The 121,896-nt window shown below is 44.0% G+C and overlaps 2 protein-coding genes across 2 annotated transcripts; both read left to right on the top strand.

The window, feature by feature from the left end:
- Positions 1 to 6,599: 6,599 nt before the first annotated feature.
- On the top strand, positions 6,600 to 93,346 carry PSMD14 (proteasome 26S subunit, non-ATPase 14). The gene is made up of 11 exons (XM_040440455.1): positions 6,600 to 6,737; positions 21,150 to 21,201; positions 42,961 to 43,032; positions 47,574 to 47,693; positions 50,289 to 50,359; positions 52,793 to 52,943; positions 76,980 to 77,087; positions 82,411 to 82,485; positions 87,906 to 88,031; positions 91,609 to 91,671; positions 92,694 to 93,346. The coding sequence occupies exons 2-11, from the start codon at positions 21,154 to 21,156 to the stop codon at positions 92,790 to 92,792; spliced, it is 933 nt and encodes a 310-aa protein (XP_040296389.1). The 5' UTR covers positions 6,600 to 6,737; positions 21,150 to 21,153; the 3' UTR covers positions 92,793 to 93,346.
- Positions 93,347 to 108,862: 15,516 nt separating this feature from the next.
- On the top strand, positions 108,863 to 115,455 carry TBR1 (T-box brain transcription factor 1). Its single transcript, XM_040440454.1, has 6 exons — positions 108,863 to 109,554; positions 110,553 to 110,707; positions 110,939 to 111,060; positions 112,323 to 112,481; positions 113,071 to 113,132; positions 114,624 to 115,455. The coding sequence occupies exons 1-6, from the start codon at positions 108,863 to 108,865 to the stop codon at positions 115,453 to 115,455; spliced, it is 2,022 nt and encodes a 673-aa protein (XP_040296388.1).
- Positions 115,456 to 121,896: the final 6,441 nt, after the last annotated feature.

The following is a 121,896-nucleotide window of genomic DNA, read 5'->3' as shown; positions in this document are numbered from 1 at the left end:
GGATGGAGGGGTTAAAATTTTTTTATAAAAAATTAAACTCACCTCACCATAGTGATGGATCATGTGATGGACCATGTGATGAGCGCAGTGACGTCACCAAAGGTCCTTTTCTCCCAGGTCCTCAAAGAAGAAAAAAGAAGACAAGCCGGGCTGCGCGAACAAGTGGATAAGGTGAGTTTAATTTTTTATTATTTTTTTTTTAACCCCTCCATCCCTAATTTACTTAGCCTTCTGTATGAAGAATGCTATTATTTTCCCTTATAACCATGTTATAAGGGAAAATAATAAAGATCGAGTCCCAATCGTCACCTAGCAACCATGCATGAAAATCGCACCGCATCCGCACTTGCTTGCGGATGCTTGTGATTTTCACGCAGCCCCATTCACTTCTATGGGGCCTGCGTTGCGTGAAAAACGCACAATATAGAACATGCTGCGATTTTCATGCATCGCACACAAGTGATGCGTGAAAATCACCTCTCATGTGCACAGCCCCATAGAAGTGAATGGGTCCAGATTCAGTGCGGGTGCAATGCGTTCACCTCATGCATCTCACCCGCGTGGAATTCTCGCCCGTATGAAAGAGGCCCTACTGATATCTAAGCTTCTGCAAATCGCTGGTCTCCGATTACAGGTGAAAAACAGATTTATGAACGTAGCTTTGAATGTGAATAAAGAAGAAAATGCCACCTGTCTGGAAATCAGTAAAGCGAAAGTGTTTAAAAAGTTACAAAATATATTTTTAAAAAAAACGACAGAATAACGTCAAATACACAGATGGAATGAATTTTATTTCCGACATATACAATGGTGGGTTTTGTTTGGGTATTACTTCTTCTTCAGCGGACTATAAATGAGAGATAAACTGTGCTTATCAATAAAACCCCAAACTGACTGGTCTCCAACATGTTCTGAATATTATTGATGCAAATAAGTTGCACTAAGAAAAGAAATGGCAAAGAGACAGACAGACAGCTGCAAAACTGGAAAAGAAATGGACACATAGCATGAGGAATAGTCATCCTAACATAAGCAAACATAAACAGATGGGAGAAGAAATATAGCAGTGAGAAGGAGCCGCACTGAATTACCAGAGAACACATTACGTACTCACAGATACCGGCGACGAATCAACAGATTTTCTCTTAATATAGCCTACATTTAGTCTTTGACTCTACTGGAACATCAACATTTTATTAGCATTTTTATTCTACCCTCTGGATTTGTAATTATCGCCAGCATGAAAATCCTCTGGGTATTAAATATAAGGAGAGGTTTTAAATATGTAACATCCTTAGTTTCAGGAAAATATTTTTGCAATCTCTTAGGGTCTCCTTAAAAACTAATAAGCTGATCGCCCTGTCTGTTAGGGAGCCTGGCTGCATGTGTTCAATTCCACTGCTGCGCCAGGGACGTAACATGAAGCTCCTGGGCAATGCAAAATCTGTAACAGTAGGTTCATACGACTGCAGAGAAGTTCATTGGATCCAGCCTAGCTGGGCACTGCCGCTTACCGTCGGACCCCACTGACGCATGCAACGGTTTTTGTCCGGCTGAAGAATGGCACTTATGCCAGAAAGTGGACGGATCCCATTATAGTCAATGGGGTGCAGCGGTGAACGGCAGTATCCGGTTCGGCCGGATCCAGTAAACTCCAGCAGGCGGTTGCCTGCCACATACTTGCCATGTGTCATTTATAATATTGGTGCCCTGAGGCACCAAAGTGTGACTCTTACCTCTGCACCCCCATTTGCCGCACTTCTGGCATCACTATTGATCAGGAATGGTCATTTTGTTTTAATAAAAATGGTGATCTACAGTATTAGGCCTCATGCACACGACCGCAGTCCGCAAATTGTATATCCGTAAAATACGGATACCACCCGTGTGCATTCTGCGATTTGTGGAATGGAACGGGCAGCCCATAATAGAAATGCCTATTCTTGTCTGTTTTTTGCGAATATGCTCTATTTTTTTTTGCAGGGCCACGGAACAGAGAAACGGATGAGGACGGAGGAGTGCTTTCCGCATCTTTTGATGCCCTATTGAAGAGCATGGGTCCGCATCTGAGCTGCAAAAATACGTCTCGGATGCGGACCAAAAACAACAGTCGTGTGCATGAGGCCTAGACCCAAATCTCAGCTGCCATAGACTACCAGTCCGGTCACTGCCTACAGATAGGAGCATAGTGTCGGTACGTAAGACAGGACACTATCTGATCTGGAGGGGTGAATTAGTTTGCCCTGGTGCGTTAAATGGTTAGATTCATTACAGTGGCGTTTTTGTTTAAAAGAGTAAAAGCTCATTTCGACGAGTAGATAATCGCTACGATTCGAAAGCTAGAGATTTGCGGTGGAGGATAATTGTGTAATGTGAATGTATGTAGTGACTGAACGATTTTACTTAATGCTCGAGCAACGCTTGTGACATCGTTGATGCAAAGTAAATTATGGTTTGTTGTTAATAAATTGTGACAATGTAATCGTGCCTCGTGTGACCTTTCGCCGATAGGCATGATGACGAAACCTGTCTGAACACAGTCAAATATACGATTGAATATGAACGAATTTGTACACAATACTCCCTGCATGTCAATGCATTTCACTATAATTGGCGTTGGGTCGGAAGGTCACTCGTGTCGTCAATCGCCTGAACGATTATCTACTCGTCTAAATGAGCCATTAAAAAAAAATCCTACAAAAGGGCTAAATGTAACTGACTAAAAATATTTACTACTTACCATTTCCATACTGCTAGTGACAGGTCCCACAGACGGTCCTTTCAGTCACTGCCACATAATGGCGGAAGACCATTACGCAGTCCTGGTTTTACATGTCTGGAAACTACTAAATTTCTTCTGTGGGCATTTCCTGTATCTAGATTTAAAAAAAACAAAAAGCAGATACTTCCATCTGACGGTACACAGCAAGCCACGCTTTCCCAAGAATTCATGCACAAGGCCACGTTCATATTTCGGTCTGCAAAAAACAAATACGCAAAATAAAAAACTCCTATAAAAAAAAAAGGCTTTGTGCACCTTTCCTTAGAAGTCTACGTTGTGCTGTTTCTCCTGGATAGCCATGAATACACTGTCCATTGGGCATTACCATTTCACTTGTCAAAAGGGACAGGCCCCCAGCTGGTGACAACCAGATGACAATTTAGTAACTCATTTCTAGGAGCCATAAGAGAGAAACGGCACAAATACAACTGGCTGCAGAGCTTTGTAGTCGCATTTTCCGTGACTTCGCCTCTTCCTTCATTTTTCATCTAGCCTTCCCGATACAGGCGCTATTGGTTCTGGTAGCTTCAGTGCCCAATACCAATGAACTGTCGGGTAGGAGGTGGCGGACGTGACATTTAGTGACACTGAGCAGTAGGGGAGCCCCCATCTGATAATTCACTGCTGCTGAAAATAATGGCAATGATAACAAGTGAATGGGGAAAGGTAGAAGAAAAAATGTTTAAACAAAAAAAAGTGCTGGAGTCATGGAAGATGTGGCTGAAAAGGTTTGCAGCTAGCTGCAGTTCTATGACAAGTCTTAGGGCTCATGCATACGACCGTTCTTTTGTGGTCCGCAAAACACAGATACCGGACGATGAATGGGGCTGAGCTGCTCCTAGGCCATGTGAACGATGAATGTGACGTCACTGGCCTAGGAAAAGCAGGGAGAAGGCTGCAGCGGTCACAGGAGCGCTGCTGCCTTCTCAAACAGGTGATTGGCGGGGGTCCCTGGTGTCGGACCCCCACGAATCAGATACTGATAGCCGATCCTGAGGACAGGTCATCAGTATTAAAATCATGGAAAAACCCTTTAAGGGAAGTACAGTAATGCTTCCTCCTTCCCCTAGTAGTCAGAGCAGGGCCTCCTCACCTATCCACTTGTGGTCACATTCATGCTTCCCCTTCACTCAGTATTCACAGCAGTGCATCTACATCTCTCTATAGAGATACAGTAGGCCCCCTGTACTCACATGAGAGACATCTTTCCGCAGTAGTCACAATGGCCTCCACCCGGTGGTACTCCGGCTGAAACTCATGGGTACAATCTTTCTGGCAGTGGCTGAAATAAATGATTCATAGGAAAATGTTTGTATGAACACTAAACAAGGGATCTAATCATGTTGACTACAATGCTCCAAATCTTCAATTCAGTCTATGGGACAAATGAATGAGAAGACATGACTCATGGTGGTATCTGAGTCTATCCTCTTCTAACTTTACACAACAGAAGACTCCTTTTATTAAACAAAACCCTGGGTGTTACCCCCTACAACCTGGGGATACAAATGAACCAATAGGATTCTGCTACACAGATCTATATGTCTTCACAACATACCATTTGGACCTAGTTAAAGGGATTGTCCCACAAAAAATATTCTACAGTTTTCAAACCAGCACCTGGATCTGAATCCTTTTGTAATTGCATGTCATTAAAAATTTTGTATAGTTACTAAGTTATTCAATAAAATGTATCTGTGTAGCGCCACCTGCTGTTTGTTTTTTTCTTATTTCTTTGTCCGGCTCACTGCGATGGCCGCACATGCTCAGTTTCATGCTTCAACTGCCTCCTGAGCTGTGATAGGGAGAGCTGAGACACGCCTCCTGAGCTGTGATAGGGAGAGCTGAGACACGCCCTCTAAGCTGTAGCAGAAAAGACACTCCCCTTCAGCTATCAGCTTGATATAACTCTAGCAGAGCAATGAATGGGGAGATCTCTGGATCCATGTGAGGTACAGGGCTGGTTCTAGCTTTGTTAGAGAAAGATTGTCGTGTGCCATATGATGTCTGATTTTCAATTATTTTTACATTATTCATGGGATAACCCCCTTTAAGATAGCTTTTAGGTGGCATTAAATACATGACGTCCCCTCTGTAGCCACCTAGCTTTTATACCAAATATTTCAACCTATATACCGTATTTTTCGCCCCATAAGACGCACTCCCCCCCAAAAAAAGTCTCCCCCCCCCTGCGTCTGATGGGGCGAATGCTACCATTTTACATCGCAGACTGCGATGTATCAGCGGGGAGGGAGGAGGGGCTGTAGTCCGGGAACTTGCAGCGGGGCCCGGTGCAGTCCTTATACTCTTACATCGGGCCCCGCCGCTCACAACAGTATTTTTAAACCGTAATCCTTAACCTCTTAATAACTGGCAGCGTTACGTCACTCACTGACGTTGCACGCCTGCTCCTCCCACTTTATGAATGAAGCAGGCGGAGCAGGCGTGCAACGTCAGTGAGTGACATTACGCTGCCAGCCGCTCTGCCTGCTCCGGATGCTTGTTAGTAAGTGCTGATACAGGGGAGAGCGCAACTTTAGTTAAAGTTATTAAGAGGTTAAGGATTACGGTTTAGAAATACTGTTGTGAGCGACGGGGCACGGTGTATTGGGGGACAATGTTATGGGGGGAGAATCTGTGGATGACACATATATAGCAGTGTCATCCACAGATCCCCCCACATAACAGTGTCATCCACAGATCCCCCATAATAGTGTCATGCACAGACCACCATTAGTTCAAAACCCACCAAAAGCACACCTTTTGGTTAAAAATATTAGTTTTCCTATTTTCCTCCTCAAAAACTTAGGTGCTTTTATGGGCCGGTGCGTCTTATAGGGCGAAAAATACGTATATCCAAATTTTAATAATGTTTAAAGGGGTTGTCCAGGTTCAGAGCTGAACCCGGACATACCTCCATTTTCACCCCAGCAGCCCCCCTGACTTGAGCATTGGAGCTGTTCATGCTCCGATGTGCTCCCTTGCCCTGCGCTAGATTGCGCAGGGCAAAGGCTCTTTTGTTTACAAACACACACTGCTGGGCGGAAGCTTCCGCCCGGCAGTGTGTTCGGTGACATCACCAGCTGTGATGGGCGTGCTTTAGCGCTGCCCTAGCCGTTTTACTGGCTAGGGCAGTGCTAAAGCCCGCCCATCAGTGCCGGTGACATCATCGGGCTTACTGGCAGACCCATGGAGAGCCCGGTACGTCACTGGATCGTCAAAAAAATGCCTTTGCCCTGCGCGATTTAGCTCAGGGCAAAGGAGAGCATCGGAGCATGAACTGCTCCGATGCTCAAGTCAGGGGGGCTGCCTGGGTGAAAATGGAGTTATGTCCGGGTTCAGTTCTTAACCCGAACAACCCCTTTAATGATTCTTACTATATCAAATGTGGACTTTGACTGCTATTTACAGTACGCTGCCCTGTAGCTATTCTTGTTACAAGGGCACAGTTATGGTAGAACCATTGGGGCTGTCACTATAGCACAGCCACTCTCTTATAGTGGCAGTCTAAAAGGAGCATGTAAAAAATCTGCGGCACTGTGCTATCTCCAAGTTACTGAAATGCAGCTATTTTATTTCAGGTATTTGCAAACGTATACAGTAGTTACACAGCAACATATACACCACTAACGCGATAAGCAGTCACCATTTCCTTGTAGCTTCTGCTTGCCTTTTACTCAGTACATAAATACACAAAGGCGCACCAAACATGGCTCCTGTACTACAGACACAAGAAAGCAGCTTTCCCCCTAGCATTTGATAGCGTACTTACGTTGCTGTGTATCTAAATCTCCCCCTTGATTGGTTGCCTGCAAAAGACCGGACGTGACGTCCCTTACACCCGGAAGTGCTCTGGGTGCATTGCTTTGAATGAAATCCGGCTGATTCACTGCTGCTGCCGGAGTGAGAAAACGCTGAAAAGGCTTCGTTCTTCTACCGAAAAGTTTATAGACAGGTAAAGCGGCCGCTAGAAGCCATACTACCTCAGCATTTCAACCAGCCTCCTGTCACCGTGGGGCGTATGAGAGCGCGAGTTGTCACTAGGCCTCAGGTTCGCCCCGGGACTTTAGTTTGTTCACGCCGAATGCTGTGGTCGTTGTGCTGGACTGCTGCTGTATTGAGTTCTCCTATAGGTTCCGCTCACGTGTTTGATATTGGAAAGGGGCAGAGCCGAGGTGTAAGCGGGGTCGGTCGGGGAAATGCCGAGTCATGTGCGCCCAGTGTGCCCGGCTCCACACACTGACTGATCCCTTGCCCTTTCCGTTACTTCGTTTTTTCCATTCACTGACAGCTAGACGAGTTATTGAAAATGGCGAGGAATGAAAGCACAAAGTGAAACATTGCAAAAAAACAAGGGCAGAAGGGGAGTCGTTGCTAGTAGCAACCAGTCAAGGGGCTCCTGAAAGATGACAGCAGTGACCTGATTGGTTGCCGGGGGCAACTGCTTTTCTTTCTGCACTAATTAAGCAGCTTTCATTTAGATATTCAAAGGCGTTTATTACTGATGACCTGTCCCCAAGATAGGTAATTAGTATCTGATCAGTGGGGGTGGTCTGACTCCCGCCCCACGCCCACTCATCAGCTGTTTGACGAGACCATGAACAAGGCAGCCCTTTCCTAGGCCAGTGATGTCATGTTCATCGATCACATGACCTAGGTGCAGCTTAGGACCTGGGAAGGGATGAGCAAACTTCAGGTGATCTAAGAATCCTGTTCTAAATTCCACTATGGTCCATGGTAGCAGAATCCATAACAGAGTTCTTGGGTAACCCGAACCTTGTACGCCGAGCTTGAAAATACAAGTTCGTTCATCCCTAGACCGGGGCTGCAGTACCAAACACAACCTGTATACAGTAGGCGGTGCTGTGCTTGCTAAGCTGCCAGGAGGTGGCGGTTCTCGCTGGCGTGCCGCAGCCTCTTCAAACAGCTGATTGGCAGTGGGTGCTAGGCATTGGATCTCCAGAGGCATTCCGTCATAATAGAAGTTTATGGCCAGCATAACGGAAACCAGACGGATCTTCTATTGTGACGGAATGCCTCTCAAGACATTCCGTTAGTCACGGTAACGGATTCCATAACGCACTTCAGCATATACTAGTCATTTAATATAAAAAAAAAGTGGACAACTTCTCTAAAGGGATTGGCCCATCTCATGTCTGATAGGTGCAGGTCCCACCTATGGGACTCGCACCTATCTCTAGAACGGAACCCTCAAAGTGACGAAGAGCCGACTGCGGCACATTTCTATTGGAATATTGGAAAATAGCCAAGCAGCGCGCTCAGCTATTTTTGAAAGAGCCATAGAAATGAATTTAGGGCAGCTGTGCGTGCGCAGTCCACTCTCCTTCACTTTGCGGGCTCCGGTCTAGAGAGACATCAGACATTGGGGACATTTCCTGCTCCGTTACGACTTACTTTTAAGGGTTTCTGTTGGTTTTGACCCTGCAAAACTGCTGACAGCGCTAGGTAGGGGTGGTGGAAAGCAAGGTTATTTTGCCTGTATCAGAGCTTTTTATTAGTTGCATCACTGTGAATAGGATTATATTCTGCGAGGTAGTTGACGCTCAGATAAGTAGCTGTAAGGTGGTCCCTCAGGCTGATGTGCTGTCAGCATTGAGCTACTACTTGACTACCCACCCTCTTCTCTGAGTGATGTCTGTAGTGTCTCTAGGTATATAGATATATTGTGGAGTTTAAATCGTTAGAGGGATTTTCTGGGAGTACAATACTGATCACCCATCTGCAGGATAGGTCAACAATATGAGATTGTGGGGGTCAGACTCCCAGACCCCTGCTGATGAGCTGTTTGAAGAGGCTGCAGTGCTTCATTGACTTCTGCAGCTTCTTCAGAGCATACCAAGCACAGTGCTGTAAATTGTATAGAGCCTTGCTTTCATTTGAACTGGACTGAGCTGCACATACAGTGCCTTGAAAAGGTATTCATACCCCTTGAACTTTGCCACATTTTTTCATGTTACACCCACAGATTTAGGCCTCATGCACACGGCCGTTGTTTTGGTCCACATCCAAGCGGCGGCTCGGATGCGGACCCATTCACTTAAATGGGGCAGCAAAAGATGCGGACAGCACTCAGTGTGCTGTCCGCATCCGTTGCTCCGTTCCGTGGCCCGCTAAAAAAATATAACATGTTCTATTCTTGTCCGCGCTTTGCGGACAAGAATAGACATTTATATTAAAGGCGGTCCGTGCCGTTCTGCAAATTGCGGAACGCGAACGGACGCCATCCGTGTTTTTTCGGATCCGCGATTTGCAGAACGCAAAACACACCATGGTCGTGTGCATGAGGCCTTAAATGTATTTTATTGGGATGTTATGTGATAGACCAACACAAATTAGCAAGTACTGTATGTGTGAAGTGAAAGGAAAATGATACATGGTTTTCAAAAATTTTAATAAATAAAAATCTGGGAAGTGTGGTGTGCATTTGTATACAGCCCCCTGTACTCGGGTGCCCCTAAATAAAATCCAGTGTGACCAATTGCCTTCAGAAGTCACCTAAGTAGTAAGCAGTCCACCTGTGTGTATAACTACAGCTGTTCTGAAAAGGGTTCAGAGGTTTTCAGCATCATGAAAACAAAGGAACACACCAGACAGGTCAGGGATAAAGTTTTGGAGAAGTGTAAACAGGGTTAGGGCTCATGCACACAAACATATTTTCTTTCCGCTTCGGTTCTGTTTTTTTTTTTGTGGACCATATGCGGAACCATTCACTAAAACAGCGGAAGGTACTCCATGTGCATTCCGTTTCCGTTCCGCAAAAAAGTAGTGCATGTCCTATTGTTCGCAAATCACAGTCCGAGGCCCCATTGAAGTCAATGGGTCCGCAAAAAATACGGAACGCACACGGCACTCATCAGTATTTTGTGGATCCATACTGTAGAAATGCTATGCCCAACCCATATTGCTCATGTGTTTGGTGATTAATAAGTTACTGTTTCCGTTTCCGATCCGCAAAAAACGGGTCGCATACGGAAACCATACTGATATGTTTTGTGGAATAACGGAACGGAAGAGGACTTAAATTGGAGTAAAAAAAACCTCAGATACGGAACAACTAATCCGTGAAAAACGGAGCGCCAAACAACGGTCTTGTGCATGAGCCCTTAGGTTGTAAAAAGAAAATGTGTGTGCGGAGCACTGCAAATCTACCAAGACCCGGCCGTCCAGCTAAACTGACAGCCCAGACAAGGAGAGCACTGATTAGAGAAGCAGCCAAGAGGCCCATGGTCACTCTGGAGGAGCTGCAGAGATCCACAGCTCAGGTGGGAGAATCTGTCCACAGTAAAACTATTAGTCGTGTACTCCACAAATCTGACCTTTATGGAAGAGTGTCAAGATAAAAGCCATTTTTGATAGCAATCCATAAGAAGTCCAGTTTGCCACAAGCCAAGCGCTATGCGTGGCGGAAAACTAGCACGGCACAACATCCTCACCGTGAAAGATATTGGTGGCAGCTAGGGATCGACCGATTATCGGTTTGGCCGATACTATCGGCCGATATTGAGGATTTTGAACGTTATCGGTATCGGCATCTATTTTGCCGATATACCGATAACGTATGGGGAGCACAGAACGCGCTGCTCTCAGCGCTCTCTGTGTTCCCTCCGCAGCACAGGGGAGAAGGAAGCAGTGTCTCCCTCCCCCCTGTGCTGCCGCTGCCGCCAATGAGAGGAGAGAACGTAAGAAGAGGGGAGGGGCTGTGGCCAGCGCTTCACCAATGAAGATAAGTCTCTCAATCATTCATGTACAGGAGGCGGGAGCTGGCTGCAGAATCACATAGCCGGCTCCCGACCTCTATGAGCGGCAGCTGCGGTCCGCGGTAGTTAACTCCTCAGGTGCCGCGGATCGCAGCTGCCGCTCATAGAGGTCGGGAGCCGGCTATGTGATTCTGCAGCCAGCTCCCGCCTCCTGTACATGAATGATTGAGAGACTTATCTTCATTGGGGGCGCAGTGCGCCCCCAGCCCCCCAGTATTAATCATTGGTGGCGCAGTGCGCCCCCCCACCCCAATCCCAATAGTAAAAACATTGGTGGCGCAGTGCGCCCCCCCCCACCCAGTATTACTCATTGGTGGCAGTGGCCACAGGATCCCCTCTCCCCTGCTCCTCCGATCGGAGCCCCAGCAGTGTAAGTCTGGGGCTCCGATCGGTACCCATGGCAGCCAGGACGCTACTGAAGCCCTGGCTGCCATGTTCAAAGCACAGGGCAGCAGGGACAGTGTGAGCTCCTATTCACCCTGATAGAGATCTATCAGGGGGAATAGGACAAGGGTTCTAGTCCCTAAGGGGGCTAAAGGTTAGTAAAAAAAAAATTAAAAAAAACACAAAAATATTAAGTATAAATGAAAAAGATTTTAAAAAAATAAATACACATTAACAATAAACAAAAAAATACACATTAACAATAAACATTAATTTTCAGCAGATTTGTGTAGGAAATTTTTTTTTTTTCTCAAAAATGAAAATTCCCAGAATATCGGTATAAATTATCGGCTATCGGCCTGAAAGTTCACAAATTATCGGTATCGGCCCGAAAAAAATCAATATCGGTCGATCCCTAGTGGCAGCATCATGCTGTGGGGATGCTTTTCTTCAGCAGGGACAGGGAAGCTGGTCAGAGTTGATGGGAAGATGGATGGAGCTAAATACAGGGCAATCCTGAAGGAAAACTTGGTAGAGGCTGCAAAAGACTTGAGATTGGGGTGGAGGTTCACCGTCCAGCAGGACAACGACTCTAAACATCCAGCCAGAACTACAATGGAATGGTTTAGGTCAAACCGTATTCATGTGTTAGAATGGCCCAGTCAATGGCCTAAGTCCAGACCTAAATCCCATTGAGAATGTGGCAAGACTTGAAAATTGCTGCCCACAGACGCCCTCCATCCAATCTGACTGAGCGCGAGCTAGTATGCAAAGAAGAATGGGCAAAAATGTCAGCCTCTAGATGTGCAAAGCTGGTAGAGACAGACCCCAAAAGACTTGCAGCTGTAATTGCAGTGAAAGATGGTCCTACAAAGTATTGACTCAGAGTACAGGGGGCTGAATACAAACGCACGCCACACTTCCCAGATTTTTATTTATTAAAAATGTTGAAAACCATGTATCCTTTTCCTTTTACTTCACAGATACTTACTATTTTGTCTATTGCATAAAATCCCAATAAAATACATTTAAGCTTGTGGGTGTAAGGTGCAAAAATGTTGAAAAGTTGAAGGGGTATGAATACTTTCTATTCCATCCACCATGACGGCCACAAGTGAGAGATGACCCTTGACCTCTGTAGGGTCAGGAATATACAGAGAGAGTTAAAATTGCCCCCACCCCTCCTCACCCTCAGTGTTATCCCTGCCCTACGGGGTAAGCATACAGAGAGGCCTCCCTGTGCGGAGGTGATGATTCCTATGCTTTTTACCTTCATCATCCCCTGCTGCCTTCCCGCGGCAGGGGCTAAGGCTGGGCAGTGGGGGCAACATGGGCGCTCGCTCTGGCTCATGCTGGGGCCTGCGCTCCTTTCTATCGCGGTCCTCCTTCCACTTTGAGGTAGGAAGCAGACCGCTGATGTTGGATCCACGTGGGACACGCGTGCGTGCTGCGAAAGCCAGCGCTGCATTGATCTCCAGACTGACAGGCGGGGGACGCAGAACTACATCGCAACATGCCAGGCGCATCAAGGGGATGTTAGACGCCGGGAGGAATAAAAGTGGTACTCATGCGGCTCAGTGGCAGCAACTCCACCACTATGTCGGCGTCTGAGGCTTCAGCATCCCGTCAGGAGGGCTCTGATCCCTCTCTGGCTGCACCTTCAGTATGTGTTTTTTTTTTTTTCTTGTATGTTTAATGGGTTTTCCAACTTGTGATACTTGGTTGCTTTTCTCTGTTCCCTAAGGAGCAAAGGAAACAAAAGCTAAATCTAGATCTCTAAAGTGCGCTACTTGTTCCAAGAAGCTACCAGATAACTACAAAAAGAAGTTATGTAAAGTCTGTATATCTGACGTCTTAAAAGAAAAGCAACCATCTAGCTTTTCTGAAATGAGATCATTTATCCAAGAAATCAGATCTTCCATGGCCTCTCTGAGAGCCCCTAGCCCTCCTATCCCACCAAGTAAAAAACCTAGACTATCCGTTCAATCCACCTCGGAGCCAGAGGACATTGATGAGGATGCCTCCACCTCTAGACAGATTTTTAAGGAGGACCTTATTTCGGAAGGAGAGATCATGGAAGATAAGAAATATTTCTTCTCCTCAGATCAAATGGAAGAATTACTCAAAGCCATAAGATCTACCATGGGAGTTGAGGATATCCCTGAGCCACGTACAGTACAGGATGAGATGTTTGGGGGTTTACGTGCTAAAAAAAATCAAAAGTATTCCCCATTAATGAAAATATTAAGGATATGATCCTGGATGAATGGATCGAACCGGCAAAAAGGCTAGGTTTATCAATGGAATTTAGAAATAGGTTAAGGTTTTATCCAGCCGAATGTAAGATATTTGATGAAATCCCCAAAATCGACATTCAGGTGGCGAAAGTAGTCAAGAAGACGGCTTTACCATTTTAAAGATTCTTTGCAGTTAAGTGATCCGAAGGAACGCAAAGCAGACTGCTTTCTAAGGAAAGCTTTGGAAGCGGCGATGTTTGGCGTCAAGACTAATATTGCAGCCACATCTGTGGCCAGAACTATGTATTTCTGGTTATCAGAATTGGAGGAGCATCTAAAATATAAGACTCCCAGGGAAGATATTATAAACTCTCTATCCACTATAAAAATCTGCAACAGCCTTCCTGGCTGACGCATCGGCTGAGTCCGTACGTTTTTCCGCTAAGGATGTGCTGCCCGGACACGGAATTTTGGATGCGCACTTCCGGGTCTGCAAAAAAAATAGAACATGTCCTATTCTTGCCCGCAATTGCGGACAAGAACAGGCATATTCTATTAGTGCTGGCAATGTGCGGTCCGCAAAATGCGGAACGCACATTGCCGCTTTCCGTGTTTTGCGGCTCCGTGGATCCGCAAAGCTCGTTGCGGACGTGAGAATGGAGCCTTATCCAATGCTGCCAGAAGAGCCTTATGGATGAAAGCTTGGTCAGGGGACAAGGTCTCCAAGGCCAAGTTATGTTCAATCGCCTTTTCAGGTAAATTTGTATTTGGGCCAGTATTAGATAAAATACTGGAAAAAGCTGCTGACAAAAAGGGGTTTCAGGAGGAGATAGATACTAAAAAAAGACCCTTTCGACCGTTTTCTTCCCAGTCTAGACCCTATAGAGGGAAGGGTAAGACGGAGGTCGGTGGAGCTACAGTAAAGGAGGCAAAGGTAGGGAGTTTATCCTCAATCCCCAGAACAAACAAGGAAACAAACAATGATGCCAGAGTAGGAGAAAGGTTGAAGAATTTTCGAGAGCGATGGACTCTCGTCACGTCAAATCCCTGGGCCTTAAACATCTTAGCACAGGGTTACAAGAAATCATTTTCTTCAACCCCTCCAAAGAAATTCATGTTTACGACCCACAACAAGGATTTTCAGGACCAAATCAGATCAGGGGTCATAATAAGGGTACCATATCTGGAGGAAAGAAGGTTTGTACACAAACATAGAAGAGGATTCTTTACGGTAAGAGCAGTGAGACTATGGAACTCTCTGCCTGAGGAGGTGGTGATGGTGAGTACAATAAAGGAATTCAGGAGGGGCCTGGATGTATTTCTGGAGTGTAATAATATTACAGGCTATGGCTACTAGAGAGGGGTCGTTGATCCAGGGAGTTATTCTGATTGCCTGATTGGAGTCGGGAAGGAATTTTTTATTCCCCTAAAGTGGGGAAAATTGGCTTCTACCTCACAGGGTTTTTTTGCCTTCCTCTGGATCAACTTGCAGGATAGCAGGCCGAACTGGATGGACAAATGTATTTTTTTTCGGCCTTATGTACTATGTTACTATATGCCGAAGAAGGGCAGGGGTTTTGCTCAAGACTCTTCAAAAACCCGATGATTCTTACCGCACAATAATAAATCTAAAACCCTTAAACAAATTAAGCGTGTACAGGAGGTTCAAAATGGATTCAGTGGCCTCTACCATTCCGCTGATTCCAGAGGGCGCCTTTTTGGCGTCAATAGATTTAAAAGACGCCTACTCATATACCAATCCATCAGGCTTCTCAGAAGCACTTAAGGTTTGCGGTAAGGGATCCCAGAGGTTCCCTCCACCACCTTCAGTATCTGCCGCTTTTATTCGGCATATCATCAGCCCCAAGAACCTTCACCAAGTTGGTGGTGGAAATGGTGGCGTTTCTATGCAGAAAGGGAGCAAATATTGTCCCCTATTTAGACGACTTTCTAATAATTGAAAGCTCAAAAAAAGAGACCTTCAAGGTAATAAAGGATTTTATAGACACCCTCTCGGATCTGGGCTGGTTGATAAATTTAAATAAAAATCTACATTCACCCCATCCACAAGAATAAGATTTCTGGGCGTAGTGTTAGATTCTGTATCCCAGAGGACTTATCTACCCCATGACAAGATAAGATCCCTCAAACAGAAAATAACAAGGTTTCAGAACACTACCAGATGCTCCATTCGAAAGGCGATGAGTCTGCTAGGTATCCTAACCTCTTTCATAAATTCAGTCCAATGGAGTCAGGCCCACACCAGAACCATGCAATCGTGGATCTTCAAAAACTGGAACAGGAAACATTCGTCCCTGGACAGGATAAACCAACATTCCACCGGCAGTCAAACTAGACCTGGACTTGTGGGGAGAGGAAGAGAACCTTCTTCAGAGCACAGACTGCCTCAGGACCCCAGAGGGTTCAGATAATGACCGATGCCAGCGCTTCAGATTAGGGAGAAAAGGTTATAAGCTATTACTTCCAGGGAGACTGGTCAGTCATCATAAAAAAACTGATCTTCACATTACAGAGAACTGTATGCAGCCCTTACAAAAGCTCACTACCTATTAAAGAACAGACATCTGAAAGTCCTTTCGGACAATATCACATCAGGGCGGCACAAGATCCAATCCTTTTGGCAGAAGTAGCACGAAAAATATTCTTCGGCAGAAGGAAATGTTCTCTCCTTAATTTCGGTTCACCTGAAAGGGTCAGAAAATCTAGAAGCGGACTTCTTAAAGAGGACCTTTCACCTGGATATCCTTAATCTAATTATTATCCTACCTTTATAGTGCGGCGTCCACTGATGTCTTGGCACTTTTTTTTTTCTCTAAAGAAGCCCCCGTTCATCCGCTGTGGTCCCTGTATCTTTTGATACCTCATATGCTAAAGAGGCAACTCGGTTATACTAGGCGTGGACTTGTATTTCTCCTGGGCGCGGTTATCTTCTCCCTGGCTGCGAGCGCATCCAATCAGAGCGCCCCGCTCTTAGCCAGAGAGAAGGAGCTCAAGTTCTTGCGAGAATTGAAGCTCCTCCCACGAGGGAGAAGATAACCGCGCATAGGAGAAATACAAGTCCATGCCTAGTATAACAGAGTCGCCTCATTAGCATATGAGGCACCAAAAGATACGGGGACCACAGCGGACGAACGGGGGATTCTTTAGAGAGAAAAAAAGTGCCAAGACATCAGTGGGGGCCGCACTATAAGGTAGGATAATAATTAGATTATTGATATCCAGGTGAAAGGTTCTCTTTAAGTCTGCAAACTTTACATCCAGGAGAATGGACTCTAAATAAAAAAAAAATTCAGGAAATCCCATCCAGATGGGGACTGCCAGAGGTAGACCTGTTCGCCTCCAGAGAGAGTGCTCAGGTCCGTCAATTTTGTTCTCTAGACCCCAGAGACAGACCTTGGGCAGTAGACGCCCTGTCTATAAGATGGTTCTGGGACCTTGTTTTCGCATTTCCATCTTTTCCACTGATAACTCAAGTAACACAGAAGATCCAGCGGGAACCAACGACAGTAATTTTAATAGCTCCTTACTGGCTGAAAAGAAGATGGTTCTCGGCCCTGAAACAAATGGCATTGGAAGAACCATGGAAAATTCCCTTCCACGGGGAGATCCTCTCTCAGGGTCCAATAAAACATCCAAACCCACAGATCTACAATCTAGCTGGAATGGAAAACTGTAATTAGACTTACAGTAATTCAGTTTCCTTGAGTCCACCATGACGATATATATTCCTCCCCCCCCCCCAAAAAACAAACAAAACCTAACTATATAAATAATTAGTATGTAGATACGTTATACTGAATTCTTATATCTAGTTTGGTATGAACTAATACTGAAATGGGGACACCCATAGATTGCTCACCTACCTTGGTAATTTGCAAGAACACGGAGGGTGAGGAGGGGTGGGGGCAATTTAAACACTCTGTATATTCCTGCCCCTACAGAGGTCAAGGGTCATATCTCACTTGTGGCCGTCATGGTGGATTAAAGGAAACGGAATTACCGGTAAGTCTAATTACGTTTTTTCAAGACACTGCAGGCCATTTGACCAATAAACGAGATGTCACTGGCCTAGGAAGCGGCCGCAGCGCTCACTGGGCCCCCTTCAACCATCTGATTGGTGGGGATGCCAAAAGTTAGACACCCACCATTTTAATGAACTATTCTGAGGATAGCATGCAGGACAAAAGAAGTATGGGGGTTGAAGTTATTATTCCAATAACATGGAACACGTTTCAGGGATTAACCCTTTCTTCAGACAAAAATGGACATGAAGCAAAGGATAGGTTATCCGTATCATAAAAGTGGACTCCCTCTTTAATGAGCACAATTCTGGGGCCCACTCTTGTAGAACATTCAGCAAACGCCATCTTCTCTTTATATTTGCAGGCCACAATACCAAGTGGAGTATTGCTATTGCTGACAGCAGCATTTTATCCCTTGGATTGAATTAATTTTGTAGTATATTGATCTATTTTACTATTTTACTATTTTTATTTTATCATTCTAGCTATGTGTTGTGAAAATATTGCCTTCTATCTGTATTGTTCTTTATTAGAAGTAAAACATTTATGAAAGCGCCTCAAGTGCCTGCCTTGCTAGAATTAAAATTAAAAAAGGCATAAAATTAAAACTCCATGTGTCACTGAAAAAGATGCAAAATTATTAAAATAACCAAATGGTATAAAGGTATGGCTTTCAAAGCCACATGTACAAATTTTTTTTAAAAAAAAGATGAAAATATGTCTGCTTAGAAAGGGGATGTGAATGGCCAAGTCATTAAACAATTGAATGCTAATAGGTGGACAAAGATGTCGGACCTGGTGGTCCCTATGACTACCCAGTATTGTAATCGTATGATTGGGGGGCGGAGGTGACAGGCGGATGTCTAACCTGTTGGTCATAGCCAGTCTTAATAAATTCCCCTCAAATGCACTGATAACAAATATTTTAATAATCACTATATTTTAATTTGTGCCATTTTAAAAAGTAAATGTATGAACAAGCTGTGGCTCACCCTGTCAGACTCGCACAAGTTGTCTGTAGTGATGAAATATCTCATTTCTAATAATGAATGAAATTTAGCAGAGCGGCATCGTCCTCATCAATGCATCGTTGTGACATAAGAAAATGGGGGCTGAGGAGCTGGGAGTAGCTGTGTCTGTTGTCATTCTTCCCTTAATGTCAGACTGCACTTCGTTCTTCCAGTGTAGTGGTAGACATAGATGTTGGACGACTTCCATGCGAATAGTTATTTTTTTTTCCTTCAATTCAGGAGCATATGTGTTCTTCAAGGAGAAGCAGAATTACAAAACATGTCATTGTTCCTGTGGTTCTGTTTCAGGCTTTCACTTGTAATCTTGTATTTCTGCATAGATATAGAGAGTGTGTGTGTATATACCGTATATATTAGTACTTGCTATTATAATGGATTATAATGTATTTCTGTAATAAATTATGTATTTCTCTAAATGTTTCTCTAAAATTTGAGTTCTGCGAGTGCAAAAGAATCTTCAGAAACTTGTATGTAATTAGAGATCTTCTAAGCAGAAGTTAAAACCGTTCCTGTGTAGACCAGGACATGCTGCTGTATCTGAAGGAATGATTGCGTTCCTGATCATTTAGTCATATATATTACCGATGATTGCTCGATGTGCGAAAATTAATCTGTATACAATGTTAAAAAAATAAAAAAAAAACATTGTCGAGCTATACTTTAAAGGGGTTCTCCAACATGGGAAGGCATAGTCAGGGGACCAGGGATGGTGCCAAAGTAAAAAAATAAATAAAATTAGACTCGCCTGTCAGTAGCGGTCCAGCACCCATCTCCACCATGTCCAGGACCAGATTGTGGTTTGCTGTTTACATGAACATCACCTCTGCCGGCCAGTGAATGGCCTCAGCAGTGACCTGTGCAGAACCGCTATTGATTGGCCAGCAGTGGTGACAGGCATGTCACCCTTCTAGTCCAGTGAACTGGAAGTGGCCGAAATGGGAGATCCCTACTGGACACGGTGTACGCATGAAAGGTGAGTTTTTATATATATATATATATTTTTTAAACTTTGGCGCCATCTCCCACCCCTTGAACATGGGTTCCGGATCTCGGAGAGCTCCTTTAAAGCAGAGACTGCTCTGCTGTGAACTGGCATTGCATAGGTGAAGTGAAAAACACATCCTTGTTGGAAAAAAGCCAACAACCCTACCCATACTTATTAGCGCAGAATAACCTACTAATCAATGGTAGCCTAACAGTAGTTGTGTATCCCGGGGACCATTTCTGTCTTGGTGGCCTTGGTTCACCACCAGTGGTCAGTCAGATTGCTTGAGGAAGTTGCACAATATTTCATGTCACTTCACTATAACCCAGCGTACGGTACTTTCACACTAGCGTTCTATTCTTTTCCCATATTGAGTTCCGTCCTAGGGGCTCAAAACCAGGGAAAAAAATGCTTCCGTTTTATCCTAATGCATGGAAAGTATTCCGTTCAGTATGCATCAGGATGTCTTCAGTTCAGTCCCTTTACGGTATTTGGCCGGAGAAAATACTGCAGCATGCTGCAGTATTTTCTACGGCCAAAATTCCGGAACATTTGCCTGATTGCCGTATCCGACATTAATTTCAATTGAAATGCATTAACATACCAAGTGTTCCGAAAAACCGGATGCGGTTTCCCGGTGTGCGCAAGCGCAGACCTTTAAAAATGCGAGAAAAATAAATACCGGATACGTTTTTCCCGATGACACGTCTGCAAATGATATCCGTTTGCATACGGATTTCCGGATCCGTCAGGCAGTTCCGACGACGGAACTGCCTGCCAGATCCTTACAAAGCAAGTGTCATGTCATGCAACCCCATAGGACTTGCTTACAAGGCATTGCTCACCATAATGCAAACAGTTTGGCACTTGTGGAGTCACGGTTAGGTTTTGGGGATGATGGAGTCGGAGCAATTTGTGTACAAAAAACAAACAAACCGCAAAACCCTGCACAAGTGTGAATAGAGCCTAACCATGGGTGCATCTTCCATCAGCCCAGCCATATACACTAGATATCAGTCGGGTGGGTGAACACTTTCTCCCCATCCCCTCCATACACTTGCCTGCGCATCCATATGTGTCCAGGACGTGGCGAGAGGGTTAACCTGCTGTCCAGACACCTTTTATGGAGGCTTATCTCTCCAGGACGAAAGGATTGGACATATAGAAACCCAGCTGTCTGATCCTTTTCTTCCCTGCTAAGTTGGGAGACACCGATACATGTTAATGGTTGGCTGGTTCCACCAAAATCAGTCGCCCTTTATCTAATGTGTATGGCGGCTTTACATTGTCCGCTCACACAGCGCGTGCCGGTGGAATCGCTTCACATTCGCATGTAACGCAGTTTTAGAACATCCTCCTAAAAGTTTTAATCACCCAGAAAAGCAAATGAAGGACCTTTTTTTTTTTTTTCTTTTTAGCGCTTCGGAGCTCATTTTTCTCCTGCTAGCCTTCACGTGCAGTTTTGATGGAAAGTGACAAGCGTAACGTTAATTAGTGAAGGCTCTACTAATGAGAATGTTACTCTTAAATAAGATGGAAGCGCGTGGCTTGTTTCTTTCCGAACGACACACTTGGTGATCAGAACTAAGCCGTTCAGGCACTGCTTCTTCAAGAAGCTCGATCGGGAGAAAAATTACCTTTTCAGTTAAAATATTGCATCAAAAACAACTTTTTTTTTTTTTTTTTTTTCTTTCTGACTTATGGAAACTAAACCTAAAGCCGCAAACACTGTCTGTTAATTAGTGGAGGAGACAGCTTCTTGAATTAATATGTGGCGTTAATTAACAGGAAAGGCTGATGTTGTGCTGTAATTACCACCAATATTTTTGGCATACTGAGTGATTGAAGGTGGATGTAGTCTGACTGATAAGGTGCGCGCCATTTCATTTCTCTTATTTTTATTTTATAGGAATATGGATCGACTCCTAAGGCTCGGAGGAGGAATGCCTGGGCTGGGGCAGGTCAGTAGCTGTTACTACAAACCAGTCAACTACCTTTTTTAAATACCATCAACCCCTGGTTGGTGAATTACAGGACAGGAAGGCTTACTATAAGGCCGCATTCACACACGGCGTCTGGGCAGCTGCAGTATTCTTCAGAAAAGGCCACATGTCTGTTGGGTATTTTCACATGGACATCACAGAGAAAGCCCTGTAGATGCAGAATGTGTCTATGGGCCATTGCATTGGTTATGATGTACTATATGTGTAATAAAACTTTAGTACTAGTTTAAAAAAAAAACTGGTAAACAGACTGCAGATTTCCTTAAAAAAAAAAAAAAGACAAAATGATGCGGCATTCTGCACTATTTAGTCCAGTAAGGTGGCAGACCCCATGATGGTAACCTGAAAGACCCCGTTCTAGTCCGGCTCCGACATGTAGCAGATCCAATACTGCTGCTGTTTTCATTTTTCTGTTCCTATAATTGAAAAGAAAAAAAATGAAATAATGGCATGAAGAAACCAGAAATACAACAAGAAAAATACCAGAAACACAAACAATCATTAGATGTAGTATATAATGGCACAGACTGATAAAATGGGGCACACCCAGGGGGACAGTTACCAGTACTCCATAGACACGGCTGTAGGGCATGCTTTACTGTTTCTTAAATAAAAATGAAAAGATCCCCTAGATGGGGAAAATGTCAATGAAGTATGAAACCTATAGGGGGTCATTTACTATCAGATATATTGCAGAACACTGGCGTATATCTATCACAGATTGCAAATGATAAATGAGATGGTCCTGCCGACCTGTGCCCGTCCCCTTTTGAGACCTGGCGTTAACAGGGAAGGGTACGGCCTCGTCTTTTATCATTTTCTACACTTGATTTAGGTGTAGAAAATGGTCTAAATTTAAGCCAGCAAGGATGCGGTCTTACATTTAGACCGGCGGTGGATGCGCCGAAGTTATGTAGAGGCCGGCACCCTTTCATCACTTCGGGGGATTCACCTCCAGCGCATGGGGTTATTAAAACGCAGGTCTTAATAAATACCCCTCATAATATTTTAGCATTTATAAAAAGTTTATTTAAGGGGTTTTCTGGTACTTGGGTATAGATTGCCTGTCTTCAGGGATAAGTTCTCAATATCAGATCAGTGGGGTCTGACGCCCTTCACCCCCCACCATTCTGCTGTTTCAGTGCAGCGCCAGAAAACAATACAGTGGACAGAGCCGGAAGCAGAAGGTTCCATCCGCTATGTTGTGGCGATGCCCGGGAGCTAAGCTACAGTGTGCTGGCACTGGAGACAACACCATGGTAGAGCCCGCTGTCCAGTGTATAGTATCTAGTGTGGGCAACTGCCTGAAGTAGCTGATCAGTGGCGCTCCACCTCCGATCTGATATAGTCAGCAATATCTACTTCCCAGAAAACCATTTTAACTGCCACAGGAAATCCTGACCGGTTACAGCTATGTTTTTGTCCCCATGTACACGACCATATGTATTTCCCGAATCCGATCCGTTTTTTTTTTGTTTGTTTTTTTTGCAGATCGGATGCGGACCCGTTCATTTTAACAGGGCCACAAAAAATGTGGACAGCACACATGCAGTGTCAAAATCCGTATGTCCGTTCTGCGGCCCTGAAAAAAACATGGAACATGTCCTATCCTTGTCTGTTTCGCGGACAAGGATAGGACATTTGTACAGAAGGGGAAAAAAGAAAATGGTGGCATGCACACAGCTGGCATCCGAAGTTTGCGGACCACAGAACATACACTGTTGTGTGCCTGAGGCCTTATACTGAAACACAGTATAAGGCGTGGTGCCCGTTGCCGTATAGCAGACCGCATTTGCGGATCCGCAATACATGGGCGCCGTTCCGCACGGATGCGGACCCATTCACTTTAATGGGTCCTCAAATCCGGGGATACGAAACGGAGCCCTACGGAAGTACTACAGAGTGCTTACGTGGTGTGTCGTCCCGTACTTCCGTTCCGCAAAAAGGTATAACATGTCCTATCTTTTTGCGGAACCGCCGGAACGCGAACCCTTTAAAGTGAATGGGTCAGCGATCTTCTGCGGCTGCCCCACAGTCTGTGTTCGTGCATTGCAGCCTGCAATTTGTGGGCCGCAGTACAGCCACAGGGCGCACACGTTTCGTCTGCAGGAGGCCTAAGGCCTCATGCACATGGCCGTTGCTCGGTCCCCAATGCACGGGCAACATATGTGCGGCTGCCGCATCGGATCCAGACCCATTCATCTTGAATAAGTCTGTGATCCGTCCACACTGCCAAAAAATAGAACGAGTTGTACTTTTTTTTTGCAGTGCGGAAGCACGGAGAGAACTCCTACGGAAACACGCTGTAGTGCTCTGTGCCTCTATTCCACACAACATCTTCCTGATTGCGGACCCATTCAAGTGAATGGTTCGCATCCTTGATGCAGTGTGCACATGGCCAGGCCCTGTATATTGCGGACCCGTTGTTTGACGGCCACAATACAGGTATGGCCGTGTGCATGAGACCTAAATATGAGTTGCCAACGGGAAGAATAGTCATGGGGATTTTGCTCACCTGGCTCGGCTTCATTGATCAGCCTCTCCCTTCTTGTGTACGGGGAGAATCCTGTCAGTCAAGCGTTTGTGCTCATTGATAAGATGGACAGCCGTGCAGCAGACTCTGGTCCTAGCTCTGCCAGAGAAGAACCTAAACACAGCTAACACTGTAGACCAGGGATACCCAACCTACAGCCCTCCATCATCCCTGGACATCCTGCAGCTATAAGGGCACGTTGGGAGTTGTAGTTTTGCAACACTTGACGGCCGCATGTTGGGCCTCCCTGCTGTAGACCATAGGCTAGAGAACCTTCTGTATATCCCATAGGGTAGTAACTTAAAGTGTACCTAAACTTTCAAGTAAAAAAATTTTTTACTGTTAGAAATACCCTAAAATTTATTTTCATAATACTCATTTTGTATTCTATGCGGTGCAGTGAGCGCTGCTCTGAGGGAAGCACATCTGTCCTCAGACTACGCCGGTTATGCGGGGGCAGCATGAGGACAGGTCCACTCTCCTGCTTGCCAAAATGAAACAAAAGGCCCATTTGGTTGATAGAAACTATCCTAGAATACATGAAACTCATGCAGGAAATGTATCATCCGAGGCATTTTTTTTTTTTATGCCATTTTTTTTCTGATTCTCCAGTGAAAAACTTTTGCATAATAAATTTGGTGCATTATTATTATTATACACCACAGCAGGAGAAAATGCTTTCCAGAATAATTACATTAAAGGGGATATCCTCCTGATCCGCTGCATCTCCCTGTCATCTGGATGGAAACGGCAGCTCTAGCGGGTGACCACTGCCATCACCACAAGAGTAAGACGCTTCAGTGTGGTCACCAGCTCCCTGCTCTACCTGTTGCTAGGCAACTGCCGAGTCTATTTAGCCACCTGCCTAGCAAGACAATGAGGGGAAATAATTATTCCTGATTGTAATCAAGGGATTCAGTGGAATACTCTGCCTTTTATTGGAGTTTTCCTTTAGTTAAGTTTTTGGGTGCCCACTTTTGAGATAAGGGGTTAAAAAAAAAAAAGCAAGTCTTTTATTTTTTTTTATGCTTCGTCTGGCATGAAAAGATTGCTTTTAAGAACATCTGGTGGCACAGCCCGGGAGCTGGGCAGATGATGTGCCCGCCTGTGATATTTGTCTCCATTTTCCTCCGACCTTTTGTCTAAGGTCAAAAGGGGTTTCTCACCTTGTTTGTGCCATTGGGGTTCTCAATGCGCATTTTAATGATGTCATAATTAACTTCCTTAATTCCAGCTTCTGTCATCTGTCTTCTTGAAATGTGAGAAAATGTGTCTGAAAGGTCGACATATGGGCCTCATACAATTGATTCTGCCGAGAAACTAGCAAAATGTTAATTTATTGCTCCCTAAGAAGCATGTAGCGTCAATCGTATTCACAGCGCAAGAAATAACACTTTACCCTCGTCTGCAGTTGTCTTTACGTTGAAAAAGCACTTTTTAAATTTTTTTTTTTTTATATAAACTAGTCGCTGAATATTCTCGTACTTCACTGTCTGTAATGGTGGAAGAACAACCTGAGCAGATAGGAGCGCTGTGGAGTGATGGTCGGGGGCCGGAGAGGCAGGCGTGCCATTATAGAAAGCCATAGCAAACCTATTCCAGTTTGGTTACATCCTATTGTTCCTGGTCTGTGAATAGAATGGCAGAATTTCAGTGAACACTGACACAATAGCAGTGGATATAACCATGCAGATTTGGGCTACATGCACACGAACGTTGTTTGTTTCCGTTTCTGTTCCGTTTATTTTTTTTTTGCGGATAGGATGCGGACCCATTCATTTCAGTGGGTCCGCAAAAAAATGCGGACAGCACACTGCGTGCTGTTCGCATCCGTATGTCCGTTCCGTAGCCCCGCAAAAAAAATAAAAATAGAACATGTCCTATTCTTGTCCGTTTTAGGCATTGTTACAATGAACCTGCAAAAAAAAAAAAGCATACGGATGTCATCCGTTATTTAATTTTTTTGGGGGGGCGGATCCGCAATTTTTGAACCTCAAAACACATACGGTTGTGTGCATGTAGCGTTATATAGCATTTATTGTCTGAGGAAAAAATGGGGACATAGGTTTGAGTTGTGCATTTTTATTGGCCAAAATAAAAGCTTAAAAATTGTCCGTCTTGGTTGGGTGGGTAAAGTATGGAGAACATACATTGGTACAAAAAATGCCATTCAAAACTTTACAGAGCACATTCACCCTCAGGCAGGGAAAAAAAACAACTATAAGGCTCCTTTCACACGAGCGAGTTTTTCGCGCGGGTGCAATGCGTGACGTGAACGTATAGCACCCGCACTGAATCCTGGCCCATTCATTTCAATGGGTCTGTGTACACGAGCGGTGATTTTCACACATCTGTTCTGTGTTGCTTGAAAAACGCAGCATGTTCTATATTCTGCTTTTTCCACGCAGCCCTGGCCCCATAGAAGTGAATGGGACTTCAGTGAAAAACTCATTGCATTCGGAAGCAAGGGCGGATGCGATGCGTTTTTCACGGATGGTTGCTAGGAGATGTTGTAAGCAGTCAGTTTTTTATCTTGCGCGTGAAAAACGCATCAAAATGCATTACACCCGCGCGGAAAAAACTGAACGCAATCGCAGACAAAACTGACTGAACTTGCTTGCAAAATGGTGTGAGTTTCACTGAACGCACCCTGAGCGCATCCGGAGCCAATCCGTCACACTCGTGTAAAAGAGGCCTGAATGTCTATGGGACAAAAATGGCTGTATATGCTGCCTATAAAATAAAATTAAAAAAAAAGCCATTGACCCAAAAATTACAATCGCAAAAATACCAAATAAGCCCTGTGTGTAACACCAGCCTTATAGGTACTGTATTGTAATGGTTCCGAACGGTTGTCACAAAGCATCTGTAAAGATATGACCACGCTGTAAAACGCTCAGGTCTGAACCCAGCCTTACACCAAGTTCACTTGTTGTTTTTGGCATATGCTGAAAAGAAAGACCAAATCAAGCAGGTTGCAGGCTCACGTGTCGATGCTGTTAAAGAGGACCTCTAACCTCCTCTGACATGTCTGTTTTGGTAAGTGCTTCCATTTCCCTTTGTAATTACAATTCTGGAGCATCTCTGCTTATGACTGTTATGCCATTCCTGTATTATTCCTGCTAGAAGTTTACCAATTGCCCGCCGTCTGCAGTAAAGGTACTTCTGGGTGTTACCAGTAGAAGGTGTGTCTGACTGTCCAATCAGTGCTGCTGGTGACAGACTCTGCAGGGACACACCCCCAACTGGTAACACCCATCCGTACCCTGACTGCAAGCTGCTAGCAATTCATGTATAACTTCTAGTGGAAATACCGAAGGAATGGGACAACATAGAGCCATGAGAATAGATGCTCCAGAATTGTTATTACATGGGGAATGCAGGTAGTTACTAAAACGCACATGTCAGGAGAGGGGACAGGTCCTCTTTAAAGTAGCGGGTGACCTGTAACCAAAAATCATCTTGCCACTGTCGCAGTCATGTAAGGTCATGAGTAGGGCTGCAGTAATCGAGTATTCTATCGATTATTTTTACAATTAATCGAGTACTCTAAGAAAAACCTTCTTAAAATAACGTATTTCTTTATAAAAACAATATTTTTATTTCTTACAGTGGTATCGCACCTAATTGCACACACAAGGCTGCTTTCACAGCTGCAATATACATTCTGTCAGAAGAACAGCCAGAATGTACCGTGTCGGGTATAGCTGGATTATCTGCCGGCTGCTGCTGACTGTAATGGGGTCCAGCCCTGTTACAGCGTTTAAGCTGGGTTTTAGCCAGACAAAAAAAAAAAAAAAGAGAGAGCTTTGGATGATGCCCAGTATGTATGCCGATACATGGCCATAATAGTCATTGAGAGCATATAGCTGGTTGTATCCGGCTATACCCAATACGGTATACTCCTGCAGGCTGTTCTTCTGCCAGAATGTGTATCTAAGGTTATGTCGTGAACTCCAGCAGTTTGTTCCGGTGGAGGAATAGACTGCCAGCGTCCACTGGCTGCATCAGTCATAGCTGGATGCCCATTGACTGTAATGGGGATCCGGACAAAAAATGCTGCACAGTGACATAGCGTTTTGATGAGACCCCTCCCAAGTCAGTCAGCCTTGCCCTCAAATCAGTCCCCCCATGCCACAAGCCCGCAATCAGACCCCCATGCCACCATCAGACCCTCCCTTGCTGCAATCAGAGCCAGACCCCCATGCCATCCATTGCCATGTCCCCCACTCCCCCAGTGCCATCAGATCAGCCCCTCCATGCCATGTCCCCCACTGCCATCAGCCCCTACATGCCATCCAGATTGCCAAGATGTCCCCCTTCCCCAGTGCCTCCATGCCATCAGATCAGCCCCTCCATGCCGTGCCCCCACGGGACTCTCGCCTCTCCTGGCATGTCTCTTTTAGTAAATGATAGGAATCTACATGAATTGACATTTCTGGAGTATTTATCCTTATGACTTCTGTGTTGTGATGTTTCTCTATTATTGCTGCTACAAGGTTAGGAATAAAGGTACCACTGGGTGTTACCAGTTGGGGGTGCGTTCCGCCAGAGTCTGACCCTGTTTGACAAGAAGAATAGTAGGTTGGCACTTTATCTGTTAACTAATCTAGCAGGAATAATAGAGGGACAGCACACCGAGTTATAAGAAAAGATGCTGCAGAATTATTTTATGGGGAATGCAAGTAGTTACTAAAGCAGACATGCCAGGAGAGGGGAAGGGTCCTCTTTAAATTCGGTGCTGGACATACAGGTGCTAGGCTCATTACAACGCGCTGGATGTTGATCTCGGCGCAGCAGGGAGAGGAAGAGCTGGTCTGGGAGTGTTAGACACCGGCGGGGTCCAGGTAAGTACAATGTCCACCTCGGTTCGACCGCTCTGGGGGGTCTTTCTTACTCTTTGATAACCCCTTTAACCTGCACTTGCCATGAAACTGCAGCTGTTTGGCTGTCGGTCGCTGCCTGTACAGCCGTGCTCCCGTGTGTCCGTCACATGACCAAGGGCAAGGTTTTTACCCCTGGAAGTAACAATGAAGGTTCCTATCGAGTGACAGCAAACAGTGATCTTGAAAACCCTAAGGAAATGATACAGAAGAAATAAACGGAAAATTGTGTAAGGTCTCGGATTTCTTTGCTGAAAACCTCACCGCTGCTCGTCGCTGGTCGCACGGCTGCTGCTTTCTTTTTAAATCCGAGCCGAGCGCAGTAACGTTCAGTGTCATGCTCTTTGATTTGGCGAGGTAGGAGACTTGCATGGCAATAGCCACTAGATTTTCTGACGCGGTTGCCAATTATCTATCATGTTCTCCCATCTGTGAGTGTATTTTATCAGATGGGAGAGTTGGGATGCGTCCAGGGGAGGGCAACATGGATGGCGCTCAAACCGTAGCACTTGGGAAGTGAATTCTCAGGCACGGGGCTTGTCGTGAGATGGATGGAAAAGAGACAGCTTTCCACAGCTCTAGAGAGCAGTCATAATATATATGCCGACCTGTAAGACCTGCCAGTCGCACGGGACTAGGTTCTCATCCTCATGGGGGACGTTTTAAATATCTGCCTCCACAAAAAGACTTATGAAACGGCGGTCCACGTAGATTACAGCTATGGACGTGGCCCTGCTGACTGATGATGAGCTAATAAAAAGTCACACGTTTTAGCAAAGGGATAAGCCGCCTGCGAATTTCACAGGAGAGCATTCAGTGCGATAAAATCCGCTCCGTGTGTCGGGGGTATTTCCCGTCCTGAATGCTGCTCCTGTGACATCAGCTCGTGGCGTTCTTATTTATAATGCTGTGTGTTCCTGCCCGACCTCAACTGTACTGAATTGTGCTCACATAATGCCGACTGTACGAATCATTACCGATGAGGTCGATCAGGAACACACCGCTTTATAAATCATTATAATACCACGCGTCCGAGTCATAGGAGCAGCATTCAGGATAGTAAATACCTCTGACTAGGGATCGATCGATTATCGGTTTGGCCGATATTATCGGCCGATATTGAGGATTTTGAACGTTATCGGCATCTATTTTGCCGATATACCGATAACGTATGGGGAGCACAGAACGCGCTGCTCTCAGCGCGTTCTGTGTTCCCTCAGCAGCACAGGGGAGAAGGAAGCAGTGTCTCCTCCCCCTGTGCTGCTGCTGCCGCTGCCTCCAATGACAGGACGGAAGACAAGAGGAGGGGAGGGGCTGTGGCCGCTGCGCCACCAATGAAGATGAGTCTTTCATTAATTCAAATACAGGAGGCGGGAGCTGGCTGCAGAATCACATAGCCGGCTCCCAGCCTCTATGAACGGCAGCTGCGGTCCGCGGTAGTTAACCTCTTAGGTGCCGCGTATCGCAGCTACCGCTCATAGAGGTCGGGAGCCGGCTATGTGATTCTGCAGCCAGCTCCCGCCTCCTGTATGTGAAAGAGAGGTATCTTCATTGGTGGCGCAGTGCGCCCCCCCCCCCCCCCCCCTCAAGCCCCCTAGTATTAGTCATTGGTGGCGCAGTGCGCCCCCCACCCCCATCCCAATAGTAAAAACATTGGTGGCGCAGTGCGCCCCCCCCCCCCCCCCCAGTTCTAATCATTGGTGGCAGTGGCCACAGGATCCCCTCTCCCCTGCTCCTCCGATCGGAGCCCCAGCAGTGTAAGCCTGGGGCTCCGATCGGTTACCATGGCAGCCAGGACGCTATTGAAGCCCTGGCTGCCATAGTCAGCTCCATGCTGCTGTGTGCACAGAGCACAGGGCAGCAGGGAGAGTGCGAGATCCTATTCACTCTGATAGAGATCTATCAGGGTGAATAGGACAAGGGTTCTAGTCCCTAAGGGGGCTAAAAGTTAGTAAAAAAAAACCACAAAAATATTAAGTATAAATGAAAAAGATTTACAAAAAAAATAAAATAATAATACACGTTAACAATAAACATTAATTTTCAGCAGATTTGTGTAGGAAATTTTTTTTTTTTACTCAAAAATAAAAATACCCAGAATATCGGTATAAATTATCGGCTATCGGCCTGAAAGTTGACTCTTGTAGTCATAGATTTCAATTTCTAGAGCAAGGACAGCCCACGATTCATACACGGGTCCTCATCTGGTGCAACACCAGTCTTAAAGGGGTTGTGTAAGAATGGAGGTTTTTGGCAACCCCCCTGCTTGGCCGGGCCTGTAAAAGGAAGCTTACTTACCTGCTTCCCGCTCTTTCTCCTCCCTGCCTGCGATTCTCCGCTGGGCTCCCTCGCAGAAAACATTATCCAGTTTGACATCGTCGCGGCCGTTGCAGTGACCGGATCAACTTATGTCAGGACACATGGTCACTTGACGCAGGGTGATGCGGTCTCCACCGCGGCCAGTGATTGACTGCAGGCGACCTCAAACTGGATATTTACAGAGAGGGAGCATCGCAGGACGGGAGGAGCAGGTAAGTAAGCCTCCCTTTACAGGTCCCGCTAAGTGAGGGGAGGGTTGCCTTATTCTTGCACAACACTTTTCCTAAATGTCCCCTTAGCATATAGCGTTGTTTGTAATGTGCTTAGAAAGAACCCACTTGATTGTTTCAGTAGAAGTCGGGGGGCTTCTTTATGACTTTTGGTTGCAGTCTTGCCTGAAGTTGTTTGCAACTCTTTCTCTCATAGGAAAGCCATTGAGATCTTAGCTGCAATTTCACCTCGTCTTTTGGGCAACTAAATATTCCCCTAGAGCCATAGCCTTCCTTTACATATTACCTTTCATGTCACTTTATTTTTAAGGGGTCATCTGAACATGGGAAACCATTTTGGATTGATGATGTGGGAGCCGCCATTGGACTCATCGGTTATATGTAGGGAAACCACAAGATACATTTATTGGATGACTATTTAAAAAGGTTGTCTGTCGTGCCGGGGATGGTCCTGCTGGCCGTGTAATGCATGGACGGGTCTAGTCTGCCCCACTCTTTTTGTTTGCAGCAGCTCTAACTCGTAGAGGGAGTCCACTTTTAGCGGGCTACCCTCTATCACAGCCATTTGCTCTAATAGGCTAGGTTACCATCATAAGACCATAAGACGCCCCCTTTAAAGAGGTTGTCCAGTCTCTAGGCATTGATGACCTGTTCTTAGGTCATTATTGGATCGGTGGGGCTCTGACACCGGCACCCCCGCCGATCAGCGGTTCTTGGCAGCCACTAGCACTGGAAATAACAGAGTGGACGGCGCTGGAAGCTACATCTCAGCCCCCTTTCAAGTGGTAAAGCTTTCTGCTTCCGCCTCTCTGTTATTTTTGCTGCCGCCGGCTGCTGAGCAGCCCTTCCTGGTGCTGGACCCCACCGGTCTGATATTAATGACCTAGCCTAAGGATAGGTTATCAGTATCCAGGGTCCGGGAAGATAGACAGCAAGAGAATTGCAGCCAATTCATGCCTGAGCTGAATGTAACCTCGCACCCACCACCGTGTTGGTTTTATGTTGAAGTATCGTTAAGAGAAGCAGTAATTGGTGTCAGGAGCTGGCACGGTCTTTCTGCTTCGGAAGGCGGCGGGCAGTGATCATCCTCGTTATCCTGCGACCAGACAAGAGCCGTTCACAGGAGAGCTGTTTATGACATCATTAAGGTCATTAAGGAATAAAAAAAAAATTGCACCTTTTTTTATTCCCTTATGTGATTTCCATATTGTTTGTCTAAAAGTAACTGGAAAAACCCAGCTCAAACTCAACCAGTCACTAAATACGTGTTTGCAGCATATGGGCGGCCGTGCCACATGGGTGCGGAGGTAACCCGGGCACCTGTGTCTAGGACATGGCGGTAATAGCACATTTAGAGGGAAAATGTGACTTCTCCGGTCAGTTTGCCCACACATTGGATTGTATTTAGGGTGTTAATTGCTGCAAAAATATTCACAGGCCAAGGCCATTTCTTAATCTCAGTAAATGTTTTACAAGGTTTTTATATTTAAATGTCCTCATCCATGATTTTTTTTTTTTTTTAGGAAATTGAAAAATAAAACTTGAATATTTGTGTGGTTTGTGCTCTTTTTGTTTTTTTTTTCCCTCAGTGACAACTATCATTTCTATGGGAGGCAAAATGAATGTGTGCGCGCGTTTTGGTTTCTTCTTATTTATTAAATTTTAAGCAGAAACATATCCCCCGCTTTATTTAATTTTTAGGGGCCCTACAAACACAAGAATTTGCAATTGCATTTTTCTTTGGGTGGGGGGGGGGGGGTGTTTGAAAAGTAGCCAGGAAACCAAAAAAAAGGCCTACTTATGAACAAAAAATAAATAAAAATAACGCAGGTGTGGCATTTTATATTTTCCATAGACCTTCAGCTAACATCTGGAGGTGTCGTTCTTACCACAAAAAATTACGGTGCAGAAAAGCGCAACCAAAAACCAATGTGCGAACCCACCCTATTGGAGCTATAGGCGGTCCATTGCTGTCGCATGTTGTGGTTTCACACAGAGGTTTTTTTTTTGAAAGACACCACTGCAGTTTTTTTTTCTGCCAAATCCATTAGTGGATTCAAAGGAACAGGAAATATAAAGGAGAGACTAAAACTAGGACTTCACAGTGAAGATTGCACTATTCTAAGTCAAAGCATAGTGAATGGAGTGGAAAATATCCGTGTGCATTTCTGCACCAAAATGCTCATTTTCTAACGGCTGTATTTTGGTGGCGTTTTGCCGCAGATCTCGTCCTTCGTTAGAAAAGGGTGAAATCCACAGCTAAAACCGCAAACATTATTGACATGCTACAGATTTGGAAATCCGCAAAGCGGGTCCATTTCCTTACAGAAAAAATCCGCAAAGTGTACATGAGATTTGTGTAATCCCATACACTTTGCTGGTACCGTACTACACTGCAGTTTTCCGTACAGGAATCCACGCTGCAAAGACGCACGTATTCTGCAACGTGTGCAGGTGACCTTATACAGATCCAGTCCATATGAAGCTCTCGGAAGGTTGCATCGCATCGTTTTGAATTTGACTACAGTGGACATGAGACATGGATGTTTAAATGACCAGTAGACTGAAATACATGGAGATGCATGCTGACCTCTTCTCTGCATAGTGCCTTCACTGCCTCCAGTTACCGCTATACAGTGCCAGCCTGGACCCTTATGTAATGTGTTGATCACGTTTTCGCTGTATTCAACCATATTCCTTTGGATCCTTGCACTACAGCTTAGTGTGTGCTCCGTGGCCGTTTTGCAGACCGCATTTGTGGATCCGCAATACACGGGCACCGTTCTGTGTGCATTCCGCATCACGGATGCGGACCCAATCACTTCAATGGGTCCGCAAATACGGAGATGCGTGATGGAAGCACTACGGAGTGCTTCCGTGGGGTTTCTTCCCGTACTTCCGTTCTGCAAAAAGATAGGACGTTCTATCTTTTTGCGGAATGGCTGGATTGCAGATCCAGTTAAAGTGAATGGTTCTGAAAATCGCTGCGGCTGCCTCACGGTGGGTGTTCGTGCACAATTTATGGGGCGCACGTGTTTGTGTGCAAGAGGCTGAAGGAACCCTAAGCTGAGCACATGAAGCTATAGTCAGAACTTTTCCTGCATTATAGAGGTGGGAGGGAACCAACCTTAAGTATTCTGCACCTCGTTCGTACAGTTAACATGTAGCGTGTTAGTACAGTTAGGGCCTATTCAGACGGCTGTAGCGTTTTACGGAACTGCAAGTTGTGGACTGCCCATGGCCGCAACCGTAATAGAAAATGCCTGCGTTTGCGGACAAGAACAGGACTAGCTCTCTTTTCCGCTGAGCCACGGCAACGTATCACATCCTCACTTGCTTGCAGCCCCATTCATTTCTTTGGGGCCAGCGTTGGGTGAAAAATGCAGAATATAGAACATGCTGGGATTTTCACGCAACGCACAAGTGATGCCTGAAAACCAACGGTCATGTACACAGACCCATTGAAATGAATGGGTCTAGGTTCAGTGCGGGTGCAATGCGTTCACATCACGCATTGCACCCGCGTGGAATACTCGCTCGTGTGAAAGGGGCCTAAGAGTTTTACCCCCGGTACGGGCATAGAAGTACACTCACCTAAAGAATTATTAGGTACACCTGTTCTATTTCTCATTAATGCAATTATCTAGTCAACCAATCACATGGCAGTTGCTTCAATGCATTTAGGGGGGTGCTCCTGGTCAAGACAATCTCCTGAACTCCAAACTGAATGTAAGAATGGGAAAGAAAGGTGATTTAAGCAATTTTGAGCGTGGCATGGTTGTTGGTGCCAGACGGGCCGGTCTGAGTATTTCACAATCTGCTCAGTTACTGGGATTTTCACGCACAACCATTTCTAGGGTTTACAAAGAATGGTGTGAAAAGGGAAAAACATCCAGTATGCGGCAGTCCTGTGGGCAAAAATGCCTTGTGGATGCTAGAGGTCAGAGTAGAATGGGCCGACTGATTCAAGCTGATAGAAGAGCAACGTTGACTGAAATAACCACTCGTTACAACCGAGGTATGCAGCAAAGCGTATGTGAAGCCACAGCACGCACAACCTTGAGGCGGATGGGCTACAACAGCAGAAGACCCCACCGGGTACCACTCATCTCCACTACAAATAGGAAAAAGAGGCTACAATTTGCACGAGCTCACCAAAATTGGACTGTTGAAGACTGGAAAAATGTTGCCTGGTTTGATGAGTCTCGATTTCTGTTGAGACATTCAAATGGTAGAGTCCGAATTTGGCGTAAACAGAATGAGAACATGTACCTATCCTCTGATGGCTACTTCCAGCAGGATAATGCACCATGTCACAAAGCTCGAATCATTTCACATTGGTTTCTTGAACATGACAATGAGTTCACTGTAGTAAAATGGCCCCACAGTCACCAGATCTCAACCCAATAGAGCGTCTTTGGGATGTGGTGGAACGGGAGCTTCGTGCCCTGGATGTGCATCCCTCAAATCTCCATCAACTGCAAGATGCTATCCTATCAATATGGGCCAACATTTCTAAAGAATGCTATCAGCACCTTGTGGAATCAATGCCACGTAGAATTAAGGCAGTTCTGAAGGCAAAAGGGGGTCCAACACCGTATTAGTATGGTGTTCCTAATAATTCTTTAGGTGAGTGTATATGTCTTATAAGTCTGTGTTCAGTGCTACAGGTGACGTATCATACATCTGACATGGCTGTGCCTAAAAAGCTTTCAGGGATTGTCTCATCTTTGCAACTTCTGTCCATTATCCCTATTAGTGTATATGGAGGTCCTGTAGAGGGACACCCCACTTGGCTGTTATCTGCTAACAAGCATTGACTCTTGATGTAACAGACTCATTGGCAGTCATTTATTAAGGGACTTACGGCTTTTAAAGTTGTAAAAAATAGTTGCAAGTGCCTTTCTTATGCCGTGTTCGGCAGGTGGGTGGGCTGGGGGTTGTCGGCGGCTGGCCCTGGCAAACTTACTAGCATTTACACCTGGAAACAGGCATAAATGTTGGTGAGAAATGACTCCAGCCAGGGGTTGGATTAGTTTTTCTCTCCAGGTGCACGGACTGCTTTGTATTTGCCTTCTCGTAAATTCGCAGAATCTTACGGCAGCGCATTTTACGCTGGTCTTGGTTAATCACCCCCATTTGGTTGTTTGAATGGCTGCTTGTAATACCACATTTCCCCTCTAGTGGTCACTGCAGGGAAAATAGAAGGGCCTTTTGGTGTGGGTTTCAGTTGATGCACCCCTGATGATCTCTTATCTTAAAGGGGCTGGATGTACAGGGCTGGGGTGTAGTATAAAGTCCTGAAATGGCAGTATTTTCTAAATATTATTATCAATAATAATAATAATAATAATAATATTTTGCGATATCTCTTGATCATACAGTGCTTATAGATGGTAATGCATATTTAGTACCTACTTTCTCATTGCATCATAAGGGAGCAATAATACTTTTTTTTTTCTTAAAAAATTCAGGCCTTAAAAACCAATTCATAATATATTTTACTTATTTTATTTGGTTCCAAAATTATCGGTAGCAATTAAGTCCTTTTTTAGGCTTTTTTTTCCAACTTTTGATAAGGGTGATGTCTGTATTGGACTCCGAGGGCCGTCGGACGTCACAAACAATACTGGGTTTCTTATAGGTCAGTGGCCAGCTTTAGAAATATCGTCCGTCTTAATGATTATTCTTATACTTTAACGTTGCCCGTGTTAATTTTTCGCGCGGCGCTCCCAAGCCAGCGGTTCGACTTGCAAAGGGTTAAACCAGCAGGAAAGAATTCATTTCCACTTTAATGACCTCTCCTTGCTGGGCTTGGGCAATGGGGAACATGCGTCTGACTTGTACTCCTATTGCCAATTAACACCTCCTATAACAGGTTGCCTCGGCGCAGGGCTGAAGCAGACGCAGTGGCGGTAGTTTACATGCAGCTTGTTTTTCACACTACTTGTTTAATGCCCGCAAAATTAAAGCATTAAAAGGATGGCTCCTCGAGCCCGAAATAAACATGCCGTCCTCGGCCCCTGGATGTATATTTGTATGTTTTACGTGCACTGTCCTCCCAGCCGTAGAGAAATGTAAAGATCCTAATTGCTTTAGGTTTACAGTTACAGTCTACGGACCTGAACACTCAGACAAGTCATCGTTTTTTTCTTTTCTTTTTTATATTAATGTCGCCGCTCATTATCTGGGCATCCTTTTATCTTTTGACTCCCACATAAAAAAAAATAAAAAATGACCTTTTTGCTTTCTTAAAATAGTCTACTGTAATTGAAGGTGAAACTATAGTACAAAAAGTACAGTAGTTAGGGAAAAAATTTGCGCTGCCTAGAAAAAAAAATCTGTGTAGTTTTTGTCGTAGCCCTTGTTAATAATTTATTACTTTGTAAGTTTATTTACAGCAAACACAGTTCAGCGCCTGATTACAGCTTTCTTATCAGTCGTTTTGACTCTCGTTTTAATCAGCAGGTATTTAATAAACCTGGCTAAGTAAGTGATGGAAGTTCACACTAATAGGAAGGTGAAGTAAAGCGGCTAATAGTGTTAATAAATTTGCTAAAAGGACTGAGCAGATAACACATTAGGTTTGTGCTGTTACCATCTGAAATGCCTTTTGTAGCACTTTGTCAACAAGTACTGCCCATGTGAAAAAGACAAGCCGGCGCGTCGACTCCCAGCGTCCTCCGCGGCCAGCACATTTTTTTTTTTTCATTTTTTTTTTTTCATGTTATTAATGACATACTTACAAAAAAAAAGAGTTTATCTTTTATGGTGGTTTATATAAACGGATGCGAATTGATTATTTTTTTTATATATATATTTTTTCTTCTTTTTTGAGAATGGAGAATACCGCAAGGTTCAGTGTCCATGATAACATTCCTAAGTAAACTCTGTGCCAGCGTTCAAGAATAGCAAATTAGAGTAGAGTAAGGCCTCATGCACACGACCGTTACGTTTTTTGCGGTCCGCAAACCGCGGATCCGCAAAAAACGGAAGCCACCCGTGTGCTGTCCGCATCTTTTGCTGCCCAATTGAAGTGAATGGGTCCGCACCCGAGCCGCAAAAACTGCGGCTCGGATGCGGACCAAAACAGTCGTGTGCATGAGCCCTAAAAAAATAATACTGCCTGTTTGTACTTCCAATAGTGCGGACAAACTTTTTGAGAGTGTTTTTCATTTCAAAAATGTTGCGGCTGTAAAGTGTCAATTTACAAAGACCATCTCTAGACCAATATGTCCTTGAATGGTATGACGAGCACTTTAGATGCTATGGGGCAGATTTATTCGTCCTGCAGATGGCGGTAAACGAAGAGCGGCTGACTAGACCTGTGGATTTATCACAGGAGCTCAGGCTGAAGGATAAATGTGGTGCAGGGAAAGGGGCTTTTGTCTAACTTTTGGTTGGCTTACCTTGAGACAAAATTTTACCCCAGAATACCGTCACTATTTTTTGGCGCAAAACGGCACATCTCGGACCCCCTTTTGCGTTAAGCTCCACCGCAAGTGGGGAAACCTAGTTGCCCCAGTTTGGTCCACTTTCTAGACAGATTAGTAAATGTGGGCCAAAGTGCGAACTGTCAAGTAGGGGACGACGTTGTTTAGTAGAAATGCAACTCCAGCTTTGAAATAAAATGACCAGAAATAGTTGAAAGCGGCTGGTGTTACCATGATTTTACCACTGATTTATTATACATGAACCATTTAAAGTGTTTTTGCCATCTCGGACAATGGGGGCATATCACTAGGATATGCCCCCATTGTCTGATAGGTGCGGGTCCCACCTCTGGGGCATTTTATTTTTTTATTCCAATCTAAATTTAGTAGGAGTCTGAGTCGGTGCATTGTTTGCCGACTCCGACTCGAGGTACCCAAAATTTCCTCCGACTCCACAGCCCTGGAGCCGAGGTCATGGGCTGCTAGATGGCCACTAGCACATCCGCAATACCCAGACCCCATAGCTCTGTGTGCTTTTATTGTGTAAAAAAAACAATTTGATACATATGCAAATTAACCGGAGATGAGTCAGAGCTTGAAAACATGACTCTTCTCTGGTCACACAAGTAAGATATGACTCTTTTATTTTTTTATTTTTTTATGTTAATTTGCATAAAAGGCAGGAAGTATAAATATGCATAATACTTATTGAATTCGTCTGCAAATGAAATTAAAAGTTTAATTTTTTTATGTTTAGGGTAACACAATGAACATTTAGAAACGCTCAGTGAGGGTAGCATAGTAGAGGTGACAGGTTCCCTTTAAGGAGCCGGTGTAAAAGATAAAGGCGTTGGGAGTTTGGTCTACCAATTCCATACAACAGCTGTAGAACCTATGGGCCCATACTATACCGCCATATGTCGCTGATATAGTACACAAGCTTATGTAAAGTCAGGTGTTGGGTTACTGAGGTATTCTTCTATAGAACCTATAGTGCTGTATGGAGTGTGTCTACTGCTCCGTCGTATGCCGCCACACTGCCTCTTTCCCTAAGGTTTTGCTATAAAGCCTTTAATAAAATCTTTTTTTCTTCTTACATTTTCATCTGCTACACGGACGGAACCGTATCCAAACCTTGGATCAGTAATATATGGATAGCTTTCGTCACTCCCTTTGCTGGCTATTCTTGTCTGCAAAACGTGTTCTATATTTTGCGGAAAGGCCACAATGCGGATTGGACGCATCACCAAATGACGGTGATGTGCATAAGGCCTTATGGTGCTTTGTATTATTGCATGGTGTGCTTGTGCTATTGTGCTCATTCATAGTCCTTTTCCTTGCTCATACATTTGCACAATTCATTTATTCGGGCCTGTTTTTAATATTAAATTTCAAAGTTGAATACAATCTAAAGGGATATATTCTTTATTTTTATTTTATTTTTTTCTAGATTTCTGATCAGTCAAATAAAAAAAATAAAAAGGGGGGGGGGGAAACATTGTAGGGAGTAGAAATGGGTCCTGAGCATAGTGGAGCTGAAATGACTTTCTCTGCTCTTCCCAATTACATTATCATGATATCATCATTACCCTGGGCTGCGAGTTAGTGGAAGCCCGGGAGAAGACGCTCCAGGTTTCAGATTGTTTCTACCTCCTGAGTGAAGGCTGTGATTATTGCCCTGCGGGCAGGTCAGTTCACTGGCTAACACTTTTAGACAGTTAAAGGCGGATTGTAGCAGCTATACTACTTCTTTTTTCAGAGCGAAATCAGTCAGATCGATTTTCAAGTGTCTTGTGACTGACCTTTCACCAGAAAGCAGAAGAATTTACTTTGTTCTAATTTTTCCCTATCCTTCTCCTCTTCAAAGTCTCCTTTAATATAAAAAAAAATATATATATATATATATATATGTATATATATATATATATATATATATATATATATGTGTGTGTGTGTGTTTTTTTAGATTGGTAGCAGGAAAAATGAACCCAATAATGCTATTAAAATCCTATTAAATTGAAATTCCAATTATTCCAGTTGCTAAAAAGTATCCCCCATTCACTTGATGGAGAATAACTAACTTAGGCCTCATGCACACGACCGTATGCATTTTGCGGAACTGCAAAAATATGAATGACATCCATGTGCATTCCGTATTTTGCGGAACGGAACAGCCGGCCCTTCATAGAACAGTACTATCCTTGTCCGTAATATGGACAATCATAGGACATGTGGACATAAGGAAACGGAATGCACACGGAGTAACTTCTGTTTTTTTTTTTTTTTTTTTACGTTTTGTCTCTGTGTCTCATCTGGGTGTGGTCCTATATGCAGCTAGTCTCGTAGCGGGGAAACTACATCTCCCATAATTCCCCTGTCCACCACTTGCACCTTGAACCCAAACCCCCCCCTTTTCTGCTACAGCTCAAGTGACCTGTGTCGCTCCACCCGTCCCTCTTACTGTAGTTTTGTTCCGGTAGAGAAGCCGAAGGACACAATCTGATCTGTGATGTTTCGTGCTTCGGCCATAAGAGGGAGTGGAGCAGGAACGTCACAGATGATGGGAGCATTCGGCAGAGTTGCGGTCAGAGCGCCATTCCTGTGAGAGTGGGCAATGTGAAGGATATTAGTAAGTTGTAATACAAGGCGCAGCCACTACTATAAATATGGAGCTGTATCTTAGGGTCCATAACGTGTTTTGCGGATCTGCAAAACACGGCAATGTGCGTTCCGCAATTGCTGACAAGAATATGACATGTTCTATTTTTTTTTCGGAAACGAAATGCGGACCCGAAAGTGCGGGTGCGCATTTCCAGCTCGGGTCCGCACATCGTGCGGCCTCAAAGAAATGAATGGATCCGCAATTCCGTTCCGCAAAATGCGGAGCGGAATTGCGGATGTGTGAATGGAGCCTAACAGTGAGAAGGATACAGCCATGCAGCGCCTTCAAACAACTGATCAGGGGGAGCCAAGAGTCGGACTATTAAACATTAGTTTTAAAACTGTAAGGATACATTTACACCACACTAAAAACCTGCGGTCATGCGGTCGTTTTCATGACCGTTGCAGTCTATGGGGCTATTCACATGGCAGTTTTTTTTTTTTTTTTTTTTTTTTTTTTTTAACAACCAGTGTAAAATGGGCTTCAAAAAATAGGACTAATGTCTTATTTTTGCCGATTTTAACAGCCAAATTATAATCAATGGGCCCCTCTTTTTAATGGGCTTTTACACAGGCGCACACATGTAACAGCAGTTAATAACGGGTACACTATGAAAAAAATAAAAAAACACTTGCTCCGCACTGGAGGCAGCAGAACCTGACGCTCCCAACGTTGTGACCTCACAGGATCACGCTGGGAGCGTCAAGTCCTGCTGCCTCCAATGTGGAGCAAGAGCAAGTGTTCCCGCGTGCCTGGGGAGAGGTTTGGTTTTTTTTTCCCCCATAGTTTACCCATTTTTTAGCAGCCGTTACCCGTCGATTTCATTCGGAGTCCATTAATTGGAATACCAGGATTAGCTGCTAATAAAAATATGGAGCGATCTCTGAGGCAGATGCTGCCATGATGATGTGAGTACAGTCCAATAGAGCCACAATCAGATAGGAACTGACTGCCCCATAAATCTGTTATGATGCAGTCATTTTGCTTCAGGGGGAGCCGTGGTCGGTCCAGAATATGCGACCGACACACAGACCGCGTTACCCAGGCCGATCACGGTCCTGTGAATCAGCCCCTATAGGAGTACAGCTCTCGGCTATCTCCGCAACTCCCATAGAAATGAATGTAGCAGCTTGTGGCCACTCCGTTGATTTTGGTGGGCTCCACAGGTGACGGGTCCCCCATTCTCAGAGGGGGCAGCAATAGGAGCTTCCCCCCCCCCCCACTGACCTAATAACTTTATATAACCAGAATACCCCTCTTGGCTCAGGTGAGGATTGTAAAATGATATCCCCAAATGGCTCCATGAACGTCATCCGAGAAAAGCAGACATAAAATTTAGCATTTGAGATTACTGTAATGCTATGAAGATTCGAAGCTCCCTCTCCCACATTCCCTTCACTCCACCGCAGCGATGCAAAGTGAAATTGTTTTGAAATGCGTTAATCACCCCAGGCTAACAACACCACCGCATTCACACCACCACCAAGACGGGATAGAGATAATTGAGACATGAAAAGTATTTTGCAACTGTAGGAAGCCATGTCTGTATGATACTATCCAGTCTAACGGGATCTCTTCATAGGCAGACATTTGTGTAGCCTGGACATGACCTGGGACCAGCCACATTTTAATAAACTATTTTGACTTCTTTTTATAGGGGCCTCCCACCGATGCTCCCGCAGTGGACACAGCCGAGCAGGTGTATATTTCTTCTTTAGCATTGCTTAAAGTAAGTATCTGTGTCTGTATGTTCATGTCAAATGACTTTTTTCTGAGATTGTACCGATCCTCAAACCTCCTCTCAAAGTCTTCTTTTATTTAGTGTTTCTACAGAGCTGGCTTTTGTGAATTGCATTCTAGGAAGTGTCGTTTTAAAGGGAGTCTTTTAGCTAGACAGACACTCTTTTGACTTAAAGGGGTTGTCTGAGATTAGAAACGGTCCCTCCTCTGGCTATTGGTTGTGTCTGGTTTTCCAGTTCATTCAATTCGTTGCAAGACCATTAAAGGCCAAGGTACAATGCATTCGGTAAGTCTTCAGAGCCTTTCGCTTTTTCATATGTTGCAGCCTTGTGCTAAAATGTAAAAAAAAATAAGTTTTCCTCCATCAATCTGCACTCAATACCCCATAATGACAGTGAAAACAGAATTAGAAATTTGTTGAAAATTAGTTGAAAAAGAAAAACTAAAATTTTGCATTGATATACTGTATTTTTCACCCTATAAGACGCACCAGTCCGTAAGAGGCACCTAGGTTTTAGAGGAGGACAATAAGAAAAAAACATTTCATTACACCTCAGGTCAGACCTCAGCTGACAGCCCCCTTTAGAACCCCAATGTTAATAAGACCTCAGCTCAGACCCCAATGTAAATGGACCTCAGTAAGAGTCCCATGCCTCTCATCAGCCCCATTATCATCCCTTATGCCTCTCATCACCCCCATTATCAGCCATTATGCCTCTCATCACCCCCATTGCCTTAGATCAGCCCCCAGCAGCCTCATGTTTTATAAAATAAAAAAACACTTGCCTCTCCTGCTCCTGGATGCCGCCTCTCCTCAGTCCGCAATCTTCTTCCTCCTGCTATGCTGTGAACTGGCGGAGCGCCCTCACGCTGTGCACAGCCGAGGACCAGGAAGCGGTGAGTACAGAGCCTTCACCGCTTCCTGGTCCTCCGATACTAATGACCGCTTCCATAATAGAAGCGCTCATTAGTATTCGCCCCATAAGGCAGGGCCATTTTTCCCACACTTTTTTTTTGGGGGGGGGGGGGGGGGTGCGTCTTATGGGGTGAAGAAGGTGGTAATTGTGCAGACTCTAGGCTGCAACACTTGAAATTTAGCTCGAGGGGCCTCCTTTTTTTTTTTTTTTTTCTTGATCATCTTAAGATGTTCCTACACCTTGATTGGAGCCCACCTGTGGTAAATTCAGCTGATTGGACATGATTTGGAAAGACACATCCCTGTCTACATGAGGTCTTATAGATTACAATGCATATCAGAGCAAAAAACAAGCCATCAGGAGGAAAGAACCTCCTGTAGAGCTCAGACAGGATTATGTGGAGGCACAGATCTGGAGAAGGGGACAAAAAAAATTCTCCTGCACTAAAAGTTCCTAAGAGCACTGTGACCTCCATAATTTTTTAATTGGAAGAAGTTTGAAATAACCAGGACTCTTCCTAAAGCTGGCTGCCCCATCAAAGTAAGTATTATGAGGAGATGTCCTTGGTAAGAGAGGTAACCAATAGGGATGAGTGAATCGACTTCGGATGAAACATCCGAAGTCTATTCGCATAATACTTTGAATGCTGTACGGATCGATCGCTCCATACAGTATTATAATGTATTGGCTCCTATGAGCCAAAGTTATCACTTTGCGCATTCTCGCGAGACTTCGCATAATAACTTCATAAATCAATTTCTACTGTAAAAAAAACGTTTCCCGAACTCTGGTTTGGTTCCAATCGATTCACTCATCCCTAGTAACTAGTGGTCACTGGCTCAGCTCCAAGTATCCTGTGCGCAGATAGGAGATACTTCCAGTAGGTCAGCCAGCAGTGGCCAGAAAGAAGCCTCTCCTCAGTAAAAACAAAAAACAAAAAAAAAACACATGAAAGCCCACCTGGAGTTTACAAAAAAGCACCGAAAGGATTTTCAGACTGAGAAACAGGATTCTGTGGTTTGCGGGACCCCGAGCATCATGTCTGGAGGAAACCAGGCACTGCTCTTCACCTGCCCAATACTCTCCCTACAGTGAAGCATGATGGTGGCAGCATCATGCTGTGGGGGTGTTTTTCAGCAACTGAGACAGGCAGACTGGTCAGGGTTGAGGGAAAGCTGAATGGTGCTAAGTAAAAAGATATATTTTTAAAGGGGTTTTGTGGGATTTTTATACTGATTGCTGGGGTCCGACACTTGGGACCCCCGCCGATCAGCTTTTTGAAAAGGCACTGGTGCTCCTGGAAGCGTCGCGGCCTTCCCTGTGCTCACCAAGCACAGCGCCGTACATCTTATTCGTATAGTGACTGTGCTTGGTATCGCAGCTCAGCCCCATTCATTTAAGTGAGACTCAGCCCGATACCAAGCACTGCCACTATACAATGTACAGCGCTGTGCTTGGTGAGCTGCGAAAAGGCCGCAGCTCTGCTCAAAGTGCCTTCTCAACTGATCGGTGGGGGTCCCAGTTGTCGTACCCCACGATCAGTATAAAAGTCTGACCTCAGACTGGGCGAAGTTTTATCTTCCAGCAAGACAGTGACCATAAGTGCACAGCCAGGACAACACAGGAGCGGCCTAGGGACAACTTTGTGAATGTCCTTGAGTGGCCCAGCCAGAGCCCTGACTTGAACCCAATCAAACATCTCTGGAGAGGCCTGAAAATGGCTGTCCACCGAATGTCCTCATCCAACCTGACCGAGCTTGGGAGGATCTGCAGAGAAGAATGGAAGAAAATCCCCAAATCCAGGTGTGCAAACTTTGTGGCATCATACCCAAGAAGACTGGAGGCTGTAAGCGCTGCCAATGGGGCTCAAGTCCTGAGTAAAGGGTCTGAATACTTATGTCAATGCAAGATTTTCGTTTTTTCTTTTCAACAAATTATCAAAGATTTCGGACATTTTGCTTCACTTTGTCATAATCGGGTGTTGAGTGCAGAATGATGGGCTCTTGAATTTTGTTTGTATATTAGCACAAAATCGCAACTTAAAAATGTGAAAAAAGTATAAGGGTCTGAAGACTTTCTAAATGCACTGTATTGCCTTTTCTGGAGGAATAAAGCAGGTCCAATCTTTCTTTAACACCAACCACTGGATTGTGAGGAAAAATGGAAGGAATTCTTCCAGAATGCAGTGCTGCAGAGAGTGAAGCTGCTCGGGGAGCATCTGTCCACAGTGTATGTATTGACTAGCTTCCGTAGCAATGAGCAGAATTCTGAATGCAGCTCTAGATTATGGGACACCTGGACAATTTGAAACAATAATGCACCAATTACATAATTTATTGGCTCTTTGGCTGCCACACCAGTCCACTGGGTCCAATAAAAGACAATCGCCACACAATTTTGCAGTAAAATCATGCAGCCAGTAGATGTGGCCTGGCCACACCTTTGGGTCGTACCCTTAAGTGGTTTTTCCACTAGAAATGATGCTGAACCCGGACATACCCAGGCAGCCCCCTGATGTTAGCATCCGAGCATCTCATGCTCCGATGCACTCCCTTGCCCTGCGCTAGATCGCGCATGGCAAGGGCTCTTTTGCTTACAATAACACACTGCCGGGCAGTGTGTTCGGTGATGTCACCGGTTCTGATGGGCATGCTTTAACGCTGCCCTAGCTATTTTACTGGATAGGGCAGCGCTACAGCCCGCCCATCGGTGCCTGTGACGTCACTGAGCTTCCTGGCAGCCCCATGGAGAGCCCGGTTCGCCACCGGAACTCCTGAAAATGCCTTTGCCCTGCGCAATATAGCGCAGGGCAAAGGAGAGCATCGGAGCATAAACTGCTCCGATGCTCAAGTCAGGGGGGCTGCCTAGGTGAAAATGGAGGTATGTCCGGGCAACCTCTTTATAGGGGTTGTTCACCCCCAAGGGCTTTTCGTGCAGACCCCCAGCGTGTCCTGATCTGACCTGATCCCTGCCTCTGAGTTCTGGGTTCTCCACTACCCTAACAACCCCCCCCCCCTATCCCCCATTCCACCCCGCCACCGCTGCAGGCCGCAGGTTTCCCTTCGTCAACATTTGGTTTATATGGGTCACTGCAGTGACTGGCTGCAGTGGGGACATGTCCCCCATGCATCAGGTGACTCAGTGACATGGCGCATGGAGGACATGTCACTGCTGCAGAGGCGACGTGACCCACCTCAAACTGTATGTTGACGTGGGAAAAGTAGTGGTCTGTAGCGGCCATGAGGACGCAAAGGAGCTGGAACACAGCGGCGGGGATCGGGTAACTATGATTCCCTCCACAGGTCTGGATACGCTGAGGGGGTCTGCAAGAAAGGCTTCCGGGAGTGAACAACCCCTTTAATTGTATATTGTAGTCCATGCCGCACACCAAGCAGAATATATTTCCTGTTTAAATCGCACACAATATGTCTTTATTATTATAATTATTATTGTTATACATTTTAATTTAAAAAAAATGAGAACATCATAGAAATAGTGTGGGGCTAACACCCCATGAAGGGCAGTCCTCTAATGTGCAAATATAAAATGAATTGCATGCTCCAGTTAGGTAGAAATCACATGCTTTCTGTTAATGCTCCTTTCCTCATTCTAGATGCTAAAGCATGGCCGGGCTGGTGTCCCAATGGAAGTCATGGGCCTAATGCTGGGAGAATTTGTGGATGATTACACAGTCAGGGTCATTGACGTGTTTGCCATGCCACAGTCTGGAACTGTAAGTCCTTTTACTTTGTAAAATATAAAGTGCATCTGTTTAATAGTTAATTTTACACTGAAAGCACGGCAGAGAAAATGTCAAATACATGGAGGAAATCGACAGATATTTGTGGACTTGCATACAGGTGTAAATGATAGAAAACACCAGTCCTTCCAAATCACAAAACTGGTATTCGGGTTATGTTAAAGGTTTTGTCTCCTCTGAGACATTGGGGGCATATCGCTAGGATATGCCGTCAGTATCATATAGGTGTGGGTCCCTCTAGGACCCGCAAATATCTCTACAACGGTGCCCCCAAAGTGAACAAAAGGGCACTGTGCTCTCCATTCACTTCTATGGGGTTTACGAAAAATAGCTGAGTGCTGGCTCGGCTATTTTCGGCAGTCACATAGAGGTGAATGGAGAGCTAGCCTTGCATGCGCAGTGCACTCCTTCCACTTCTGTGGGACGTCCGAAAGTAGCCGAGTGTTCTCGCTTTATTATTTTGAAACTCCCTTAGAAGGGAATGGAGAGCATGCTGCGCATGCACAGTGTGCCATTGTTCGCTTTAGGGGCCCTGTTTTAGAGAGAGGTACGGGTCCAACAGTTGGGACACGCCTATATAACATTGGATTGATATCGCAGATATGCCACCAATGTCTCAGGTGACACTCCCCCTATAAGCTATCCCCTATTCACAGGGTAGGAGATAACTATTGGATTGGCAGGATAGGTCATCAGTATCTGATCGTGGGGGTCCGACACCTGGTACCCCCCACCGATCAGCTGTTTTGAGAAGGCAGCGGCACTCCTGTGAGCGCCGCAGCCTTCTTGCCGCTTTCCAAGCAGAGAGCCGTACGTTATATAGCGGCTGGTATTGCACTGAGCCCCATTGCCATGTGCATAACCTTACGTTTGTCATTGTTGAACCTCATCTGCCACTTCTCTGCACAAGCCTCCAATTTATATGTTACTATATAGAAAAACTCTTTCTAGCAAAGCTGGAACCTGTCCTGTACCTCACGTGGATCCAGAGATCTCCTCATTCATTACTCCAAGTGCTCTGATTTATTTCAAGCTGGCAGCTCAGGGGGCATATCATTTCTGCTGCAGCTCTCCCCATCACAGCTCAGGGAGCGTGTCCTTTCCCCTGCAGCTTTCTCCCTGTAACTGTCACCACTTCCAACAGTAGATATGGCTGGTGGCAGTTGAATAAAGGAACTAAGGATGTGCGTCCACCTCAGCAAGGTGTCTGGAGAATTAAAGGGAATCTGTCAGCAGTTTTTTCCCTTTGACACTGGCTGAACTGTTAGATGTGCGCTTGGCAGCTGAAGACGTCTGTGTTGGTCCCATGTTCATATGTGTCCGCATTGCTGAGAAAAATGATGTTTTTATATATGCAAATGAGCCTCTAGGAGCAACGGGGGTGTGGCCATTGCACCTAGAGACTCTGCTCGCTCTGCAACTGCGTAGCCCTCTGCACTTTGATTGACGGGGCCAGGCAATGATGGCGTTTTCACTGCCTGGTCCTGTCAAAGCGCAGAGGGTGCGGCAGTTGCAGAGAGAGTAGAGCTACTAGGAGTAACGGCAACGCCCCCGTTGCTCCTAGAGGCTCATTTGTATATTTTCTCAGCAATGCGGGCACATATGAACATGGGACCAACACAGAAGTCTTTAGCTGCCAAGCGCACATGTAACAGGTCAGCCAGTGTCATAGGTACAAAACTGCTGACAGATGCCCTTTAAGGTAAAAAGCAAACTGCAGGTGGGTCTACACAGATACATTTTATTGAATACCTTGGCGGTCATAATATACATTTTTAATTACATGCAGTTACAAAAGTATTCAGATCCAGACAATGGTTTGAAAAATATTGAATATTTTTGTTGGACATCCCTTTTAAAAGAGAACATTCTGTCTGCCTGCTGTCACCACTAGAGGGCGGTCTGGATTTTACAGCACACGATTTTTCGACATTGATTTCAGTAATAAAACTGCATGCCGGAAGCACCGCCTAGTGGCTACTGCACACAGCCAATAGTGTGTCAGTGCAGGACATTTATCAGACGTGATTTTTATTTTTATTTTTTAATAACATTTGTAACCCAGTATGCAGCATTTTTATCCCACAGTGTGACATAGCTGTAGCAACTGGGAAGTACTGTATGTTCATATCATACCCTGACTCAATCCTCTGCTGTAGATCTTGATTCCCTAATAGATTTTGTGCTGCTTAAACAGCCTTTTTCCATAATGCCATCGCTAATGTTTGGATTGGCCTTACTCATAACTGTGTAGGCTTTCTACAAAACTGTCATGTTTGTCACAAATTGCTCCATTTGCTAATTAACTTGATTTTTAGAAGATGATTCCTGCTTCCTTTAACAGTTTTGTGTCTTGTTTTGTAACAGCGATAACCCTTTAATATTAGATATCTGAACAGCTTGGATTGCAACTTTCATTCCATGCAAATATTGAAATAAATTGTGCATATTCTTATTTTATGCACATTGCAAGTCTTCAGGGGGAAAAAAAATAAAATCAATATCTGTCAGGGATTCTGCCCAGCGTCCATAGAGATGTGAAGGAATTGTCCGGTTTGTGTTTTACAGGGTGTTAGTGTGGAGGCCGTGGATCCAGTGTTTCAGGCTAAAATGTTGGACATGTTGAAGCAAACTGGAAGGTAAGGCGTTCTGGTCTGAATTATTGTCTTTGTTTATAATGGTCTCCAATGAATTCTGGATGGGATCTTCAGTTTCCTGGCTTTCACGCTGACTTGATGACCAATGTTTATAGCCTAATGAGACAAGAAACCTGAAGCTTCAGGTATGGTAGTAGTTACCATTGCTATCCCTTTCTTTCCACAGGGAATGCTAAGATATGTGTTTTTTTTTAATGAAATGGCCACTAGTGGGGGGGTTTAACACCTTGACCAATAAAATAGTGGTTCTGCAGCATCACATTCAGTATTTGATAGGTTAACATGGCAGAAAGACATTCTTACAAGTAAGGCCTCATGCACATGGCTGTTGTGCGGTTGTGGTCCCCAGTGCATCCGTGCAGTGCATCCGTGCAGCGGACTGGACCCATTCAACTTGAATGGGTCCGTGGTCAGTCCGCACCTCAAAAAAATATGACGTCATATTTTTTGCGGTGCGGAACAACGGAAAGAAACACCACAGAAGCACGCCGTAGTGCTTCCGGTGTTCGTTTCCGTGACTGGGTCCGCATCCCTGATGAGGGGTGCACACGGCCGGCAGCCGTGTATTGCCGACCCGCTGTTTGCGGGCTGCAATACGGCCACTGCCGCCCAATGGCCGTGTGCATGAGGCCTAAGGGAAATAAAATGGTCAGCAACCACTTTCATCCTTCCATGTCACAGTCAGGCACTGATGTTGGGGTCTTGTCCCAAAATATTGCTTGGTATCTGACTCTGGGGGTCCAACTATTGGGACAGCCACCAGTCGTGAGATTCCAGAATGAATAGAACAATGGTCAGACTTAAGCGCTACTCCATTCATTCTCTCTGGCACTGCCAGAGACAGCGGAGAGATTTACTCTGCTCCGTTCATTTGGGCAGTTCTATTGGTCGGTCTTAATAAATGTGCCCCTTATTCCCTATCCTGTGGATAGAGGCTAAAGGGGTGTTCCAGTAATTTCAAGTTATCCACAGCACAAGGGCTAACTTTTAAACGAGTTGGGGTCCTTTCACTGTGGTCCCCACTAAATGCAAGAACTGGGACCCTCAAAATGGACAGAGCGGCACGTTGGGCACTGATATTTTGGGACAGCACCTTCAAACTTTTTATTGCTTCAATGCACATACAAGAAAATGTGAAGCAATTTTGGAAATGTCCTTGATTTTATAAAGTTTCTGCTTTTGTGTTTGCACCCCCCCCCCCCCCCCCCTTGTAGAGCCATGTATCTCCAAGGGTACAGACTACAACCGAACCATGTGCGTCACTCTGTTCCCTCTATCTGCATTTCTTGGTAACCTACACACAGTAGAAGAGGAGGCAGATGATGTGAACTATGCATAAATGCTGCATCAGACTACACACAGGCTACATTGTAGTCTGTAACCATGGAAACAGTGTCTGCATAGGAGCTGTATTCACAGACAGCAGGATATTTTTAATTAGAATGATGTTAAAAAGGTACTTTATTTTTATTTTCAAATCTGTGATCCATTGGAATAAAATGTATACAGAACCAAACCACGTCCTATCTGCATATCCCACAATTCAGTTGTTGTTGTTTTTCTGTCTCGGTCAGATTCATATTCCCTAACATGAGTGGATATTAGCTGCCGGGAAGCATTACCTGCAAGACAAAGACAATAATACCTTTAATTGATTGTATAATTCTAGTCTTTAGATTGGAGTTGTAGCCTAATAGATGCTGAGACTTGTAGTTCTTGACACTCCTATATTATACGTTCCACCACCCCAGTGTTGCTATACCCGGCAGCTGGCCTCACATACTAATATGTTTTTTTTGGGGGGGGGGGGGGGATTGTACATGAGAAGGTAGTTAAAGATTTTCCGTCACGGTTGCTCTTAATTGCTTTATTAGTAAACAGTCCTGTCTAGCGCGGCGCTCACGTTAATACGGCAGATCATTTTCTACGTCTCTTTATTCTTTACCTCTCAACAGTTGTCATGTGCACGCTCAAAATTCTTTTACTGTGAGAAAAAAAAAAAAAATTCAAAATTAATGTTAGCAAAAGGCTCAGCAGCTGAGCGGAACAGTGCAAATTGCTTTTTGACTGGGTTCCTAGTTGTACTGCTGGTTTAATTGATATTTAAAGAGAAGATATTTACTCAAGTGCTGAAAGGGTAAAAACTGGCTCAGGGAAGGTGTGGTAACAGGGTGAAATCCTGAAAGCACCATCTACTATCGCTAATGTGTATCCCTTAATGATAGCACTCCTTTGTCACACTTATTCATGTTCTTGCTTTCACAATGATACTATGGTGAACGTTCTTAATGGTGCCTCTTTCACACCGTCGAATTTCCTGTTTCCAAGTCCCTAATTTATACCCAGTTAGTTTAATGCCTCGTTTCATATCGTACCACCATGTTTGGGAAGTCTGATGGGTCTTCTCGTTTGCAGGCCTGAGATGGTGGTGGGTTGGTACCACAGTCACCCCGGCTTTGGTTGCTGGCTCTCGGGGGTCGACATCAACACCCAGCAGAGCTTTGAAGCCTTATCCGAACGAGCCGTCGCCGTGGTCGTGGATCCCATTCAGAGTGTAAAAGGCAAGGTAAAGTACAAGCTGTCTATTTACCAAGCTAGTAGTAGAAATCAGTCTGTGGTGGTGTTTTTATTTATTTTTATCCCTTTTTTTTTTTTTTCTCTTTCTGTGCTTCGATGTCTAATTAATACATCGCCTTATCCCCAAGAGCCTTGTTTGTCCGTGCACGAGATGGTTCTTACAGCTTTATTGAGCCGTCTCGTTACTCCCCTTTGATTAATCGGTCGACGTTGACATGTAATTTTTATTTAAATTTTTATTTTTTTTTGTAAAACGGGCTTGAATATTATTAGAGAGCCTTTTAGGGATTTCCGGGTCCTTTCCCAATCACATCGGGTAGAAAAGACCCTTGTCCTAGTTAACACCAGCACAATGCTCCCACTCCACACGGGTAGACAATTAAAGTTTTTTGGGGTTTTTTTATAAAGAAAAAAACGGCGAACGACTTCAATACCTCTATTGCATTCGAAAAGAAATTAACTTGCAAAGCATTTTGGGCTGTCGTTGTCCTTTGTTTAAATCTCTTTTGTTCTTATTTGGTTTCTTTTTCTTTTTTTTCTTTTTTTTTTCTTTCGCTTCAGCCCCATATGCCATTTTCCTATTTCCTGCCTCGTGACAGCAGGGTGCAGGTCTATTATCACCTTCACAGAGCTGTCTGCAAATGTGAGAGGCAATTCGATTTTGCTCAGCCACAGGGAGAGTGGATTAGAAAAACTCAGAAGCTCCTGAAATTGGCTCGAATGGTTTACTGCTTTAAAATACTGCTGAGGTGTCTTGTTGGAACATGTCACTTCCATTGTAATGTAAAATAATAGATATGATAAAATGATCGCAGGGCATTTATTATAGAAGTTTGCCTTCCTCTTAAAATAGCCCGTCATTATGTATCTCGCTAAACATCGCCTGCCACAGCGCAGGCACTGACGCTTTTCTGTTGGGGGGGTGGGGGGTAAATGATACGTGGAAACATCTCATATTTCACCAGGGGGACGAAAAACATTTATATCACAAGTTGATTTAAGTTTTAATTGCTGTGAATTAAGTATATTACCCAAGAAGTAATTGCTTTTGGGTCAGGTGGGGGAGGGGCAAAGAGGAAAATCTTCCATGACTGGGCCCTAATTAACTAATAAACTAATTGGTTCAGCGACGTTTAATTAGCAGACATACCGGAACGCTGTCTGGGGTAATTTAGGACTGCTAATTTTTTTTAAAAATATTTGGCAGCCCGTATACAGTTACACTGCCCCCTGCCGGGCTACTTTCACACTCTCGTTTGGTGCGGATCTGCGCAGACTGATCCGTTCAGATAATACAACCGTCTGCGTCCGTTTTGTATTATCTTTAACATGGCCAAGACGGATCCGTCTGGAACACCATCGAAAGTCAATGGAGGACTTGTCCATTTTCTATTGTGCCAGATTGTGTCATAGAAAACGGATCCGTCCCCATTAACTTACATGGGGCTCAGTTTCGTCAGACAATGCAAGCAGCGTTTCGGCGTCCGCCTCCAAAGCGGCATTGAGACGGAACGGAGGCAAACCGATGCGTTCTGAGCGGATCCTTATCCATTCAGAATGCATTAGGGCAAAACTGATCCGTTTTAGACCGCGTGTGAGAGCCCTGAACGGATCTAACAAATGGAAAAGCCAAAACGCCGGTTAGAGGAATGACTTATTGTGAAAAAAAACATAGATTGCCACAGCAAGCAATGAGGGTGTTGTCCTTCCTTACATTCTTGTTGCTCAAACCTTCACCCAACGGCAGACCCAGGTTTGTTCACCTATACAAAAGGTACTTGAGGACACCTGCCATAGATGGATGGCTAGATAGGTGGGTATGCCATAGATGGGTGGCTAGATAGGTGGGTATGCCATAGATGGGTGGCTAGATAGGTGGGTATGCCATAGATGGGTGGCTAGATAGGTGGGTATGCCATAGATGGGTGGCTAGATAGGTGGGTATGCCATAGATGGGTGGCTAGATAGGTGGGTATGCCATAGATGGGTGGCTAGATAGGTGGGTATGCCATAGATGGGTGGCTAGATAGGTGGGTATGCCATAGATGGGTGGCTAGATAGGTGGGTATGCCATAGATGGGTGGCTAGATAGGTGGGTATGCCATAGATGGGTGGCTAGATAGGTGGGTATGCCATAGATGGGTGGCTAGATAAGTGGGTATGCCATAGATGGGTGGCTAGATAGGTGGGTATGCCATAGATGGGTGGCTAGATGGGTGGGTATGCCATAGATGGATGGGTGGGTATGCCATAGATGGATGGGTGGGTATGCCATAGATGGATGGCTAGATGGGTGGGTATGCCATAGATGGATGGGTGGGTATGCCATAGATCGGTGGGTATGCCATGGATGAATATACCATAGATGGATGGACGGATAGCTAGACATTGTGTAGTTTCTGATAAACTGGTCTTGGTGAAAGAAGTCGGCTATAGAGAACCAGGACTATATGGGATTGAGGTGATTCATTGGGTAATATACAAATGATTGTTGTCAAATAGTGGACAGATTTTATAGGAAGATTTCAGTTCATTTTTTATCTCCGCTTAAATACGAAGACATTTTTTTTTACACTTTTATAGTTAAAATGTTTTAGGTTTTTTTTCTGTTGGAAGTTCATACAAGTGTGTTGTGTGAAGTAATATTGCTGCTTTTTTTTCATGCCCCATCTTTCACTTTTGCATACCAGCCTTGAAGGGGTTAACCCCGACTGCCACTTATAGGTATTTCCAAGTTGTTTAGTAAATAGAGCTCCAGCGCGGAATCCTCCAAGGGAGCGGTAAGAAAATGCACACCCTCCAAGGAATCTGTTTCTTGCAGCCGAAATTGACATTGTATAAATAATTTGGGCGCGTGGTAACTTTGAGCACACAATCACATCATTTCAGTGATATTCCTTTGGCATAAGTCGGTTTCGGTTGTTTGTGCTTTCCAGCTAAAATGGCATAAAAAGTCTGATTTCTCTGAATTTTTTATGTCGAGGGCCTTACAGCCGGCAGGGAGTGATGTCTTTCACTCGCGGCCGCCTGACGGTGCACAGCAGCAGAAGTAACGTACCCAGAGCCGCACTGCCGGGGTCACATGCCGACCATAAATCTTTAAATATCCTGCACGTTTAGCAAGGAGCTGATCTGTTGCAGGTGATAAAAGATGTTTAGATGGGACATTAGTTGTTTTCTTCTTCTTCTTCCACACCTGGCATATGTACAAAGCTTGTGCGATCACAGAATACATTACAATAACATGCTTGACTTAAAATCACATCTGTGCACGCAGGTTCCTCAAAGAGGCGAGTAAAGCGCAGCTTTGATGTCCCTGCTAAAAGCAACCGGCAGACATTGTGATGGTGCTGTGTAATATCCGGCAGTATGTGCATTATAAACTGAAGAGCCAAGTACCATCTTAGCAGGTTGTAAGCCGTAGATGTCGTTTCTGGCCCTTATATTAACCCTTATATTAAAGGGGTTCTCCGGGATTGATTTAAAATGGCCGCCAGCAACCTCCTGAACAATAGATGGTAATAATGGTATTGTGCCTACGATATGCCATCATGGCTGAACAGCCTGATAGGGACCCTCACCAATGTGTAGTATATGCTAGTGCCAGAGCATAGTATATAGTGAGGCCCCACCCTCTGTGCAGTGAGACCCCACTAAAGTCTATGGGGAATACCTCTCTACAGAAGGTACGGAATCGCACAAACATTTTAAAATCTGCACAACAAGTCAATTTCCATACGGAAGTAAAAAAGCAAAGTGTACATGCGATTTGTCAAATCTGATTCACTTCGCTAGTGCAGTTTTTCCGCATGAAAATGCGCACAGAAAAACTGCACATAATTTGCATTGTGTGACATAGAATGCTCTTGGTCCGATTTCCATATGTTCCCCCAATGTGGAGAAATCAGCTTTTTTTTATCTTTATGCAAATTAGCTTCTGGGTGCAGAGGTACCCAGAGACACCGCTCGCTTGCCTCAATGTCCATGCCCCCACTTAGACTGACAGGGCCAGGCAGTGATCATGTACTCATACCTGGCCGCGAAGTCTTGCAGCAGCACATTCGGTGCATGTGCAGTACAGGGCTGGAAATCGCCCATCTGCCCTTGCCTGGAGTCTTAATTCAGCTTGTTCTGCGCATGAGCAGTGGAGAACTGGAGATCGCCCATCTGCCCAGCGATCTCCAGCCCTGTAGTGCACGTGCACTGAATGCACTGCCGCGAGACCTCAGAACCAGACGTGCGTACATCACTACAGCCTGGCCCTGTCAAAGTGTTGTGGGTACTGACATTAAGGCGAGGTTCAACAGCAATGTTCTTGTTACACCCTGGGCCTCATGTTGCAAAAATAAATAAAAGGCTGATTTCTCCACGTTGGGGGCACATATGGAGATCGGACCAATGGCATTAGAATGTGGTGAGCTGTGCGCATCTCCCTTGGCAGATGGATTTAGATCAAGGTATCTGATGACAGAAACCCTTAAATAAATCTTTGATGTGCTGTCACCACTAGAGGGAGCTCATGGCAAACTGTGTGATTTAGTTCAGTCAGTGTATGAACAGTTTGCAGTGAGCTCCCCCTAGAAGTGGCTGCCAAAATGATATCATTTAAATAAATGTTTATGCAGTGGATTTTGTGCTCTGTATCCTAAAAACAGAGCTCCAACCACTGTGTAAAGGTATATCAAGTTAAAAGGGGTTTCCAGAAAGTGATGACAGAACCTCAGGATAGGATGTCAAAATCTGATAGGTGGGGATCCAAGAGTCAGACTCCCACCTATCAGCTGTTGGAAGGGGCCCTGGCACTATTAGCACTTCTTTTTCTTGAAGTCAGGTCCATCGGACACATTGCCTTTGTGCTGCTCATTTCCATTCCCGTGAAGCGGGCTCAGCTGCAGTACCAAGCACAGCCACTATGCAATGGATGGAGCTGTGCTTGGTATATTAAGAGGAAGCCCCTCTTCAGTTATTCGGCAGGGGCAGCGGGAGTTGAACCGCACCGATTTAGATATTCTGTCCTAAGACATAGGTCAATCAATAATTAACCAAAAACCCTCTTTAAGTCACTGTTCTGAATCTAACATTAACATGGTATTCACAGGTTCACATTTACTCTAAAGGGGTTTTCCGAGCGTTTTTTTATTGATCACCCATCTTCTGGATAGGTCATCAGTTTCTGATTGGTGGGGATCCGACACCCAGGCTCCCTGCCGATCAGCTGTTTGAAAAGCCACTGATGCCTGCAGCAGCGCCATGTCTTCTCATGTGGCCTAGGAGCAGCTCAGCCCCATAGAATTGAATGAGGCTGTGATACCAAGCACAGCCACTATACAATGTACGGCGCTGTGCTTGGTGAGCTGAGAGAAGGTTGTGGCACTCGAGCGTCGGTGCCTTTTTTTTTTTTTTACAGCAGATCAGTGGGTGTCAGACCCCCAAGATTAAATATTTATGACCTATCCAGAGAACAGCTCATCGGTAACAAAAAACTCAGAAAACCCTTTTAAAGAGAACCTGTCACCAGGATTTTGTGTATAGAGCTGAGGACATGGGTTGCTAGATGGCCGCTAAAAAATAATAAAGCACACAGAGCTATGGGGACTGGGTATTGCGGATGTGCTAGCGGCCATCTAGCAACCCATGTCCTCAGCTCTATACACAAAATCCCAGTGACAGGTTCCCTTTAAGCGTTATCTTCAAAGATAAGGGCATTTTAAAGAGGACCTTTCACCTTGAAAAACATTGTGAACTTAGTATGCTGCCATGGAGAGCGGCGCCCGGGGATCTCACTGCACTTACTATTATCCCCGGGCGCCGCTCCGTTCTCCCGTTATCCCCTCCGGTATCTTCACTCACTAAGTTATAGTAGGCGGTGTCTGCCCTTGTCCTGTGGGCGTCTCCTTCTCCTAGGCTGTAGCGCTGGCCAATCGCAGCTCACAGCCTGGGAGAAAAAAACCTCCCAGGCTGTGAGCTGTGCATTGCGATTGGCCAGTGCTACAGCCTAGGAGAAGGAGACGCCCACAGGACAAGGGAAGACACCGCCTACTATAACTTAGTGAGTGAAGATACCGGAGGGCATAGCGGGAGAACGGAGCGGCGCCCAGGGATAATAGTAAGTGCAGTGAGATCCCCGGGCGCCGCTCTCCATGGCAGCATACTTAGTTCACAATGTTTTTCAAGGTGAAAGGTCCTCTTTAAACAGTACCCATCAATTTAACAAACTTCTGTCATGTCACTGAAACGAAGTGCTCTCCTGAGCCCTATGGCACTTTATTCCTGTAGTACTCTCCGAGCGAGCACAAACTTTTACAACTCCATAGACCTTCCGTGAATCTGTAGAACCAAAGAAATTTGAAGGGGCATGGGGCTGAGCAGAGTGCTTCTGCCCCTTCGTTTTAGTCATCAGTGTGGATCTCGGCACCTAATAGGTCAGTATGAAGCATCAGAAGTTTGTTAAAATGACCTCTAAATGTAAAAAAGGTAAATGACGGCAGGGCAGTCGTGCCGTGTAGCCATCGTGTCTAACAGTACACTCCATACATCAGGATTTACTAAAAGAGCCTCATTATAAGGTGATGTTTCATCATTTGATGACCCCCCAGTGCAACCTTTTCAGAAGGCATGTCAGAGGTCACCAACCTTATTGAAATGCAAACAGATGATCATCGCTATATATTAGTTTTAGGTGCAAGTAAAGGTGGTTAGCCCGTTTTACCACCTAGAAATATTCCCTTCTGTCAGTATTTGGCCGATGCACTCACCGCTGTAATATTCCGAGGCTTGCACCAGGACAATGGTTCATGATCTGTCCTTCGGATTCCTGGCAGGTGGGCAGTTTGCTCTTTCTCACAATTTTTTGTCCTATTTTATTATTTATTTTTCTTTTTTTTCTTTCGCGTACCGATAGTTTGGGTTTATCGTTATAGCATTTGTGTCACATTCTTTTAGTCTTGTGAGAAGTGATAAATTACTTGGCATTTTTTGCTGCCGGTGTTCTTCTGTAGCCTCGTGACTTGTCTCTATAACTATTAAGCTGGTGTTATGTCTCTGGGTACCCGGAGAAAAGACTGGCCAGGCTGTGCTTTTCATCATCTCTCCTTCATTTGAGTTTTTATATTATTTTTTTGGTTGGTGTCTGATCGTCTTAGGAGGGCGACGACAAAGTTGTATGTGTAGAATCCAGAGAATCGGGACTAGCGTGGTCTTGACCTTGCTTGAAATCCTCCTTGATGTCTTCCAGCTACCTTCTCGGTGGCTCTCCACAAGCCACCCATCTTTTTACCTGTGGAGGTAGTGTAGATAAAACGTGATATAGTGGCCAAATAATTTTAAACTACACGCCTGACCCTTTTAAGAAATATGAGGCAACATCAATTTCTCACATTGTTTTAATTTCCTTTTGGTTGTTGTCTATTTTATAGCATTTTTTTAATTTTCTTTAAATTTTTCCTCCCTGTTCATAGATAACAACCCGTTCATTCTTGTTTCATGGTTTCCTTACTGAAGGTGCACGGTTTTATATATTACTGGTTACGTAAGCACGTGGAAGCCTTAAACCCAGAGAACTGCCCAATATCTACAGGCAGAGTTTCCTGTGAGCGTCACTATTCAGGTAGCTTCATGTATTGAGGTGGTAGTCACCCAGACAGGGATTCTGGTTGTTCCTAGGCAACCAGTCCTAACACAGTCTGCAGAATATAATGAAAAGCAGCAGGAATGAAAGCCTAAAGCTTGGCACTTCACCTTAGCAGTTTGACCTCTTATTTGGCCGACATCTATTCGGAGGCCTTAATCACAACCTAAATCTACCTATGGGTATAAGATTAATGTTCGTGGGGTCTTTAGTCAATATGAGCTGCCGGAACCATGGGGCATCCTGCTGTTAAGGGTGCTATTGACCAGTTAAAGGGATAGTCCCATTTAGAAAAGCGGTAGCATATTGCTAGGATGTGCCATTATCTTATGATTTTAAAGGGGTATGGGGACTTCTGCTTGATCCTGAGAATGGGGATGCCACAGCTCTGGTTCAGTGTTCAGGCCTCAACAGTCTGACATCTCCATTCCAGTGACTGCACACCTCGCTGGCATTGAGACATCTTAAAGGGGCTGGATACCCCATTATTCTCAGTGGGGGGGTCAGACCTGCACCAGTCATGACGTAACAGACGTATCCTAGCATGTACCATCACTTTATAACAGTGGTCCTCAGGCCCCAACTGCTGGTCACATTTTCAGGATTTCCTTAGGCCCCTTTCACACGAGCGAGTTTTCCGCGCGGATGCGTTGCGGGTGGTGAACGCATTGCATCCGCACGGAATCCTGACCCATTCATTTCTATGGGGCTGTTCACATGAACGGTCATTTTCACGCATCACTTGTGCGTTGCGTGAAAATCGCAGAATGCTCCTCTTTGTGCATTTTTCACGTAACGCAAGCCCCAGAAATGAATGGGGTTGCGTGAAAATCGCAAGCATCCGCAAACAAGTGCGGATGCGGTGCGATTTTCACGCATGGTTGCTAGGAGACGATCTGGATGGAGACCCGATCATTATTATTTTCCCTTATAACATGGTTATAATGGAAAATAATAGCATTCTGAATACAGAATGCAAAGTAAAACAGCGCTGGAGGGGTTAAAAATAATAATAATCATTTAACTCACCTTAATCCACTTGATCGCGATGTCGGCATCTCCTTCTGTCCTCTTTACTGAATAGGACCTGTGGTGAGCATTAATTATAGATCAAGGACCTTTGATGACGTCACTTCGGTCATCACATGGTACGTCACATGATCTTTTACCATGGTGAATCACCATGGTAAAAGATCATGTGACGTACCATGTCATGACCGGAATGAAGTCACCACAGGTCCTGTTGCTGCACAGAGATCAGATGAAGCCAGAAGGAGATGCCGGGCCACGAACAAGTGGACTAAGGTGAGTTAAACCCCTCCAGCGCTATTTTACTATGCATTCTGTATTCAGAATGCTATTATTTTCCCTTATAACCATGTTATAAGGGAAAATAATACTATTTACAGAACACCGATCCCAAGCCCGAACTTCTGTGAAGAAGTTCAGGTTTGGGTACCAAACACGTGCGATTTTTTTTCTCACGCGAGTGCAAAACGCATTACAATGTTTTGCACTCGCGCGGAAAAATCGCGGGTATTCCCGTAATGCACCCGCACATTTTCCCGCAACGCCCGTGTGAAAGAGGCCTTAGTATTGAGCAGGTGATATAATTAGTGTCAGGACTTCTCAAATCATGACCGGCAGGTGGGCCCTATAGGATACCCCTTTAAATCATCCAGAGAAGTGATGCTAGAGGGGTCCAGTGGCTGATTTCTCTCCATCATAGAAATTGACATTGAGTCAAATCTTCAAATTAAGTGGAGGTGCTGGCTATTGTATACTTATCAACCTTTAGGCTACGTCTACACGACGACATTTGTCGCGCGACAGATAGGGCACAACTACACCAACATTTTGTTGCACCAATGTTGCGCGACAATTTTTATAATGGCAGTCTATGGTGTCGCACTGCAACATACTGCGACGCAACAGTCGCAGAAAAATCCATCTCGAATGGATTTTCTGCGACTGTTGCGTCGCAGCATGTTGCAGTGCGACACCATTGTCGCGCGACAAATGTCGTCGTGTAGACGTAGCCTTAGGTGACTAGATGGTCGCTGGTCAGTCCTGTTTTAGGGAGCCATGCAGAACAGTTGAGTGCTACAATTATGAAAACATTTTAGGTTGCTGTTTTAGGCTTTTTCTGATATGTATATGTGAACACATGTTCAGAAATAATCGCCAAACAGACGAGTAAAACAACAGTTTTGTATTTTATTTGTTTTTCTTTTGAACGCATGAAATTTTGGATTGGATTATTGTTTGGAAATCTTCTGGCACATATTTATTTATTTATTTTATTTTTTTAATGCAAATATTGTGTTTGCTATGAATCCGTGGGTCAGTCACCTGCCATCTTGGTATAGGATAAATATGGATTTCAGTTCCTTAATTTTTTTCCCAAAGACATAATGATTGCACCAAGAGAACACAGATGTACAAAAAAGATGTAGCTTCTATTTTCCTATTGACAGCTTCCAAATATTTAGTATTTAATTCCAAGAGTTGCAATTAGTACAGCAAACCATGGTACTCCAAGCACACATCCCACAAGCTAATTATGTTAGCGAGGTCAGAGAAAATACATATTTTCAGAAAAATAAAAGGGCTGCATTAATGCGCGTGTCTCCTAACTTGGCGGTTAGATCACAGTTTGTTGATCTGGAGTGTAATGTGTACAATTCACAAATTTGCCTGATAACAGAAATTGGTGCGCGTGCGTGCGATTGTGTTTATTGTACTAACCAGTATATTCACAGCAATCACTTCCAAATATCTCCGCAGTAAAGATGTGTTAATTACAAAACAGACAAGGTCCTCTATTATATTAAATCTACTAACAAGAAGACAGCAGGAATCACACATTTAAATAGCGTCGTCAACCCTTCTTTTAGTTCAGTGTTTTGATCCGCGAGTTATTCGTAGACCAAAGGTGCTATTAAAGACTTGAGCGCAGAAAGCAGGCAGCGTTACTCAAAGAAAATGCATTCAACAAGCAAACAGACCTTTAGCCATAATTTTAACAAGCCGACGAGTTATAAGCCATCGTGTTCTGCCGATTCATGCAGTGTTAATAACCAGAGGTTTTCCCCAAGCTAGGCCGAGCGCTAATGGCTTTGCTATGAATTGTCTTTTCCAAGACTGACCCTATAAAGTCTCGAGGCGCATAGCAAAATGAACTGAAGAGAACATATTATGGAGGGCTTGATAGGTGGGAAGTTATCTGGCTTCTTCCAAGAGAGGCGCACTGTAGCTCTGCCACTTATGGAAGGTTGACCAAACCCTCATTGATCCTGTGCTATAGTCCTTGTGTATAGGATTGGGAATTTTTTCACTCCGTTTTTTTTCATGTAGATGCGTATAATTCATTTGAATCTTTATTTATAAGGTCAGGAATATATATTTTTTGCTTTATTTTTTGTCTTGTTCGTTATTTTTTGCTTTTTTAGTTTTTTTATTTTTATTTTTTCGCTTTATTGTATATTTTTTGCTTTATTTTTATAGTTTTTGTTTTTTCTTTAGATTTTTTTTTCTCGTATTTTTTTGCTATATTTTTTATTTGGATTTTTATTTTATTTTTTGCTTTATTGTATTTTTTGTTTGTATATTTTCATTATTGTATATGTTGTGCTTCTTTGCATTATTCTTTATTTTGCTTTTATAGCTTTTTTTATTATATACTTATATTTTTGCTTTATTTTTAATTATTTTTTGTTTTGCTTTATTTTTTTCTTTTTTTTTTTATAGCTTTTTTTCTTTAGTTTTTCATTATTATACGGTATATTCTAGCTTTATTTAGCTATTCCTTGGCAGGATGTATAAAGTATAAAACTTTGTTGTTTTTTTTTAAATAGTCAGTTTACATAAGCCCTTCCCCCCCCCCCCCCCCCTCCTTTTGTAATCCTAGAATATACAAAAAAATAAAATATTATAACGTATTGACGTAAAATGGCTCACAAGAAGGGACTGATTAGTTTTTATCTAAAAACACAGCATTTATTTATTTTTTAATATACACATTGTAATGTTTTAGACATGTAAGAGAAGAGAAATCCTATTTAGTTGTATGTATTTATATCACATTTATGCCCCCCCTTCCCACATTGTAAGACATGAAAACAACAGTTGTGCATGCGAGGGCTCCTTGCGCTCCCCTGCAAATGTCCACTGGGGCATTTTCCTCGTAGTGTAATTAACACCTATATTGCCCACAACTCATTAAAGCTGTGGACATGAGCGCGAGTCAATTTATTTTGCTGTTGTACTGTAAAGCAGGAGTGGACCTCTCACTGTGCAAAGAAAGCAATTATACCCATCCAGAAATTTACATGTGGCGTGTGCGATTGTGGCTCTATAGATGTGCATGCACTGGGGGGGGGGGGGGGTGTATGTGTGTGTGTATATATATATATATATATATATAATCATGCACCATTTTTGTTTCTAATTTTACATTGCAGGTTGTTTCGTAGATCTGACTGTTGCTATAGTGATTATAGTGATGCCATATTTACTTGAACGTCCACAAAAAATGCTTTTTGTGCAAACAATCTGCTTGTCGATATGCTAATGATGAATGTGTACACATGGAAATACTGATGGGTTTTATGTGAATCTGTGTTTTTAGGGGCACATATATCACTCAAAAAAATCGTAGTCGAGTCAGTTTTCTTTGTTTATTGACCATTTATAAATTAAAAATAAAGTCATCCATGAATAAAAACTAATCTAAAAAAGACATTTGTTTAGTGACTGCTTCTTAGACCCCCATAGACAGAAAAGCAAAATAGGCCAGCAACTGGTTATTTAAGGCTACTTTCACACTGGCGTTTTGGTTTCCGTTTGTGAGATCCGTTCAGGGCTCTCGCACACGGTCCAAAACGGATCAGTTTTGCCCTAATGCATTCTGAATGGAAAAGGATCCGCTCAGAATGCATCAGTTTGCATCAGTTCCCTCTCCGTTCTGCTCTGGAGGCGGACATCAAAACGCTGCTTGCACATTTTGGTGTCCGTCTGACGAAACTGAGCCAAACGGATTTGTTCTGGCACACAATGTAAGTCAATGGGGACAGATCCGTTTTCTATGACACAATCTGACACAGTAGAAAACAGATCCGTCCTCTATTGACTTTCAATGGTGTTCAAGACGTCTTGGCTATGTTAAAGATAATACAAACGGATCAGTTCTGAACGGATGCAGACTGATCCGCACCAAACCCGAGTGTGAAAGTAGCCTTATATGTTCGGCGCGTGTCCCAACTCTCCCCAATCTGTTATGTTAGTTCAAAGACGGATCGGCCGTGTTGAATTTCAACATGCCCAGTCGTTTGTTCTTGGCCATCATCAGAGATGTGTCACATCTGCTTCAGAGGCTTCTTGATAAAATAGCACAGCGTGCTGGCTTGGTAAAATGCTGGGCTCGGTAAAATGCTGGGCTCCTCGACAGACCTGATTTATAGTCAGTGGGCCCATAGGGCACGGTTTATTGCCGTGATATGATGGATCAGACAGTGCAGTTTTTCTGCTCCCAGAACTTCAGTAAAATGGGAAAACTTGGCAATGAGCGCAGTCTTTCTCACCTCTTTGCGCATAGAGTGTGTGCGTGCTAGTATTGTAGGTGTTTGGCCAGCTTTAGGCTCGCTCAGCAGTAAAATGGTATTCTGATTTCTGAGTATAGAATATTAATGACTGTCATCGATGTCTGATCGGCGGGGGTCTCACTCTGAGCACCCCCACCGATCAGCTCTTTAAAGAGGCCACTCTGGTGAGCGCCGCGGCCTCTTCCAAGGCCAGCGACCTCACATTCATTAGCCACATGGCCTACAGTATACGCAGCTCAGTTCGCTTTAAGTGAATAAACCTGGGCTGCAATACCCAATAAAGGTGCTGTGAGGAGGCTGCAGCACTCGCCAGAGCTCCACAGCCTCCTCATACAGGTGATCGGTGGGGGTGTTGGCCCCCACCTATCAAATTCTGATGGCCTGTCCTAAAGATGGGTCTCCCGTATTCTACTCCCAGAAAACCCCTTTAACGGGGCCCTCGGCTTTAAACAACACTTTTTCATATGCTCCTTTGGGCCATGTTTAGTGAATATGCAAGTAAAATGCACTTGCCCAAATTCTACCTTTTAGGGCTCATTATATGCTGTCCTATCTGGGGGCCCCATACAGTACCTGTGTGCAGGTTTTTTTGGGGAGATGCTGATGACATTAGATTTTTTTTTCTTGTCCAATATGTAATACAGGTATGTAATATTCACTGTACATGTACATTCGTCTGCCGGTAGCAGAAACGTGCGGCCGAGGTGCGCAGATGCAGGTTTGTGTACTTTCTTCACCCATGTACATTCAGCAACCTATTCATATACAGGGATAGTCCTGTGATCCACCACTAACGAGACAGATGCCCCATTATCCGGTGGCTTGTTGCTTTGAGTGCGTAATGCAATGAATTGGTAGAACTGCAGTAGAGTTAATTTTTCATTATTTAAATGAGCGATGTGATAATTTTTGCAGAAGACTTTAATGTCCAGATGTTGATGAAAAGTTCTGCCTGTTATTTCTTCCCGCCGCTATTTCTGTATTAAGCTCAGTGTCAGAGATTGTGACATATGGGACTAATATCATGAGCACGGTCTAAATTTAAATTGTGCACCCGAGCCCTGATGCTGAGCAGTCTGTTAACTTTCCTCCATGTTTTTGTAGTTTCATGTTAAAGCTTGGTGACAGTGCTGCCGTGCATTGTATGAAAAAGGAGCAAGTGCGACTTCTTCATGTTCCAGGGTGACTCTCTGTAAAGTGAAGCGATGTGACCTAATGATGGAAGCTGTATAACCACAGGCCAGTTATAGCGGTAACTGCAACTGCCAGGATGCACGCCATTAGGTATCATTCAGGTGCAGGCTGCGACATGACAGATTATCACCTATCAACAGGATAGGTGCTAAGTGCCTAATCAGTAGGAGTCTGGCCGCAGGGACCTCCACTCATCACGGAAAGTTGAAAGTGTGGCCCTCATCGTTCATGAAAACAGGGTTCCTGGATACCCCCTGCTTGAAAGGAGTGCTAGTCGAGCAGGCGCAGTGCCATTCTATTCAAAGTCTATGGGACTGCCGGAGAAAGTCTGAGTTTGAATGGAGCTGCGTTGGCATGCCCAAACACCTCTCCATTTAAACATTTGGTACCTGAGACCCTTTGTTTTCATGAACGATGAGGACCCCCGAGGGGGAGCTGACAACAATCAAGCACTTAGCACTTATTCTGTGGATAGATAAGTTGTCATTCGGGGACAAACCATTTACGCAAAGGTCTACCTTAGATCCACTTTTGAAGGAATCTGTCAGCAGATTTGTACCTATGTGCGCTTGGCAGCTGAAGGCATCTGTTTTGTTCCCATGTTCATATGTGTCCGCGTTGCTGAGAAAAAAAGTTATAATATATGCAAATGAGCCTCTAGGAGCAATGGGGGCGTTGTCATTACTCCTAGAGGCTCTGCTCTCTCTGCAACTGCCGCAACCTCTGCACTGTAATTGAGAGGGCCAGGTTGGCGTGATGACGTTTAGTTTGCCTGACCCTGTCAATCAAAGTGCAGAGGGTGCGGCTGTTGCAGAGAGAGCTGACCCTCTAGGTGTAAGGGCAACGCCCCCGTTGCTCCTAGAGGCTCATTTACATATATTGAAACATAATTTCTCGCCCATATTCATTGGGGGACACAGAGACCGTGGGTGTAGCTATGTCCTCTAGGAGGCGTTGACACTAGATAAAGCTGTTAGCTCCTCCCCCGGCAGCTATAACCCCCTCCAGCCTGGAGAGAGAGCTTCAGTTTTTTCTAGTGTCAATAGGAGGCTCTGCAGGGATCTCCTGAAGATTTTTTATTTTCTTCCTTCTTTTTCAGATGGGACAACAGTGGACGTCCCGCCTCCCTGTTCTCCCGGGGTCGAGTTGCGCCAGTGCCGGCCATCCGCACTGCTGCCACCCCCACAGAAGACAAGGTGGACCAGGGCAGCCTCGCTCCCCTGCATCCCGCCAGCCAAGGGGTCACCTAGGTCCGCCAAAGAGAAGACCCTCCTGCCACTCCGGTGCCAGCTGCTGAGGAGGTGACCCTGCTGGAGAGGGTGGGCTTATAGGCCCACTTAGGGAGGGTGAAGTGAAGAGGAGGAAGATTAGGTGAGTACACGGGACTAGGTGAGTATGTTAACACCTCCCCCCCTTCCTATTTGGCAAAGCAGATGAGCTTCATTGCCAGCTCCCTCCCTTCTCACTCCTTGGCCAGACACGGGCTTTATTTACCAAGTCAGTTTCACTAGCCCAGTTTTAACAGGCTTTTCCCTACCCCTCTGTGCCGAAGGTACATGGGCACATAGGGGGTTAATGGCCATGTCCCCCGCTGGCGCTGCTTAACACAGCGGGCGGCTGTGCACACCGCTTGATCCGGATGCTAAATGGAGTACTTACAGACAAACTCTGTTCTCCCCTTGCTCTGCTTCCCCGCGATAATCTACCCCTGGATGCGGGCGCCGCTCCAGGAGGCTAGTGCCAGCACTGGGTTCGGGCACCCAAATTAGGCCCCGCCTTCACTCCAGCCGGCACCATTTTTTCAACATGTGTGCGCAGGCGGCCGCATTTCTCTGCGGGAGGACTCTTCACTCCGGGGGCGGTTTTGAATTCCGGGGAGGACTACAATGATACGCTGTGTCTGGTAAGCGCACTTGCAGCGTTGTCTTCGCAGCCCTCGGTGCTCCGGCCGTGCAGTCGGCCGTGTCTCATAATGTTAGGCCCCGGCTTGCGGCCTACTGGTCCGCACTTCATCCCCGGGGAGGGGGGCGGTCTGGCGCAAATTTTTCCCGCCTTGCCTTCCCTCCCCCAGTAGCCCACAGAGCCCCGCCTCGACCTCAGGCAATTAACCCTTCCTGGTCAGCCATCTCTTGAGGCTGGCACAGGATTATAGGGGTTCTTTCTGTGGGGCTTCAATGTTGAGGATTTTAACTCCTCTGCCTCTTGCAATTGAGGTGGACATCCCAGCTTCAAATAAAATAAAATAATAGAAAGAAAAAAAAATAATAAATAAATAAAGTCCATTTGGGTCCTCCCCCCCTCAGTCCTCATCACTGCAGGACCCCCCTGTCTGTGTCAGACTGGCTCGGGTCCTATCACGGTCAAAGAAGGACCCTTCAGTTTTCCATTCACCCTCTGGGGTCGGTTTGGTAATAAAGCGATGCCTGTGCAATCCAATGGTAGATCTCTCTATCTTTCCATTCACCCTCTGGGGCCGTTTGGTTGATGTAACGCTGCGCAAATCCATTGGTGGACATCCGGACCTTTCCAATCAAACTCCAGGGTCGTTGGATTGTGCCGGTGGAGAATATCAACCTAATGGTGGACCTCTGGATATTCCCAATCACCCTCCGGGGTCGTTTGGTTGATAAAGCACCGCCTGCGCAATCCGGTGTGTGAACCTCTAGAAATTCCCATTCCACCCCTGGGTAGTTTGGTTGATAACTCCCACCGGCGAGCCTGCGTCTGCCATGGGCAAGATTCTGAGAGGTGAGACTGTACACAGCAAGCCAGAGCAGGATATATTTCCTCCTTGGTCTCCTCCACACCCCCACCCTCCTCCCTAGGGTCACGCTCAGACTCACCTCCCTCCCTGGGGGGGTTTGGTCTGAAGGGGGGGGGAATCAGTGTTTCGGTCTCTGCCGTGATCCGGTGCGATCTTCCAAGATGGCGTCTGAGGTGGACAACAGTACTTGTCGTATGCATAACTCCCTTCCTTAGGCAGAGTATTTGCACTACTACTGGATACAGTACTCCCTTGGAGATTACCTCCCTCTATTGGGGTCTAACCGCACTAGAACTGTTTCAGTGCCGGCAGTAGGCGATAGGTGGTGCTATGGCGTTATCCCTGGTTCAGTGTTTACTGTATGTTTTGCCCCCTTACGGAGGTGGGGTATTGATACGGGACTCTCCTTATGCCTTGCCCTTTCTGTAAGAGGCGTATTCTCTCTACTTGGATTCAGTTCCTGCTAGATGCATTACTGCATTGTCACCCTTCATGGTGGAGTATTACACTACCACTGAGTGCAGTGCTTGCTGTAAGCATTGCCACCTTTCATTGGTGGGATAGTTGCAACATTGCCCCTTCCACAACTGATCCACCTCTGTGGGGAATGAGTACACATCTTGGATGTTGCACTTCAACTACGCCACGGCTATAGATGCCTTTGCTTCTTCAAGTGGAGCGTAGCGAGCATCGATACACGCTGGTGCCCTGTATTCCTCCTCTAATGGTATTTCGGTGCCGCCAGTGGATACTGTGGCTGTTTCCACGTTGTCCTTTTCCTTCGGTGCCGGTTTGGAACATGGATATGACAACCTCTCTCCTCAGGGGGTTGCCCAGCGTCACTCATGTGTCCTGGCGTCCCCTATCTCCATGGTCCTCCACTGTTCCAATGTGTCTTCAACAATATGTAGTGCGTACACCCTGACACGTAATATTGTGCTTGCGTTCCAGCAAGTCGAGTGTTGCACTGACTCTATATTCCCTATCCACCATTCCTGATGATGGAAGTGGTTGTGCTGGCACTCTGGTTTAGCTTTGCAGCGTGTTCTCCTCCGCTGGTGCAGATTTTACGCTGGTACTAGTGTTCGCAGTCGCTGCAGTGGGGCAATCCCTCAGGTAGTGATTCTACCCTGACGCTGGCTTGGCGGTTGTTCCTGTTCAACGCCCTTCCCAGATGGAGTGTTTAAGGTTAGCTCTCCTTCCCTGGGGCAGTATGAGACCATGGCTTCTACCGGATTCCTCTAGTCTGCCCCTCAGTTTGTGCTGGCGGGGCACGCTGCGGCTCCTATGATACGGGGGTCCTGGAGTAGCCATTACATACTCTGGCTCCCCCTGCACGGCTCCTTCGTCAGGTGCCGGATTCTTCTAACATAAATTCGGTGGCGTACGCTGCATGGCCTCCTCCTTAGGCGGAGTGTGGCACTGCCACTATCATCCGGTGGCTTCTTCTGTGTAGTACCAGCCTCAGATGGGGAATGGGCTTCGCCCTGCCACTTTTTTCCTTCTGTTTTTCCTTCTCTGCCTCAGGGTTCACGGCCACTCCGCAAACCTTGGTAGCTCCTAAGTTACTACTTCCCCCTCATCTACGTTGATGCAGGGTATTGGTTCTGTGTTTTTTTTTTTTTTTTTTCTTTCAGTCATTGTTCCGGACCAATTGTTGGGCTGTGACGTTTTCCATATCCCTCCTTCCACAGGTGATTCCTACCCGTTGGTCCTGGGTGTACTGCCCGTATCTACAACTACCTCTCTTAAGACTTGACTAGTGACTGCCATGTCAGTCCGATGTAGTCATGCTTTCTCACTGCACATTCCGTGGCTAGACTACGAGACTCCCCACGCCAGGCTGAGCGGGGGTGCTGTCACGACTGTTGATGGAGTTTTCGTTCCTGGAACGGAACTCCCCTTCTATTCTCCTCGAGGCAGGAGTTTTTCTCTCATCTTGGTCTGGTCGAAATTTCTGGCGTACAGTGTTGCTACACCGTCAATACACGGTCGCTGACGGAACTCCACCGCCAGTGATTCTCATATCGTCTCTACTTTTACCTATCCAATGCGTTGGTTTCTTGGCTTGCGGTTGGACATGCCTCATTCAGGCGTTTCTTTTTCGGTGGTTTATCAGCCAGCTTCTTAGTCTCCTCAAAAGCCTTTTCGGCTCGGGGGACATTAGTGGACCACTTACCGTTTCCGTGGAGCGCTTCCCTTTAGCAGGGGTGGATCCTGCGGTCCTGGGTTTTTGGTTGGCCATTAGTTCCTTACTGGGTCGTTTCGGCGCTGTGTATCCTTTCCAGCGTCCTCTGACTCGCCCGGGGCCCATAATACCCACCCCCCTTCAGGGAATGGCACATACGGTTCCTCCATACCGTCCTCCTTTACCGCCTTGGGATCTGACTTTTTAGTCCTTTCAGCGCTCCGGAATTCTCCCCTTGAACTCTTGCGGGAGATGTCACTCCGATTCCTGTCCTGGAAGGTGTTTTTTTCTTGTGGCGATCACATCCATCAGATGGATGTCCGGGTTGGGGCGCTCTCTTGGAGAGAAGCTCCCAGTTCTGACAGGGATAAGCGGTTTCCCGGCCCGTTCATTCCTTTCTCCCGATGGTGGTCTCTGATTTCCATTTCGATGAAGAAATTGTCCTTCAATCACTGTGTCCCTTCCCTTCGCACCCTAGGAAACGGGAGGTAGATCATTTGGACGTTGTCAGGGCTTTGACTATTTTTAATTTTTTTTGCCCAGCCTCCGGTTCCTTCCAGCCTGCGATCTCTCTCCTTTTTTTGTCATTCTGGAGGGTCCTCGCAAGTCATTGGCGGCCTCCAGAGTGGCAATCGCACATCTGCATTTGCTTAAGCATACTGCACCCGGGGCAGGGTTCCGTCATTCCACCAGAGCGGTGGACGCTCTTGGCTTGGAGGATTCAAGGTTCGGCCGCGCAGTTTTGCAGAGCGGCTACTGTCTTCCTTACGCACATTCATTAAATTTTGCCAGGTGCATACTTATGCATCGGCGGGCGCCGCTTTTGGGCCGCATGATCTTGCAGGCGGCAGTTCTTAGTGGCCTGCAGGGGCACTTGCTCCATGGGTCTGTGGTTTTCCCTCCCTGTGGACTGCTCTTGGACGTCCCACGTTCTCTGTGTCCCCCAATGAATATGGGCGAGAAAACAAGATTTTTGTAAAACTTACCAGTAAAATCTCTCTCGCTCTTCATTGGGGGACACAGCACCCACTCAGTATTGTTGTTCGGCCACAGTTGTGGCTGTTGCTGGTAAGAACCCGGTTCGGTTCTTGGCATTGTTGCTGTTCCTCGTTTTTTTTCGTTGGTTTACTTGCTTCTCCTACTGCTTCTCACAAACTGAAGCTCTCTCTCCAGGCTGGAGGGGGTATAGCTGCCAGGGGAGGAGCTAACAGCTTTATCTAGTGTCAACGCCTCCTAGAGGACATAGCTATACCCACGGTCTCTGTGTCCCCCAATGAAGAGCGAGAAAGAGATTTTACTGGTAAGTTTAACAAAAATCTTGTTTTTTCTCAGCAATTCGGACACATATGAACATGGGACTAGGGCTGAAACGATTACTCGATTGAATCGAGTAATTTGACACAAAAAATCCTCGATCCTTGTTTGTGTCATGTGACCACGGAGCGTGAGTGAAGCGCTTGCTATTACTCACCGCTCTGTGGTCACCCGCCGGCCTGCACTGTCCTCCTGACACATCATCAGGACATAGTGTGCACTATGGCCTGACTCTGTGTGACGTCAGGGGAGAAGACGGACGAGCTCTGGAGTGGCGCCCCTACAGGAAAGGTAAGTTTTTTATTTCACTGGCGCTGCGTTTTTTATTATTAAGTACTCGATTAATTGTTTGATTAATTGATAGAATACTCAATTTCAAAAATAGTAGATGGCTGCAGCCCTACATGGGACCAACACAGCTGCCTTCAGCTGCCAAGCGCACATGGAACAGGTCATCCAGTGTCATAGGTACAAAACTGCTGACAGATGCCCTTTAACACTATATTGCTGAATGGCAGAATGTCTACAGGTTGTAGTGCTGATCGGCTGCTGGGAATTCAGAATCTCGGCTGCTGACCTCTGTGCCATTAGTGGTATACAGGCTACTGTAATGATACCATGAGGCAGGCTGTGGGAAAGGTTGCGTTGTTTTTATCACTGTACTGTTCATTCTGTTCTTGCCATAATGGAAATCTCTTCTTGCACAAACTATTGGGTGAGCTTGTCCATGTGCACAGTAGCCAAACTGAACTGGGAGAGCTGCAGTGCAAAGCTGACCAGGCGCTGTAGATAGCTGATGGCTCATTTGCTGACAACTGTTTCCCCAACCCTCCTTCCCCATAAATATACATGCTTGGATAGGCAGAGGGTGATAAATTGCTGCCAGATACCTCTTATTGATATAAATCCATAAGGGAACAGCAGGGCTGCCCCCAAATCTAGGAAGACTGTCAGCAGAGCACAACACTGGAACCACCAACAGATGGGGAAAAATGCACATATGAACAGAGGACTAGCGGGTTCTAAAATTTGTTCCCTCGCGCACACACACAGCAGTTCTTTTTTATGGGTGCCCTACTGGGGGTACATCCACTGTATAATTTCCATCCTTTATACTCTATTTAGTGAAGTCATTGAAAAGAACAATTGTTACCCTGCTGCAATGGTGGTGTTCCAAGCAGATAAAAAAGCAGGAGCAAATCCAAAAGTTGTACATAAGGTTTTCAGATCTGTGGGAGACCAATCAAGTGTACAAAGATGACAAGAAATTGGACTCCAGGAGCCAGAGAAGCACAGAATGCATTGGCATGGGCAGGATTTTTCAGCGTCTTCGTACTATGCTAGGATTTCATTGTGATAATCCAAGATATTTACTGCCAGGCTATGAAGCTGATACAGAAAGAACACACAGACCATAAATCGATATTGCCTCCTTTGGACAATAACGTTTGGAAACCTCAAAGGTGCCACCCGCTGGGACCTGCAGCTTCTGGAACGGTGAGATTAATACATGCATCTATAGTGGTTGTGGCACATCACCAAAGCAGTAGGTGAGCACCCACCTTCGATCCTTAAATGGCATCTGTCAGCAGATTTGTACCTATGACACTGGCTGACCTGTTACATGTGCGCTTGGCAGCTAAAGACATCTTTGTACTTGCTATGTTCATATGTATCCGCATTACTGGGAGCAATGGGGGCGTTACCATTACACCTAGAGGCTCTGCTCTCTCTGCAACTGCCACACCGCCTACACTTTGATTGACAGGACCAGACAGTAAAAACAAAATTGCGCCTGACCCTGTCAATCAAAGTGCAGAGGGCGAAGCAGTTGCAGAGAGAGCAGAGCCTCTAAGTGTAATGGTAACGCCCCCGTTGCTCCTAGAGGCTCATTTGCATATATTAAAATATCATATTTCTCAGTAATGCGGGCACATATGAACATGGGACCAACACAGATGTCTTCAGCTGCCAAGCGCACATGTAACAGGTCAGCCAGTGTCATAGGTACAAAACTGCTGACAGATGCCCTTTAGGGGTCGAAGGTGGGTGTGCACTTACTGCTTTTGTGATGTGCCACAACCACTATAGATGCATGTATTAATCCCACCGTCCCAGAAGCTGCAGGTCACACTTTTTGAGGTTTCCAAAGGTTATCCCAGGTATGTAGGAGACCTGTAAGTAAAAATGCTTTCAAAGAAATTCCAGGCATAAGCGCTGCCAACTTTATTACAAGAAAGGCTGCACTGACGATGTAGGCTCAACAATGATGCATTTCGGGGTCAAGCCCCTTTCCAGACTGACAAAACATCAATGTCCTGGACGTCTCCTGTGAATCTGAGGAAAAGTGTTGACCCCGAAACTCATCAATGTTGGACTTTCAATAAAGACTTCCTTCTACTCAAGAAGGCACAGGTCATCACTGTGTGATGTGTAGTACACAACATAAGGCATTCATGTTATGGCTGATGGGTGTGTAAATCACTTCTTAAAGGAAATGTCCAGGATTAGAAAAACATGGCTGCTTTCTTTTAAAACCATGCCTCACCTGTCCACAGGTTGTGTCTGGTATTGCAGCGTAGCTGTATTGAAGAGCGAGGCTGAGCTATCATACCGTGGACAGACGTGGCGCTGTTTTCGGAAGAAAGTAGCCATGTATTTTTAATACTGGACAACCCCTTTAAGTCTAGATTGATTTACTTTTGGCCTTCCAGCTGTAGGAGCTCTTGCTTGTAGGACTTATTCTAACCTTGCATGTGCTTGACGTGCTTAGATTGTCCATCCCGTGTTGGTATTTAGGGAAAACAGCCGGAAAAAAAAGCAGATTGTCAGCAGATAGACATCCATGGCCTGAACTTATGAAAGCCATCTGATTTGGAGAATTGTTCCTAGCTGGCTATAATTTTGTTGTCATTTCACGTATCTACCTTGTGTAATTGATGTGACAGGACTGGGCCTCAGCCCGGTCCCTTAGCTTGTGCTCAGTTTAATGCCCAGCCTCTCCCTGACATTGAAGAGAAGATGGGACTTAGGTGCCGGGTCTGCAGGAAGCACTACCCAGAATGCATAAATCGCCTTACACATCGGCTATCTATACTTACTAGTCTCTCTATAAGGATAAAAAATACAATAATTGGAGTTATTTTTCCTTCCAAAGCGAGAGAAGTGTCCTGATGGTTCACACGGCAGGGGGGGGAGGTTTTATTAATATTGTAATGAAATGAGTATGGGGAACGGCGCCAAGACTTACACGAGCGGATTGCGCAGTGACCGTCGTTGTTCACTTCTCGTGTCCAACTAGGAATTGACGTGACAGTTTTTCTTTTATTTTACAGGTTGTTATCGACGCCTTCAGATTAATCAATGCCAACATGATGGTTTTGGGACACGAACCAAGGCAAACCACTTCCAATCTTGGCCACTTAAACAAGCCATCTATACAGGTAGGTCGAGGACAGTGAGGCTTACTGCTGATGACAAACTTATCTTGAGAGAGAAAATTTCTCAGATTTATATAAAAATAATCATATAAAAATGGAAAATTAGAAAATAAAAACTTTTTTTAAAAAAAGGAAAAATTTTATGTTTTCAGGATTTTACAATCTAGAACAAATACAGGCCATATGATCTGAAGCTCGATTCGCTCAAGCTTATTTGTAAGGATAGAGATTCTTCTGGGGGGAAAAAAGCGTGAGGGATCCCAATAATAACCCTTATTATAGCAGTGACAGTCCCACGCTGCATCAGTACGGCTACTTTCCCACTAGCGTTTTTGCTGGATCCGGCAGGGATCAGCAAAAACTCTTCCATTACTGATAATACAATCATCTGCATCCGTTATGAACGGATCCGGTTGTATTATCTTTAACATAGCCAAGACGGATCCGTCATGAACACCGTTGAAAGTCAATGGGGGACGGATCCGTTTTCTATTGTGTCAGAGAAAACCGATCCATCCCCATTGACTTGCATTATGGGTCATGACGGATCCCCTTTTCTCCACAACCCATGACAGAAAGAAAATTGCAGTTCATTCAAATGGAACTAAATGCATTTTGGAGCGTTCTGTTAAGTTACGTTTTGTCCCCATTGACAATGAATAGGGACAAAATGGAAGCGTTTTTCTCCGATATTGAGATTCTCTGCTGGATCTCAATACCGGAAAATAGAAATGCTAGTGTGAAAGTAGCCTAAGCGGAGTGGTCCATCTGATCATTTACCCTATAGAAAATATAGCTAATGAATTTCCTTGGTGTCCAATAAAGCAGTGTTTCCCAACCAGTGTGCCTCCAGCTGTTGCAAAACTACAACTCCCAGCATGCCCGGACAGCCTTTGGCTGTGCGGGCATGCTGGGAGTTGTAGTTTTGCAACAGCTGGAGGCACACTGGTTGGGAAACACTGCAATAAAGATCCTTCCTGAAATTCTATACGCCTGTTGTGGTTGGAGTCCATCGTCTGGGGATTTGGGGCTTACAAGCTATCGTTGAGGTCTGGCTATGTCCGTTTAAGCTTTTAACAGCAGGTTCTAAATTTATTATTTATTTTTTTTTGTTCACTTTTTTTCCTTCCCGCTAACGAGAATAAATTAAAGCAAGGTGTTATGTGATATAGTCGGCCTTCACTCCCTGTGATCACTCAAGAACGCCAAGTGTACATTAAAAAACAACAACCCTAGGTCCTAATGAGAAGAGAAATTGTCTTGACGTTTGGGGCTGGACAAGTCCACACTTGCAGGTTTCTAGAGAATAGCGTACACCGGACCCTTTAGCCAACCTGTAATGACCTTCAGCATAAACATTTTGCTCCTTCATTATCGTTTAGAGGGGTGAAGAACATCCTACGCTTTAGACTCTCGGGGAAAAAAAAAAATTCTCCACCGCACCTTAGGTTGTACTAATTGAAGATAACAAGCGCCTGCTTTTCGCCATGTTAAAATAATTAGTCTGATTTCTTATTTCTCCTAATTGTTCTTTCTAAAAGTGTGTAATTAAGCTGTAAAAGGTTTGCCGTAAAGTTGCTTCCTTTCTGGTTTCTTGAAGCAATCTGTTTACCGTGTATGGATTGAAGGGGAACCTGTCACCATGAAAATGCAGCGCAATTTGCAGGCAGCATAATTCAGGAGGAGCTGAGCCGATAGCTGTGCAGTTTTATGGGAAAAGATTCAGTATAACCTGTAATTTACATGTTCCTTTGTCTTCCTGTTCTTTGCATAGTGTAGATGCAGCAGAACAGGAAGACACAGGCGCACATCCAGTCAGGACTTCAGCAGGAGAGCCCACAGCCATTCAGGTAGTTACGTGATCACCAGGGCTGTGGAGTCGGAGTCGAAGTCGGGGGAAATTTTGGGTACCTGGAGTCGGAGTCTGCAAACAATGCACCGACTCCGACTCCTACTAAATTTAGATTGGAATAAAAAAAAAAGCAAGTTTAAATGTCCCAATTCACAAAAAGTTATAATTAATGACTTCTCTACTGTAAGAATAAAGACCAATGCATGCAGTGCCTCACGTAACCGCAAAACGAACACGTTAAAGAGAACCTGTCACCATGATTTTGCGCATAGAGCTGGGGACATGGGCTGCTAGATGGTCGCTAGCACATCTGCAGTACCCAGGTTCCATAGCTCTCCGCGCTTTTATTGTGTTAAAAAACCGTTTTGAGTGATATGCAAATTAGCCGATATGAGTCCTGTAGCCGGAGATGAGTCAAGCGTCAAGGAGCCCAGCACCGCCCCGCGTCCTCCGATTCTCCTCCTTGCCGGCTGACGTCACAGAGCTGGAGCGCCGATATCTCGCGATGCGCGAGCTAGCGCATGCGCAGTGTCGGCATCATGTTCATTCCCTGTGCTGGCATCAGCACAGGGAACGAACTACGCATGCGCTAGCTCGCGCATCGCGAGATTTCGGCGCTCCAGCTCTGTGACGTCAGCCGGCAAGGAGGAGAATCGGAGGACGCGGGGCGGTGCTGGGCTCCTTTCCGCTTGACTCATCTCCGGCTACAGGACTCAAATCAGGTAATTTGCATATCACTCAAAACTGTTTTTTAACACAATAAAAGCGCGGAGAGCTATGGGACCTGGGTACTGCAGATGTGCTAGCGACCATCTAGCAGCCCATGTCCCCAGCTCTATGCGCAAAATCATGGTGACAGGTTCCCTTTAAGTGACCGTGAAGAAGCATGCTTTTAGTGTGCTTCACTATATGGCACGCAACGCACAATTAGGAGCTGCAATACTTATACTTTCCATAGTGTTGTGTTCTGCTTTTACAGGGAACTCAGCGTCCATGTGTAACCTAGCCTCTCACTGATAAGGGATTAAAAAAATATGTTTTTTGCAGGACTAGAGAGTGAGACACTTGTATAAGTGAAGGGAATGGAGGGCCAATAGTTCAAGACTGAAGCTGTAAACCATTGGAAAAACTGCTGTCATTTAGCTAAGGCTATAAAAACTTGTAAACTCCGATTGTTAGCTTAAACTTTAAACATGACTATGGGATTCTCCTAGGAAAATCATGTTTTAGAATAAAAAAAATTAATAAAACTTTGTTTTCATTGTGTTTGTCTTTTGCTTAAACTGTGCAATACAGTAGACTGTTGGCTTCCCAGCCAGTAGTCCTGTGGTAGGTTGCGTTTCTTTCCCTCAAGGAATGTATAAAATACATTCGCATATTAATACAGAGGAGTCGGAGTCGGAAGTACATAAAACTGAGGAGTCTGAGTCGGAACATTTATCTACCGACTCCACAGCCCTGGTGATCACACCCGATATTTCTAAATCAGTGACACGTCGGAAGGCTAAGGGCACTTTCACACTAGCGTTTTTCTTTTCCGGCGCTGAGTTCCGTCCTAGGGGCTCAAATCCGGAAAAGAACTGATCAGTCTTATCCTAATGCATTCTGAATGGAGAGTAATCTGTTCAGGATGCATCAGGATGTCTTCAGTTCAGTCTTTTTGACTGATCAGGCTTTTCAGAAAACCGTAGCATGTTGTATTTTTACCTCTGGCCAAAAATCCGGAACACTTGGACTGAACGCCGGATCCGGCCTTTTTCCCATTGACTTGCATAAACGCCGGATCCGGTGCCGTGTGTTCCGTCAAACCGGATCCGGCTTTTGCATGTTAAACCCGAAAAATGTGAAAAAAAAGTTAGTCCATAAATGTCGGATCCGTTTTTTTCCAATGCATTTTTTCATTGTGATCAAAATCCTGATCAGGATTCAAATGTAATCCGTTTTCACACGTTTTTCCGGATCCGGCGGGCAGTTCCGGTGACTGAATTGAACGCCGGATTCAAACAACGCTAGTGTGAAAGTATACCAAGTACTGCTGAAACCTTCTCTTCAGGTTAAAGTGGTTGTTCGGGTTCAGAGCTGAACCTGGACATACCCTCATTTTCACCCAGGCAGCCCCCTAATATGAGCATCATGCTCTGATACTCTCCTTTGCCCTGCGCCGTATAGGGCTGTTTTGTTTGTTTTTACACTGCTAGGCGGAGGCTTCTGCCGAGCAGTGTATTCTAGTGACTTCACCGGCTCCGATTGGTGGGCTTTAGTGCTGCCCTAGCCGCTTTACAGGCTAGGGCAGTGATAAAGCCCGCCCATTAGTGCTGATGACGTCAGCGGTCTCACTGCTAGATGTTAAGCCTCTGCCTAGCTTTACCCATGGAGAGCCCGGTACATCACCGGATCGCCAAAAAAAAAAGCCTTTGCCCTGCCGATTCAGCACATGGCAAATGCTCTGATGCTCATATTAGCGGGGCTGCCTGGGTGAAAATTGGGATATGTCTGGGTTCAGGTCTGAACCCGGACAACCCTTTTAAGGGTCCATTCACACTTCCATAGTGTATTGAGGATCCGCAATACACCCGGCCGGCACCCCCATAGAACTGCCTATTCTTGTCCGCAATTGCAGACAAGAATAGGACATGCTCTATTTTTTACGGGAGCCGCGGACCAGAAGATTGGGGCCGCGCTCCGGAAATGCGGATGTTGACCGCACACTGTGTGCTGTTCGCATCCATTCCTGCCCGATAGAGAATGAATGGGTCCGCACCCGTTCCGCAATTTGCGGAACGCGTGCGGACACATTCACGGACTTGTGAATGGACCCTAACTGAAAAACAGGATTTAGGTTGCACTGCATTCTCATGTTGACAGGTACCCTTCAAAGGAGTTGTTACCTCACACTTTGGTGGCACATCTGAGACCCGCAACTATCTATCCTGAGAGTGGGGCCCCCAAAGTGAACGAGAGTGCACCGTGCTTGCGTGGCGTTCTGTCTATTCACTTTTATAATAGTTCCGAAAATAGTCCCATAAAAATGAATGGAGGGCGCACCGCCCAACTTTGTAATGCAGATTTTGAAGGTTTCTATCGGTCAGATTCTCTGAGTGGATCTGGTGTCTCAGCAGGAGATTAAGTTATTAGAGCGGAGGGTCATCCATTCATAGCCCTAACCTAATAGACAGAGCAAAAAGTGACTACAAAGAGCTTCTCTTGCAGTGGAGAACCCTCCATGTCCATGCATTACATGGAAAGTTCAGCCATATCAGTGGGAGCCGTGTAATGTTCCACTTCCAAAGGGATTGAGCACTTGTCTGGTCTCCCCACAGATTCCGGTGGGTCAAAGCCCCCCACTCCAAACTGGACCATCAATGTGGAACAAAGCTCGACTTTATGCAGTGCAGTCATGTCTTGTGTCCAGACCATTAAACTCCGGGAAAGTGTGTATGTAATCTTTATCTGATGCCAGTTTGTTTTCCATAGGCACTAATTCACGGACTGAACAGGCATTACTACTCTATAACCATTAACTACAGGAAGAACGAGCTGGAACAAAAGGCGAGTATTTCTACTGCCATTGCTGCAGGTATTATCTGGGTATGTGTTCATGGGGACAGTCTGCAATAAGTGGCAGAGAGGACGACACCAGAGTTTTATTCCTTGCATCTTACTTTCGGTTTATGGTTTTTCTTTCATTTATGCAAATATTAAAGGGAACCTGTCATCAACTTTACGCTGACCTCACTGAGGGGCAGCATAAAATAGTGACAGAAATGCTGATGTCAGCGGTGTGTCACTCATGAGCTAAAAGTAAGTGGTTGCCGAGAACCAGCATCTTCATCATTGCAGCCCAGGCCTGGAAAAGAGTCAAATCTACCTGAGAAGAGTCCTGGTTATTATAATCTCCTTCTCTCTCACCCATCTGCTGATGATTGGCAGTTCTCTCCTAGACAGAAAGGGAGAAAACTAGGTAGAAGACTGTCAGCCATCAGCAGGTGGTCATAGGGAGCAGGAATAACCGTGACTCTTTTCCAGGCCCAGTCTGCAATGATTGTGATGTTGGTTCTCGGCAACCACTTGCATTTAAGTTTTAAATGACAGATCGCTGAAATCATCTCCCCTGTATCTACTTTTATGATGCCGTTAGTATGGACAGCACAAAGTTGATGACAGGTTCCCTTTAACTACTGTGGAAGAGTTTGAAAACCTGCGCGGTGTCTCAGTTCAGTTCCAACAGGCAGAATAGTGTAGCCTGTATGTTTATAAAAACCATTATAAGCCAGTAGGATCTGTTAGGCTCTGTTAAATCTATATATTATTTTTTTATATTTTTTTTACATATTAGAAATTGCACCTTTTTTACTTGCTTTCCATTTGTGCAGCACTTGCCACGTAAAATGTGGTTGTAGACTATCCTTCAATTATAAATGTGACAAGGGGCAGACTAGGTGTCATGTCCAGCCCAGAACACACAGCATTAGCTGGTTTGGGATATTGTATAACATATTTAAAGGGGGTATTCCGATTAGATATTTATAGTTGGGGATGAGCGAATCAACTTCGGATGAAACATCCAGAGTCGATTCGCATAAAACTTTGTTTCAATACCGTACGGAGTGAGCGCTCCGTACAGTATTAAAATGTATTGGCTCCGATGAGCCGAAGTTATTACTTCGCAAAGTCTCGCGAGACTTCGTGTAATAACTTAATTAATTGATTTCTACTCTAAAAAATCATTTTCCGAACTCTGGTACCTTGGAACCGAACCAGAGTTCGGGAAATATTTATTTTACAGTAGAAATCAATTTTTGAAGTTATTATGCGAAGTCTCGCGAGACTTCGCGAAGTAATAACTTCAGGCTCATCGGAGTCAATACATTCTAATACTGTACGAAGCGCTCACTCCGTACAATATTGAAACAAAGTTTTGTGAATCGACATTGGATGTTTCATCCCTATTTATAGTATATGCTGTGGATATGTCATAATTTTTTGATAGATGCAGATTCCATCTCTGGGACACGTGCTCATCTCCAGAAAGCTCCTACCTGGCAGAAAGAAGTGGTCCAGGGTCCGTTCTGTAGTTGGATGCAGGTCCCAGAGTTGTGTCCCCACCACCAGCATCTGCACTGATCACTAGAGCGGTGGTTACCCCCACACATGTGCGCGCACACGTTCCTTCTCTCTGCATGATGTCAGTGAGCAGAACATTGAAGGGTTCTCCAGGGCACACGCATGACTCCATTCAACTTCCTCCTCACTGCATTAATACACCATGGAGAAAAGGGCTGCTTGGGACCCCCTGTGGTTTCCTAGAGGTTGGGCCTAAAGTGAGCGCAGACATTTATTAAATATCCCGTGATAACTTAAAAAAATAATAATAATTGGACTTTTTTTTATTTTTTTCATACGGAATGTGCTTCATGTTTAAAAGCTGCTATATTCACCCACTGAATTTAAAGGGAACCTGTCATCATGATTTTGCGCATAGAGCTGGGGACATGGGCTGCTAGATGGCCACTAGCACATCTGCAGTACTCAGGTCCCATAGCTCTCCGCGCTTTTATTGTGTTAAAAAACAGTTTTGAGTGATATGCAAATTACCTGATATGAGTCCTGTAGCCGGAGAGGAGTCAAGCGGAAAGGAGCCCAGCACTGCCCGGCGTCCTCAGATTGTCCTCCTTGCCGGCTGACGTCACAGAGCTGGAGCGCCGAAATCTCGCAATGCGCGAGCTAGCGCATGTGTAGTTCGTTCCCTGTGCTGATGCCAGCACAGGGAATGAACATGATGCCGACACTGCGCATGCGCTAGCTCGCGCATCGCGAGATTTCGGCGCTCCAGCTCTGTGACGTCAGCCGGCAAGGAGGAGAATCGGAGGACGCGGGGCGGTGCTGGGCTCCTTGACGCTTGACTCATCTCCGGCTACAGGACTCATATCAGGTAATTTGCATATCACTCAAAACTGTTTTTTAACACAATAAAAGCGCGGAGAGCTATGGGACCTGAGTACTGCAGATGTGCTAGCGGCCATCTAGCAGCCCATGTCCCCAGCTCTATGCGCAAAATCATGGTGACAGGTTGTCTCTAGGTGTAATATGTCTAATTAGACATAGTGAACACCATTTTTACCGATGATTAAAGGCTATTTTTTTTTTTTTCATGATTGCATTTTACTTATATTGAGCTAAAGATATATTTTAAAACTGGTCTTTATTAAAAAATTTCAACAGTTTTTGTTCTACAGGGTTACATTTCAGTCCATCTGCAAGACTGTCACTTTCTGCTTTACACAGAGTCCAATCGTGTTGCTGTTCTGACGGCTTATGTGAAGCATGATCTCTGAACTGACGGCTCATAAACATTGTATGTTTATGAGCTGTCAGGAATTCAGAGATTAGGGCTATCCATCCAGCTGTCAGAACAGCAACATGGTGCACTTCAGTGTAAAACACAGTCTGCAGACTGAAACTTAACCCTATAGAAATTTTTTAATTAAAGACCAATAGAAAAACTGATTTTAGGCAAAAACACTTCCGTTACTGATAATACAACCCATCTGTATCTGTTATGAACGGATCCGGTTGTATTATCTGTAACATAGCCAAGACGGATCCGTCATGAACTCCATTGAAAGTCAATGGGGAACAGATCCGTTTTCTATTGTGTCAGAGAATACGGATTCGTCCCCATTGACTTGCATTGTGGGTCATGACAGATTCGTTTTGCTCCGCATCCCAGGTATGAGAACGGAATGGAATGCATTTTGGAGCATTCTGTTCAGTTACGTTTTGTCCCCATTAACAATGAATCTAAACAAAACGGAAGTGTTTTTTTTCCGGTATTGAGACCCTATGGCGGATCTCAATACCGGAAAATAGAAACGCTAGTGTGAAAGTAGACAGTGCAGGGAACCAATATCCCTAATGATCCCTAATTGGGGATGGGGGCTTTGCTATTTTTCACCTGCCTGTCTATACAGAGTTCCTACCCCGCAAGGGGCGGCCCTGTCCGGATACCTTACCCTAGGATATGGAGGTATCCCTATTATGCCCTATAGCAGGGGTCAGCAACCTTTTACACACAGAGTGCCATTTTTGAAACCATCAGACAACCGGGTGCCAGTGAACAACAGCGCTCCATAGTGTTAGTTAGATTTTCATTTTTATACTTTTTATGAAATGCGGCAATGTCAGAGGTGGGTGGGCGAATCACGTACCGTATTTTTCGCCCTATAAGACGCACCTAGGTTTTTGGGGAGGAAAATAAGAAAAAAATTTTTTTTAACCAAAAGGTGTGCTGTGTGTTTGGTGGGTTTGGAACTAATGGTGGTCTGTGGGTGGCTGACACTGTTATGGGGGGATCTGTGGATGACAGACACTGTTATGGGGGGATCTGTGGATGACGGACACTGTTATGGGGGGATCTGTGGATGACGGACACTGTTATGGGGGGATCTGTGGATGACGGACACTGTTATGGGGGGATCTGTGGATGACGGACACTGTTATGGGGGGATCTGTGGATGACGGACACTGTTATGGGGGGATCTGTGGATGACGGACACTGTTATGGGGGGATCTGTGGATGACGGACACTGTTATGGGGGGATCTGTGGATGACGGACACTTATGGGAGGGATCTGTGGATGACGGACACTGTTACAGGGGGATCTGTGGCTGGCACTGTTACAGGGGGGAATCTGCGGATGGCACTGTTATGGGCTGGGGGGATCTGTGTGTGGCACTGTTATATATGTGCCATCCACAGACCCCCCAGCCCATAACAGTGACATCCACAGACCCCCCCCAGCCCATGACAGTGACATCCACAGACCCCCCCCAGCCCATAACTGTGCCATCCACAGATCGCCCCCGCCTCCCCCCCCCCCCCCCGCCCCCGCCGCCAGTATACAAATATAAGATGTTATATTCATTTATTGGTTATTAAACATGCCCCCTTAGTCCTATTACTACCTTACATCCTAATCGCTTCTGTAGAATTCAGGCAGCCCAAGCCGGACGGTCGGCGCGTCTCTCACTGACGTCACTTGCCTGCGCCGCCTGCTTCATTCAGGCACATGACAAGAGTTACGCTGCCGCCCGCCTGGCCTGCCTGAATTCTACAGATGCAATTAGGATGTAAGGTAGTAATAGGACTGAGGGAGCATGTTTAATAACCAATAAATGAACATGACATCTTATATTAGTATACCGGAGCGGCGGGGGCGGGGCTATACTACACTGACTGCACCGCCCCGCCGCTATTGCCAGCCCCCAGATCCTCCTCCCAGTCCCTCCCCGAGTCCCCGCTCGCTCCTACATCGCAGCTTGCGATGTAAAACGGCAAGCATTCGCCCCATAAGACGCAGGGGCATTTCTCCCCATTTTGGGGGAAGAAAAAGTGCGTCTTATGGGGCGAAATTGACAGCCGCTCACACGTGCCAGCAGAGACAGACTCGCGTGCCATGCCGGGCACGCGTGCCGGGGGTTGCCGACCCCTGCCCTATAGGATAGTTCCCGACGTGTCACGTTTCAAGTGGTCTATCATCAGGGGAAAAATCCAAAGTATGCAAAAGGCAATCCTTAGATCAGTGGATCTTTAGGGTGTAAAGGAGTTGGACAACGATGGTCCTATTAGGTGGGAGACCCCACAAGTTGTTGGGGGGCAGCTAGTGTGAAAGTAGCCTTAGCCCAAAATGAGTAAAATGCAATCCTAAAAAAAATTGCCCCTGAAGATGTTCATAGCCTTTAATGTTTAGAATGAGAAGCGTCCCAACATTGTGCCGCATGTTACCTATATGAAAGTCCAGCATCCCATCAGCTATGTGGTGTGTACACAACCTCTCACTGAATGATGTGCTGGGAGATTGTAGTTTGTCATCTGCTGCATGTTGTCATTTTTCTTATAGTCCTTTATTGGCAGCAGTTTGTTTTGTTGCTTTCAGGTGGTTATGATTCGGTGAATGTTTCTGTTGCAGATGCTGTTGAACTTGCACAAGAAGAGCTGGATGGAGGGACTGACACTTCAGGACTACAGTGAACACTGTAAACTCAACGAGACGGTTGTGAAGGAGATGTTGGAGCTTGCCAAGAATTATAATAAGGTATCCAGCACGTGTTCTAGGAGTTTAGTCTTTTTAGTACATAAGGAAATCCTGTGTGGGCTGCATTATAGCCAGTCGGATGACATGCTGCTTATCATATTGGCTACAAGGTATAGATTGGGACTCCGATCTTACCTATATTTATTTCCTAGTGGAATAATTGTAGAACATTCAGCAAAACATTTTGGAGTGCTGACTAACGTTGAGCAGACTTGTGTTTTCAAGATCGGCCTACAAGATTCGGGTTTGGGATGTCTATGGGTTCCGCTACCACGTAACGGAATACTTAGATATCCCGAACCTTGTACACCGAACTTGAAAACAGAAGTTCGCTCAACACTAGTCCTGACGACATCATTAGGGCTTACACACAAGACCATATTTCCCTTGGTGTACTTCACTAGCCGGACTGCACACTGGCCCATGCAATTCAATGCACACTTGTTATTTTCACGTATCCGTTTCCCCAAGCTCACAGCAGGTCCTGTTTTCCGTTTTTTTTTTTTTTTTTTACTGATCAGAGTGTGAAAAAAGCAGAATGAACATGGAAGTTCTTAATTTTTTTCAAGGGTCAGTTTTCATGTGCATTAGGCCTCAAAAGAAAGAAATAACATTACAGCGGTTGTCTCAAAAGACATTGGAGACATATTGGTAAGGGATAGGACATGTTCTATCTTTTTTTGGGGTCCAGCGGAACAGACATACGGAAGCAAGACGGTACACGTGCTGTCCACATTTTTTGGGGCCCCATTGAAATGAATGGTTCTGCATCCGATCTGTAAAAAATGCGGTTCATATAAATTCCTTTCAGGTGCATGGGACCTAACTAAAAGGAAGTGACAGCAATGCAAGTAAATGCCACTTTGTGTTTGGCACTGGTCTGCTTTTCCCATGTGCATGCATATTCTATGGCGCAAGAGCCCTATGATGAGAAGAAACACTTTTTAGAGTGGGTATTCAGCACGTGTGGCAGCCCCCTTTATGCTTTACCCATATGTAGTGCTTTAAATCTAAAGTCATTTACTAAACTAAGACTAGACGTCTGCTTTACGCCACATAGCGTGGTAAAACGGTAGCGAGTTAAGATAATTTATCGTTGGATTATCGGCACCTTGGTATTTGAAGTGAAGATATTTTATACCTTGAAGTGATTCCTACTTGTCCTGTCCCACGCAAGTCGCAAATGGAGGTTTTAATGCAAGCCTGGGTAGGTTGTGGATAAATACTGCAGGAACGGGTATGAGGGGTAGGCGGCTGCCTTTGGGATAAAGGGGGGACACAATTTATGGACCAAAATATAGACCTAAGAAAGGTGAAGGATGTACAGGAACCGACGGACACTACAGACACGCTGAAGTTTGTCCCACCGGTCCTCTATTGAAGATGGGGTGTCAAATATTATATTCTCTTCCTTGGGCACCAAGAGAGCTTGTTCTTGGGGATCTTGAGGGGTGTTGTAAGACTTTAAAGGTTAGGCTAGGTAATCAGTATTCAATTGGTGGGGGTCCTATTCCTGGCACCTCCTCCAGTCAGCTGATTGAAGGGGCCATCTCACTTTTTACCGGTGCCTGGTACTGCTCTCCCATTCAAATGAGAGCTGCAATACCAGGCACTGCCACTACAAAATGCACAGCGCTGTGCCTGGTAAACAGTGAAGGGGGACGAGATCCTCACCGGATCATCATGGCGCTTTCAGTCAGCTGATCCGTGAAGTTGCCAGAAGACAGAGACCCCCAGGATCTGATATTGACGGATAAGGCCATCAGTATCATGGTCTTGGAACACCCCTTTAAAGTAAACTGTTTACTCCAGCTTAATGTAGGGCTGATGGAGATATATATATATTTTTTATTTTTATTTATGTGCTTACAAATGGCTTTGCTTTTCCCCTCTCTTGTTAGCTCGTTACTGAATTCCATTTACATATATCAGACAAACGTTCAAGTCGCCATGCAGCGGGAACTGATTAGGATCCGAGCCTGTAGCGTGTGTTGTCATTTCAATTTTTTTCCCAATGTGGCTGCTGCCAGTGGATGAGAGTGGGTGTCAGGCATGGCATTGAGAAGCTTTCCATGTAGCTCTGAGAGACTCGAAGGTGAAATCTCTCTTGTGGCATCACGGTCACAGTCTGCGTTAGACGGGAGGAAACCATTCAGCTTTCTTCTGCATTGGCAAATTGGATCTGTACATATTTCATTGAAAGCTTGTAAGAATATGGAGGAGAGAGCGCATGGTCACATTTATTAGAAAGCTCTGTACAATGCACTTACAGAAGAAAGCCGTGGTGTGATCGATTGGTTTTACGTCCGTTATCTTGTATTAAAGCTTTTATTTTTTTTTCTATAATTTTGCCCATATGATGGTAGTAGCTTCATGTTATATGGACTTTATGATACATTATAGATATTTATTTTCACCCTAATCTATAGGCTTATGTTAAAGGGGACCTGTCACTTTCTCAGAAATAAATTTGACTGCACACCTTATCTTTGGTAACTCCGGCACTGTTTCCTTTTTTTCCCTCCCGGATTCCCCTGTTCAGTCGCCGTCATTGGCATTTCTCCGAGGACGTCACAGGCCCTGTTTAACACAACCTTTCAAGTTTAGGTTCAGTGTATGAGCTCAGGAATACTTTTGGCACAGGTGCTGGACGGATGCATAGCCCAAGAATATGGGGTGTATAGCCTGCTTATAATGAGGGTTTGTGTTCACCACATACATTAGAAATTTTCCTAGAAAATGCACCAGCTGTAAAACTGAAACACAATGTGTTGATTGCCCAGCTCCCTGCTTCACCCCCCCCCCCCCCCATCAAAATGTGCAATTGTTGGCTGTAAATGGAGCTTTTAAATAAGGTGGTCCAGTTGCCGAGAGCCACGTTTCAAGCCGCCACTGAGGAGCCTTTTTCTGTTGAGAATTAATCTGAATAATTAGAATAAAGTAAAATTCAAATTAAGTTTTGTATTATAATGAAATACAAAATCACTCTCGGCACGGTAAGCAGTGTTTGTCTCCCGTATTACAATTCTAATGTTTAGGAAAAGGGCTGAGAAAAATAAATATTGAATATATGCAAATAAGCCTCTAGGAGCAACGGGGGCGTTTCCGTTACACCTAGAGGTTTTGCTCTCACTGCCGCGCCCTCTGCACTTTAATTGACGGGGCCAGGCAGGCGTGATCATTTTTACTGAATGGCCCTGTCAATCAAAGTGCAGAGAGAGCAGAGCCTATAGGTGCAGTGGAAACGCCCCCGTTGCTTCTAGAGGCTCATTTGCATATAATAAAACATCATTTTTCTCAGCAATGCGGACACATATGACCATGAGACCAACACAGACGCCTTCAGCTGCCAAGTGCACATGTAACAGGTCAGCCAGTGTCATAGGTACAAAACTGCTGACAGATGCCCTGTAAATGAAATCTGTCTGCAGGTTGTTGAATTAAAAGTGAACTAAAGAAGGTTCCAGACTTAGAACATGAGCATCAATTGTGCAATGTATTGTATGTTAATATTCAATCTTGTAAGTCATTTTTGCGCAGCCATGAATCATTTTCTGCATTTCCTCCTCTCTTTCAGGCTGTGGAAGAGGAAGATAAGATGACACCTGAGCAGCTTGCCATAAAAAATGTTGGGAAACAGGTACGTAACCTCTTATACTCCATCAGATGGTTGGAGTCGTGGGAAATGTGATGAAGAGTTCAGTAGTTTGGGCTTTAAAGGAAACCTCAGAACTCGTTAGGAGCTTCTTGCTGCCCGAGCTGTGGCTCCCTGATTACCGGGAACAGGGAGAAGCATTACAGGGTCGGCTCCCTGCCAGTTTCTCCCCGCCCGGGTCAGCTTAATTGACAGATTTCACCCTATTTGCATATCGGGAAAAAATTGTCAATAGCAAAGGCCGTGTTCACACCTGGTTTTGTACACTTCTGAGGTATATGTTGAACATATTCCCTGATGACCTATCCACAGGAGAAGTCATCAGTATCTGATTGGTGGGGGTCTGACACCCAGTACCCCAGCAGATCAGCTGTTTAAAGAGCCCACGGCACTCCTCCTCGGCCTTCACAGCATTGTATAGCAGCCACGCTTGATATTGCATCTCAGGCCCATTCATTTGCAACTAATCCATGCGACGTCACTGGCCATAAGAGGTGCCGCATCGCTTTTCAAACTGCTTATCCGCGGGGTGCCAGGAATCGAACTCCTGCAGATCTGAAATTGATGACCCATCGTGAGGATACGTGGAAATCAAACAGCAGTGGCAGCATCTCCCATCATTTCATCTTTATTGAGGACTTCACAGCATACAAAAAATCAGCAACGTTTCGGCTGTACAACAGCCTTTGTCATGCTTGACAAAGGCTGTTGTACAGCCGAAACGTTGCTGATTTTTTGTATGCTGTGAAGTCCTCAATAAAGATGAAATGATGGGAGATGCTGCCACTGCTGTTTGATTTCCACGTATTTTCTGGCTGATTGGATCTGCGGCTGGTGCGGGGCTGTTGCATCTTCCTGTAAGAAGTACGGACCATTGAGTGCTGTTCCTGCACATCTGTTTCTACTATCGTGAGGATAGGTCATCCGTATAGGAGTCCCACAAAGGCCCTTAAGTGACTTTGCACACACCGTGGTTACCAGTCCTTTTTTCTGTTTTTCCCTCACAGGATCCCAAGCGCCACTTGGAAGAACACGTGGATGTTCTGATGACCTCAAACATTGTCCAGTGTTTAGCAGCCATGTTAGACACGGTCGTATTTAAATAACGGATTGATTGGAGAGCGCGTCTTTTTGTTCTTGTGAAGTGGGTTATGTATGAAAACCGCGGTCTGCCTCCCAGACTGTCCTGTTCTTTCATGATACTCAGCTGCAATGTTTTTTTTTTCCTAGGGTTTTTTTTTTATATTATTATTTCATGCAGTTTAGTCTTTTAATATAAAAATTCTGGTAAAATCCTATGTACATAACGGGGCTACATGGCCACAAATCGAGCATGCGTCTAGAGCCTCTGGCAGCAACAGAGTTAACAACTCGTTACCTGTCAGTTATAAAGTCCGTTTCACCCGAGTCAAAGGCATCCAAGAACATGAACTGCTGCTTTAGTTGGGGACATCTGGCATTGCTGGTGACCTGGGAGCGGTGCAGCAACACCTCTCTGTCTCTCTTGTATAATTACTTCTGTTCCTAGATGTCAGGGACTTTGCAGACGACAGCCTTCTTTAAACATTAGCTGGGCAAATTTTATTAAAGTCTACATTTAATATCTGGGAAATCCATGCTCCAATTGTTGCTTCATAATAAAAATACATTTACACATTTCTGTTAATTTGTGTTGGTTTTTCTTGTTTTTGTTTTTGTTTTTGTTTTGCAAAACAGAACTTAAAGGGGTTATGCCATAATTGATGTAAAAAATGAAAATCAGACATCATATAGTACATGACAATCTCTTTCTAACAAAGCTGGAAGCAGCCTTGTACCGGAGTTATACTTACTGGTTCAAATCCCCCTTTGCTTCCAGCACCGCCACTCTAGCCATTACATCATCTCCTTGGCTGAAGCAATGCCATAACCACACACCATATGACCGCTGCTGTCATTTGCTGGCCTTAGCGGTAAACGAGCACATCGCTGCTGCAGCCATGTAAGCAAAGCCCGTTCAGGAGAAATGCAGCATAGGAGGTCCTCCTCCCCTTGTCTCTTACATGATTATTCACAGTTGGCAACCTCATTTTTTTATTTTACTGGACAGCTTACCAAGAAATCAGACAACCAACATTTTTTTTACACCCATTAGAAAACTGTAATAAAGTAATATCTGCCCATGGCTCATATATTGATATGATTCCTTTGGCAGCATTCAGTGACGACTGTAAAGTAGGTATGTTACAAACATCTGCAAAAGATTCTCCCACTTCAAAAAAAAAATTTAGACTCTATGGGGTATATTTACTACGCTGGTCTTAAATTATGAACATCCACCTGTGGTGCAGGTGATTTTAAGACCAGGCGCATGTTTCGTCATAAATAGAGGCAACTTCTACCAGTCCACGAGCCTAGATTGAAATCTACACCAGCTCTTAGCCGCTGTAGATTTTAGTTGCCATTTACACCAGAAAACCAGTGATGGAAACATCCACTCCCTGCTCTCATTAATCTTGTCACAATAGAATTCTAAAAAGTTGCAAATCCATGGTTTATGACTCTTTTTATGCCGGAAAACTGCCATATAAGAAAGATACATTTACTGCTGTTTTTCATTTTTAACACTGGAAAAAGTCCTGTTTTTACTGGACTATCCGGGAATATAATGAAGACCAATTATCAGCTAACTGAGAGATTCAGTTACAGCTCCCTCAAGGCCTGGACACACAGAGGGAGAATTATCAAACTAGTGTAAAGTAGAACTGGCTTAGTTGCCCATAGCAACCAATCAGATTCCACCTTTCATTTTTGACAGCTACTTTGGAAAATGAAAGAAGGAATCTGATTGGTATGGGCAACTAATCCAGTTCTACTTTACACCAGTTTGATAAACCTCTCCTGCAGACTCTGCTTATACTCCTATTTCTAGTAGATTTTCTATCTCGCCCCAATGCTGGATTCACAGTAACACTGCTCAGTACTGCTGTATAATGGCCTACATGAGGCTGATGATGATGATTTTTTTTTCCTGAACGTGTGATACAGAGAGTTAGGGGAGCAGGATATTTTCCGTGTGCTGTGTATGGGAGACATCATAGTAGCTATTCACCACCCACTGGTTCAGGGAAAACTGAGAACTGAAGGTGGAATATGTGAGAGAGAAAACTGGTGAAAGAAATGCAGGATTCAAGTTATGTAATAGTCTGTACATACACATGGCCACTTATTCTAAAAGTCACCTGAAGTTACAGTTTAAGGACAGGTTCACAGTTTTTGATGGAGTTTACTTGAGCCAAAGCCAGAAGTGGAACCAGGTAGAATCCTTTTTTAATAAATTCCATTCTTTTAATATTTTCCATGCATTTCAAACTCACTCTTGACCTTGTCTCAAAAAAAACTGCATAGAAAAAAAATATTTCTGCAGAACAAAAGGAACAAGTTTCCAATCTTCTCCCTGCCATCATTTGTTGGGGGAGAGTCCGAAGGGCCTGCAAAATTGGCAGGTACTGCCAACAATTGTCTAATTGCCTTTAAACAGAAGATGAAACCCAGAGACAAGAAGTCTCTTCACCGGTCCTCCCATATCTTGCTGGAACCTAGGTTTATGGTGAACCTTCACTCAATAGATAAGGGTTAACTTGCTTGTTCTCCTATTTAGACAGTGGAGACACACCTGATACCTCTTCAGACACACAATTTTGCCATGGAAGGGTTTGGTCCCTATATACTTCCAAAATGTGTCATATGTAGTAAGAATTATTATATAACCGTATTAATTTCTCGAGAGTATAATATTCCTTTGCATTTGTCCTGTTTACGTTCCCAGTAAGTATTTATAATTTGAAAACCCCTATTTATCATACTTAGGCTACATGCACACGACCGTATGTGTTTTGCGGTCCGCAAAAAAAAAAGGATGACGTTCCGTATGGCATGCGTTTTTTTTTGGTGGATCCATTGTTATAATGCCTATCCTTGTCCGCAAACTAGAAAAAAATAGGACATGCACTATTTTTTTTTTGGCAGAGCAACGGAACGGACATACTGATGCGGAGAGCACACGGTGTGCTGTCCGCGTTTTTTGCGGACCCATTGACATAAATGGCTCCGCATCCTTTCCGCCAAAAAAACGGATCGGACACTGAAACAAAATACGGTTGTGTGCATGAGGCCTTATACTGCCAAATAGTATTACTAGGTGCAGTATGTATTTTTTAACCCTTTCCCCCATATGCAATTGGGACCTTAATGACCAAACTTTTTTTTTTTCGTTGCATTCCAAGGGCTATCATTTTTTTAAATTTTTCCGTCAATGTAGCTGTTTGAGGGATTGTTTTTTGTGGGACAACTTGTAGTTTTTAACGGCACCATTTTGGGGTACACAACTTACTGGTTAACTCTTATTAAATCTTTCTTGGGGGGATGGTAAAAAATAACAGCAATACCGCCACTGAATTTAGACATTCACTTTGCAGCATAAACAACAATAACTTTATTCTCTGGTTCTGTACAATTACAGCAATACTATATATGTATATTTTTTTTTTATAATTTTTTTTATTTTTTATTATTATTATTATTATTATTTTATTTTTTATTACTTTTGCACGATAGAAAAAAGGGCCTTGTTGCTCATAGAGACCAGTTTTTTTTTTAGGACTTGGATACGTTGGAGCCCCACCAATCTGATACTGATAAGCAATCAATGTCTAAGGCCTCATGAACACAAATGTATTTTCTGTGTCCGTTTTTTGCGGAACTGGAAATGGAAGGTACTGTGTGCATTCCGTTTCCGTATGTCCGTATTTCCTTTCCGCAAAAAAAATAGAACATGTCCTATTATTGTCCGCATTACGGACAAGGATAGTACTGTTCTATTAGGGGCCATCTGTTCCGTTCAGCAAAATACGGAATGCACACAGACGTCATCCGTATTTTTTGTGGGTCCGTTTTTTGCTGACCGCAAAATACGTAAGGTTGTGTGCATGAGGCCTACGTCTCAGAAAATCCCTTTTTAAAAATTGAAGAGCACTCAACATACATGATATGGATGAAAGTATTTGGACACCAACATGAGCTTTTATGGCATCCTATTCTAAATTCATAGGCATTAATATGTAGTTCGTCCCCCAACCACTTTTCCCCTTGCAGTGGAAACAGGTTCCAGTCTTCTGGGAAGGATTTCTACAAGGTTTGGGAGTGTCTGGGAATTTTGACCATTTATCCAGGGCAGCATTTGTGAAGTCAGACTCAGATGTAGTTCATCTTTAAAGATGTTGGATGGGGTGGAAGTAGAGGGTCAGTGCGGCCAGTCAAGTTCTTCCACACCAAAATCTCCCTTGCAGCAGTGGCATCCTATTACAGGATCACGCTGGAACTCTTTAGAATGAGCCATTGTTTCCCAATTGTTTGGATACGAGCTGGATTTTATACACCTGTGGCAAACTAACTGAATGAAATACCTGAATTTGATGATTAAGGCCTCTTTTTACACGGGCGTTGCGGGAAAAGGTGCGCATGTTTGGTACCCGAACTTCTTCACAGAGGTTCGGGCTTGGGATCGGTGTTCTGTTGATTGTATTATTTTCCCTTATAACATGGCTATAAGGGAAAATAATAGCATTCTGAATACAGAATGCATAGTAAAATAGCGCTGGAGGGGTTAAAAAAAAATATTTAAACTCACCTTAGTCCACTTGATCGCGCAGCCGGCATCTCTTCTGTCTCCTTCTTTGCTGATTGCAGGAAAAGGACCTGTGGTGATGTCACTCCTGTCATCACATGATCCATCACCATGGTAAAAGATCATGTGATGACCGAAGTGACATCACCACAGGTCCTTTTCCTGCAATCAGCAAAGGAGAAGACAGAAGAGATGCCAGCTGTGCGATCAAGTGGACTAAGGTGAGTTAAATTTTTTATTTTATTTTTTAACCCCTCCAGCCCTATTTTACTTAGCATTCTGTATTCAGAATGCTATTATTTTCCCTTTATAACCATGTTATAACGGAAAATAATAGAGATCGGGTCTCCATCCCGATCGTCTCCTAGCAACCGTGCGTGAAAATCGCACCGCATTCGCACTTGCTTGCGGATGCTTGCGATTTTCACGCAGCCCCATTCACTTCTATGGGGCCTGCGTTGCATGAAAAACGCACAAAATAGAGCATGCTGCGATTTTCACGCAATGCACAAGTGATGCGTGAAAATCACCGCTCATGTGAACAGCCCTATAGAAATGAATGGGTCCTGATTCAGTGCGGGTGCAATGTGTTCACCTCACGCATCGCATCCGCGCAGAATACTCGCCCGTGTGAAAGGGGCCTAAGAGATGTTCATTTAGTGTATCTCTAGAACAGTCATCTCCAACCTGTGTCTCTCCAGTGTTTGAACAACCCTGACATCCACAGGCTGGGAGTCACTGCTCTAGAACTCATGAAACAATCTTCATCAAAGCCCCCCTGTCTGATTTTACTGTTGCCCTATTGGGGAAAAAAAAAAAGGTTCAAGTGCAAAATTAAAATATCCATCATTGAGGATTGCTTTGCAAAAGGTTCCTTACAAGGGTCGCACGACTTTACCATGAATTGTGGGCAACTCCGTGTTACCATGGAACCGTTTGAAGAGAGGAAAAAACACATGGATGCAATCACAAAAATCATATAAAACCCCAATGAGGAGCTCAGCAGAGAATGAAATATCCATAATTTAAAGGGATTATCAGGGTATAAATATTTCCCTTTCCCTGTGCCTCCACTGAAGGCCCTGCAACTTACTAATGCACTTGTGTGACCTTTTCTGTCTCTGGAGATCATGAGAGTGGCCCCCTGTGACATCACGACCAGGCCTCCCATGATCCCCTATGTCAAAATCCCCACCCAAATGATGTCAGACCTACGAGATCCTGAAATGGAACGGATCGTCCCTCTCAATCCATAAGCAGGGTAGGTGGAGTCCACAGCTTGCCCTATTGAGGCTGTGTGGGTGTAAACATTAGGAGACCACAGCAAGGGGATGATGGAGGGTGTAGTGGGCAGCGTTTTTGGCCCAGGGAAGGGTGTAGTAAGAGTTCACATAGCTGGCTGATCTTGCAGTACAGAGCACTATGGGAAATGTTGTGGCTGCTGCTCATCTACGGCCACAACCTGGAAATTCAGGTTGTAAACAATAGAGAGCAGCGGAAGCATGGAGATTGAAGTGAAGACTCAGAAAACATTGACAGATACACTATTATGAGTAGTGATGGACAAACATCGGCCGGGACGATTCGCGAAACGCGCGTTCGCATCGTGCCCATTAACTTTAATAGCAGGCGAACCTGAAAAACCTTTAGGTCATATTTGCAGCCACCAAATACAAACTATGAGTGCACAAATAGTCCCACAACATGGATAGTGGCATACCAGAGGAGGACCATTGGCAAAAATTCACACCAAAAATTTTTTATTTTAATCAGGGGCCATTTTTAATGCGCCTTAAAGGGAAACTCTCAAAAATGTGCCCTGCTGGAGCCTAGAAAACTATTATTTCCTATCGGTTTGATGTATACAAATGTACAGTACGCCACGTTTTTGTATCCTGCAGAGTCCATTAAAAAAAATGCATACGTTAACGTACATTTTTTTTCTACCATGGAACTGTATGGTGAACGGACGCCACTGTACGGCATCAGTCTGAGGCATCGGTTAACACATACATTTTTGGTACGCATTAAATGGATGGCAAAAATGGGATGTGAACCCAGCCCTAGTGTCAGAATAATCACCAGTACACAGCGGAGCAGCGTGGCGGAGAGGGGAGGCCGCCATGTACAGAGCGCTACCTGGTCCAGGTGGTCAGGGATGAGGACTGTGTTTCCCAAGGATCATTTTCTACTGGGAAATACAGGGCACAGTATAATGCACTAGAATCTATATAATATAAAGATATTAGCCCTACCCCCAATGTTAGGCGTATTTCTGACACAGATTGTGGCGCAAAGGTCCTTAGCACCGCAATCTGCATATTTTTCCTGCTCATGCCAGATCTAAAAAAGGGTGGCATGGGCAGAAAAAAGGGATACAGTTATGGCCATCCAGTTATTAGACACCACCGCCATACAGTGACCGGATAACATCGCTATACCGTGACCGGATAAGAGGGCACAGTACAGGGTATAAGGGGGCACAGTCACATGACCCTGAGACATTAGAAGGTGCCATTCTGGGCACGACTAAGTTCAGGACGTGTGCCATTTACCCTGTTTCAGCACACCACTTTACCAACTGTCAAATTGAGCGGGGTTAGCCAATGATCGGCCTGTGACCGCAGAGATGAAAGCAGTGCAGGACCGGTGTGGCTCTTGTCTTCCAGGCACAACAGCCGCAGCACAGCATGGCAACGTCTCACTTGGCATGTCAAATAGGTTCTGGGGAGTTTGGGGGGTGCAGCGGAAGAGGCGGTAGCAGTGGAGAGGAGGAGATGGAGTAGGAGGAGGAGGAGAACAAGAGGCAGGCCTGCATGCAATCCGTGGAGGTAACACCAAATCCACACGGGTGCCACGGGTTACATGCTTGATGGCCGTCAGAAGGTTCACCCAGTGGGCAGTAAAAGTTATGTACCTTCTCTGCCCGTGTTTGCTAGACCACATAGAAACATAGAATGTGTCGCCAGATAAGAACCATTTGGCCCATCCAGTCTGCCCAATATACTGAATACTATGGATAGCCCCTGGCCCTATCTTATATGAAGGATGGCCTTGTGCCTATCCCATGCATGCTTAAACTCCTCCACTGTATTTGCAGCTACCACTTCTGCAGGAAGGCTATTCCATGCATCCACTACTCTCTCAGTAAAGTAATACTTCCTGATATTACTTTTAAACCTTTGCCCCTCTAATTTAAAACTATGTCCTCTTGTATGCCCACATGTCTGTGGTCAGTTGTATCTTGGCACCGACACTGTGTGACAGAGATATATTAACTTGCTGCTGAACGTGGCCATATAGTTCAGGGATGCCCTTCTGGGAGAAATATTTCCTTTGCGGTGTGCCAATGTCTACAAAGGCCTCCGAGTCCACCAATTTATATGGCAGTAGTTGGTGGGCTAGCATTTACGACAAGCCAGTGGTCAGCCATTCGGCAAGACGATTATCCGGCGTCATCATTTTTTTACGCTCTAACATTTGGGCCACGAAAGCCTGCCTTGTGCCAGATGAACGCGACGACGGCACGGTGGAAGGTGGAGGACAAATGGGAGGAGAGAGGAGAAGAGACAGGACGTGGAGCTCCGAGAGTGTGGCTTTGTGGGTTCTGACGGCGTTGCTCCCACTGGGCTCGGTGATGGGAGGCCAGGTGCCTTCTTAAGGCGGTCGACCATAGGTGAGTGTTGAGCTTACCAAGACTTATGTGTTGACAGCACAGGCTGCAGATGGCAACACTATTGTCAGCAGCGGACACGTAAAAAAAGCCCCCGGCATCCTGGGAGCGCAAGATGTGACCGTGCATGGTGAATGGCTCGCTCCAGATACATTTGCAGTCTACTTTTTGCCTCCTGTGCACTGCGAGTTCTGCCTGCTTCTCCTCCCTATCTGCTGCTCCGTCTCTCCCTCTGAACTCCCCTCCTCTTCCTCTCTTGTGGGCAGCCACGTGACGTCCATCAACACGTCATCATCGTCACCTTCACCACCACTGACATTAGAGATCTCAGAGAAGGTAGCAACAGCGGGAACCACCCTCCTTGGGCTGATCTGGGTACCGTTGTCAGACCGCTGGGTGCGCATTGGTAAGATCTGGGAATGGATAGGAAAATAATTCCTCTGACTCGAGTGGAGGGGCTATGGTGGTGGTGTCTTTGGGGGTGCACACAGCAGAGAGTGAGGAGGGTGCAGAAACAGAAGGCTGAGTGACTCACTTAACCAACTGTGGTGCATCCTTTGACATAACCGCACGCACCTTCTCCAACTTCCCACTTAGGCTCCGGCCTGGTGCACCTGCCCAACCCCTACCACCCCTGCGGAACGGCCTGCCTCTTCCTCTGCCTGTCAGTTTCAAAATGACCCTGTGCCAAAGTCCCTAAAGAAGAGCAGTATTTGTGGAAGCTATGTGGCAGGCCTCAATCAGTTAGTTGAAGCAGGTATATCAAAACCCGCAATCTGTATTTTTGTGGACGCAGGTATATGGAAAACCTCTACCGCCATTTTGTGGAAGCTGATAGATCTCAGCCCTCAATCAGTATTTTCTGGAAGCATACGAATGCACTATAATATACTTTCTATGTTAGAAAGTATATTATAAGTATATCACACCTATCGATAGCACAACGTTACCAGTCCTTAAAAGGATTTTCGTGGCCCTATTAGCTAGCGTTTGGTGTCCCTAAGTTCCTAACAGCCTGTCCCTGCTCCAAAATGCAACCTCTCCCTACACTGGCAAAACACATAATGTAAAATGGCTGCCAGATCGGGTTCTGTTATAGGGTTGGGGGTGTGTCCATGTGCTGAAACGTCTCAATTGGCTGTCCTGTCCTACTTCATGAATGTGTCATGGGTCAAAGTTCGGCGCAATGCAAAAGAATATGGCGGATGCGAATATCACCATATGTTCGCATATTCGGCGAATCGCGAACACGCAAAGTTTGCCGAGAAATGACCGCAGGGCGAACCGCAAGGCCATCTCTAATTATGAGGTTTCCACAATTAAATTACACTTTTTAAGATCCCTTTAATACTCCTGGGCCCCAGTGCAAAATCTGTGTCTAGGTCCTTCAACTTCACAGTTGAGTCACATGATTATGACCACAAGCTAATATGCAAAGTAACCGACGTGTGCAGCACGGACAGCAGCTAGACGAGCTGGGAGTGACTCCATAAGGTCCTGTTAGGTTGTCACAAGTATCACAGCAATCAACTTGGTGGTAAATAAGGATTAATGGAATAATTATAAGAATTTTATTAAGTACCTTCCATTATCTAACCAGATTCAAAGAAGGGGTTATATCAAAATTTTATCCTCTAACTCAACTTAAGTACACTGAACAAAAATATAAACGCAACACTTTCGGTTTTGCTCCCATTTTGCATGAGCTGAACTCAAAGATCTGAAACATTTTCTACATACACAAAAGACCCATTACTCTCAAATATTGTTCACAAATCTGTCTAAATCTGTGTTAGTGAGCACTTCTCCTTTGCCGAGATAATTTATCCCACCTCACAGGTGTGGCATATCAAGGTGCTGATTAGACAGCATGAATATTGCACAGGTGTGCCTTAGACTGCCCACAATAAAAGGCCACTCTGAAATGTGCAGTTTGATCACACAGCACAATGCCACAGATGTCGCAACGTTTGAGGGAGCGTGCAATTGGCATGCTGACTGCAGGAATGTCTACCATTGCCTGTGCAATGAATGTTCATTTCTCTACCGTAAGCCGTCTCTAAAGGCGTTTCAGAGAATTTGCCAGTACATCCAACCGGCCTCACAACCACAGACCACATACCAGCCCAGGACCTCCACATCCAGCATGTTCACCTCCATGATCGTCTGAGACCAACCACCCGGGCAGCTGCAGCAGCAATCGGTTGGCATAACAAAAAAAAATCTGTACAAACTGTCAGAAACCGTCTCAGGGAAGCTCGTCATCCTCATCGGGGTCTGGACCTGACTGCAGTTCGTCATTGTAACCGACTAAAGTGAGCAAATGCTCACATTCGATGGCGTCTGGCATGTTGAAGAGGCGTTCTGTTCACGGATGACTCCCGGTTTTCACTGTTCAGGGCAGATGGCAGACAGCGTGTGTGGCGTCGTGTGGGCGAGCGGTTTGCTGATGTCAACTTTGTGGATCGAGTGGCCCATGGTAGCGGTGGGGTTATGGTATGGGCAGGCTTATGTTATAGACAACAAACACAGGTGCATTTTATTGATGGCATTTTGAATGCACAGAAATACCGTGATGAGATCCTGAGGCCCATTGTTGTGCCGTTCATCCACGACCATCCCCTCATGTTGCAGCATGATAATGCACGGCCCCATATTGCAGGGATCTGTACACAATTCCTGGAAGCTGAAAACATCCCAGTTCTTGCATGGCCAGCATACTCACCGGACATGTCACCCATTGAGCATGTTTGGGATGCTCTGGATCGGCGTATACGACAGCGTGTTCCAGTTCCTGCCAATATTCTGCAACTTCGCACAGCTATTGAAGAGGAGTGGACCAACATTCCACAGGCCACAATCAACAACCTGATCAACTCTATGCGACGGAGATGTGTTGCACTGCGTGAGGCAAATGGTGGCCACACCAGATACTGACTGGTTTTCTGCCCCCCCCCCCCCCCCACACAAATTTCAGAGTGGCCTTTTATTGTGGGCAGTCTAAGGCACACCTGTGCAATATTCATGCTGTCTAATCAGCACCTTGATATGCCACACCTGTGAGGTGGGATGGATTATCTCGGCAATGGAGAAGTGCTCACTAACACAGATTTAGACAGATTTGTGAACAATATTTGAGAGTAATGGGTCTTCTGTGTATGTAGAAAATGTTTCAGATCTTTGAGTTCAGCTCATGCAAAATGGGAGCAAAACCGAAAGTGTTGTGTTTATATTTTTGTTCAGTATAGATCTTAGGCTATAAAATATCTTATTTTCCCAAGAACCATCACCATTCTTGTCCGTCTGTTCCTGCAGCTCATCCCTATTTACTTAAAGGCAGGTGCGCTGCAATACCGTACACATCACATAACCAGGGGTGGCGCTGCCTCCGTGAAAAAAGGCACATAACTAATCTTATACGACCCCTTTAATTTTGGAAGATGCCACAGACCCATTAATGTTGTTTAAAAATCCCTTTATTACACAACGTTGATGGTTCACAATAGCTGCAATAATTTCTAGGAATTATCGTGTTTTTTTCACTATGCAATGAATTCCATTTGTAGCTGTAATTGCTCTCCATAAAAAGCGCACTGCACAGAATTTACAGTTTCTTTGGCATCAGATACATCTCCTCTCAGCTCCCCAAGGTAAATATGTTTTCTACCTAATTTACACTTCATTAATTGGACTAACTCCTCCCTATCATGATCCCGATTGAATTTCTAGCAATGTGATAGGTATCAGCAATTACAAGCTACACCCAGCCCTTAGCTTAAAATCTTAAAGATTTTATTCTGTTTGTGACTTAATAATACACAAAGGCTCCCATCAAGTGGTCATTTTATTTTGACCCAAATAGAATGGAGCAAAGAGTTTTTGCAAGTTGCAGAATCTATTAAGTAGGCAAAATAGCCTCCTGCCTACAGCACTATAGTGTAGTGAGGCCCCACGACCCAAGTGCTTGGGAAATAAAATGACTTTTCTGAAAAAATAGTAAGAAGTCCATTGTGCACACTTTTTAACAAAGGAATTACATTCAGAAGATCTGTGGGGGGTTTTTTTTGTTTGTTTTTACTCAGGATCAAAAAATATCTTCAGCAAGCCACCATGGCTTATTTTTTTTAAAGAGGACCTGTCTCCTCTCCTGACATGTTACTTTTAGTAACTACTTTCATTCCCCATGTAATAACAATTCTTGAGCATCTATTCTTATCACTCTATGTTGTGCCATTCATGCATTATTCCTGCTAGAAGCCTGCATTAAAAGTACTTCTGGGTGTTACCACTGGTGGGTGTGTCTAACTCTATCCAATCAGTGCTGCTGGTGTCAAACTGTGCAGGAACACCCCCCCCACTGGTAACACCCATCTGTACCTTTACTACAAGCTGCTGGCAATTCATTCGTAACTTCTAGTCGAAATAACTGAGGAATGGCACAACATAGAGTCATAAGAATAGATTTTCCAGAATTGTTATTACATGGGGAATGCAAGTAGTTACTAAAATAAGCATGTTAGGAGTGGTGACAGGTCCTCTTTAAGCAATCTTGAAAAAACATATATTCTGGTCTTTTCAATGAGACTGTATCTTTGTGCTTTGGTTTAAATCGAAGACCAGAATTTTTCAGAGCCTGCACATTGCCTTGGGGTGGCGCCAATATACAATCGGTGAGAAAGGGTTAAAGGGGATTTTAATTTCATCCATTAGATGTAAGTAGGTGGAAGAAAAATAACTAGGGTGATTTATTAATACTATTTTAAAGGGCTTCTGTCACCCCACTAAACAGTTTTTTGTTTTTTTGGTTACTTATAATCCCTATACTGCGATTTATGCATACATACTGTAATTAATCATTTTGGTTCAGCAGATTCTGTTAAAAACTTACTTTTAAAATATGCAAATTACCTTGCTACCAGCAAGTAGGGCGGCTACTTGCTGGTAGCAGCCGCATCCTCCTATCCTAAAGACGCCCCCTCCGCACGTTGATTGACAGGGCCAGCGGACGGGATCTTTCTCTGCTGGCCCTGTTTGCATTCAAAATCTGGCGCCTGCGCCGTAACGGTCTTCAGTCGGCACAGGCGCACTGAGAGGAGGACGCTCGCTCGGCCGCTCCTTCCTTAATGCGCCTGGTGTAGATGTGACGTCATCGGCGCAGGCGCATTGAGGATGGAGCGGCTGAAGGAGCGTCCTCCTCTCAGTGCGCCTGCGCCGACTGAAGACCGTTACGGCGCAGGCGCGAGATCTTGATAGCAGACAGGACCAGCCAGAGGACGACCCCGTCCGCTGGCCCTGTCAATCAACATGCGGAGGGGGCGTCTTTATGAGAGGAGGATACGGCTGCTACCAGCAAGTAGCCGCCCTACTTGCTGGTAGCAAGGTCATTTGCATATTTTAAAAGTATGTTTTTAACATAATCTGCTGAACCGAAATGATTAATTACAGTATGTATGAAAAAATCGCAGTATAGGGATTGTAGGTAACCAAAAAAAAAACAACTGTTTAGTGGGGTGACAGAAGCCCTTTAAAGTTAGACAGCTTAAAAATTGAGCAGGCAGGCAGAGGATACATGAAATTTATCGCAGCAGCGCACACTGGGGGGAATTTATCAAAGGTTTTACTTCACTATTGTGGTGTAAAAAAAAGTCACAAATTATGGCACACGCCGGTATTTGATAGTTCCAGCGCTACCAGAAGATACGCTTAACTTATGGCGGGGCACACGTCTCATCATAAATTAGGTGCATCCTCCAGCAGTCCGTGCACCTAGTGTAAATGAATAACTGTATGAATGCATTGCAAAAATTCTGAATATTGTAAAGAAAACCATCCCAAATGAAGAGTTAAAGCCCCATGCACACTACTATATATTCAGTCCGGATCTGATCTGCATTCATTGGAGGACCCATTCATTTCAATGGGGCTGCAAAAATTTCGGACAGCACATGGATGTCATCTGTGCAGCTGAGCTGCGAATTATAGAACATTTCCTATTCTTGTCCGTTCTGCAGACAAGAACAGGCATTTTTTCCATGGGGCACACATAAACTGCGTGATGCGCACAGACCGCATTTTGCGGATCCAAAACTTGCGGACTGTAAAACTGATATGTTCGTGCGAAAGCACCCTTAAAGTCCAGTACAAAAAAATACAGAGAAACATCTACAGCAATATTTGCATTCCTGTGGAAATAATAAGGCCGGACCATCTTTTTTTTTATTTTTTTTATTTTTTTTATTTTTTTTATTTTTATACTCTTTTGTGCTTTTCCTCTATTACTAGTCCTGGAAATGCATAAATAAATTCACATAAAGGTGTTACCATCCACCTTAAGGCTGCAGCCACACGGTCAGGTTTCCAGGTGCAGTTTTGGAAGCCAAAACCAGGAGTCAATTCAAAAAGAGAAGCCATATCTGTCCTTTAAACTTTTCTCTCCTATGATCCACTTCTGATTTTGGCTTCCAAAACTGCATCAGGAAATCTGACTGTGCAGCTGTACCCTAACAATGGGGCACACTGCAACATGCCCCATCATACTATTTAAGGACACACCCTATCGACCAGGAAATGGCAACACCCGGTTGTCAATTGACTTACAGCTTTCCAATAGGAATAACAGAGGGGCACGAAGCAAAAAAAAGAAAAGATCCTTGGGAATAGTTTTTTCTCTGGGGGATAACTTTGTTAACGCCCAAAAAAAAGGAGACAAGAAGCCTCAAATTGCAATTGACATGATGGGTTGTAGTATATAACTTGCTGCTACATAGTCACAACCTATATCCTAAGAATAAATAAATAAGTAGATAAATAAATAATGGAATCAACCAATTCATTTCCTGTAGCAATTTTAATCCTCCAAATAATAGAGATATTCTGCAAATAATGAGGTTTGCTTCCATTGTATTGTGGTGCATTCTGGGGGATGGGGCTCCTCTATATATACAGAGGGTGTTGCTATGCATTGATGGAACAAAGACCTCAGTTCCTTCCAGTTTAAAGCTCACACAGGTCTGAGGTTGTCTTTCCTCCTGCATTAGGGACACAGATGAAATATTTATTTATCAGAGATGTCATGAACATCACTATAAATGCATCAGGTCCCTTCAAGTCAGCAGCTTATAATTATTTCAGATCCTATCCAAGGACTCAATATTCCCTCTCTCCCTGAGATCACACAGCCCCAGCAGATGCTAGTTCTTCTTCTTCTTCTTTTTTTTTTCTATTCACTTGCTTAGGAGGAGGAAGAAGAAGAAGCAGCAGCAGAGACTTGCAGCTGAGAGTATAGAAGATGCTCAGATGATAAGAGCTTGTAAAACACAAAGTCCTATAACTGACCTGGCCAAGATGGGCCAATTTGCCTCTAACCAGCTCCACTATAACATACCCCCCCACACACACACACACACACACACACACACACACACACTCTACTAGGGTGACCCCAAATAGCAGTCCTTCACAGGTCCTCCATGCTAAAGGTGATCCTCCTTCCAGTGCACACAACCCAAGACATCTCCTCTCCTCTTTGCTCCCAAGAATAAACTGTCTCCTCAATTTGCCATCCAGGAGCCAGGTGATTATCCTAATTAATGCCTAGCTAATTAAATTACTGTCAGCAGAGAACCAATGGCAGGAGCCGTCTCATCACTTCTCCATGCAGCAGGAATCCTATATTGTTGTCTTCTTGCCGCATGGAGTCAATTGGCCAATCTGTGAGGACCCCCAGAAAAAAGTGGATGTGAGAGGCAGCACCAAGGGCTGGAGACTAGGAGGCATCGATTGTTCCCCTGGACGGCTGCTCCCTATGTAAGGGCTGAGGGGTTAGTTTGGTGCCAGCTATGCAGTTGGATCATTGCATCTCTCCCTCTATGATGCTCTCCAAGAAATTCCTGAGTGTGAACAGCAGTTACCCCCATCCAGGAGCTTCTGAGCTTGCTTTGCATGAACATCCCATTATCTCCCCTTCTGACAACCTGGAGAGAAGTTCACCTCTGAAAAAAACTACCAGGGGGATGACGAATCAGTCAGATCCAGACAATTTCCCTGACTCCAAGGAGGCACCAGGGGACGGACAGAGGAGTAAGCTGTCTCCTGTCTTGGATGGGGTCTCTGAGATTCGTCATAATTTCGATGGATCTGCAGCAGATCGCTATCTCCTCCCTCAGTCCAGTCAGTCCCAGTCTTCTGCAGCTCCAACTACTATGTTCCCTTATCCAAGTCAGCATGGACCGGCTCACCCAGCCTTCTCCATCGGGAGCCCCAGCCGCTACATGGCTCACCACCCAGTCATCACCAATGGAGCTTACAACAGCCTCCTGGGCAATTCTTCCCCTGGCAGCGGATACCCTGGCACCGGATACCCTTACACGCAGCAGTACGGGCACACCTACCAGGGAGCACCCTTCTACCAGTTCTCCAGCGCCCAGCCTGCACTGGTCCCCGGCAAGGCTCAGGTCTACCTGTGTAACAGGCCACTCTGGCTCAAGTTCCACAGGCACCAGACTGAGATGATAATCACCAAGCAGGGCAGGTGGGTACCATGCCAGCCGGGCACAGCCTGTGCCATGCAGGCAGTGTGTCTGCTTCTAGTGCTCTGCAGGCTGCTGCTCTCATTATCATTGCCATTATTTACATGATCACTTTATATAGCATTACTCTAAACTATAGAATTGTTTTTTTTTTATTATTATTTTATATATTCTCTTATTTATAGAATAGTATTATTATTATTTTATATTAGTATTTAGTTAATTAGTATTTTAGATATTATTTTATTTTTAGAATTTTTGTATTATTATTATTTTATTAATATTTTTATTATTATCAATATTATTAAAGTACTTTCTTTATTTTGCTACCTAAATACCAGTATATATATTAATACTTAACACTATATCTTTAGGTCCAATGAACATATGTTGTCATTTATATGTGTGTGCCAGAATGTTATATCTATATAGTTATGTATTTAGCTCTTATGTTCCTTTCCACGAACACAGTTACAATTTGTTGCTTTCAAATAGACTGATATGGCTGATATGCACTATTTTTATATTGTTATTTTTGGAATGATTTAAGGTACATACACTTGAGCATATACAACTTTCATATGAACATATATAGCCTTCATGGTACACTCTTATGTACCTATTTTATTGATAAAAATATATCAAAACATACATATATATATATATATATATATATATATATATATAAACATAATGATTTTGTCTTACAGTTTTTAATGCACGAAATAATAATTTGCAGTCTACACAATATAAAACTACATATGTGTATATATATATATATATATATAGCTTCATATTGTGTAGTGTGTATATATATACATTATATATATATTTATATATATATTTCTCTCTCTCTCTCTCTCTCTCTCTCTGTATATATATATATATATATATATATATATATATATATATATATATATATATATATCTTTAAAGTCTTTCCTTTATTCTTTTTGACTTAACACCCTCTCTTTCCCCTTTGTGTTCCTCTCTGCATTAGACGTATGTTCCCCTTCCTCAGTTTTAACATCTCCGGCCTGGACCCCACAGCACATTATAATATTTTTGTAGATGTGATTCTTGCTGATCCCAATCACTGGAGATTTCAAGGGGGCAAATGGGTTCCTTGTGGCAAAGCGGACACCAATGTACAAGGCAAGTCCCAATTAACACTTTCCCTTTTTAATCTCTGACACTCTTTTAGGTGTGAAACCCTTAATTAGAGGCTTTTGTAATCTGGGAAAAGCCCGGGACTTTATGAGCAGATGATAGAGGAAAAGGGAGTTGGGTGCTAGAGAAAATAATATGCAAATGCTGGAATTCATGTAACTGTAATGAAGCTCTCCCCAGGCCTGTTCCTCATGTATTCCTCTGCTTCTGGAACAGGTAACAGGGTCTACATGCACCCGGACTCCCCCAACACTGGAGCTCACTGGATGCGGCAGGAAATCTCATTTGGGAAGATGAAACTTACTAACAACAAAGGGGCCTCCAACAATACTGGACAGGTCAGTGCCCCCCCTAATTAGAAGTTGTGCTGAGCAGCAGTTGTGTATTGTAAGTGCAGCCCCTGTACTGAGTCCCCAGCCTGCTACCATCACCCAGCATGGGATGTATTTATAGCATGTGTGTCATTGTACACCATCTGCAAGATCCATTTCAAACACTTGCAGATAAACCAATCAGCCTGGAATAAATTACTGTGCATGTGTGCATTGTGCAGGGGCTGCGGCAATTATAGGGCCTCTCCATATAGACTCTGGTACTGGAGGTCTGCAAATAGTCCTAAGAGCCCTCTGTGCCCAAATCTATAAAATGTATCACAATGATATCTTCTGTATACTTCTATCTATCTCTGATTGTCTATATCTATATATCATCTATCTATCTATCTATCTATCTATCTATCTATCTATCTATTATCTATCTATTATCTATCTATTATCTATTTATCTATTATCTATCTATCTATCTATCTATTATCTATCTATCTATATATATATCATCTATCTATCTATTATCTATCTATTATCTATCTATCTATCTACCTATTATCTATCTATCTATCTATCTATCTATCTCTAATTGTCAATATCTATATATTATCTATCTATCTATCTCTCTATTATCTGTGTATCTATATCTTATTATCTATCTATCTATCTATCTATCTATCTATCTATCTATCTATCTATCTATATATCTATCTATCTATCTCTTTCTCTTCTGTGTAGTTTTTATCTATCTATCTATTTATCTAATCTATCTATCTAATATTAACTATGGATCTATATCTATCTTTCTATCTATCTATTATCTATCTAATATCTATCTATCTATCTATCTATCTATCTATCTATCTATCTATCTATCTATCTATCTAATATCTATCTATCTATCATCTATCTATCTATCTATCTATCTAATATCTATCTATCTATCTAATATCTATCTATCTATCTATCTAATATCTATCTATCTATCTATCTAATATCTATCTATCTATCTAATATCTATCTATCTATCTATCTATCTAATATCTATCTATCTATCTATCTATCTATCTATCTATCTATCTATCTATCTCTCTTTCTCTTCTGTGTAGTTTTTATCTATCTATAGCTATGTACGGTGTACCTATCTATGTATCTAATCTATCTATCTATATCTATCTATCTCATATCTATCTATCTATCTTTCTATCTATCTATCATGTAATGTGTGTATCTGTGTCTCACAGTAAAATAACCTGTTCTCCTGCTTCTGGTAGATGGTTGTGCTGCAGTCCTTACACAAGTACCAGCCCCGGCTGCATGTGGTGGAGGTGAATGAGGATGGCACAGAGGACACCAGTCAGCCTGGCAGAGTGCAGACCTTTACTTTCCCGGAGACCCAGTTCATTGCTGTCACTGCTTACCAGAATACTGATGTAATTCCGCCTTTCTATCAATTACCGCCTATACATTACTGATGAATGCCGCTTATAACAGATACATGATGAATTATTATTATTATCATAAGGATCCATTGATGTTATTATTACTCTCAGTATTAGTAGTAGTACTAGGGGTAGTAGTACTAAAATAGCTGTAATAGTGGTAAAAGCCTCCTCATCAACATCATAATTACAGCTGTAAGCAATGTATAGAGCGGTCAATAAATGTAGTGTTTGTATCAAATAATATATAGGAATTCTAGGGAAGAAGCCCAAGATCTACTGGTATCTTTACAGTATGAAACCATAAGAAGGGGCTAAAAAACACATTTACACCCACTTTATTGTAATAATAGTAATAATATTGATAATGATAATACAGAAATTCCGTGCGAAGAGTTCTAATGTTGACTCTACTTGTGGCAATGTAAAAAATGTGTATGTATCTGCTTTAAATATTCATGGTAAATTAATGAAGTTGTTTTAGACAATGTATTATTACCTTTTTGTAAATAAAATAAAATATATATATATATATGTAGACATAAAAAAGTTTCTAAATTATTGCATTTTTCCTTTTTAGATAACCCAACTAAAAATCGACCATAATCCCTTTGCTAAAGGATTTCGGGACAACTATGACACGTAAGTAAAAGAGTGAATAATATTAATATCGATCGGTGGACAGACAGGTAGATGATAGATAGATAGATAGATAGATAGATAGATAGATATGAGATAGACAGATAGATAGATAGATAGATAGATAGATAGATAGATAGATAGATAATATGTAAGAAAAAAAGTTGAAGAGCAGCACACAAACAAAAAGTGGTGCAATACCTTGAAAAAGACCAAAGACGCTGCTATCACATGGGTTAATAAAACACCCACTGTTTGACACAGATACCTGTGTGCTGCCTTGGTTTCTTTTTGCGCATAGATAGATATGAAATAGATAGATGGACAGACAGACATATAGATAGATAGATAGATAGATAGATAGATAGATAGATAGATAGATAGATAGATAGATAGATAGAATGAAAGAGTTGGGACCTTTTGCAGATTTTTATTCATTTGTGATGCTGATTATGGATTTATTATAACATACTTACATAGAACATCTACTATCCCTGTGTGTTTGTGGGGTGGGGGGCCCTCTCTGTATATTTCCAGTAAATGAATTTTTTATGTAATCAATAGAGTAGCTAATGTTGGATGTTATGAAGTGAAATGGGTAAGTGATCACAACTCCTACAGGACTCCCCGATCTCACATCGGTGTGCAGAGTGCTGTACTGCTAGTGGCAGGGCAAAAAAAATAAATGAATGAATACATACATCTGGAGAACAAAAATATCAACTATTTATGAATAGAGAAGGTTTGCATATCTACTGGTTAAAGAACTGGGGTCGCAATCCATATTTTTTTCAATAAATTAAAAAGAAAAGTATAATAGATACTGTAAACAATGCAAATTTTTGTAGAACTGTCCCACCAATTTTTGGCATATCAGGGGTTAAAGAACATATTTTCAAGAGAGAAGGATAACATGGTGGAAGTAAAAAAACAGGATCCTACTTGGTGTTTTCAAAAAGTTAACTTTTTTTTACTGTGCAAATGAATAATAATAACAATAGTAAAAATAGTAGTAGTAATAATAATAATAATAATAATAATAATAATAAAAATAATAGCAACAACTCAGAAATGAACCTTGTTTATGGAAATTGTTGTTGTTGAAATTATTATTTTCATATACAGCATTGTTTCCTATGATATGAGGGGCTGTTGTAGATTTCTTGAATTTTAAAAGGCTCTTTATAGACTGCTTTCTGCCATTCCCTATTGTTATTTACTAAATAGCAAAAAGAATAGACTCAAAATTATAATATTGGTGGTGGAGTAATAACATACAGCGCTTTGTCTGAGAATAAGATCTCTAGAGTTTTCATGCAGCCATATTCTAGTCTATATGTGTTTATATATATTGAATGGTATATCTATCTATCTATCTATCCATCTCTCTATTATCTATCTATCTATCTATCTATCTATCTATCTATCTATCTATCTATCTATATATCATCTTATTTCTACTTGATTATTTAAGGACAGCCTCTTGTCTTTCAGGATCTACACCGGTTGTGATCTGGACCGTTTGACTCCATCACCTAATGACTCCCCTAGATCTCAGATAGTCCCCGGTGCCCGGTACTCTATGGCCACCTCCTTTCTCCAAGACCAGTTCGTCAGTAACTATGCCAAGTCTCGCTTCCACCACCCGGGATCTGTGCCAGGGCCGGGTACTGACCGCAGTGTTCCTCACACCAATGGGCTGCTTTCCCCTCAGCAGGGCGAGGACCCAGGGGCCCCTTCTCCGCAGCGCTGGTTTGTAACCCCAAATAACAGGCTGGACTTTACCACCGCATCTGCCTATGATACAGCCACAGACTTTGCCGGTAACGCGGCCACTTTATTGTCTTACGCGGCGGCGGGAGTTAAGGCTCTTCCTTTGCCGACTGCCGGCTGCGCGGGGCGCCCCTTGGGTTACTACAGCGACCCTACTGGGTGGGGAGCGCGGAGCCCTCCTCAATACTGCACCAAAACCGGATCCGTGTTGTCTTGTTGGGCTCCAGGGACCAGAGTAGCATCTTCAAACCCCTATCTATCTGGTACAGAAGAAGCCGACACGTTAGCTTCAGATAGGTCCCCACTGGGAGAGGATACCAAACCCAAAGACCTGTCTGACTCCAGCTGGATCGAAACGCCTCCATCAATCAAGTCTATGGACTCCTCCGACTCTGGAATTTATGAACAGGCAAAGAGAAGGCGACTCTCCCCCTCAGACCCAGCTGTGTCTGGTAGTTCCTCACCTCTCAAAAGTGAAGTCCTGCCCTCAAGAGACTGTGAGAAGAACTGTGCCAAAGACCTTGGTTATTATGGGTTCTACACTCACACCTAAATTAGCTCTTACTTAACGCCACCCTATCAGCCAAGGTTTGCCACCTTGAGGGCAGTTAATACCAAGTCCTTTGCAGTGGTCCTCAGAACTTCACTTCCATCTCATGATGGAAAAAAACAGACTCTGCACATGAAAAGTGGTGATTAAGACCACCAACCACATATTCTTTACTGCCAAGTTGGGAACACGTCCTGAAACATTATAAACCACAGCACTGACACCTATTTTAGTCCTCTTTGGGTTGCACCTCTTCACTAAGTCTTGTACCTTAAATGATATGCCACAATTGAAGCCCGTGGACATTGTTGGGTTCATCACCATGGACATTGTTGGGTTCATCACCATGGACATTGTTGGGTTCATCACCATGGACATTGTTGGGTTTAGCACCATGGACATTGTTGGGTTCAGCACCAAGATCAGTGGTGGTTTCAGCACAACGGATAGCACCAGTTCCAACATCGTGGACATCAAAAGTTCCAGCACCATAGACAGTGGTTGGTTCAGCACCATGGAATTCTTAATGGCGGCTGAATTTTTAGCTTGGAGGAACAGGACCTAGCAGTACCCTCAGCTGTCTCCTCATGGCAGATTTCATTTGTAGCAAGTCTTGTTGGAGATACTGTCTGCTTCCAAAGTTAAATCATACAGCGCTTCCTTCCATGGCAAATATTCATGGTAGGGATGTTGAATAAACTGTCAATGATCCACTGATATGACTGTACTTTTTTGTTAAGTTTGTGAGGTCACCAGCCGACTCATCTTGTCCTGATTCCCTGAATAATTTATATTTTTTTATATGTTTAATTTAATTATTTGTTTTCAAATCTTTTCATTTATGCATGTGTCTTCTGAATCAATCCAGGTATATTGAACACTTGCAAAGACAGTAACAATCACCCACCTATTGTATTCCACATTCGCATAGGGAACTTGCAAACAGTTGTGTCATATTTCTATTTCTCATCATAGTACAATAGTTATATTTTATTCATCGTGCCAAACGCAAGATTTGCCAAAAACAAACCCGCGTAAAATAATCCACATAATGTCTAATTATTTTAATCTATTAGATAAACTCATTTTTGTTTTAATTTATTCCTCATATTTATCATGGATTTTTTATTTATTTATTTAGCATTTCGTTAATGTTTGTATTTTTTTTTTATTTGGAGGTGTATGAAATAACTTTATCTAAAAAAAATATGATTTTTTGATTGCTGGTGACAGTGTAGTGGAAATAAAATGTGAATTGTATATTTAATACATTCTAAGAAAATGGGTCATTTTTCTGTTGTATAGATGTCTGGAAAGATTAGTCTAGCTGTATGAATTTATTTGAGTTTTATTGTTTTATTTCATTATTTTTTTTAAAGTTCAGTCCATGTAAAAAACTAAACCACACAATCATTTACCCAAGCTACACTCATTTTATTTTATACAACTATAAATTGTTCTAATGATGATGATTATAATATCCAAACCCTGTAAAGAACGGAAGACGAACCTGACATTTCCTCTGTACAGATCTGTCTGACGATGGACTCCTGTTTTTCATGATAGAGTTTTGTAAATATCTGCTTTTATGTTATTTATTTGTCCGTATGATCGATCCGTTCACATAGCTGTGTTCTCTTGTTTGTATCGTCTGTATCTCGACTACTAAAATAAATTCAGAAAATACATTAAAATGTCTTTTAAACTGGAGCTTTATACTAATGTTTTAATGATATAGTCACATAATGATGAGGACAAATAATGTATCTACTGATATAGATATAATTTTAAGTCATCAAATATTTATACAAATATTATTTCTCTCCATATATATCTACATATAGTTATATCTGTTTATAGATCACTCTCGCCTTTCTAATGTGTATACACAGACCAATATGGATTACATATCTATCTATCTATCTATCTATCTATCTATCTATCTATCTAATATCTATCTATCTATCTATCTACTGTATCTATCTATATCTATCTATCTATCTATCTATCTATCTATCTATCTATCTCTCTCTCTATCTATTATCTGTCTATCTATCTTATGTCTATCTCTCTGTCTATCTATCTATCTATCTATCTATCTATCTATCTATCTATTATCTACTGTATCTATCTATCTATCTATCTATCTATCTATCTATCTATCTATCTATCTATCTATCTATCTTTATATTTTTCCCAGTCATTTATCATAAACAGACTGTTACTGTTAACTGAACTTTAGGCGCAGGCAGGACAATGTTCCATACTTTTTATTTTAATGATCTATCTATCTATTGTCTATCTATCTATCTATCTATCTATCTATCTATCTATCTATCTATCTATCTATCTACTGTCTTCTATCTATCTATCTATCTATCTATCTATTTATCCATTATCTATCTATCTATCTATCTATCTATCTATCTATCTATCTATCTATCTATCTATCTATTTATCCATTATCTATCTATCTATCTATCTATTTATCCATTATCTATCTATCTATCTATCTATCTATCTATCTATTATCTATCTATCGATCCTCTATATTTTTTTCCTAGTCATTTATTATCAACTTACTGTTAATGTTAACTGAAGGGTAGGCACAGGTCAAATTTTCCATATATATATTTTAATTTAATGGCATGTTGAATTTAACTATTTTTTATTTTATATTAGCCATTGTCTTGTATCCATTGATTGGTTATTTAATTGTATTTTGCCATTTGTCTACGCTTTGACTTTTAGGTGTATTTATCTGGTTGCTTCATGAGCACCACTTTTGTAATTTCCATGCTTTCCCTATAACTCCAGTCATATCTGCATTTATCAGTCAGGACCTGATAACCCTATAGTGCAATGTGGATGGGGTCTGTACAGGTTTTAACCCTTCTATGCCCCCCTCTGTCTTGCAGCTCAGCATTAGGTATATAGGCTTTTTTTTGTCCTGGTGCTGTGTAAGCTAATTCTAATGTGATAGAGGAAAAAAAATGCGACTTTATAGATAAAAATATTTTCCATTCTCACCTTTGGGTCCCAATGTGTTGGCAATTTATGATTAGGGAGTGTGATACATGGAGGTAGTTACTGGCTTTCTGTAAGGGGCATATTCATTGAGAGGCCGAATGTGCAGGTAATGTTTAATGAGCACCCAATTCTCTATTTCCAAGTGAGACTGATGTCTGAACTGGTGATAATGACATGTGCTTTTCAATACTAGATATTGTATGGAAGCTTAAAATGTGCAGAGTGTGATGCACTGACATTTTACATTGAGTTTATGCATTGTTATTTCTGCTTTAATATTTGTTGCAGTATGAAGCATTGAGAGGAGGAGGGGGATATGGAAGTGACTGCTGCCTGACAGGAATGGAGGAAAGTCCCTCCACTGTGAATAGGAATATACATATAGGGACACATGAGCACAGAATATTAATGTACACAATATGTGCTGCCAGTAAAAATCAGCAGTAGAGTTCCATGCAAAAATTCTCATAACATGGTAACCTTTTACTTTCCTAATTTTTTTATTATGTTTTTATATTTTTATAATTATTAATTCATCTTAATAAAGTAATTCCATGTCTGAGTATTTGAATCTGTATATATAAATACTATGTTAATTCTCCCCATTCCATTGGCTTAAAACCCCAAATTAAAAATAAATAAATCAATAAAAAATACTGTAAATATATATATATAATGGTTTATAATTGTGGACTGTGGCAATTAGGATATGATTATTTTAAATGTCATTTCATAATTATTATTATTTTTTTAGAAAATAGTTTTTGAAAGTGCGCTCATTTCTTTAAATTGTATTCAGGACATGTGACAAGATGGGAATGATAGTTCATATGAGGCACAATATGTATAGTTATCACTTATTCCTACTGGACAACCGAGCACCGTGTACGAAATCTGTAACGTTGTCAGAATTCATATTTTATGGTTTTAGTTATTCTGAGATAATTGTGCATTGATAAAAAAAAGAACTAAAAATACTAATTTGATTTTAGAAAACTGTTATATCTATATCCAGGTTCACTGTACTAGTGACATCAGTATAATGGAAATATTGTCGCCACTTAACCATTGGAAAATAACAATGCAATGTATTAGGCTAGGTTCACATGTACCAGTTGTGGCTGGCCAGTTGATTTATGCTGGAGTTGGACACAACTGATATATGTGTAGTGCACATTCAGTGCACCGGGCGGGAAAACCCAGCATGCAGCATTTTTCTATCTGGCGCTATTTGGCATCTGGCATCACAACTGATGCATCGGATGTATGTGCACCATCCGATAGAAAACCATGGGGTCAGTTCTGGTTCAGTTCCTCTCTGGCATTTTCTGCTTCATGCCTGCTTGAGTCGTATATCTGGACATATGTGTAGGGGGCCTTAGGCCTTTTGCACACAAACGTTTTTTTTTAAATTTACGGTACGTTTTTTTGTGTTCCGTATATGGACCGTATACGGAACCATTCATTTCAATGGATCCACCAAAAAAACAGAAGGTACTCAATATGCCTTCCATTTCCGTATTTCCGTTCCTTTTCAAAGATAGAACAAGTCCTATCATTGTCCACATAACGGAGACGGATAGTACTGTTCTTTTAGGGGCCAGCTGTTCCGTTCCGCAAAAAACAGAATGCACACGGATGTCATCCGTATTTTTTGTGGATCCATTTTTTGCGGACAGCAAAATACTGAAAAAGCCATACGGTCGTGTGCAAGAGGCCTTACTCAGACACAGGCCTAAAAACAATTTTGCATCTCTAATTATTACTCCACACAGTACAGCGATTTTATACGCATATTGCTAGGTGCACATCAGACACAGCTGATATATGTGTATGTGTGCTTAGTGTACAGGCCCAGCGTCTATACACTGATATCGTCAGACAGAAAAATGTAGAATGACGCATTTTCTGTCCACTGCTATTTGGCATCCGGCATCCTAAGTAGTGCGCTAGATGTATAAGATTGATCCCATAGAAAACTATTGGGCTCAGGTCTAACATCAGCTGCATTTTCTGCACTGTGCTAGATGGAAAATTTTAGCCAGTAGTTGAATATGTGAATTTCAGGACATTATATTTTATGTTGTATTGCGTTCATTTTTGTTTTACATTGTAGTTATGTCATTTTCTCCTTTGTCATTTTTATAGCAACATTTATTTTCAAGTTTAAAGTATTCATTTTAGGTATAATATTTAATACTCATTTACTAATATGTTGGATTCATGGACCACGGCTACAAAATGTTCTTCTGTTATTCAGAATCCATTTTGTAGCTCTGATGGAAAAATGTCTTTCACTAGGAAAGAAGGAGAAATATATAAAGGAACCTTTAAAAAACATATTTTTTTTTATTTCTCGTATTTCATGCTAAAAATGGATAATACAATTTTATTGAAAAAGCTAGATGCCCTGTTCTTGATCAGCTAGATACTTGATATATAGCATATTTTGTAATGTATACTTTATATGACGGGGTGAAGGAGCCAGTGTTCAATTTAAATCAACAATGAATGTTGGCCAAACCTGCCGATATAAACCAACCTTCCAGCGTGTATGGGGGTGCCCTGACTTGCCTAATAGCAGTCGATTTGGACTTCAACGTGTCAAATCCTTTTCTTCTAATGGGAGGTAAAGCTGCTGAGTGACAGTTCTGGCAGTGGCTTAGTCCACTCTCCTCATTGAGAACACATGCACGCTTGGCTGAGCATGCATGCACATGGGGGGATCTGGGGGGATAGCTGTTGGTCAACAGCTACCTAAGATCCTAAGATGTATGGCCACCTTTAGGAATTTGTGACAAAGTCTCCTTCGCCTGATGATTGCCTCATAAAAAAAAACACCTTTTCATATGCAATATTAAGGCATATGGATGTCACACAGGGGTCCCAGCTTGGGGAACCCTCCATAAACTATATCATAGATCCATATTGGCGGTCTCGGTCTGTCCACGTATAACATTTTTAATGTGTGGCCAAAAGTCGCTGACATCAGCAATAACAGCTAGTTGATTTGGATAGAGAAGCCTGACCCATACTGCTTATATAGGTAATACACTTTTTCCTTCTTGGCCTTCGTGGTTTATATCCTGAAATGGCTGGAATTATTCTACAATCTTCTTCTGCTTCCTCTTGCTGAGTGGCAAACAGATTAGATTGTAAATAAAGTTGTTACATAGTTTCGAGAATTTGTCAATCTCTATTCATACGTTTTGCTTTTGTTACTTTAAAGGGGTTTTCTGATCTCGACCTATTGATGGCCTATCCTTAGGATTGATCTTCAGTATCTGATTGTGGGGGTCTGACACCTGGCAACCCCACCAATATGCCGTTCCCTGCAGCCCCCAGCTGCAGAACTAGCACTTTGAATGCTGCACAGCTCGATTCAAACTCTAGTGGCCATACCTGGTTACTGCA

Source organism: Bufo bufo, chromosome 7, assembly GCF_905171765.1.
Source record: "Bufo bufo chromosome 7, aBufBuf1.1, whole genome shotgun sequence".
Lineage (NCBI taxonomy): Eukaryota > Metazoa > Chordata > Amphibia > Anura > Bufonidae > Bufo > Bufo bufo.
The sequence above is the reverse complement of the archived record's forward strand: the minus strand, read 5'-3'. Positions and strand labels throughout refer to the sequence as shown.

Bases quoted from the DNA above. Each gene is read 5' to 3' on its own strand.
- PSMD14 (XM_040440455.1), top strand. From the start codon at position 21,154: ATGGATCGACTCCTAAGGCTCGGAGGAGGAATGCCTGGGCTGGGGCAG. The intron at 21,202-42,960 runs GTCAGTAGCTGT...TTCTTTTTATAG, and splicing joins GAATGCCTGGGCTGGGGCAG to GGGCCTCCCACCGATGCTCC. The intron at 52,944-76,979 runs GTAAAGTACAAG...TTTATTTTACAG, and splicing joins TTCAGAGTGTAAAAGGCAAG to GTTGTTATCGACGCCTTCAG.
- TBR1 (XM_040440454.1), top strand. From the start codon at position 108,863: ATGCAGTTGGATCATTGCATCTCTCCCTCTATGATGCTCTCCAAGAAA. The intron at 109,555-110,552 runs GTGGGTACCATG...TCTCTGCATTAG, and splicing joins ATAATCACCAAGCAGGGCAG to ACGTATGTTCCCCTTCCTCA. The intron at 111,061-112,322 runs GTCAGTGCCCCC...TGCTTCTGGTAG, and splicing joins CCTCCAACAATACTGGACAG to ATGGTTGTGCTGCAGTCCTT.